Genomic DNA, 126,804 nt, shown 5'->3' with positions numbered 1-126,804 from the left:
AGGTCGTCACTCTTATCAATACTGTCAGAGGCTAGGAATACTGCAGTAAGTAACTCACCTCCTGCCTCCCCAAAGCCTGTTCACCATCTACAAGGTACAAGTCAGGAGTGTGCTGGAATATTCCCCACTTGCCTGGATGGGTGCAGTTCCAACAAGAAGTTTGACTCTATCCAGGACAGAGCAGACCACTTGGTTGGCAACATACCCACAAACATCCACTCCCTCCACCACTAACGCTCAGTAGCAGCAGTGTGCACTATCTCCAAGAGGCACTGCAGAAATTCACCAAAGCTCCTCAGACAGCACCTTCCAAACCCACAACCACTTCCATTTGGAAGGACAAGGGCAGCAGATACACAGCAACACCACCACCAGCAGCTTCCCCTCCAAGCCACTCCCCATCCTGACTTGGAAATATATCACTCTTCCTTCACTGTCGCTGGGCCAAAATCCTCCCTAAGGCCATTGTGGGGCAACCCACAGCGAGTTGTCGACAGCAGTTCGAGAAGGCAGCTCCCCACTGGTTTCTCAGCCTCCGCTGCCCAGATCCGACGAATGAAAAAAAAAACAGTCTCAAAATGTAGTGGGCCCCAGCATTTCAATCAGAGGGCAAACACAAGAGATGCAAAAACTGGAAGTGTTAGAGAAACTCAGTAAGTCTGGCAGCATCTGTGCAGAGAGAAATCAGAGTTAATGTTTTGTAACCAAAGACCTTCATTCAGGACTGGGATTTGAAGAATTCCAGAGAATAGGCTTTGCATTTAGAACATTAACTCTGTCTCTCTCTCTGCCTTTCTCCAACATTGCTATTTTTATTTCTGGTTTCTCGCATCTGCAGTATTTTGGTTTTACTGTAAGAGGCAGCTTGGAGCAGTGATGCCCATGAACCTAGGAGGTAAAATTTGCAAAATAGTTACCTCTTTGCGGTGGCAGAGAGCACTGAATTGGTCAATTGCAGAGCAGGACCTTACTGCAGAGATCCTGGAGATGCACCAAAGCAGTGGACCTGACCTGAAGGAAGATGACTTGAGTTAGGGAAATAAACTCTTCCAGGACGTAGTGAGATGCTGGAGACGTCACAGTTGATAAAGTGTGGTGCTGGAGAAAGCGCAGCAAATCTGGCAGCATCCAGGAGCAAGAGAGTCAATGTTTCAGGCATAACGCTCAGTCGGAGGGTTGGATCTGGGATGGGGTTGGGGGTTGGGAGATTTGGAAACTGGTGAGTTCAATGTTGATGTCGTGTGGTTGTAGGCTCCCGATGTGGAAGATGGGGTGTTCCTTCGCCAGTTTACAGGTGGCCTTGTGTAGGCGGTGGAGGTGGCCCAGAATGGACATGTCACCGAGGGAATGGGAGAGGGAGTTGTGACGGATAGCCACAGGAAGGTGGGGTCATTTGGTGTGTACGGACCAGGGATGTTCTCTAAACCATTCTGTGAGTTCACGTTCTGTCTCTCTGATGTAGAGGAGACCACATTGAGAGTAGCAGATGCAGTAAATGTAGTTCGGTTGTTTACTCGCAACTTTACTTTCCTTCCGCCTCGGCAGTTCACAGATCAATGACAAGTTATAGCCTTGACGTATGTTTCTAGTTTTGAGTTTCTAGTTAAATATAATTGATTCTTATCAACCACAAGCCTTTATGTGAGGGTTGTCATCACGTACACTTTGATTCCAGTCCCAGAACTATGTTTATATTTCTTAACTGGTCCAAGTTCCTGATGTCTTTTTCCGCCCCCATGGATTATAACTAACACTATTGTAATACTGAGAACATTGCAAGGAAAACCTGATCTGTCACATTGCAAGCAGCCTCAGAATGACACGTAACCTGACATATTTATTCTATTGTGATAGGGATAAAATGAAACCACAAAACATTGCCAAGCATTGCACAGCACACTAACCTAGATGTTAAAATTACACGTTCATCCTGGTTTTCTCTCAAGATGAGTGGTTATGATTTGGAAAGCACTGCTTATTGTGTTGGTGAACATGATTCAGCAATAGGGCTTTCTCGATTGGTTGATTAAAGAGGTAAAGTTGCAATAATACTGTTCACACGCTAGAGGGAATCAGCACTGGTGATAGTCTAACCTGAGGACCACCATGCCTCAGGTGAGGTTGAAAAGAACAGCCTTTCAGGGTAACCTCAGTCTGATGCAGGAACTGAACCCATGCTGTCGGCATCATAGAGATGTACAGCATGAAAACAGACACTTCGGTCCAACTCGTCCATGCCAACCAGATATCCTAACCTAATCGAGTCCCATTTGCCAACACATGGCTCATATCCCTCTATATCCTTCCATTCATATACCCATACTGATGCCTTTTAAATACTGTAATTGTACCAGCCTCCACCACATCCTCTGCAGCTCATTCCATACACGCACCACCCTCTGCGAGAAAAAGTTGCCCCTTCGGTCTTTTATATCTTTCCCCTCTCACCCTAAACCTCTGCCCTCCAGTTCTGGACTCACCCACCCCAGGGAAAAAAACCTTGTGTATTTGTCCTATCCATGCCCCTCATGATTTTAGAAACCTCTGTAAGGTCATGTTACATTTTAGACCAGTCATCTAGCCGACTGAGTTAACAGACTCCCTAATTGGTTGGTTATTTTAATGAGAAAAAATACAAAACAAGAGCTGGAGAGTGGGACTAATTGCACTGTCCTTTCAAATAGCCAGGGCAGACTCAATGGGCCAAATAGCCTCATTCCATGTTGAGGTGCAGTTCACCAGGTGTCAGAAACTTTCCCATTGTTCAGCTATGTGGTTATTTATCCTGGTCAAAACTGGGAAGTGAATGTCCACGGGCTATTTAACTGCGGGTATTGTGTGGGGTCACTGCAACCAAAGGTGAACTTTATGCTATTCAACGTACACAATCACATATATTTCTAACGTGGTTTCCAGTTTTATCACAATTTTGTGGGGCCTTGGTAAGACCTCTTCTGAAGTATGGTCACAAACCTTGATCTCTTTAGAGGGAATGCAACAAAAGTTTGTTAAACTAATTTCTGGATGAGAAGGCTTTCTTATGAGGAAGATTGAATGGACTAGGCAAGTTTTTCCATAAAATTTAGAAGAATGAGAGGAGATCTCATTGAAACATAGAATTCATAGGTTAGGAGCTGAGAGGTTGTGTATCCGGACTGTGGCGACTAGAGCCAGGGGTCATACTCTTAGAATGAGGGGTCAGCCATTTAGGACTGAGATGAGGAGAAATTTCTTCAGTCGAAAGTTGTGACTGTTTGGAATTCTCTACATCTCTGTCTTCATCACTTTTGAGACAGAAAATTGGTAGAACATTTGAATTAAGGGATGAGGGAGGAAAGTGGAAGAAAATTAATTTGAGGTGGACAATCAACCATAACCAGGAGAAAGAAAGGACTGCAGATGCTGGAGATCAGAGTCGAGAGTGTGGTGCTGGAAAAGCACAGCAGGTCAGGCAGCATCCGAGGAGCAGGAGAATCAACGTTTCAGGCATAAGCCTTTCATCAAGAATGTCCCTTGGCCTACTACATGTATTGCTCATTGAAAGCTTCATATAACATTGAACAAGTAAAGATATACTCAGTGAGGGTGGAAAGACAAAATAGCAAATGATATGCAAAAAAAATGAAGAAGAGGAAAGAGGGGCTGATGAAGGGCTTATAGCCGAAACAGCGACAGTCCTGCTCCTCGGATGCTGCCTGACCTGTTGTGCTTTTCCAGCACCATCCTTTTCGACAATCAACATGACCTTATTGAACAGCTAAGTAGGGTCAAAGGGTCAAATGTCTCAGAGGCAAACCCTCAAGGGAGGAGATGTCTGACGAACTCATGCAGGTTTTTGTCAGAAGACAGTTTGGGTGTTGTTTATTGAAGCTCAAAGTGAGAATCTAGCCCAGCCGACTTGCAGCACCATCTGCTTTGAACCTGCAACTACTTGGTTTCAAAGCCCTTCCTCCTCTTTTCAGCATCTTCATTTTTTTTGCATATTATTTTATTCTTCGTCTTTCCAGCCTTACTGAGTATATCTTTACTTGTCTGAATCTTTCAATAAACAATATGCGCAGCAGGGCTCGGGACATGCAAGTCTGAAAACACAGCCAATCCAGTCTGAACTCAAAAACAGCCTGCACAGTACTTGGATGGAAGACCATCTGGGAATAGTGTGGGCAGTAGGTCATAAGTTCTTGTGGCACAGTGGTAGTGTCCATGCCTCTGGGCTGAAAAGTCCAGGTTCAGACCTCACTAGGCTATGATAGCTATGCAGGAGGGTCATGTGCAAATTCCTTATGTACAAATTGATTTTAAAGTTAAACAAGCAGTACTCTTGACAGTGAAGGTACATATCTTATTTTAATCAGTTCACTTTGCTGCCTTTACAGAGCAGACTCTTTTATCAAAGTCACACTTCAACAGTTTGCAGCTTGTTCAACATCACCCCTGCCCCACTTCCTGAAAGCATTTAACGTGTTGTGACTCTGCTGTTTTCTCTGAGTATGTCAGGTTTCCAGCATTTGAAAACATGGCCTGCAACCCATTCTAAAAGATGAAAGACTTAACAATCCAGGTTTGTTCAATATATCATTTCAGTTGCATGACACTGTAATCTTTTGCTATAAATTCTGTGTCTTATGATCCTGCTCCACAGCCACCTGATGAAGGAGCAGCGCTCCGAAAGCTAGTGCTTCCAACTGAACCTATTGGACTATAACCTGGTGTTGTGTGATTTTTAACTTTGCCCACCCCAGTCCAACACCGGCATCTCCACATCATAGCTACGAGGTCATTCAACTCATTGTGTCTGTGCTGGCTGCGAAACAGCTGGCTGCCTAATCCCACTTCCCAGCTCATGGTCTGTAATGCTACAGAGTCTGCCATTTCAAGGGCATACACAAGTAGTTTTTTTTAATGCAATCATGGTTTCTGCCCCAAGCACCCTTTGTACAAGTGGGTTCCAGAGGCTCGTCACCTCAGGATCACATTTCTCTTCAAGTCCCCTCTGTTGCTCGGTTATTGGCAAATTGCTTCCTCCTATCCAATCTCATTTCGAAATGTTGAACACCTCAATTAAACCTCTGCATAAACTCCTCTGTTCCAAGGAGTACAATTGCAATATTTTCTTGCAGCTAAAATTCTCAAATACCAGCCTCGTAAATCTCCTTCCTACCTTCTCCAGCCTGAAAACAACTTTCTTATAAACTCCAACTGCAGCACAGAAATATGCTCCTATCTTCGTCGTTTGCTATTTACTAAATCGCTTCCCAAGGGTTAACTTGCTCAGGAGCCTTGCTTCATCTGTGGGTGACGAGTTCCCTCACTCTGTGCCTCCCACTGAGCAAATGATCAACAGCATAAACTCAACAGGTGAGCATTCCAATCTTTATTTGCTTATCTGCTATCACAGCAGTAGTGTTTCTACCTCCGACCCAGGTTCCAGTCCCACCTGCTCCAGAGGTGCATATCAACATCTCTGAAGGGGTTAATTAGAAGATCTCTGTGTGCCTACCATCAAATTGAAGAACATGGTCTATGAATGTCAGTGTCAGTGTGGTGCTGGGTATATGCATAAAACACCCACAGACTGGTGGATCCTAACGAACAGTGTAATCAATCCAGATTGTGCTAAGAATTACACTAGTAGCCAACTTAAGATTATCATTTGAGCTCACACTTATGCACGCAAGGAAACTGCACTTATTCATATATAGCATCCTGCCTTTGCAAACAGGAAGAACATGTTCATACATTGTATCTGTTGCAACGAAGTAAAAACTTGGAGAGACAGTCATTCCTTGACATACCCCCGCAAAGAATGTCTTGTTCAATCAGGGTTGACTTAGCTGGTTAGAATTTAAACAAATTTCTGGCAGCTAACCGATCCGTGGTGAAACCTCTACAAATCAGGGCCAATTTGCCTATTAGTCAGCACCCTCATCTCATGTGGTATAAGTTGTTGCTCCTCGTGAGATTTGGAATTCTTGTGATTCTACCCTTATCAATGCGAGGTGGAAAGTTTTGATAGAAGTGTCTCTTACCAGCAAATAGCTGTTGGCTTAATAGAATCAGATCTGAATTTACCACTTTTGGTTCATATGTGATACCACAAGTTCCCCAACAACCTGTGTCACAATGAAGGCAAAACTTTCATTAACCCACATCCTGAAAGGTGTTTTCATCAAACGGAAGTGAAGCAGAAGGAAGAAGTTGGACTGAGCTCCTGTTCTATTTAGATTAGATTCTCTACAGTGTGGAAACAGGCCCTTCGGCCCAACCAGTCCACACTGACTCTCCGAAGACTAACCCACCCAGACCCATTTCCCTCTGACTAATGCACCTAACACTGTGGGCAATTTACCTGACCTGCACATCTTTGGACTGTGGGAGGAAACTGGAGTACACGCAGGAAACCCATGCAGGCACGGGGAGAATGTGCAAACTCCACACAGACAGTCGCCTGAGGTTGGAATCAAACCTGTGACCCTGGTACTGTGAGTCACCATGCCACCCCTGATGTGTGACCACCTATCTGGAATTTCCATCATTTTCTGTGAATTCGGTCAGAGAGAAAAATCTTCATCAAAAATCAACAAATTTACACTCCTTAACAAGTACTGGGTAAACAAGTTCTCTGAGATTGAAGGATCTAAAGGTCACTTTGTTCTTCATCACAAAGATGACAAAACCCATTTTGTACAACATGAAACTGTGCCCCTTCTCTTGCTAACTTCTGTACACAGCTTTGTTTTATATTTTACCATCAGGCTAGAAATCAAGTGAATCCAGTCAAAATATGTTCCAGCAACAAACCGCGAGATTTTACTCTTTAGTAAAGGACTAAATGAGGAGAGAGAAAGGTGAATAGAAATTAATGATAGGTTGAAAGAATTGTGCACAACACTGAAGACTCCGATATATAAAATTCCTTTGTCACAGATGTTAAAGCCTTGCACATATTTCAGAAGTACACAGACTTAGCTCGGAGCAAATATAACATACAGGATCTGTTGGCAGCTCGGAAGGCAAATGCAATGTTAGCAGTCATTTCAAGAGGACTAGAGTACAGGAGCAGAGATATGTTGCTGAGGCTGTATAAGGCTCTGGTGAGACCACATTTGGAACTTTGTGCACAGTTTGTGGCCTGGGTCTGAGGAAGGATGTGCTTGGAGGAGCTGCAGTGCAGGCTATAGAATCCCTGCAGTGTGGAAGCAAGCCATTTGGCCCATTGAGCCCTTTGAACAGCATCCAAACTAGACCCACACCCCTACCCTATCTTTGTAATCCTACACGTCCAATGGCTAATCCCTCTGACTTGCGCATCCCTGGACACTATGGGCAATTTAGCATGGCCAATCCATTAATATGCGCATCATTGGACTATGCGAGGAAACCACAGCACCCGAAAGAAACCCGCTCAGACACAGGGAGAATGTGCAAACTCCATGCAGACAGTCACCCAAGGATAGAATTGAACCCAGGACCCTGACACTGTGAGGCAATAGTGCTAACCATTGAACTACTGTACTGCCTGTGGTAATCATGGCCGCAACCGTGATCCTGGGAATGAAGGGCTTGATATGTGAGGAGTGGTTGAGGACTCTGGGTCTGTACACATTGAAGTGTAGAAAAATGAGGGGGGAATCTCATTGAAAATTATGAATACTGAGAGCCCTGGATAGACTGGACATGGAGAAAATGTTTCCACCAATAGGAGAGACCAGGACCCAAAGGCACAGCCTCAGAAAGAAGGGACAACCTTTTAGAACTGAGATGAAGAGCAATTTCTTCAGAGGGTGGTTAAACTGTGGAACACATTACTGCAGAAGGCTGTGGAGGCCACATCATTGATTGCATTGAAGACAAAGATAGATTAGTCAAGGGATCAAGGGTTATGGCATTGAGAAGCATATCAGCCATGATCAAATGGCAGAACAGGCTCAAAGGGCCAAATGGTCTCATTCTGCTTCTATATCTTATGGTCCAATGGCATAATTCAGTACAAAACAATAAGAGACCAAGATCAGAAAAACATTTGTATGTCTATTGGTTTCCATTCCTTTCTAGGAAAACTATTCACCACAGGAAATTATGTTAAAATAAAAATTTGATGAGTGTAATTCCAAGAATTAATTTGCAGTTCCAAGTGAAATAAATAACTGAGTGGGAAATAAGGAGTAAATTCCCTGAATTCTTATTTACTGTGTGTTCAGAAATCCTAACAGAATCATGGAGTCATAGAGATATACAGCACAGAAACAGACTCTTGGGTCCAACTCATCCACACTGACCAGATATCCTAAATTAATCTAGTCCCCTTTGCCAGCATTTGGCCCATAACCCACTAAACCCTCCTATTCATATCCCCATCCAGATACCTTTTAAATGCTGTAATTGTGCCAACCTCCACCACTTCTTCTGGCAGTTCATTCCATACACGCACTAGCCTCTGCATGAAAATGTGACACCTCAGATCCCTTTTAAATCTTTTCCCTCCCACCCTAAACCTATGCCCTCTAGTTTTGGATTCCACTACCTTGTGGAAAATACATGGGCTATTTATCCTATCCATGCCCCTCATGATTTTATAAAATTCTATAAGGTCACCCTTCAGCCTCTGATGCTCCAGGGAAAACAGCCCCAGCCTATTCAGCCTCTCCCTATGCTCAAACCCTCTAACCCTAGCAACTTCCTTGTAAATCTTTTCTGAATCCTTTCAAGCTTCACAGCATCCTTCCTATAGGCGGGAGACTATAATTGAACGCAGAATTCCAAAAGTGGTCTAACCAATGTCCTGTACAGTTACAATATGACCTCCCAACTCCTATACTCAATGCACTGGCCAATAAAGGCAAGCATACCAAATGCTTTCTTCGCTATCCTGCCTACTTATAATTCTACTTTCAAGGAAATATGAACCTACACTCCAAGGTCTCTTCGTTCAGCAACACTCCCCAGGACCTTATCATTAAGTATATAAGTCCTGCCCTGATTTGCCTTTCCAAAATGCAGCACCTCACATCTATTTAAATTAAACTTTACCTGCCACTCATTGGCCCATTGGCCCATCCAATCAAGGTCCCATTGTACTATGAGGTAACCTCCATAGAGTCATAGAGATGTACAGCATGAAAACAGACCCTTCAGTCTAACCTGTCCGTGCTGACCAGATATCCCAACCCAATCTAGTCCCACCTGCCAGCGCCCGGCCCATATCCCTCCAAACCCTTCCTATTCATATACCCATCTAAATGTCTCTTAAATGTTGCAATTGTACCAGCCCCCACCACTTCCTCTGGCAGCTCATTCCATACACGTACCACCCTCTGCATGAAAAACTTACCCCTTAGTTCTCTTTTATATCTTCCCAGCAATGTCCTGTACAGCTGCAACATGACCTCCCGACTCCTGTACTCAATATTCTGACCAGTAAAGGAAAGCATACCAAATGCCTTCTTCACTTTCCTATCTACCTGCTTATCCACTTTCAAGGAACTATGAATTTGCACACTAAGGTCTCTTTGTTCAGCAACACTCCCTCGGATCTTGCCATTAAGTGTATAAGTCCTGCTAAGATTTGCTTTCCCAAAATGCAGCACCTCGCATTTATCTGAATTAAACTCCATCTACCACTTCTCAGTCCATTGGCCCATCTGGCCAAGATCCTGTTGTAATCTGAGGTAACCCTCTTCGCTGTCCACTACACTTCCAATTTTGGTGTCATCTGCAAACTTACTAACCATACCTCCATGTTCACATCCAAATCATTTATATAAATGACAAAAAGCAGTGGACACAGCACCAATCCTTGTGGCACACCACTGGTCACAGACCTCCAGTCTGAAAAGCAACCCTCCACCACCACCCTCTGTCTTCTACCTTTGAGCCAGATTGATTTAATTTTCATCTGAAAAGATAACCTGTGCTCCCCACCCCACCTTTCCAAATCTGTTCTGCATCAGACTTCTTTCAACTTTAGCTCTGTTGGCTGGATGGCAGGTTTGTGATATGTAGTGTTGCCAACAATGTGGGTTCAATTCCTGCACTGCCTGAAGTTACCAGGATGATTCTGCCTTCTCAACCTCTCCCCTCACCTGAAACTTAGATTAAACCATCATCAATTGTCTCTCTGTAATGGATGAGCAGTCCTACAGTGACTTTACCTCTACATTGTTTCAGACAAGATCTACCACTACATTTTGTAGGGAAAGAAAATTGTTTTATTTCACCACGTTTTGGGAAAGATAAGCCTCTGAAGTAAGCTGTGATGTTGTTGTGACCTCAGTAGTCATGTGTTCGTGTATTAATAAGAAGTTGGACCTTGTACAGCTTGGAGCACATACCATCATGTACAGCGTATTCACAGATACTGTATCACCGTAACCTCAAAGTTACACCTTAGCTTATTGAAGACTTGATGAATCTACATTTATAACAATTTCCATCAGTGTGGTAAAACTTAGGGATGGCTCTCGCCTATCTTTTACCTTGTTGAAGTTTTACATTTGAACAGGACCAGTACATTTCAGGATTATAGGAGTGATCATTTATTACGTCACTTTTTCAGATTAGTTAACGCCATAGGGTCTAGCAGGTGTTGGATTAATTTCTTGGCTCATGCTGATTTACCTGGTCTCTGTGTGAACAAGGTTGCATTGTCTTCAGCAACAGTTTGGTCAAAAAGAGGAATTTTAAGGAGTGCCTGGGAAAAGGGAAGAGAGGCAGGGAGGGATTTCCAGAGGTTGGAGCCTAGGCAACTGAAAACATGGCCACCAACTCAGGGGAGTTACTGTCAGGGATGGCCACGAGGACAGAATTAGAGGAACTCAGAGTTTGGGGCTGGAAGAGATGACAGAGAAAGAGAAGAGGTGAGTCTTATTGAGAAACTTTAAAACAAGGATAATCTATTCAAAATCAAAACATTACTTGAATGGGAGCCAATGCAGATCCGTGAGTTCCAGTTTTAAAACTGAAGCATCTCCTTCCATCGTTCCCTTGGTTTAAAGCAGTATCCTTTCCCCAATTTGTCCACAATCCAAAATAAAAAGATGTGCTCAGCACTTTGTGCTCTAATGTCAGCAGTAGCCGTTTGGATGAGGTAATGAAATGACCATTAAATTGCACTGGACATTAACTAGCATGACAGGAAGCTAAAGCCTTGACAGTGGAGATTTAAAGAAACATAAACGCATCCTTTGTTGAAAAAAAAACTAGCATAATCAAACCCAAATAAAAATATTTGAATCTTTACAAATCTTTCAGCACAGATTGACCGCAAGGGATAGGTTATTGCAAAGTAGTCAACCACTGTTTGGTCTTCAAGTTTTACAATGGCCTTGAACTGGCTACACTTGTTTAAAATAATTAAGACCAAATCAGTAAGGTAAAATAAGGTCATTTTACCCAACTCTCTCCGAGACAATCAGGTCATATGAGAACATAAAACATGGGAACAGGAGTAGACCCTGAACCATTGAGCTTGCTCTGACATTCATTATAATCAAGGCTCAGCTTTTGCTTCCATCCCACTTTCCCATTAGCCCCCCAGTTCCCATGGTTCCCTGAGCCCAAACGTCTGTCAATCTTAGTCTTAAATATATTCAGAAGTCACACAGCACCAGGTTATGGTCGAACAAGTTCACTTGAAGTCATAAGCTTTCAGAGTACTGTTCCTTCGTCAGGTGAAAGCTTGTGATTTCAAATAAACCTGTTGGATTGCACCTGTTGTGACTTCTGATTTTGTCGACTCCAGTCCAATGCCAGCACATCTACATCATTAAATACATTCAGTGATGGAGCATCCTCTCTGGCATTGCAAATTCCAAACATTCACAAGTCAAATTGTGTTGCCAAATTCAAAATGAACTCCATCTCCAAGTTCATCGACAACACCATCACAGTAAAACGGATATCTACGAATGAAAAGTCAAAATACAGAAGGGAGATAGAGAGCTTGGTGACATGGTGCAATGAATCTGCCTCTCTCTCAAGGTCAGTAAAACTTGTCAGTTGGCTTCAGAAAGAAAGGAGAACACGCCCCGTCTACATCAACAGAGCTGAGGTTGAGAGGGTGGACAGCGTCAAGTTCCTTGTAGTGATGATATCCAACAATCTGTCCTGGACTTCCCATGTGGCTGCGACAGTCAAGAAGGCACAACTACACCTCTTCTTCCTCAGACAGCTCAGGAAATTTGGCTTGTCCATGAGGACCTTCACTAACCTCTACAGATGCACCATTGAAAGCATACTGTCTGGGTGCATAATGGCCTGGCATGGCAACTGAGCTGTCCAAGACCAGAAGAAACTACAGAAGGTTATGTGCACAGCTCAGACCATCACGGGCGCCAACCTCCCATCCATGGACTCCATTTACATGGCTCACTGCCACAGAAAGGCTGCCAACATCATCAAAGCTCCATCACACCCAGTAATGCTCTCCTACAACCTCTTCCTTCAGGCAGAAGATACCAAAGTCTGAATACATGCCTCAGCAGGTTCAAGAACAGCTTCTTCCCGGCTGTTATTAGACTGATTAATGGACTCTATGCCCTAATATGCAATGTAACCTGTATTCCTCTGTCTAAGTCTTTTTGTCGTATCATCCTTGCTTACTATGATCTGCCTGTACTGCTCATAAACAAAGCTTTTCACTGTACTTCGGTACATGTGATAATAAATCAATCAATCAATCAGTTTTCAGTGAAGAAAGTTCTCAGTGTTTGGGTCATAAGAAATCAGCTCTTTATACTAAGGCCTTTAGCTTGTATAACTGGTCTGCCTAATTTGTTTTCATTCCACTATTTTATTCAATATTCTTTTCAAAAATGTACTTTATTCATCAAGTTTATGGAAGTATACAATTTTTAACAGTTCAACTTCTGCATTGCAGATGAGTTTGATTTTTTTTTCAGTACAGAATATAGTGTCTCAATTATGGGGTATACTTACAAACTATACTTCACATCAAACATTCTCTGGAGCACAGAGTGTGAGTGGTACTGGTTTCCAACCCTCTAATGAAGTATATATTATGCACTTAGGCTGTGACCTCTTCCCATTGAGTCTTGGCTCCCCCAATCATAGATGTCTCTCTCAGCATGTAATCTTGTGAAATGTGCCAGTCCTTAAGAGTTTATTTGTACTGGAACACTGACGAGTTTCAGGCTGAGCAATGAATGTCTTTCACCAAGTTGTTGGTTGTCAGCAGAAACTGGTGTTTGTCTCATTATGCATCTTTGATAACAGTCGCTGGGCTGTTCAACTTAAACTTTGGAGCTTATTAAAATGCTACACACATTAAACATTCTGTGTATATGATTTACTTCTAATGTGGGTTGTAGATAATTCATCATCTGAACTATGAAATGAGTGCTCAATCTTGAACCCAAGTCACTCAGTTAACTCTTCATATTGAGAACTCAGAGAAGCTGTTAGTAGTACTATTTCATAATATTATTAGCAATATAACTAGGGTACATTCAATATTAATACGAGGAACATCTGATTCTGCCAGTGAAGAATCATCCATTTTAATTTAATTTTATGTCCCGTCCAAACTGAAGTGATATTTTTTCATTGGTTCATAAGGCTGTTGATGTCTTCAAGATATGGAGATGCTGGTGTTGGACTGGGGTGGATGAAGGGCTTTTGCCCGAAACGTCGATTTTGCTGCTCCTTGGATGCTGCCTGAACTGCTGTGCTCTTCCAGCACCACTAATCCAGGATCTTGTTTCCAGCATCTGCAGTCATTGTTTTTACCAAGTGAAAAATCACACAACACCAGGTTCTAGTCCAACAGGTTTAATCGGAAGCACTAGCTTTCAGAGCGCTGCTCCTTCATCAGGCAGTTGTCGCCAGCTGATGAAGGAGCAGTGCTCCGAAAGCCAATGTCTTCAAGGGTTCTTTGGCTGAGATTATGCATCACATATTTACTGCCTGAACCCAACTAGACAGGAAAATCAAAGAAGTTTGGATGCTGAACTTACTAAGTCTCTCATTAATTTTAAATTCATGTTTAGTTCCCTCATTATTTGACCTATTTTGAGCCACAATGCATTATGTGAGTTACACCTGAGCAGGGCAGACATTGGACAATGGTAACCAAAGGTGAGGAACCTGGGTTGAGGATGAGCAAAGCTTTCGGTATCACACTCAGTTTAAGGGAGATGGCGAGAATGCGATACTGAGATTGCATGATCAGCCATGATCAAATTGAATGATGGTGCAGGATCAAAGGGCTGAATGGCCTACACCTGCACTGATTTTCTATATTTCGACAGGGTGAGTGCCGTATCCACGGAGTCAGTTTCTGCGGTTTCAGTTACCCTTGGTTTACCGCAGCCCAAACATATTACAGGGAACGTTCCAGAACCAGGGACCAGGAGGCTGCTGGGAAGGTAAACTTCCCATTTAAATGAATGGTTCACTCCCATCCACGGTTTCAGGCATCCGTGGTAGGTCCTGAAATGTTTCACACGCAGGTACATGGGGGCCTATATATACATACTTTTATTTTTTTTACTGCTTTGCATATTCTGCTACATCCATCAGCACATTGTTCCTGGTTTTTTGATCTCTTGCCTCCCTTTATATTTCTATTGCCTTGGCCAATGTTTGTACTTTAATCAACACCAGAGAGAACATATGTTTTCACTGCTATTTGAGTCATTGCGTAGTGAGCCATTAGCTGTTCACGTTTCCCTACTATAAACTTTAATCCTGATCCATGTGCTTTTTGATGTCCTGGGGTCAAAACATTGTGTATTTCTCTGTGACAGAGAAACTGCAGTCATGGCTGTAAATACAATCTTTTTTATTTCTTATTTGTTCTTGGGATTTGGGTATATTGGCATTGATTGCCTGTCCCTAATTGCGCATTGCTGTGGGTCTGGAGTGACATGCTGGCCAGACTAGGTTCAGTTTTCCTCCCCAGAAGGCCGTTAGTGAACCAGATGTGTTTGGATGACAATAAATTTCTGTTGCATTGTCGTATTTCCAGATTTATGTTGAATTCAAATTGCACCATCTTTCATGATAGGATTCAAACCAGTGTTCCAGGATCATGAATCATAGAGTCATACAGCGTGGAAACAGACCCTTTAGTCTAACCTGCCCACACCGACCACGTTCCCAAACTAAACTAGTCCCACCTGCATGCATTTGGCCCATATTCTTCCAAACCTTTACTATTCATGAACTTCTCAAAATGTCTTTTAAACATTGTAAATGTACCTGCATCTACCACTTTCTATGGTAGTTCATTCCACACATAAATCGCTCTCTATGTACAACAGTTGCCTCTCATGCCCTTTTTAAATCTTTCTCTTCTTACTTTAAAAATCTGCCCCATGGTTTTGAACTCCTCACCCTAGGGAAAAGAACCCTTGTCATTCTCCTTGTCTATACTCCTTGTGATTTTATAAACTTCAATAAGGCCACTTCTCCTACACTCCAGTGAAAAGGTCCCAGCCCTTCCAGTCTGTTTTTATATCTCAAGCCCTTCATTACCAGAAACATCATGGCCAATCTTTTCTGAACCCTCTCCAGTTTAGTTATATACTTACTATAACAGGGTGACTAAACTGCACAAAGTCTTCCAGAAGATGCTCCACCAACATCCTGTGCAACCTCTACATGACTTCCCAAATCCTGTACTCAAAGGTCTGAGCAACGAAGGCAAGTGTGCTAAACATCTTAACCACCCAGTCTACCTGTGTCAAAAATTTCAAAGAATCATGTACCTGAACCCATAGGTCTCTCTGCACAACGCAACCCAGGGCCCTACCATTAATTGTACAAATCCTGCCCTGATTTGCCTTTCCAAAATGCATTACTTTACATTTATCTGAACTAAGCTCCACCTGCCACTCCTCAGCCCATTGACTCAATTGATCACAATCTTTTTGCAACATTACCTGGGTCGCTACATTAGAAGTCCAATGCCAGTACCATGAAACCATTGCCTCCCCTTATGCATATGGGAGGCAAATGAGTGAATCTATCTCAGAATGGATTAAGCCCCTCCCTATACAATATTCATTACCCACAACTATTTCTTCAACCTGCTCAATTAACTTCTTTTCAGTGGTTTAATTTCTTATGTTATTTGGTATACCCAGAGTTCCACAGTTCAGTTTATGTCTGTATTGCAGCTGAAAATGTGTTGCTGGAAAAGCGCAGCAGGTCAGGCAGCATCCAAGGAGCAGGAGAATCGACGTTCCAGGCAATTTGTTATAAAATTTTGTGCAGTTCTAATGCACAAAAGGGCATGTGGGGTATGTGTGTGCATGTATCAGAGGCAGTCCCTTCATCAGAACTCAGCCACTTCCGACTCTGTAACTGGATGAAGTCCTCAACACTCACCCAGCTTCCTCCTATGTGAATTTACATACCTGCTTATGCACAAACTTCTTCCTGGTAGATTCATGGCCCAAACAAAAAAAAAGAGGAGGAAGAGCATCTATTTGCTATCATCCTCTTTTCATGCAAAACAAAAAGCTGTCTTTTCAGATGAAACAGAAGAAATGGTTTTACCTTCCTGGTGCTGAAAGTGTTGCAGTACAGTTGAGCGGGCTGCTCTAAGGTGCACTGGTAATGACACAGACACAGACACAGACCAGGCACTGGTGTCAACTGCATCACCAATTGGTTAGACTTGTCCTGATACCAGAGACAAATATGCAAGGGAGTGGCAAAGACCAGGTACAGTCCATTTCCCATGTAATCAACTCACTTGCAGATATTTCAAATGCACTAAATACATATTTTTTAAATTCCGTGGTGATTTTTGGCAGGTTGGTGTTTTGATTTGAAATTGTTTGCATGTAGGTACCACATCTGTACCCACTAATTACTCACAAAGACAAAATGCCTTGATACTGTCTTTGAATGACTAAGATTTAAAGTAAAACACAGCTGAGAAAACATTTCAGTAAACTAGGTAATTTTGAGACCAAAGAACAGCAGAGGGAATTACGTATGAGAAGCTGCAGTGAAAATGAGAAACTATGGTTGATAGGGTGGAACTGTCTGTCAGCAACTTGGACATGCAACCTTCACACAAATTTATTAGAAGCATCTGATCTGAGTGCACACATTCTTACTTTCCATGCAATTTGCATTGCTTAGTTAGAATTAGTGGGAGTGTTATTTTATGTTCATTCATGGGATAAAGGCATCTCTGGCTAGGCCAGCATTTATTGCCTATCCCTAATTGCCCAGAGGGCAGTTAAGAATCAGCCATGTTGCTGTGGGTCTGGAGTCACATGTAGGCCAGACCCAGGTAATTTCAGCAGTCTCCTTCCCTCAAGGACATTCGTGAAACAGATGGGTTTTTTCTGACAATTGACTATGGTTTCTTGGTTATCAAACACTCAATTACACATTTTCATTGAATTCCAATTCCATTGTTTGCCATGGCTGGGTTCGAACCTGGGTCCTCAGAGCATTATCTGGGTCTCTGGATTAACAGTCCAGCAATAATACCATGAAACCATTATTTTCCCATTGTCGAACATTATTATCCAAATAACAACACTCAACCATCAAATTCATCAAAATTATCACATTTAACGAAGAGGTGATGGCCGATTGATATTATCTGGTAGACTATTAATCCAGAGACCCTAGTAGTGTTTTGGAGTTCAGGGTTCAAATCCTTCCATGGCAAAAAATGGAATTTGAATTCAATAAATAATTGAATCAAATGATAATCGTGAAATCACGATGGATTGTCTGGGAAAACCCATCTGATTCACTAATGCCCTTGAAGGAAGGAAACTGCGATCCTCACCTGGCCTACATCTGACTCTAGACCCCTCAGCAAAGTGGCTTGCACTTAACTGCCCTCTCAGCAATTAGGGGTGGGTAATAAATGCTGGCCTGGCCAGTGACACCATTATCATGTGAATGAATTTTTAGGAAGTAAATAATAATATCCTTGAGGGAAGGAAACTGCCATCCTTACCTGGTCTGGCCTATATGTGACTCCAGACCCACAGCAATGTGGTTGACTCTTAACTGCCCTCTGGGCAATAAATGCTGGCAGAGCCAGTGACACCCTCATCCTGTGAATGAATAATAAAAAAAAAGTCCTCTGAATCCTCATGACATCAATCCAGGGTGTCCTCACTTAAAAGCTGTGATTTTCAGGAATACATCACTGACTGATGCTGGTAGGATTTGGAGAAATGACTTGTTGGACTTTTGGTAAGACATTAACTGATGCTTGGTTTCCCACAAGGTATCGATGTTAAAGCCAGAGCTTGGACAATTCTTGCCCAGATAAACCGGGGTAAAAATTGAAATACTATACCATACTTGTGCAGCACTCTTAGCTGAAATATCTTGCAAAACAAAGCACTGAATGCAGAAGTACTGAATAAATTCAAATTAGACCTCTCTCCCTCTCCAGACACCGCCAGACCTGCTGAGTTCCTGCTTTTATTTCAGATTTCCAGCATCCATATCTTATTACAGCCTCTATATAGCTTGAACCCAACCTTTTCATCTCTCATTTCCTGGAAATAAATCCCACATTTTTTTTTTAAATGATTGGATGAAATGCATATCAATCTCACAGGCCTTGATGTTCCTTGATTGAATCATTTGAAATACTTTAAGTGCTTTAGTGCCTCAATTTTGGCTTGGGTGCTGGGGGGAACAGACTTTGCTATTACACCATCATCTTACTGAATTTTGAGGGTCTTTTGCAGGCATTACAAGTGGCAAGCAACAGCAAGATCCTGGTGGAGTTAATAGAGCGAAGGATCGGGCTCCCCAACAGACTTTAAAAACTGTCCAAGAACTGCCAAAGACTTCTCTTTTGCTTTTCCTGGTACGCTTCCTTGTAATAGTTAATGGCAATTAATCCTTCTGTCCATTCTAGCATAGCATTCTCTGTTCAGATCATTCTACGGGAGGATTTCCAAATCTGAAAATTGGGAAACTCTTGCCAGTTGTCTGTTTTTCAAAACTCAAGTAAACTGTATCCCAAAACGATGATTTCTGAGCTGTCTCAGGTCCTCACTGCCAATTCCTCTCCATGAGATGCAAGTATTCCATCATGTCAGCCTCATCCACTTTATTGGAGCTCACCAAGGTTAGCACTTCATGCTGAATCTTTAGGGACAAAGTCTTGAGATTCTCTTGGCCTCTGGCACATTCAGGTCACAATCTCTATCTCCCATCATTTAGGTACTTCAACATAACTTCCTACTGTGAATCAGCCACAATATAAATGCCTTGGGGATATTGTGAACATGCCAAATTTCATTGGTTGACTTTATGCTTGCATATTGAGTTCAAGAATCTGCAGTGCAGGCTTGTCATCTCAGTTAGTCAATGTTGCTAATAATCCTCTACAGAAGCCTACTCCTACCCTCATTTCCTCTTGCTACCCTCTCCCACTGGATTCTTCTAATCTTCATGCCTACGTCAAACACTCTACTTCGATTATTTCATGTGTCAGAGAATTCCTCATTCTCACCAATATCAGTGTGAAGAAATTCCTACCATATGTTGTGTTAATAAGAGGTTCTTAAATTTAAATAGCACTGTATAATTTAAAAGCTTTGAAGAGAGAAAGTGGGATTGAGCTTTTTACAAAGCTCATTTCAGTTTTATCCTGTCTGTTTAATAATTCATGCTATACTCCTTTTGCTTCTGGTGAGTTGTGCCTAGTCAGTTTTATTATAGGATATACTGAAGAACTTACCATAGAAAGTTATCCTGGACTGATAGTTAACTCTGTTCCCCTCTCTCTCTCTCTCACTGCTGTCTGCAGCACTTCCTGCTTTTATTTCAGATTTCCAACATCCAAATAATTTTGGATTTACATCATATTATAGCTTGTGTAGCCTGAAACTTTCCTTTTCACTATTTTTACTTCCTGGAAATAAACTCAATATGCTTTTCATTCAGCCAGGAAGAAAGCAATACCAACCTCAGGCCTAGACATTCCAGGTAGTTATTGGAACAGTGGGGACTGGAGCTACACATTAGAACACAATCTCAGACAAGTGGCTCTGTAGAGATTCCTTGCGACTGGAATCCTCTGAGAAAGTGCTTTATAATTGGAAAATCAGGAGGGTTCCAACTCACCGATGCTTAACAGTTACTAAGAAAGATTGGAGGATTAAAAATCTATTGTAATTCCTCGATAATGATTAAACTGAACTGTTGACTTGCCAGCAATCTATCCAGCTACATCTCGACCCATCACACCACCACACTCTTCCCCAGTATTCAGAAGTGCCCCCACCTCTCCACATCCTAACCAAGCTCATCCCACTTCATCACATTAACCCTGCTGGATGCATCATTCTACCAGACTGACATGACCACACCAGAATCGACAGGCCTAACTGACCTAACCCTGCCCCCACCACTATACTCAGTAACATCTCCCAAGCTATCTTCACAGCACTCCTGCACTTACCTGGCGCCCTGCACCTTCCCTTCACCCAAATGGCAACTTAATTCCTACGTATGTACTAACCGTCCTGCCACCTTCAGTAATCTAACACCTACCTTTCCTCTATCACTGTCAAAGTGGCTTTGGAACAAGTAATTCCTGAAATATGGCATCAGGTGCCATTTAAAAAAATAACATTGCAGCCTACAACTCGACTCCTGGACTGAGTAGACTTCACCCCTCCACCCCACCCCCCCCCCCTTCCAGTTTTCGCCAACAGATGCATCTGGGACAGGCCAGACTCAGAAAAATCACTGACAGCCAAGCGGATAACTCAGACGGTTGCAGTCAGTCAAACCTAATCAAAGGTAATCAGAAATTCTGAAGAGAATATCCTTTACTGTCACGTGTACTCCAGTATACAAGCACAGTGGAAAGTTTTTTATAATGGCTGCCTCTAATGGCACCATCTTAGGTACAAACGAGGGATAAAACAATAATAGCATTAGTGTCTAAAAAAGAAGTTAGAAGATAGTTATAACATAGCTAAAAGTGACATTACATTCCAGTAAAGAATTTCACATCGATATGACAATGCAGAGCTCAACGATCATGTGCTCTGACCATCCAGGCAGGGTCCCAGTCTAACAACACTCCACCTTTGCTCCAAGCTTCCAGTCTGCTCCACCAGACACTCAGCTGCACCAAGTTGGGTAATTCCAGGGCGTGCTATTCCTCTCGTGCTGCTCCAAGACTGCTAAAATGAGAGAGAACAAAAGTACAGGCAGAGCAGACAAGTTCCAGATGGAGTGCCCTACTATGCTGCCATCTTGCCAGAATTCTGGGATGTTACATAAGTATCCTCCTAATCTTCACCATGTATGTTAGTTTAACACCAGTCTACCTTTGGACCAAACTGCTCACAACATCGGTACGTTTGTAAGCCAATTTGGAAAATTAAAACTACATGCTATAACTCAATATATTACAATTTTACAGCAAAAAACCATTCACACTGGCCAATCTGCTGGCTCACGGCAGATGGTGTTTAGAAATACAGACATGAATTCGACCTGAAAATGACGCAAACGATGCCACTTGTGCAATCTGTACCAAATCAATCAGGCCTACTCCTGATGCAAATCTGATCGTTTCAATAATTTTAAATGTCAAGGAAGGTACACTATGCTCGCCGTAATCTTAGGTACCAACTGATCACTTAAGTGGTGCCTTTCGGATGCTCATTAGAATTTCTGATACATTAAAGCAACTTTCTGGGTACACAGAGATGTCATGCAATTTCTCCCCTCACTGGGACAGTGAGCAAGGCATCATTTCCAAAGTCCACAATCCATCACACCACGAGCTTTCAAATCACCATTAACTTTCAGAAACCGCTTCATTCAAGATATGGTTCATACAACTTCTTACCATACTCCACAGGAAAGTGAATTTAAGAACATGGTTATGCGAGCATAAAGTCAGCTCAAGATGATCCAAACCTGAAACTGCTTTCAAATTGTTCCATTTTAGTTTGTACAGAATGTAAAATATTTTAGAAGTAAACTTTATGCGCATGCGGCAGAATTTAATATTCAGTGTGGAGCGTGTTTGTATTTTTAATGTAAAAATTGTAAATAGCATCCCATTTAAATGAGAGAAAGTCAAACATCTCAAACCTGCCACTTACTAATAAATCCCCATTTTGGATCCTTGCTTTCCTTTTTTCGGCCACTTTCCTATAAAGATGTTTTCTTAACCATTAGCCATTTATTAACAAAAAACTGATCCCTTAAGTTATTTTCATTGTGACCAATTTAATCTATTTACAATGCGCTCTCCACCTGAGACTGTTACATAACTGCTGTCAATTCCAATTAAGCAGAAGCAAGAAGTGACTTCTCAAGATATTTGTCAAGCATGTTATTTCAAATTGAAATTTAAAAATTGTAAGTCCCACAGACGCTAGCCTGGAATTCCTTCACTAAAAATCTCCATCAAAAAAGATCCACCGTAAATCTCTTAAACCTGTCTATTATCTCCTTACGAGTGTTATATCTTGATTCTGTTAAGTCCAAGGGATGTTGTTTTTCTGTGTTAAACATACTATATAAATGCAAATTATTTTCTCAAAATTGAAGGCAACAGAATCATGCTTTCACTTGGACAGGCTCTCCATCTCATAAAATGATACAAATAAGATGGATTGGACTGAATCGGATCATGTTAACAAAATGGATAGCTTGTAAAGTTCTTTTTTGAAAAGCATATCTTCTGGAGCTAGATGTTTTATGAGCACAATCTAACTACAGATCTCAAGACATAAACAAATTAAGTGAAAAACTGAAGGAAAAGTGTGATTTGGACCCAGTCTTTTATCTTGCGCATTCAAATATTCTACTCATTTGAAGAATGTGCAAATTTCTAAGAAAGAAATGCAGTTGATGCAAAAATAATTATTTTCTGGTCAAGATTGAATTTGAGATCGAGCCATTAATCTGAAGTAAACATGTAACAGCAAGATAAAGGGAGACTTAGATTGCTCATGGTAAGAGAACAGTGATAACATAACTGGACAGCATTGCCACATGGAAGGGACTTCATGAAAGGAAGAACCAAACCAAAAATGAACCCTCCATGATTCTGGATATTATAACGTTACAAAGCACAAACCAACATGGCCTGAACTGATCAGCTTTTATTCACAAATTTTTCCTTTTACAATTTTTAAAATTAAAATTTCAAGTGGGATACCAAAACGGTTAGTGGGCAAACAAACAAACGAGGAGTTTTGATGAAAAGTGATTAGGTGGAAACAATAACTCTGTTGCTCCTTCCACAAATGCAGCCATATTTTAGCATTTTCCATCATTGGAGAGAACTGGAAGTGATTGCATGACAATCCAAGAAGAATCAAAGCTCGTTTCACACTGAATTATCTACATTGACCTCCGTGCATCCAGAACCAATATTCACTCAGATATGGATAGTTAGCATTTTGTGAAATGGAATGATTTCATCTGTACAACTGTTGCCCCAACATCAACCAGTACCTCTTCAGGAAAAAGGTGAAGACTAGCAAACTTTTAAACTCCATCTGTGCATTAGTACCTCATTTTTGAAGCTAGGAGCTTGAAATTTAAAGCATTTAATTGTTATGCAACCTTAATACTTGTACATAAAAGCCAAAATTCAATAAATACTTCAAATTATGATGCAATCTAATTATACATTATATGGAATCTATCAATTTTGAAAATAGAAAACACATACTTTGTTATTTCCAAACACTTTTAATGATTATCTTTGATGACTAAAGATAGACAAATTGTTCACAGTACAAAAAGGTTACAAAACGTTAAATTACAGGGCTTAAAAATTAAAGGTTTTCAAAAGGATAGAAGGCCATTATCAACCTCTTTTATACTGTACATTTACATCAAATTGATTTAGAATCAGGAAGCAGTGAAGCCCTGCTACATAGATCATCAGGGATAAAACTAAAAAATAATAATAGCGACTACAACACTTACAAGTCAGTAGAACAGACAGGGGGAGAAAAAAAATATTTCTGTCACTAAACTGCAAACACTACTCCTAAGAGAAGAACATTGTCTGGAGTAAACATTGCTATAGTTGTTTGCGTTTGTCATTTCCTATTATATTTCTGAAATATTTTCAGATGGCCTTATCGCTGCTCCATCTTAACCTTTGGTGGCTTGAGGAAACTCCTCTGTTTCTTCTCTTTCTTGCCTTTTTTATTGGCTTGGAAGTTTCTCCAGCTATCGACACGACCATCCCGACTTTCCTGTGGTAACCATTAAGGCCAGTAGTTAATACTTAAAACATAAAATGTGCACCAGTTATTAAAAATGTTATTTTCTATTACATTAGTAAATGAACCCTCTCAAGTGTATTAAAATTGGTTGCCCATGCAGAATTGAAGCTGTTACAATTCAAAATTGCCATATTGATAATTGGCGAGGGACAAAAATGACAGACCTAAAGACTGGGATATGGTGGTGCAGGGTCATGAGTGGTGAGCATTCCTGGATTGCATGAAGGAGAGATTACTGCAGGAGTATGTGTCAGAACCAAGACAGCATGTTGTTGAAGCCTACCCTCTGTAGTTGAGATGATGCAGTAAATCTGGACATTGTATACAATCACTGCAATACATGGCATTGGGAGTACTTAGCAAGGGCAAAATTCAACCAATGTTTTACTGAGATAGAATCAAGACTACTGCTCACACTGATCTTTAGTAACTTACTGGCCTTAATATTAATTTGCTGCAAATACAGTGACAGGTTGTGAAGGGACAAAAAAGGTGTGGAATGAAACCAAACCTGTAATTTTTACAGCAATGAATATCCAGCATTAAAGTGTCTGAGGGGGGAAGAAACCACAAGTGTTCACCACCCCCCCCCCCCATGCTAATTGCAGGCCTCCCACCAATCGGGTACTGTCCATTTGTTATGGACTAGGCCAGACCCCTCAACACATTTTTACGCAGGTAGCCCAGACTGCTACTTTGCTATTTGTTTTAGCTAGGTGTATAGTGGACATTCCGAGTAAATTAGCTGGTTCAACTGCAGACTTTTAAACAAACCAAATTTATTTACAAAATTACAGAATGAAACACAAAGAACAGACAATATATTACTGGACGACTTATCAAATCCAAACCAGACTCAATGATGCTGTTCTGAAAATACTTGCAAAAGTTCTAATACACATATCCCTTACCACAAACAGTAAAAATGGAACAAACTAGAGCTTACAGGCTTGAAGTTAGAAGGAAAGATAGAGTTTCCAGTTTCCACTGTGATTGACTCAACTAACTCCTGAACTGAATTGAACTGCACAGCTAGACAGCTGGCCATGCCTCCTTGACAATACCAGTTTTTTTCAAAAGACGTTTCAAACTTTTGGCCTGAAGCACTCTGTTAGGTAAACAACTAGGTCCCAAGGAACCATTCAAACTTCAGACATGATGAAGCCTAGCCAATTATCCCCTCCCTGGGGAAGAAAACACCTCAAGGGCAAAAGCTGTCGATTCTCCTGCTCCTTGGATGCTGCCTGACCTGCTGTGATTTTCCAGCACCACACTCTCTACTCTGATCTCCAGTCCTCACTTTCTACTTCAAGGGCACAGTAACCTTGTAAAAGGCCAGCATTGTGACACATTGCTGCAAACCCCTGCTGAAGGTATTTTCTTTCAACCACTGAACAGACCATGCAGTTGGCCAGCTGCTAGGCTAAAAACAGGATGCCAGGACAGTAATGAGGTTTTGCCATTAGGTTCAGCAGGAGCTTGCTGGGTTCATCTGCTGATTTCAGCCCCTCACCCCTTCTCCCTGGAAATTTTGTTGCTCATCAGCTCTAAAGCTGGGAAAAATGGCAGAAATCTGATCACAGTGAGAGCTGAAGCCTTCAATCCATTATACCATCACAATCCTCATATCTTAAAGGCAGCTATTTACCAGAATATGCTGTGCAGGACTGTATTGAAGCAAAGTAGAAACACAAATCAAATGTTGTCAACAAGGCAATTTATTGCATTGAGAACAATTGCTGTAGAAAAACAATTCACTAAATCAACATAATTCTTGTAAAAGACCCAAAATCATTGCTTCAAACTGTTCTAGTGCACTGTGCCAAACTAATAATCCAAGGTACAAAGTCACAAACAATACTCCATCTGGAGATGTAACTCAAGTTCACAATGACAATTCAGATTAATCATGCTTGGATGTTTTTCACATTGCAAATAAAATCAAAAATGTCAAAAAACAATGTCTACAGAATTTCTGTAATTAATTAGATAAAAATTCTGTGTGGAGTCAAAGGAGGAGATATTCAAGGGGTGGAAACAAAGTAATGATTAAATTTCTAAAGGAGTTAGTTTTAAGGAGGGGTTGAAAAGCAGAACAATTTAGGGAGGTAATTTCAGATTGTACACTGACTGACACCACAGCTGCCCATGTCAGTCTGTGCGATTACAGTTAACCAAGATTCCACAGCAAGCAGAACAAAAAATTATTGAAGGCAGGGATCACTGGACTGCAGAATGATACTAAACTAGGAAGAAGTGAGGCCTTGAACAGATTGAAACACAAGATTTAGAATTTTAAACTTGGGCCATTGAGCAAGTGTGATCCATTCGTTAATGTGGTATCACAACTAGGAAATCTAATAATAAAATGCATTTGGAATGTGATCACAACTTTCCGTTCATTTTCCACTGCTAGAAAAGTTATTTGAAGTAATTAAGACATATCAATGAAAGGGCGTTCATTCTGAAATGAACAAGTACTAGTGAGTTTAGTTTTGTTTACAATCGATGAGATCAGTATAGCAATCTCAAGACGATAAACGTATTTGAATAGCAATTCTGGCAGAAAAGCACTGTTTACAGGAGGTTGCAAGGTGCTGTTGACAGGAATATTTGAAGTTCCACATCTAACGGGCACCATAAGTTGAGGAGAGGCAGTGGCCCAGTGACATTAATGCTAGACTATAAATTCAGAGACCCAGATGATGTCCTGGAGACCTGGGCTCTAACCCCACCATAGCAGATGGCGAAATATGAATTCGATAAAAATATGGAATTAAGAGTCTAATGTTGATCCATTATTGATTGCTCACTAATATCCTTTAGGGAAAGAAATTGTCATCTTTACCCAGTCTGACCTACATGTGAATCCAGATCCATTGGTGATGTGGTGTACCCCTACGTCCTCTGAGCAATTAGGGATGGGCAATAAAAGATAGTCCAGCCAGTGACACACCCATCCCGTGAAAGAATAATTTAACAAGTTGCTACCTGATTTTCATATAGACAGACAATGCAGTTAGCTTAATCCTACTACAACATCCAGTCACTTAATAGTTACGTCACATTAAGGAAAACACATGGAAATATGGCACATAGATGCGAAGTGTATAATCTATAGTTTTTTTTTAATAAGAATCCAGAGTTCTTATAATATCAGCCATTAAATTACAATTTAAAGCAGATTTTTTTTATCACTGTTTCAAGATGGATTATCAAATTGACTATTATGCATCACTCACTGCACATCTTGATGTCAAGGTAGTTATTAAAATAAATGAGCTTTTCAGAAGGAAACCATTTTCAGTAGGACTGCAGAACCATAACCACCGCTCATTGCTACACAAGCCATTCAAAACATGACAAGAATTAGAAATTGGTAAGTTAGAATTTCACAAACCTCAAAGTTTTTCTGCCATTCTTTGTCACGTTTTGCTTTCTCTTCCTGCTCAATTTCCTCTTCTCTTTGTCGTTTCCTGGATTTAGAACAATGGACAGCATGAGAGGATGTGCTCATCGATGAGCATTCAGCTGCTGAGATCTCTCTTTAATGTGTTATTTAATTGCCAGGATAGTGGGTATTTATAATGCCCAGCAAAACAAGGGGCGTTAAAGCTAGCATAGCCTGTTTCACAGTAACATCTTCCTATGATGGTTCCTTGCTTTTTTGCCTAGATCTAAAGAGCTGGGAGACCCATAAAATCTATTTATTTTTACTGTATCATTACTAACTGTTGGTAAACAATAATGGGTGACTACAGGGCTGGACTTGGTAATGATCTAGCCCCAAACTCCAATTCTCAAACCATCAACACAGTGGAAAATATGCATAGAAGCGTACCCAAAGGTTCAGACACAGTACTGGGAGTGAGCCAGAACCCATGTAATCTCAGCTCAGTGTGAATGTGAGACGGGGGGGGAAAGAGAAGAGAGAAGGGAGGAGGAGAACTGGTAGAGGGTTGGAGGAATAAAAAGCTATAAACCAGTAATTGGAAAGGCTTCTCTTCCAACCCAGAGAAAACAAGAGTCACCAAGACGGAAAATTTGATTTAATTTTTGTACTAAATACATCTGAATTGAGAAACATTTAGAACAATAAAGTGGGAATTAAGTATCTGCCTCTATAAAGCACTTAATTTAGTAAAACATTCCAAGGCACTCCACAGAATGGTTAACAAAAAAAAAGGTGGGTTATGTGGAATATTTGGACAGATGGCTGAAAACCTGATCAAAGTCTTTCAGAACAGTCTTGCCTTTTAAAAAAAATGAGGAAATTGCTGAGCTTTGGGGCCCAAGCGACTGAGGTTCTAGTCAACATTCGAGTGATGAAAATTGGGATGACTAGGTCAGTCGAATGAGAAAATCAGGGTATCTCGGAAGGTTCTAGTGAGGTCAGCAATTAAAGCGTGAGAGAACGAGGAAGTGAGAGTCCGCGGTGGGGTGGGGGGGGTTTAAGGTCACAAAGGGATTTGAAACAAGGATCTTTTTAGTTGGATAATCATATTGTTAGAGCATGTCCCAATACAAAACAGCAAATACGGCAGTGTTGACTTGAAAGGATTTAGCACAAAGTTTTTAAATACCGGATAATTTAAATTAAACTCCTTAGAGTAAATAGTAGGCATATATTGCACAGCTTTGTCTTCTCATCCAAAATCAACAGTTTTGTAATGATCAACACTTTATAAATGGCCATTTTAAAGTGTGGGGGCTGGAAACAAACAAAATGTTCAGCAGAATAGGTTTTAAGATGATTACATACCTTTCATGCATATCCTTGGCTTCACGCTCCTTCCTTTTAATTTCTAATTCAGCAAACAGCTTCATAGTTTGTTTGTGCACCGACTGCTTAAACTGGCAAAGTTGAAAATAAAACAACTCTGACACAACTCAGGACACAATGGATAATTGCTCAATCAACACATTTACGATAACGCAAATAGCAAGACCTTGTAACTGGCTTGAATCCCATGGCTGAGAATTTCATTCAGTTACAGAGCCGATGTGCAGAAAAGAAAATCAGAAATACTTTATTTCTTGCAAAGATGTATCAAAATACTGCACATTATAATTTTAGTATCTGAAGATGAAAAGCTCTGACAGCCCCAAGGATTTTTTTACACAATATCAGGGAAATCTTTGAAAGTAACCAGGAAAAGATCCACAGGGATATCAGAATTCTACTGCCCATTATGCAACTTCTGCTTCCATTCACCTGATTTTTATTATTTCTCCTGTAGAACATCAAGAACTAATAGTTCCAATTGCACTATCTTTCTGAAGTTAGGAGTTGCCTTGCAGAGTAGTATTTGCAATGTTTATGCACCAAGATTTATGAATCATTGTTTCTGATATTGTTATTTTTTTCTCCTTTCATGTGAATCAAGTTTGATGTAATGCTTCCAACTAATAGCAACACATATCTAAATATAGTTTATCAAACAGACAGGCTGTGTGTTATTCCAGTGCAGCCTAAAAAAATGTGAAACCACCCAGTTTATGGGTAAAAGTTGCACATGGTTTATGAGCCACTATCCCCGAAGTATAGCTTTTTATCCTAAATTAAAATTAGCAGGAGCCTGGTCTAACTTCCCATTAGCTGAAATGGCATGAGTGTATAGCATTGAGTGGGAATAATTTAGTCTATATGAATATTAATTTCTAATATAAATAATCAGGATACAAAGACTTCACTTGAAATTTGAATTTACTAAATGTGTTGGGATACTTTTCCCAAAACTGGAGACCTCTATCTCCTCAAAAAACATATCACCACAGTCCAGAGGAACACTGATAAAAAAAACTGATGTTTTTTGTTAACACCACAGTCTTAATTGTCTTAATTTTTAAGTATCTAAAATTATTGAGCTATGACAAACTACACAAATAAAATATGAAATAGCAGCATAGAAAGCAGAATTCTCAGGACATGGTATTTCTTATGCATTTATGGATACATCATGGTTTGTACATTCCAATATGGAAACTTCCATTTTAGAGATGTGCAGGACATAGGCACCAATAGGTAAACACAATGCACGCTGGATTTCTTACATAACCTTTACTTAATTGATAGAGGCCACCACATCCAATGCATAAAAATAAATTCCTCCCGATCACTGCACTGCTAACAAGGGTCAGTTTTATCCTTTGAAACAAACATTCATTTTCATAACTTGGTGGGGATTGTTTACTGAAACACATCCTGAATGAAGGAACAGCAAGAAGCAGATATGTACAGATACAGTAGATATACAGGCAACTTGCAGTGTACAAAGTTCAAGATATAACTGATGAAAACTCATCATGAACAGCAACATTGATATTTCAACAAAATTAAAGTTTTGGGATAGATAGGCAAGTCAGAGCTCCTTTCATAATGATTCGGATTTGAAAATCCCTCATAGCTAAACTTAAATGCACTCAACTCTCACTTCTCCAAATAAAACATGTGGCAGCCCATCACTACAGGATAAATTATTTATCTTGTAAAATTACTCATATTTACGAGCTGTAAAATTACATTAAGGCCTGCAAGATCGGCTAAACTTTAGAAAAATGTATCCTTTGGGTTTATTTCAAGATAAATTGCAAGAATTAAAGGACACAGACACTGGCAAAACATCTATGGCATTCTGCTGCAATCATTCACACAAATGATTCTAATCTCGTGCACTCATCTTTTATAAACAATGAATGCTGTTCAGACATTTCCTCGTAATTCCATGTCTGGTTGGTTCAGTGCAGCGAGAATTTTTAAATTGAAAAGTTGCTTGGTTAGGAACCACAGCCGGTACTGGATTTATGGGTGTTTCTCAAAGTCTAGTTCAGTCATGCTTGCAATGACAGATGAGAGAAAAGTACTTTTAGGAATAAAAGGGGAACAAGAAGGGTGGTAATGATAGACCAGGGAACTACGGACCAGTAAGTCTAACGTCAGTGGTCGATAAACTATTGGAGAAAATAGTGAAGGAGAAATTTAGAGAGACAAGGCTTGGTCAGGGATAGTCAGCATGGCTTTATTGGAAGGAGGTCATAGGGTCAAAGAGTCAGAGATGCACAGCACAGAAACAGACCCTTCGGTCCAACTCGTCGTGCCGACCAGATATCCAAACACAATCTTGTCCCACCTGCCAGCACCCGGCCCATATCCCTCCAAACCCTTCCTATTCATACACCCATCCAGATTCCTTTTAAATGTTGCTATTGTACTAGCCTCCACCACTTCCTCTGGCAGCTCATTCCATACACATACCACCCTCTGTGTGAAAGAGTTGCCCCTTAGGTCTCTCTTATATCTTTCCCCTCTCACTCTAAACATATGCCTTCTAGTTCTGGACTCCCCCACCCCAGAGAAAAAATCTTGTCTGTTTATCCATGCGCCTCATTATTTTATAAACTTCTAAGGTCACCCCTTAGCCTCCGACGGTCCAGGGAAAACAGCCCCAACTTATTCAATCTCTCCCTACAACTCAAATCCTCCAAATCTGGCAACGTCCTTGTAAATCTTTTCTGAACTCTTTCAAGTTTCACAACATCCTTCTGACAGGAAGGAGACCAGAACTGCATGCAATATTCCAAAAGTGGCCAAACCAGTCTGGTAGACATTTGAGAGGAGGTGGCCAAGTGTTTGAATGAGGGTAGGGCAATTGATGTAGTTTTTTCCTATTGATTTCAGCAAGGTCCCACATGGTAACCTGATAAAGAAGGTAAAATCTCATAGGACCCAGGGTAACGTGGCATGATGGATCCAAAATTGGCTGAGTGGTAGGGGACAGAGGGTGATGATAGAAGTTTGTTTGTGCTACTGGAGCCCAATGTGCAGTGGCATACCAGAGGGGTCAATGCTGGGTCCCTTATTGTTTGTGATATGAATAAATGACTTCGACGAGAATGTGGGTGAGATGGCAACTACGTTTGTGATGTCACAAAGGTTGGCGGTGTGGTTGAACAGAAAACAGCTGTTCCCTTTAGTTGAAAGGTCAATAGCATAATTTTAAAGTCAAAGGCAGAAGGTTTAGAGGGGATTTCAGGAAAAACATTTCGCCCAGAAATTGGTGGGGATTGGAATGCATTGCCTAGGAGAGTAGTTGAGGCAGGGAAGTACTTGTATGAGCAGCTGAAGTGTCATAACATTCAAGATTATGGGCCTGGAACAGGAAAGTGAGACTAGTGTAGGCCATGATATATATTTTGGGAGTACAGATGTGATGGGTCAAAGTATTGTATGATTCTATGATACCACTTTATAACGTTTCTCTCTACTTAGAGCTCTTTTCCAAAATCCTAAAGTGAAGGTTTCCTACTGCTTGAAAAAGCAGTAATATAATGGACTACCACCAAATAATCCATGTCTTTATTTGGAGTAGCACTAAAACAGTGTGGGGTTTATGTTGGACCTTATATCAGTGAGTCAGAGTCAGACAGCAGCTACAATGCTACAGTCTAATTTCTGATGAAAATGTTGGGGAAAATAAATCAATTGTCTGCTCTTGAGCATTTTCATAAGGCTTTAAAGTAAGTCGTATTTATCACAGGTACGATATGTTCCACGATTGAACATAAACAATTGCTTTCCTCCCCCAGTTTTAAAAAAGTAATTGAGAGAGAAGAAAAAGTGCTCAAGAAATTGAGGAAGATATAAGCAGCAGATGATATGCAAGTTAATAGAAAAGCAACAATATCAAAACTTGGAACCTGTTCACTTGAACAAGCTCTAACAACACAGAAATACTTTACAATCAGCTAGAGATTTAAGATACTGCCTTTATGATTGGCTAATAAATTTCACAGTTATCAGAGAATAATAAACTAACTGCTATTCAGTTTCATATTTTGATACCTATGATAACAGTTTGTACAATAAACTGCATTCAACACTACAGCTGGGCTGTTGAGGAGAATGCTTCCTGAAGAAAGATTAATGGGAAGTTAACGGCTATTTTCTGCACTACCCAGCTCTTGGTTTACAGAAATCACAGAAGTTTGTACCTCCTACTTCCCCTATAAACTTTGTTGAAAAACAGGGAACAAAAAAAAGCTAAAAAGGCAAAACAAAAAACACCTTAGAAACATTATTCCTGCTCCCTCATGCATCCATTATTGTTCACATACAGTACACTCCTCAGTAACACTGAGGTTAACTGCATCAGAATAAAACACACGCTTGTCAAAAAGCTCATGATCTCAAGTTATTTCATGATATTTTAGCTGAGACTTAATTGTTTGATCCAAGCCCCAGAGAGAAGTTGACCAGCTTTACACATTCCTCTTATTAAGTGCCAAGTGTTTGAATGCTATTATTATTAATTTCTACCAGGCTTGTTGAGAAGACGACAATATAAGATAAACAAAGGGTGAAATCGGATGGACAGTGAGAGCCTTTTTTCTAGGATGGCGATGACTAGCACCAGGGGGCATAGCTTCAAATTGAAGGGTCATAGATAATAGGACAGATGTCAGAGGTAGTTTCTTTATTCAGAGTAGTAGGGGTGTGGAACGCACTGTCTACAACAGTTGCAGACTCGCCACTCTACGGGCATTTAAATGGTTACTGGATGGGCATATGATGAGAATGGAATAGTGCAGGTTAGATGGGCTTCAGGGTCTGTACTGCGCTTATAATGTTCTATGATAAAATTGAAAACCCAGATAAGAAATTAATAGTAAAGCAAGAAAAAAATGAATTCAGCTTTCAAACTGTTGAGTGGTTGGCATCTTAGGATTTCTAAAGCTTACCATTCCATCCATAGGCATGATCTTGAGTACACTAAAATCAGCAAGAAACTGGTCATAGGACAGAAAATGTTACTATTAATTTGGTAGAAATATAGGTGTGTTGTTTCTTAAATGGTGAGAATAATGACTAATGGGCCTAGGTAATCTTGTTCATAAGTAAGAAAGCTAGTATGCAGGTGCAACAAGTGATTCAGAAGGCAAGTGAATTTTTAGCCTTAGCACAGGAGGACGGAGTATAAGAGAAATTAATATTTTACTTATGCAGAACGCAAGTGAGGCTATACCTAAAGTATAGCACATTATTTCCTTTATCAAAACAAAGGATATCCTTACCAAATAAAGTGTGCATTAGATTCGTCAGACTAATTCCTGAAATTGTTATACTGTCCTATAATGAGAAACTGAGAAATCTTGGCTTGCATTCATTGGAATTTCGATGATTGAGAGTTAACCTCAAAGAAATTTATAACATTTTTAAAGGGAGCACAGAGTAGATGCAGAAAGGACGTATCCCCTGACTGCGGAGTCTAGAACCAAAAAAGACTTCAGAATAAAAGGCAAATCACTTCGGATAGAGGTGAGGGGGCATCTTCACTCAGAGAATAGTGAATCTTCAGAAATCTCTGCTTCAGGTTTCAGAAGCATTGAATATGAAAATCAAGAAACAGAAATGAGCCTGTGTAAAATAAGAGCTGAAGTAAAACACTTTCCTTTATTATGATTCACATGATGGGAAGTAATTGAAGGTTTTACTGGGAAAACTCGACCGTTGAGTTCAAGATAGAAATTTATAGCTTTCTGATTACTCATGTCACAAGGTAGCACAGGAATATGGCGAAGGTAGATGCTCAGTTATTATCCAAATAGCAGAGCAGGTTCAAGGTGCTGAACGGCATATTCCTGCGCCTATATTGCTTACAGGGAAAAATTACTAATGCTAAAGATTTGACTTCGACAGAAAAATTACTCACAAACAATAAAAATCAGGAACGTACAAGGAGTGTGCAAATCACACTTCCTAAGAGTCATAGTTAAAATATATTCTCATACCTCATCGTCATCGCCAGTAGAGATATAAATACATGTCACAAAGTGAAAACGGGTCATTTGGCCCAAATAGATTGTATTAGTGTTTACCCACCTTGCAAACTAATAGTTCCTCTAGCCACGACCATAATATAATGTTGAACTTTGTCTGAGATGGAAATTGTCACTCATCAAGTGAAATTCTACAGTCACACAACTTTGTGTAAATTTCAAATCTATACTTTTTACAATTTGTAGCTGACTCAATATTCTAGATACGAAATCAAAAATTGTTAAATCTCAGCAGGTCTGGCACCATGTGTGGAGAGAAATCAAAGTTAACGCTTTGGTCCAGTGACCCTTCTTCAGACCTGCTAAGCTTTCCTAACAGGTTCTGGTGCCATTTCTGATTTCCAGCATCCATAGTTATTTAAAAACCAAAAAGAACTGCGGACTCAGTAAATCTGAAACAAAAAAAAAAGACATTGCTAGAAAAGCTCAGCAGATCTGGAAGCATCTGTGGAGAGAAATCAAAGTTAATGCAACAGGTTGAATTCTGAGGAAAGGTCTCTCGAGCTGAAACGTTAACTCTGATTTCTCTCCACAGATTCCATCCCCAGTTTTCTTTTTGTTCTGGTCACTCATCTACAGGGAGCAATCTGCTTCAACTTATCCTTTGGTAATTTCAAATACTAATATCTGTATCATCAATTACTGCATAATCTATATTATTTTGATGAAAGGAAAAGTTGGATCAGCCAAGTACTTCCAAATCTATATTTTCTCAGATGAATATGTACTGTACCTTACCAAAAGCTGCAATTACGTCCCATCATGTGAATCCTAACACTTTTATTTCAACTCTTATTTTACTCATTCTAGTCACAGCCTCATTAACTGAGATGTACTGCCTTCTTGCATATACCAGAACTCTCTTTAAAGTACCCTTAAAAAATTTCAATACACTAAGAAAACTTATTGCTATTTCTTATGCCGTTCATATGATATTCATCAACACATGGGCATGCCTTCTTGATAGTGCAAAAAGTTGTACTGTACCAAAATGTAATATGACAGCTAAGTTGGCAGGCAGTAGGCTAATGCAGTAGAGGGAGACCCAAGGTTCTTCAGACAATGGGTTCCCAATCTGACTGGGAAGGTTTAAAGTGTCTACTGTTGACTCTAACCTGCTCTAGTGCATCCTCAAATGGCTGCTTAAGGCATAACAAGTTGAAATTCAGCAGCCAGCCATTTATTGCCTTTGTGTACAAAGATTTGCTTTTCGTACTTCAGAAAGTCATCCTTTATGTAACTTTAAATAAACTTGCCTGAAACTATTGCTTGTTAATAATGTTTACACTTATTTATAAAGATGGAAAAAACTTTTCAAAATGTTACCTTGGCATCTCACTTTAGAGATTTGGCTAAATCACAAACTTTCCTGATGGAGTTATTTTATATCTAACATATTGAAGTCCTGAAATTCATTTCAGAAAAAAATTCTAAATCAAACTATTTCAGTAAAAATACATACTTGGTCTTCTCACAAATGGGAATACAAAAACAACTGCAGACAGAAATTTGGGCTACCATTTAACTGTCTGCCTCAATGATAAATTGTTAGAAATAAATGCTTGCTACAGTGTGCTGCTCACTTTGGCTGGCGCTCAAGAAGCCCATTACAGAGCAACTATCGCAATATGAGCTGCCAAGGTGCTCAATCTTTTTTAGTGCCTAATCCTATTCCTTAAACTCTACCAACATGTGAAGTATTCTCCCCTGTTGAAATGCAAAGCACGCACTCCATAAGGTTCATCTCTAGAATCATCAGCGCTATAACTTAGATCTCTTACGATTTCAGGGTCATCCTCTTCCAAAATAGGTGACTTTCCTTCCTTTTTCAATGCCTTTCTTTTTTCTTTCATCTAAAATAGGAGAAAAAAATTAAGAGTCATTAAAGAATCAAAATCCTTTAGAATACAATACAAATGACCCATTTGTGAATTATATATTATACATTTCCCCAGGAGTTAAATACATTGCACCACTTGATACAATATAATCAGAACCAATCCACTTCAATACCTTGTCTGTAGTGAGTTTTTAGAATTGGACCAACAGTTACCAATTTATCAGTGACTTCACCAGAATAAGTAGGAGAAAGGCAAATAAAAAGGCATTCCGGATAAATTTTATCAATTGCTATCCAAAGATATTTATTGGAAAGTGCTACACATAGTCAATGACCTATACAATACTCACCATGACAGAATATGGGTGATATGTAAAGATAAACAATTTGACCACCACTAAATCGATTAAGTAGGTATTTAGGCAGGAAGGCCACATAATTACTATATTAGTTTTGGCTATTAAAGATACTAGTTAAAGAAACTGATGACACAAGCAGTCCAGGTTTGTGCACTTTAACACTGCAAAATATGCCACAAGATTTCACAAAACACAGAGGGCTGAGAAAAACAATGGATATCACAGGAGACCTGAAATATATTTTGTTGAAGCTTTTCATCTTCATGTCAACAGGACATTTTTCATGAATGCCATTTGAGGGAAAGCCAACATGTATACTGTCTGAGAAGAGGTATCAACTGGTTGATAAGTGGATTCTGGTCAGTAGAGGTGTTGCCACGGAAAATGTACCAATTAATGATGTTTGACAGTTAACTGGCTGCCTTTGTTTAAATTTTAAATGAGGCAGTTTATCGGATTTCTCAGGGCAATGCCTTGACCAATGAACCAGTAAGCGGCTGTCACCTATTTTGTGTTGAAATCAGCAATACATGTACGCGTTCTGTCTACAAAGACCATGCTTTTCCTGTGTATTGGCATATCTGGCTTCCAGTACACACGAGGGTTTCACACTGACAACCTAACAGAATCCAAAATCTGTTGTCATTATAATTCTCCACATTCTCAGGATTATCCAGCAAATGGTGCTCCAATTCTAGGTTCGCCATGTGATACATTTGCACATAATGAAAGCAACATAAATTATTACATAGGGCCATTTTACAAAAAGGCATGCTGAGTGTGCTTATTTCAACTTGAAATAGATGACAGCCACTAACTGGCTCCCTTCTCGGGGCAGTATCTTGACCAGAGTTTATCTGCCTGGTTTAAAATTTAAACAGTTGGGGGGTTTACTATCCAACCATTAACTGGTGCATTCTTCATAGCAATGCCTCCACCAGAGTGCACTTTTCAGCCAACACTCTTTTCTCATACAGCAATAATGTTGGTTGTCCCCTCAAATTGAGAGTTCCCCAGACGAGTGCGCAACAAAAAGGCTTCAACAAAATGAGGGGCTTTTTTCAGCAATATGAAGGATATCAGAAAAGCACAAGAAAAAACTGACTGAATATTAGCTTAGAAATGCTGATTTTAAAGTTTTTTAAAGATAGGTAAACTGGTACATGGCAAAGGGAGTTCAGAAAGAATTAAAAGTGATAGAAGCTGGGCCAGAACGGTGGCTCAGTCATTAGCACTGCTGCCTCACAGCACCAGGGACCTGGGTTCGATTCCAGCCTTGGGTGACTGTCTGTGAGAGTGTGCACATTCTCCTCATGTCTGCGTGGGTTTCCTCTGGGTGCTCCGGTTTCCTCCCACAGTCCAAAGATGTGGTCAGGTGAATTGGCCATGCTAAATTGCCCATAATATTAGGTGCATTAGTCAGGGGTAAGTCAGGGGTAAATACAGGGTTGGGGAATAAGTCTGGGTGGGTTACTCTTCGGAGGGTCAGTGTGGACTTGTTGGGCCGAAGGCCCTGTTTCCATACTGTAGGGAATCTAACCTAATCTAATCTGCAATGGCTGAAATAGCAGCAGTGGTGGGAATGAACAAACAGTAATGAACAAACATAAAATGAACAAACAATAGATCAGATAGAAGAGTTCAGGGTGTGGTTTGGGAGGAGGAAGTTGTAACGCCCAAATACGTTGCAAGGACAAGAAATCTGGACTCACCACATTGATGGCGAGAAGAAACCAACTTATGTCAGCAAAGACAACAGTAAGAGGTGAATTGGAAGCAGTATCTGAGTTTTGGTGTTTGAAGTATTAAAAATGGCCACCTAATCAAAGAACCAGATGATTACTACCTACCCAATTTTCAGAAAACAATAAAATAAGCAGAAGAGGAAAGTTACAGAACATATGCAGAAATATTAACCTTCATTTTATACTCACAATCACAGAATCCAGAAGAGAATTATCTTCATCCAGGGTATGGTAACTTAACAAGCATAGTAAATTATAAAGTACACAAATGTGCAATATAGCGACAGAAAAGCTGAATAGGTGGATGGACAAATCATATTGTAAGAACATGTCCAACTAGGAACACAAAGTACTGGAAGTAAGTGAAAAAATATATAAATTGTTGATATTTTGAGGGGGAGATAATGCGTGTGCTTATATTTGCATGTGTTTTTATTTCATTGATTGTGATACCAGATTGTATGGTAACTGGTGTCCACTGGTTTCTGCAGCAGGGATCAACATCTACAAGGGATGAGGTGAAAAAGAGGAGGAAATATTGTAATTCTGCTTGGAGCCTAATGCAAAAATTATACATAAGGGAAAGCTCTGTGGGCATATTTCGACAGGACTAAATTCATAAATAGTTAATAGTAACTACACTTGATGCTGCCTGTATGTCAGGTTGAAAGGGAACTTGCTGGTTCTTGGACCACCAAACAGAAGGCAACAGGCTCCAGGATCTATCAAGATTTGACATTTACATGCGCCAAAAATGAGAGAGATGAATATCAGTTCCCAGCTGGGATGCTAAATGGGCATCTCCAACTCGGCAATTAAAAATATAATCTAACATCCTGTTCTACATCTTTGAACAGATTTACCACAGAGTAGTGTCAACAACAGAGTAAAAGACTCCTCATTGCTCTAGGTGGTAATAAGGTTATGCAAGAAAACAGATAAAAAAGGATTGTCTGCTGAAAGTAAAGGAAAATTCCACAGGTCAACCAACTGCACTCAACCTCCAATTTTGATAACCAATTTTTAACAAATGTCTGTGAACTGAAGTTAAGAGAAAAAATGGCTTGGTTCAAGGTCAACAATTTAAAGCCACAAAATAGTCCTTGGATATTTCTGACAGCACCAAGAAAAGCAATGTAACTGAAGGACCACCAGATAATGTTACCAGTTTGATTTTGTATAACCAAGTTTTATAGATGATACAACAGAGCTACCTAGGGGTAGTGCAGAGAATTGCTGACTGTTAAAAGAGAAATGAACACAAGTCCTCATCACAAATACACAACGATTTTTCTCTTCTTTATCTCATTTTTTGTTGGTGCCAGCCCCTGCTCCAAATGATTCGGTGGGCACCAGTTAGTTTACATTAATAAAATGGTCATCTTCTCTAGGATCTGGACCTAGGTACTGGCAGGTCATTTGATCATGAAGACCATCATACCTACCCCTGACTCACTCATCTTCTGATGGTTGTGTTTTTACAGATCTAAAACAGACAAGGCTTTTCCCTTCCTGAAGCAATAATCTCCTCCTTTTGCATTTGTTGTTTCTATCTCATGAATAAGAATTGCAGCTTTCAAAATGGGCCAAGACTCAAAGTCTAATTAAATAGACAGGACCATAATAAATACATTTTTGAAATAAAAATTGAGTCACAGCATCTTTTATGTTATGTTCACTATTATAGTCAATGTTTAGGAGATCAAAGAGTGTAAGATCATAAATCTGAAGTTCCTTTCTTAAAAATTGGTATAAGTTACATTTATAGTAATTTTTCAGATTTATACTGTACTCTTAATACTAAATTAATGTATCATAGCTAATATTGGACAGCATATTAAACCCACTCATCCCTAATTTCCATCTAATTATTTTATTCAATTTACATTAATTTCAATTGAAACTTGAGCAAATAGTTTTAGAAAAATTGCTTGATCCTAACTGTTGGATAATTTGAATCTTTCTTCAAGCAAAATATGACTTTAAATTAACAGTTGCACATTTTAAATGGACACTCTGGATGCTAACACTGGCATTTTACTTCAACCAGTTACGTATTGACCTAGAAACTAAAGATCAGGAAACAGTAGATAATGTTGCACAGCATATAGAAAAAACAAAATATTTATCCATCTTTTAAAATTAACTCTATTCTACAACGTTTAACAAAGCAGCACCCCGTCATTCTGAACTTACATATGAAGAATTACAAGTAAATGGCCATTAGGAACTCTCCACCTCAATGTCGACACTAAACTTATGGTATGGTGTGAGAAAAAAGCTGCATTTCAGCCTGCACGCATTAACGGGTGTCCCACAGAGTTATATTTCAAAGTACTTCCACCATTACCAATATATGTGACAACTTGCATTTTGTTCAAAGTTTTACTCGAAGGTGTTTTGGAAGGATATATTCTGTAACTACCATTGGGCTTGACTGTCATTTGGATGGAGAATTGATAGATCTGCACATAATGAAAACATAAGACCATAGGTGGCAAGAGCAGAAGGCGGCCACTCAATTAATCAAGTCTGCTCTGCATTTCAGTGAGATCATGGCTGATCTGACAAGAACTAGGAGCAGGAGTAGGCCGTCTAGCCATTCAATAGGATCACGGCTGATCTTTTTGTGGACTCAGCTGCCCTTATCCGTGCTCTCACCGTATCCCTTAATTCTTTTATGTTTAAAAAAAACTCTCTCAACTTTAAAAACATTTACTGAAGTAGCTTCAACTATTTCACTGGGCAGGGAATTCCTTAGATTTACAACCCTCTGGGTGAAGAAGTTCCTTCTCAATTGAGTCCTAAATCTGGTCCCCCTAATTTTGAGGCTATGCCCTCTTGCCAGAGTTTCATCTGCCAGTGGAAACATCCTCTCTACTTTTATCTATTCCCTTCATAATGTTATATGTTTCTATAAGATGCCTCCCCATTCTTATAGATTCCCAGTTTCTCAGTCTCTCCTCATAAGCCAACCCCCTCAACTCTGGAATCAACCTAGTGAACCTCCTCTGCACCCCTTCCAGTACATCCTTTCTCAAGTAAGGAGACCAAAACTATATGCAGTAATCCAGGAGTGGCCTCACCAGCATCCTATACAGCTGCAACATAACCTCCCTGATTTTAAACTCAATCCCTTCAGCAATGAAGGTCAAAATTCCATTTGCCTTCCTAATTACTTGTACCCGCAGACCAACCCTCTGTGATTCATGCACAAAGACACCCAGGTCCCTCTGCACAGCAATATACTGCAACTTTTTATCAGTCAAGTAATAATCATTTTAATGTTACTCCTACCAAAATGGATGAGTTTGCATTTATTAACATTGTTATCCATCTGCCAGACCTTTGCCCACTCAAAGTATCTATGTTCCTCTACAAAGTTTCACAGTCCTCTGCACATTTTGCTCTCCCACTCATCTTAGTGTCATCTGTAAACTCTGACATACTACGCATGGTCCCCAACGTCAAATCATCTATATAAATTGTGAATAATTGCAGTACATGGTAAAAGATTTGTTAAGCATGATCTGCCCTTCATGAACCTATGCTGCATCTGCCCAAAAGGACAATTTCTACCACGATGCCCTGCTATTTCTTCCTTGATAATAGACTCAAGCATCTTCCCCACTACAGAGGTTAAGCTAACTGGTCTATAATCCCCCACCACTTCTCTACGTCCTTTTTTAAACAGTGGCATCACAATTCCTGTTTTCCAATCTGCTGGGACTGCCCCAGAGTCCAGCGAAGTTTGGAAAATTACCACCAGTACACTTGCTAATTCTCCAGCCATCTCTTTTGGTACCCTGGGACACATTCCATCAGAGGCAGGAGACTTGTCAAGTCTTAGCGCCATTAGCTTGCCCAACACTACCTCTTCTATGATAATGATTGTTTCCAGATCCTCACCTACCTTCATCTCTTTACTGGCATCTTATTAGTGTCCTCCACTGTGAACACTGATACAAACTGCATGCCATTTCCTCATATTCCATGACTAAGTGACTCTTCTCATCCTCTAAATGACCAATGTTTACTTAGCCACTCTTTTTCGTTGTATATATTTATAGAAACTTTTGATGTCTTTATATTCTGAGCTAGGTTTTTTCTCATGTTCTATCTTACTTTCCTTTATAGCTCTTTTTGTGGCTTTCTGCTGACCATTAAAGTTGTCCCAATCTTCAAGTTCCCTGCTGTTCTCAGCCACTTTGTACGCCTTCTTTTTCAATTTGTTAGCCTCCTTTATTTCCTTAGACACCCTTGGCAGTTTACCCCTTTTCTTACAGTCCTTCCTTTTCACTGGGATATACTTTTGCTGAGCACTTTGAAAGATTGCTTTGAAAGTCCTACACTGCTCGCCAACTGTCCCACCATAAAATCTTTGTTTCCAGTCTACTTTAGCCAAGTCCTCCCTCATTCTATTGTAATTTCCCTGGTTTAAGCACAGGACCCTGGTATTGGATTTTATCTTCACGCTCTCCCCAAAGATAATCACCGAAACTCCACTTTCCTGCTTTAACACTTGATTCTCTTACTGTTTGAAAGTCTATCCTCTGAGGAGAATTTTCTCCTCATTTTGTTTTCAATGTGGATCCCCCTTATTCTAAGATTATGTCCTCTTACACTCTCGTACAAGGGGAAGCAAACTTTCTACCTCTACATTGTCAAATCCCCCTGGAATTATGTATGTTTCAATAAGGTCAACTCACATGCTTCTACATTCCAATGAGTACAGGCCGAATCTACTCAACCTCCAAGCCAGGAGGGAGTGAGGACTGCAGATGCTGGAGATCAGAGCTGAAAAAGCGCAGCAGGTAAGGCAGCATCCAAGGAGCAGGAGAATCGACATTTCGGGCAAAGAAGCAGCGCTTATGCCCGAAACGTTGATTCTCCTGCTCCTTGGATGCTGCCTGACCTGCTGCACTTTTCCAGCTCAAGGAATCCCTACTGTGCAGAAAGAAGCCATTTGGCCCATCGACTCTGCACTGAGCATCACATCCAGGCACAGCCTCAGCCCCCCGCCCCCTACCCTATCCCTATAACTCATTAATCCACCTAACCTGCACATCATTGGACTGATGGAGGAAACCAGAGCATCCAGCAGAAACCCACACAAACACAGGGAGAATGTGCAAACCCTACAGAGACACAGCCTCCCAAGCCTGGAATCTAACCCTGGTGCTTAGAGGGAGCAATGCTAACCACTGAGCCACCATGGCATCTCAAATTAGAGGATTTAGATTACTTACAGTGTGGAAACAGGCCCTTCAACCCAACAAGTCCACACCGACCCGCCGAAGCGCAACCCACCCAGACCCATTCCCCTACATTTACCCCTTCACCTAACACTATGGGCAATTTAGCATGGTCAATTCACCTAACCTGCACATTTTTAGACTGTGGGAGGAAACCGGAGCACCCGGAGGAAACCCACGCAGACATGGGGAGAATGTGCAAACTCCACACAGACAGTCGCCTGAGGCGGGGAATTGAACCCAGGTCTTTGGTGCTGTGAGGCAGCAGTGCTAACCACTGTGCCACCGTGCCGCCCACAATTTGGATAATATTAGGTTCTACAACAATAAGAGGCTGAAGCTCTTTGTGCCATCCATAAATGAGAACATTTAAATTTTACATGATTTAGGACATGCTGAATGTGTTATTTAAAATTGAGGTGGCACATAGGTTTATACTTACTTACAAAAGAACACGCGAAGCTTTAAATTCATTAACAATTAACAAAATAGGTTTCATTGATACATAGTCTGTAAGGCTTTTAAAAACTGATTGAAAACATAATTCATTGTAGATATTTGCTCATATCAACAAAACATTACAATTTACCTAAAAACAGGAAGGAAAGGCACACACAAATCCAATTTTTCTATGCTTAGACATAGTTATAGGCATAGGAATTTCAAAGTATTGTCAGCAGAGAAGGACACCAACTGAGAAATGTTCAGGATCAAGCCCAAATGATTAAGATAATTGCTCACATTGTGTTCTATCGTTTCTTTAGCGGCTTGTATCACATCGATAGCACGTTTTTTCTGTTCTGGCTCCAATAACATCTTGTAAGCTTTGTCAACAGCTATTGAGAAGCAATAAGAGTTAGAATTTAATCGCACTTATTACAAAGATATCACTTCCTAAGTCAAAGGTACATTCCCACCCCCACAGAGAACATCAACGTGTTCTGGATTAGTGGTGCTAGAAGAGCACAGCAGTACTGCACCTCGGATGCTGCCTGAACTGCTGTGCTCTTCCAGCACCACGAATCCAGAATCTGGTTTCCAGCATCTCTGTCATTGTTTTTACCTAACATCAATGTGTTACCCAGCCACATAGTCAAGGTGGTTCCAGATTGAAAACAATATGCATCAAAGCATTGGTTGGGATGCTTTGACACTGCACTTTCTCTGTCTCCAGATGTGTTCAGATGATGAGTAGCCATTGCTCATTTAGAAACCAAAACAACCCACTCACCCATAGTTACTTTTATTTATCAACTCAACTTACTTAACAGCAAACACCAAGTTAGGGGCATATGGAAAAATACACGAGTGACGAAATATAGCAAGTATAGCAAGGAGAGATGAGTGGAGGCAGTTTTTATTAATTCATTCAGCAGATGAGAGCATCGCTGGTTGGCCAGAACTTATTGCCCATCCCGAATTGCCCTTGAGGTGGTGGTGAGCTGCCTTTTTGAATCGCTGCAGTCCACCTGCTGTGGGTAGGGAATTCCAGGATTTTGACCCAGCAACAGCGAAGGAAGGGAATTATATTTCCAAGTCAGGATGGCGAGTGGCTTGGAAGGAGCCTTGCATGTGGTGGTATTTCCATGTATCGTCTGCCTTTGTCCTTCCAGATAGAAGTGGTCGTGGGTTTGGAAGGGGCTGTCTGAAGAACTCTGGTGAATTTCTGCAGTGAGCTTGTGGATAGCACACACTGCTACTACTGAGCATTGGTGGGGGAAGAAAGTGGATCCTTGTGGATGTGGTACCGAACAAACAGGTGGCTTTGTCCTGGATGGTTTTAAGCTTCTTGAGTGATGTTGGAGCTGTACCATTACGTAAATGGTGAGTATTCCACCACACTCCTGACTTGTGCCTTGTAGATGATGGACAGGACCTGTCGAGTCAGGTGGTGAGTTACTCACTACAGTATTCCAAGCATCTGATGTGCTCTTGTTAATGATTCTGGTTTAGTCTCTGGACAATGGTAATCCCATAGATATGGATAACGAGGGACTCAGTGATGATAACAACACTGAATGCCAAGGGTCAGTGGTTAGATTGTTTCTTATTGGTGATGGTCATTGCCTGGCACTTGTGTGGCACAGGCGTAACTTACCACTTGCCAGCCCAAGCCTGGATACAGCCCAGATCTTGCTGCATTTGAACCTGGACTGCTTCAATATCTGAGGAATCACAAAAGGTGTTCAACATTGTGCAATCGTTGGCGAACATCTCTACTTCTGACCTTATGATAAATGGGCAGTCATTGATGAAGCAGTTGAAGATGGGCTTTAAACACTATCCTGAAGAATTCCTGCAGAGATGTCCTGGAGCTGAGATGACTAATCTGCAACAACCACCACATCTTCCTTTGTGCCAGGTATGATTCCAACCAGCACACAGTTTGGCCCTGATACCCACTGATTCCAGTTTCTTGAGGGCTCGTTGATACCATACTTGGTCGAACATATCCTTGATGACAGGGGCTGTCACTCTGGTCTCACCTCTGGAATTTAAGTCTTTTGTCCACATTTGAAGCAAGGCTGCAATGAGGTCAGGAGCTAAGTGGCCCTGGAGGATCCAAAATTGGAGTCACTGAGCAGATTATTGCTGAGCAGGCACTGCTTGATAGGACTGTTTATGACACTTTTCATGCAGTCAGTGTGATGGGTTGAAGTGTCTACTTTAATGCAAGCAGTATCAGGAATAACGGTGACAAACTGACAGCAAGGGATCAGTACGTGGAATAATGATGTTGTGGCCATTACGGAGACTTGACGATATCACAGGGGCAGGAATGGTTGTTGAATGTTCCAGGATTTAGATGTTCCAAAAGGAATGGGCAGGAAGGAAAGGTTACAGAGGTGGAGGAATAGCATTGTTAATCAGGGATAGTATCAGAGCTGCAGAAAGGGAGATCATAGAGCAGGGTTTGTCTGCAGAGTCATTATGGGTAGAAGCCAGAAACACAGAAGGAGCAGTTACTTTATTGGGAGTTTTCTACAGGGCCCCCTCCCCCCCCCAATAGCAACAGAGACACAGAGGAGCAGATTGGGAGGCAGATTTTGGAAAGGTGCAGAACTAATAGGATTGTTCTCAAGGACGACTTTAACTTCCCTAATATCGAGTGGAACTAACTTAGTTCAAATAGTTTGGATAGAGCAGTTTTTGTCAGGTGTCTCCATGAAGGTCCCCGAACGCCAAATGTAGATAGGCCAACGAGACATGAGGCCATATTGGATTTGGTGCTTGGCAATGAACCATGCCACGTGCCAGATTTCTAGGTGGGAGAGCATTTCCGTGACAGTGATCACAACTCCCTGACCTTTACTATGCTCATGGAAAGGGATAGAAGCAGATGCTATGGGAAACTATTTAATTGGGGAAGGGGGAATTACAATGCTATTAGGCAGGAACAGAGGTGCCTAAATTGGGAACAGATGTTCTCCAGGAAATGCACGACAGCAATGTGGAGGTTGTTTAAGAAGCACTTGCTGATGGCACTGGGACAGGTTTGTCCCACTGAGGCAAGGAAGCGATGGTAAGTTGAAAGAACCTTGGGTGACAAGGGATGTGGAACACCTAGTCAAGAGGAAGGAAGCTTACTTAAGGTTGAGGAGGCAAGGATGAGGTAGGGCTTTACAGGGTTAAAGGTAGCCAGGAAGGAACTGACATGGACTTAGGAGAGCTAGAACGGGGCAAACCTTTAGCGGGTAGAATTAAGGAAAACCCTAAGGTGTTCTACACTTATATGAGGAACAAGATGATGGCCAGAGTAAGAGGAGGCCCAATCATGGATAGTGGAGGGAACTTGCGTCTGGAGTTGGAGGAAGTAGGGGAGGTCCTTTGCTTCAGTATCCATGACTGAGAGGGACCTTGATGTTTGAGGACAGCATGAACCAGATGATATGCTAGAACAGGTTGACGTGAGGAAGTAGGATGTGCTTAAAATTTTGAAAAACATGACGACAAATAGAGGATACCCTGGCACAGATGGGATATATCATAGAACATTACAGTACAGGCCCTTCGGCCCTTGATGTTGCGCCGACCTGTCAAACCAATCTGAAGCCCATCTAACCTACACTATTCCATGTACGTCCATATACTTGTCCAATGACGACTTAAATGTACTTAAAAGTTGGCGAATCTACTACCATTTCAGGCAAAGCATTCCATACCCTTGCTACTCTGAGTAAAGAAACTACCTCTGATATCTGTCCTATATCTATTAAAGCTATGCACTATCGTGCTTGCCGTCACCATACTTAGAAAAAGGCTCTCCCTGTCCACCCTATCTAACCCTGATTATCTTATATGTCTCTATTAAGTCACCTCTCAACCTTCTCTCTCTAACGAAAACAGCCTCAAGTCCCTCAGCCTTTCCTCGTAAGACCTTCCCTCCATACCAGGCAACATCCTAGTAAATCTCCTCTGCACCCATTCCAAAGCTTCCACATCCTTCTTCTAACACAGTGACCAGAAGTGTACACAATACTCCATGCGCGGTCACACCAGAGTTTTGTACAGCTGTAGCATAACCTCGTAGTTCTGGAACTCTATCCCTCTATTAATAAAAGCGAAAACACTGTATGCCTTCTTAACAACCCTGTCAACCTGGGTGGCAACTTTCAAGGATCTGTATACCTGGACACTGAGATCTCTCTGCTCATCTACACTACCAAGAATCTTACCATTAGCCCAGTACTTTGCATTCCGGTTACTCCGACCAAAGTGAATCACCTCACACTTGTCCACATTAAACTCCATTTGCCACCTCTCAGTCCAGCTCTGCAGCTTATCTATGTCTCTCTGTAACCTACAATATCCTTCATCACTATCCACAACTCCAGCGACCTTAAGTGCTGTCTGCAAATTTGCTAACCCACCCTTCTACGCCCTCATCCAGGTCATTTATAAAGATGACTAACAGCAGTGGACCCAACACCGATCCTTGCTGTACACCACTGGTAATTGGGCTCTAGGATGAACTTTTCCCATCAACCACCACCCTCTGTCTTCTTTCAGCAAGCCAAATACTGATCCAAATTGCTATATCTCCCACAATCCCATTCCTCCACATTTTGTACAATAGCCTACTATGGGGAACCTTATCGAACGCCTTGCTGAAATCCATATACACCACATCAACTGGTTTACTTTCATCTACCTGTTTGGTCACCTTGTCAAAGAACTCAATAAGGTTTGCGAGGCACGACCTACCCTTCACAAAACCGTGCTGACTATCCCTAATCAAATTATTCTTTTCTAGATAATTATAAATCCTCTCTTATAACCTTTTCCAACACTTCACCGACAACTGAAGTAGGTTACTACAGGAAGCAAAGGAAGAGATTGCTGTGCCTTTGGCGATGATCTTTGCATCTTCACTGTCCACTGAAATAGTACCAGATGATTGGAGGGTGGGAAATGTTATCCCCTTGTTCAAGAAAGAGAATAGGGATAATCCTGGGAATTACAAACCAGTCAGTCAGTCTTGCGTTAGTGTTGGGCAAAGTATAGGAGAGGATTCTGAGAGACAGGATTTATGGTACTTGGAAAACCATAGTTTGATTAGAGATAGTCAGTATGGCTTTGAGAGGGGCAGGTCCTGTCTCACAAACCTCACTGAATTCTTTGAGGATGTGAAAAAACAGTGATGAAAGTACAATTGTGGATGTGGTGTACATGGATTTCAGCAAGGCATTTGATAAGGAGGCGTGGGATACAGGGAAATCTGGCTGTCTAGATAGAGAATTGACTGGCCCATAGAAGACAAAGGGTGGAGGTAGATGGAAAGTATTCAGCCTGGAGCTTGGTGACCAGAAGTGTTCTGCAGGGATCAGTTCTGGGACCTCTCCTCTTTGTGATTTTTATACATGACTTGGATGAGAAATGGAAGGGTGGGTTAGTTTGCCAATGACACAAAGGTTGGTGGAGTTGTGGATAGTGTGGAGGACTGTTGTAGGTTGCAACAGGACATTGACAGGATGCAGAACTGGACTGACAAGTGACAGATGGAGTTCAGCGTGGAAAAGTGAGAAGTCATTCACTTTGGAAGGTCAAATTTGAATGCAGAATACAGGGTTAAAGGCAGGATTCGTAGCACTATGGAGAAACAGAGATCTTAGGGTTCATGCCCATCGATCCCTCAAAGTTGCCACCCAAGTTGATAGGGATCTTAAGGCGGCATATGGCATGCTGGCTTTCATGAGCAGGGGATCAAGTTTAAGAGCTGCGAGGTTACGCTGCAGCTCTATACAGCCCTGGTTAGACAATACTTGGAATATTGTTCAGTTCTGGTCACCTCATTATATGAAAGAGGTGGCAGCTTTAGAGAGGGTGCATTGGAGTGTTACAAGGATGCTGCCTGAACTGGAGGGCATGTTTTATGAAGAAAGGTTGAGGGAGCTAGGGCTTTTCTTATTGGAGCGAAGAAGGATGAAAGGTGACCTGATAGAGGTGTACAAGATATTGAGAGGCATAGAAAGAGTGGATCGCCAGAGACTTATTCCCAAAGCAGAAATAGCTATCATAAGGAGTCATAATTTTAAGGTAATGGGAGAAAGGTTTAAGGGAGATGTCAGAGATAGATACTCTACAGAGTGGTGGGTGCATGGAATGCACTGCTGGCAGTGGCAGGAGAGTCAGATACATTACAAACATTTAAGCCACTCTTGGATAGGCACATGGAAGACAGTACAATGAAGGGTATATAGGTTAGCCTGATCTTAGACTAGGATAAAAGGCCAGTACATCAAGGGCCAAAGGGCATGCACTGTGCTGTACTGTTCTATGTTCATCATCAATGATTAGAAGTAGACTGATGGGACAGTAATTGGTTGGATTTCTCCTGCTTCTTACATATAGGGCATACCTAGGCAATTTTCCCACATTGACATCTAACTGTCAGGTGACACCTCACTTTTCGGTATGCCTGGTGCTGCTCCTTTCACACCCTCCTGCAAAATCCATTGAACCAGGCCGATGCCCTGGCTTCATGGTAATGGTTGAATGGGGGAAATATGCCAGGCCATGAGGTTGCAGATTGTCCTGTAGGAGGATGCAATGGATGATCCACTCAGCACTTCTGTCTGAAGATTGCTGCAAATGCTTCGGCTTTGTCTTTTGCTTTGTGTTGAGCTCTTCAATGATTGAGGATAGGGATATTTGTGGAGCCTCCTCCTCCAGTGAGTTGGTTAATGGTCGACCTCCAGTCACGACTGGATGTGGCAGATCTGCAGAACTTAAATCTGATCCATTGATTCTGGGATCACTTTGACCAGTGGTTTTCCTCAAGGATTGGTGCTGCGTCCACTGTGTTTTGTCATTAACGATTTGCATGAGAACAGAGGCAGCGTGGGTAGGAGGTTTGTGGACAGTGAAGGTTATCTAAGATTAGACAGGATGTTGGTGAGCTGTGCCAATGGGCTGAGGATTGGCATATGGAGTTTAATTCAGATAAATGTGATTTGGCATGGCAAATCACGGCAAAACTTGTACAGTCAATGGTAGGCCCCTAAGGAGTGTTGTTGAACAGAAACCTAAGGGCTCAGGTACACAGTTCCTCCAAAGTGGCATCACAGGTTGACATGGTGAAGAAGGCGATTAGCATGTTTGCCAGCGTTGGACAGAGCATTGAGTCTAGGAGCAATAGTGATGGTGGCATCGGAAACATTGTTTGTAAGGGTTGATTATATCAGGCTGTTGCTTCAGTAGTCCAGTGAAACAACGCTCCCAATTTTCATACTGGCATCCCCCACTTCTTGATGAAGGGCTCATGCCCGAAACATAGATTCGTCTGCTCCTCGGAAGCTGCCTGACTGGCTGTGCTCTTCCAACACCACACTCTTGACTCTGATCTCCAGTCTTCAGTTTCCCCCAAAATGTCAGCAAAAAGGACTTTGCAGGGTCACAGGGCTGTTTCTGTCACTGTCTTTTCCAGTGCTTAGATCGATACCAAGAGGGTCTATCTAGTTTCATTTCTTTGAGACTTCGTACAAACCATAGATACAACTGAGTGGCTGGCCAGGCCATTTCAGAGGGCAATTTGAGAGTGCTGTGGATCTGGAGTCAGATGGCAGCCAAACCAGGTGAGGATGGCAGATTTCTCTCCCTGAAGGACAATTGACAATGGTTTCACAGTCATTAGTAGATTCTTGATTCCAGATTTTGTTTTGAATTTAAATTCCACCATATGTTGAAGTGGCATTTGAACCCGGGTCCCAGAAAATTAGCTAGGTTTCTGAATTAATAGTCTAGTGATAATACCACCAGACCATCACCTCCTCTGACATGTCAAGTACATGCATCAGTTAACACCAGTTGTGCTGAATTTCTTGTTATCTGTGTACTTCCATATAAGTGGCGCCTTCATTGATTAAGTCAACACAGAAGCTTAATTTCTTATTTTTCTCTTTCTTGCTGAGTTTTCACTTTTCCCTATTTCTCCTTTGTTGAATGCATTGACGCCTTGCTAAGTTACAGGTCATTAAAAGATGGGCATTCTACAAATGGTCATTATTTATTAATCAACGTTCATAATATCGCAGACTATTGGAAATGGCAGAGGATTGCATTCAAGTTAAATTGCTGGCTCAACATGACATCCACATGTGAATACTTGCAGGAAGAGTTACTAAACAGCCTGACCCATGGACACTAAGCATGCAATCCTTCACTGAGTTCAACCAAATAAATGCTGTCAGTAAATTAATTTTAAGGTATAATGAATACCACCAGTCCACTCATTTTAATCATGAACTTGTCAGCTAAACTTTAGTTTTCTAAACATAAAATGTTAATGAATCTTTATAACGTACCATTGCAGTCAGTTTTATTTCTTCCATGATTCCATTGACTTACCTTCAAAAGCCTTTTGTGCTCTATCAGGATCATCTTGATTTTTGTCTGGATGGACCAAGATTGACAGCTAGAATTATGAAGAAAATTATTTATGAAACATGCACATTTCAAGATAAGCGGACTCTATAGGACTTATTAGTGAGGTAACTTGCAAAGACACAGAATACACATTTTAATGTGTGAAAGACAACAATCTTGACAAATTATATTCTTAATTTTTACTTTCCCTTTCTATTTTTCACCCTGCCTTCATTAAAGTCTTCAAATCTTCCAATTTTTAATTTACTCTACATTCAGTGTTTCAAATGTAAAATATTAACAATTTTCTTGATCCTTTTCCTTCAATATTGATGGAACCAAAAGTAACAAAAACTACTTAATGTAACTATTGATTTAAGACTAAAATGAAGCCTTAACTAGCAGCTTAGGCTAAAATGAAAATTTGTATCGAACTCATTACATTGTAGACCTTGTGTTGACACAGCATTAAGTATTGCTCTTAAATACAAACCCATAACAAGGAACAAATAGTGACACTATGTCAATGATTAATCTCACTCCTGATCCCAGTAACTCAGTCAGCAATAAACAGCCTGCCATAGTGCTGAGTTACACACACCAGGAGGTTCCAAATCTGAAGTGTGAATTGTTCCAAATTAGCTATTTGGAGGTGGAAAGAGAGCACGGCACTACAATAGGCCTCCAGTGTGCTCAGATTAGGATTGCTTTAAAAAACATTCAGACAAGAGATCTTGCTCCTGATTTATATCCAGTGACCACTGCCTGAAAGTACATACGTGTGGACGCTGGGTGAGGGTAGCCTGACGATACTCACTGTCTGGGCTCACAGCTGAAGAATGGCCACTTGGGCGAGGTACCGAAGGGCTGCTTGCACCCAGAGAACTATACCCCAACGTGAGTCAGCACCTTGAGGAGGGGAGAGAATTTGGAAAAAAAGTGTCGATTTTCACAGGCTAGTAAAGGATATGCTATGTTTAGTGCATGATTTGGCCCCAGTGAATTAAAATAAGAAACATTGGCAAATTTCTTTAACATGATTAAATTACTTTTAATTCAACAAATTGGAGAAAAATTCAAAACAGTTTTTAAAAAACGACAATTACCTTTAGTGTCAATTCCTGTTAAGTGAATAACTTGCTTGCATACACAAAAATTCCCGAGTGCAGTGAATTGTTGGAGAGGATTATCTGTCATACATTTCCTCCTGAAGGTGTTGACTCATGCTGGTGACTAGTTCCACAGGCATTGGTAGTATCTCACCAATAGCTGACCTTCACTTGAAGGATTCAATGTCATCAAGCTGTCCCATTGGGGGGAGGGGGAGGGGGGGGGTCATCACGGTCAAGCCTAGTGCTGATCTCACCCAATGTCCCCACAAATGCACTTTCTAGACAGGACTGTTAAAACTTCAACCACTGCCCAGGCTGAGATTAGAACCTGAATCTTTCTGGTTCAAAAGGATCAGTTGCATTTTGTCTTTTCCAAATGGGCCACCAGGCAGAGGGAGTAAGAGTCGGAAGAAGCAGAGAAACATTTTATTATAATTTCTATTAACTTTTTTCACTTTGAATAGTAAATAGTTGAAGCGACAGACATCATGCAGCATCTTATTACTAATGATAACTGCATAAGGTGGGCTCTAACCAAAGAAAAGTATATATAATTAGGGAAGAAAACTTATTCACTTAACAAGAATTTTCAACCAAAATAACATACAATCAATAAAATGTATTTGATGTATGTATGAAATTGCATTGGCATTTTCAATTTTTATTCACTCAAAGACCTCAACTGTACCCAAGGTCTTTGCTACCTTAGCTTGTAGAATGGTAAACTGAGATGTGTCTACCTGTCTGAACCGCTTTTTCAGCTCTTCATCTGTTGCTTCAGGATCAATCTGTAACACCTGTGTAATAAAGCATACAGCAACAACTACTATAACAGATTAAGCTTTTAATTTTTTTGTAGGCCACATTAACAAATTAAAACAGAGCAAGTTAACTAAATGGGAGGGTAGTTATTGTAGTATGATTTAAAAGTTACAATTTGCAAAGACTTGACATGAATGTTAGTATGCAACTTACAAAGTGGATTCTAATGAATGAAATGAACAAAGCTATTGAATGCGAAAATAATGGCAATCAGTAGCTTATTTCTATCCTTATCCAAAAACACAAATCGTGGTGAGATACCAATAGGGTGCAATTTTCAGCAAACAACCAAATCGGCATAAATATTGACGAATATCAAGTATGACTTGCATCCAGCACAAATTAATTTCCCACAATCTGTTGTTAAAAAAATACAAACTGCAAGTCAGCCCTACCTGTAAGCTGGAAGTTACAGGACTAAATTAATTAGCAATGAGTTTGGTCCAATTGCATCCATGACTCTCCCGATTGTTTTTCATAAGGATTGGTTTAAGTAATGACATTATAGGCATGTTTTCAAAAGAATCCATAAATATTTAAAAGATAACTAATTCTGAAGTGACCAGTGCACATAATGAGTTGAAAAATGTGGTGCTGGAAAACACAGCAGGCCAGGCAGCATCCGAGAAGCAGGAGAATCGACGTTTCGGGCATAAGCCCTTCTTCAGGACTTATCTTCAGGCCACCTTCAAAGTGAGCCAGCTCAGCGTTTGGCTGACTAAGGAGAGAAATAAAAGTATTTGAGCACCAAGACCTCTGACTCAATATTAAGGTTATGCTTTACCATACAGATGCGATTCTGCACTCGGAAACACTTTGGAGACTGGAATTGTTGAGCAGGCAACTAAAAAGGGCCCACTGGAAAAGTACCACTAGCGGTTCTTCACGAGAACACCAAAATCCAAAGCCATGAAAGGCAAACCCAAAACTGCCATGCCTATATTCCTGAAGAAGGGCTTATGCCTGAAACATCGACTCTCCAGCTGCCTGGCCTGCTGTGTTTTTCCAGCACATTTTTCAACTCTGGTCTCCAGCATCTGCAGTCCTCACTTTCTCCTACTGCACATAATGAAACCAGTTTACTCATTTTCCATCATTTAAAATCAAGTTACTTGCAAGTGTTGGACAAGACAATCAATTAAAAATGCGATGAATTTTGCAATAACTTCATTTTTGGTTGCAGGACCATGTTAGCATTCTTAATTATATCCAAGGATTTGCTTTTAAACATAATGGGGAAAAAATAAAGAGTTAAATCCTAAACTTCTGCCTAATTGTACTGGTTCATGGAAGACTCATGTTTGTGACATGCAAATTAGTTTTTGGAGCAAAACCAGAATGAAAACTTTGGCAAACTGCTACAATTTTGAACAAGAGTGTGCCTAGCTTGTGTACTGAGCCCAAAGCCAAAACTACCACTTCATACAAACAATATCAACAATATAGGACCATCATCGTAACAAAATTCCCCAAAACATTTCACACCTAGTCAATCATGCACATTAAGTTGATGTTGAACATAGAAGACATGATAAAAAGTTTGTTTAAACACCTGTAGATGAATGAGAAGCAGGAGTACACCATTTGGCCCCTCGAACCTTCCCTGACATTTAGTAAGATCATGGCTGCTCCAGATTCCTGCCAAACGCTAACGAGAGCTCACCAAGAATCTGTCCACCCTGCGACGAGAATATTCAAAAACTCTGCTCCTAACGAGACAGTAGGAGCAACGTGCCAAAGACATTCAACACAGAAAAACATGCACCATCTGTTTTAAAAATGTATGATCCCTTGTTTTTAAAACAATGATCCCTAGTTTTAGATTCTCCTAAAGACAGAAACATCCTCTCTACATCTATCCTGATGTTGCTTCACAGAATATCTTAACAGCGGAGAGAGAAGTGAAGAGGTCAAAAGCTATAGATAGGGAGGGGAAAGGCCAATGAAGAATTTCAACAAAAAATACACCTTTTAAATCTGAAGCATTACCAGACCGGAACATACAATAAGTCAGCCAGAACTAGGGTGATTGAAGAGTGGAATTTGGCACAAGTCTGAATATAGGTAAAGACTGAGTTTTCCAGCACATCCTAAAGGGTCGGAGATGAAACAGCCAGCTAAGAAAATATTGGAATGGCCAAATCTGGACGTGATCTCAGCAAGAATGAGGTTTCAGCAGTATATGAGCTGAAACCTGGATGGAGACATTGATGAAACTATGCCATCTTCAAGTGAGCCAGCTCAACTTTTGGCTGACTAAGGAGAGAAATACAAGTATTTGAGCACCAGGACCTCTGACTCAATATTAAGGTTATGCTTTACCATACAGAAGCGATTCTGCAATGAAACACTTGAGATTGGAATTGTTGAGCAGGCAACTGAAAGGGCCCACTGGAAAAGTACCACCAGCGGTTCTTCACTAGAACACCAAAATCCAAAGCCATGAAAGGCAAACCCAAAGCTGCCATGCCTATATCCCCAACACCGAGATGCTCATGATATGTTGTTCATCATGTCTGCTGCCAGAATCTTGAAGCAACTGCTCTACATAGAACCTGGGCATGCCAAACGTCACTGCTGATTCATTAAAGTCTCCAACTTGTGACACATCCACATGAAGAAAGTCCATTCAGGGAGGCACCAAACAAACAGAGACTTTATCAGGAAAGTACACAGTAGTAGAAGAACAGTTGGAGAAAGCATACAAACCCCCAAAAGCCTCATACAACTGATCATCCAAGCACCACCCACCCCTACATGCGAGAGTTTGCAGATCATGCAGACTTAATTACCTCAGAACAAGAGTGACAGCATGTCAAGACATTCATGATCTCAAGGACTCTCAAAGGCAAAGAATGAGCAATAATGGAAATGAAAATAAGTAGCTTTAGCAATTGAAATAAATAGATTTGGAAGTTAGGGGCAAACTCTGGTTTAGCCTGGGAAAGAGGTCAGAAAGGGGGTTGGATTGTGTGGCCAATAAAGATAATTTCTGGCAGTATCAAAGACAATGGCTTGGACAGGTTTTGTTCTTAGCCAGTACTGAATGTTGGACTGGTACTGTGTAAAGGTGGAGGAAGGTGGGCAAGAGAGGTGGTGGTGGGGAAATAAAGCTGGTTGTTGATCGGGATATCTGTGGAACCAGACAATATTTTAAAATGATGTGGCCAAAGGAAATTTGTAGATGAAAAATATTAAGCAACCAAAATTTCAAGATTAATGGGATCACGGAGAGCAGCCTTCGCAGATTACATGGGGTACAACTGGAGAGATAAGAATTTAATCAGATAATGGCAACTCCACTCAGCTGGATAACAGAAGAGATATAAGAGGAGAATTGCACTTATTGACAAACAAAGGCAAAAGATATAGCAGTTAAAAAAGGACAAGAAAGGGTGGTCAATGACATAGGATGTCACCAGTCCAAATTGGAAATTGTCCAATTTGTCACCAGTCCATAAGTTGGAAACAGACTTACTTCGAATGGATTTAGATTGATGTAGGTGGATCCAGGTCTTGTCAGTCTTTCAATTTGCTGTTTTGGGGTCAGAACAGAGTCCCTTTTTTCAATCTGTTTCACCTGCAAGAATGTGAAAATTACAGTTACAAAACATGATTTTTAAATTATAAACATTTATGGGCACAGTATAAAACAAACTGACGATTTTGGAAAGCAAATGCAATCATTGTATCTTAAATGTGTAGAGTTGCCTACCCAATCATAGGGCTATTTTCTCATGGGGATTTAAGCTGAGAGTCACCATGTCTCGTGCGAGGCGGGAGGTTGAGAAGGGGAGCCCTTCGTGGCAAATCGCATCTGATGCAGGAATTGAACCCACACTGTTGGCATCACCCTGTATCACAACCAGCTGTCCAGTCAACAGAGCTAACCGACCCCCAATAAATATTTATATAAATGCAATGGATTGCTGTTAGACTCTTTAACATAGCAAAGCATCCTAAGGCATTTTGCAGAATATTCACCACACAAAATGTGACACCAAACCACAGAAGTAGACATTAGGATGGGTGACCAAAAGCCAGGTCCTGAGAATCGATTTTAAGCAGGATCTTAGTAAGCCAAGAGCCTTGGCAGCTCAAAGCATTTTCCTCAATGTAGAGTGATGAAAATTGGGGTGCACAAAAGGCCAAAATTAAAATAATGTAGATATCTCAGAGGCTTGTAAAACTAAAGATTAGAGCCAGAGGGATACTGTAAAACTAGACATATTTGAATACAAGGTCAAGAATTTTAAATTTGAGGCATTCCTTAACTGGAAGCTAATGTAGGTGAGCAGGTACAGAAGTGATGGCTGAATGGTTTTTGATTATAAGTTTGATAGGCAGAATTTCAGATCATCTTAAACATAGAGCATATAACATAAGTAGGCAGCCAAAAGGGGCATTGATAGTCAAGATGAGAGGCAACTAAGATATTTGTATAAACAGATACAATGATAGGAACATAATCAAGTTGCAATTCTACAATGCTATGCAGCAAGATATTGCAGCCACTGTAAAAGGAAAACAAAAACTTTAAGGGAAAGCAAGGAGGGGAAAAAAAGGCTCTTTGTACATGGAAATTAAAACGAACTTATGGCGCAGTGGTCATGTCCTTACCCCTGGACCAGGATGACTGAATTCAAGTCCCATCTGCTCCAGAGGTGTATAATAACATCTCCAAACAGGTTAATTAGAAAAATAGATTAAAATCAGGGGTATTGATATCTAACAAGAAATTCCCAAATTTATTTTGGACAATAATTTTTTTTTTAAAATTTGCTTAAATTGGACAGAAGCATATGCCTGACTTTTTCACACGTTAAAAAAAAGCAGGTTGAGATAAAATACACACTATTTAGGATATAAGCTTGTATGGTTTAAGCTGTGTGAGCCATGCATACCTAAGTGCACCTAATCTGAACCCATTCATTAGTTGAAAAGAAAACGAGAGGAGTATGATTTATATATTTTCAAGCTACTTCAAGTCCTGTTCTAATTAATCAATGCTATATAGTGCAATGAAGATCAATGCAGGGGCAAGGTGTGAATGAGAAACTTACAGTTCCGCATGCACAGTAAATGGGAACATGGCTGCGGGCCTCAAATGGTCCGACACCCAGATTACTGCCTCCATCATAATTCAGGCCAATGTCCTGCAGGACACATGCGGAGCACAGTTTTAAGGGACAGATTGAGTAGGGTGCATGTTGAGCTTCCTTTGTTAGGAAACGAGAAGGAAAAGATTCACAAAGCAAAGCCAAGAAAAATGTGTCTTCTGTATTTCTGTAGTAGGCCACATTTCGAGCATTGTTTGCCGTTTTCATCAGCACACGAAAGACGGGGTGCAGAAGAGATTTAACAGAATGTTGTCTGGATTTGAGTGGATTAGCTGTAAGCTAAGTAGGGCAAACTTCAACTGTTTTCGCGAAAGCGTCAGAAGCTGCAGGGCAACCTGATTGTAGTGTATAAAATTATAACAGACATGGATACTCAAAACTCTTATTCCCAGGGTGGAATGTCAAATACTAGGGTTCATAGGTTTAAGCTGAGAGATGAAAAGGCTTAAAACTAACGTGAGGGATAACTTTTTCACGCAGAGGGTGGTGCGTGCATGGGATAAGCTGCTTGGGGAAATGGTGGAGGTGAGTACAATTACAGCATTTAAAAGGCATCAGGATGGGTACATGAATAGGAAGAGGTTAGCAGGATATGGTCCAAATGCTGGCAAATGGGACTCGGTCAGAGTGGGATATCTCTGGTCGGCTCAGACAAGTTGGACCATAGGGTGTGTTTCCATGTTGTAACTCCATGACTCAGAGTAGCTGAAGACAAAACAAGCTGAAAGTTAAGGCTGAGAAAACAGTTCTGACAAAGAACTGTATAATAGTAGAGCAGTTCTCATGATCTGTCGTAAAATGCAGTTCAAATGTGTTTCGCTTTGTTTACCTTTTATTACCATTAAACCTATAAATCACTATTTGTATAAAATCAAAGCCACCACAGCATGCAATTAATACTGTGCATATAATACAGGATAAGCCCATACTAACAAATAAAGACCTACTTAAACTATACAAAGCAAAACAAAAACAAACTGGCTTTTAGAAGCTATTTTCCCATATATCCTCATTTTAATTCACCATTTTTTAACGGGTCAATCTTAGAAGATCCATTGTGGCCTCTGCCAGCTGTCTTCAACATTACAGATACCAAGCTTCAGCCAATTCAATTCACTCCACATGCCATCAAGAAGTAGTCAGAGGTGCGTATCAGTGCAAAGGCTAGGGATCCTGACAACATTCTGGTAATAGTATTGAAGACTTGCACTCCATAACTTGCCACTCCCCAAGACAAGCTGCTCCAGTATAGTTACAACACTGACATTTACCCAATGCTGAAAATAGCTTGCAAATATCCTGTACACAAAAAGCAGGAGAAATCCAATCTGACCAATTTCCACCCCATCAGCCTACTCTCAATTACCAGTAAAGTGATGGAAAGTGTCACCAACATTGCTATCAAGCTGCTCCTGCTCAGCAAAAACCTGATCAGTGACATCTAGTTTGGGTTCCATCAGGGTTAGTCAGCTCCTGACCTCATTACAGTCTTGGTTCAAACATGGACAAATGGTTGAACTCCAGAGGTGAGGTGAGTGTTGACAGGCCTTAATATCAAGGTGACAGTTGGCCAAAAGTGTCATCAAGGAGTCCTAACAAAACTGGAATCAAGGAGCAAACTCTCCACAGATTGCAATCATACTTAGCAAGTAGAAAGATGGTGTGGTTGTTGGAGGTTAGTCAGCCAGCTCCAGGACATTATGTAGTGTCCTAGGCTCATCTTCATTAATGACCTTCTCTCCATAAAGTCAGAAGTGGGGATGATTATCAAATATAATATTCAGCATCATTCAGATACTGAAGCAGTCCATGTTCAAATGCAACAAGATCTGGACAATATCCAGGCTTGGACTGACAAGTGGCAAGACAGACTCGTGGTACATAAATGCCAGGCAATACCCATCATTAAGAGACAATCTAACCACGGCCCCTTGATTTTCAAACATGTTATCATCACTGAACACAGACCAATACGGCATGAGTCAGGAATGCATTTGGAATAGTCCCTATTTGTCTGGATGAGAGCAGATCCAACAATAGTCAAGAAACTGGAGACCATCCAGAAAACACAACCATATGATTAGCATCACATCCACAAACATCTACTACCTTCACCACTGATGCTCAGTAGCAGCAGTCTGGACTACACCCACGATGCATTTTAGGAACTCACCAACCAATCCTTCAACAATATCTTCCAAACCCACAACTGCTTCCATTTAGAAGGATAAAGACACCAGATACCTGGGAATATCACCACCTGCAAATTCTCCTCCAAGCCACTCACCATCCTGACTTGGAAAAATATTGCCATTCTTGTTGCTGGGTCAAAACCCTGGAATTCCCTCCCTAAAGGTATTGTAAGTCAAGCCACAGCACGTGGACTACAGAGATTCAAGAAAGCAGTTCACCACCTTCTCAAGGGCAACTAGGGACCATCAATAAATGTTGGAATGGGCAAAGACTGGCCTTGCTAGTAAACCTCAGTTAATGAACAAATAAATATATCACAGTATATTCATTCCCATTATCCTAACCCGGCTTCTCCAGCAACACACTCACTTAGCAGCCTTCTTTCCAAATCCATCTCTTCCTTCCACTCACTAATCCCCTCCCTCCTTCATCCAAATTTCTCAGTCTTGCCCAGACTCAGTTTCTCATCACTGCTACCAACGAATGGCTGCAGATCTTTCTCAGCTGGCATCACTGGGATCCTTGCTGCCAGGGAAAAGTGATTGGAGCTCTGATCCTGACAGCTTGGGGGTTGAGGGAATGCTGCCTCTTGCACTACCAGGCGGTTGAGGGGGTAGCCTTCAGTGGAGCTCATGCCGACAGCTGCAGCCAAGAATAAGTAGCTGAGACCACAGTCACCCAGAACCTCCCGCAGCTGCCAGCCAGGGGATGGAACCTGAAGCCACGTGAGGCTGCAACTGACTGTGGGCCAAGTAAACCATCTGCATCAATGTCCCTAAATCCCATGTTCGAAATGCAACCAGGAAGACAGTCCAGCTGAGAAAAGCATTCTGCACACTGAACAAGGAGGCTACTGATATTGGCGGACTGGCAATAACCGGCAATGGATTAAAGAAAGAGGGGCTAAGTGATAGCTTCCCCAGGCAGGCGGAAGTCTTGAAAAAAATTTTAAAGGGGCAAAATTCTGACAGCCAAAGTTGGAAAGCTGCCAAACTGAAATTTTGCATTTCTGCATCAGATTTTCATTCCTTGTTAGATATGGAGCAAGGACAGCCATCACTGGGCACCAAGTTACCTATTGACTAAACAGCATTATACGACATTTGCGGAAAGAAATAAAATCGGTAATACATAGGTTAGGATATGGAAGGACCATCTAAAAACCTCAACTCTGGTGGGTCAACTCAAACAAAACTCCTGAAATATTAGAATAACTAGTTTTATGCCACAAGTACCAAAAACCTGGTATCATGCATACATATCAGATTCCAATAGTGAACAACTGCAGACAGCCTGTCAAAATCTAAATTTGAGTCAATAAATAATGTACTTCTAAACACTGAAAAGATACACCATCGCTGACACTTGCCAAGTTTCTCAAGCATTCCATCAAAGTACTATTTATGACCAACCAACATTCCCACAGACAGTAAACATCTTGATGATCAAAAACAGAGTAGTACAATTCTGCCATAAATTAGGAGATTGCAAACTGTCTCACATTCACATCATACCCATCAGTATGAGAAGGGTTACAAATGTCAAAAGGTAAAAATCAACAATGCTCTTTACAACATTTCTTTTGTGAAATCCAATGAAATCCCTCTTTAAAAATTCCCAATTAACTGACTCCAATCTTTTCTATAAATCCGACAAATTACTGTATATCGCACTCACCACACCCCAATTGACTAAAGATTTAATTCTTCAACAGACTGATGTGAACTTACAATGAATCAATAAGTCCCATGTAGGTGCCAATCAGGACACAAGATCTGATCCATTTTACAGGTGAGCAAATGAAAGGGTCTTTTAAATGACAACTGTCCTGACATTTGAAGAACAGGAGCACACTGAACCATTAACTGACAACCAGCTCTGCACCCAATAATCTACAAACTTCACAAGATTTTAATGCAACAACTTGATTGCTAGAGTGTGGACAACGCAACAGCTCAGTGTCAAAGTTCCAGGTACGCTGATAGTGTCCACTAGGGTATAAGGAAGTAGGCTTCACTGCTGGTGTCATTTCTCCTTTTGAACATTAAACTTAGGTTCCATCTGTCTTTTCAGTGTATTGAGATCAAGGTGGGCTTGGTTGAATAATGTACTGCACTTCCAAAGAGGAACAGAGAGTTTTGACAATGTCCAGGACACATCTACTCAACATTCAGCACTAAGAATAAGGTAATTACTAATTTTTCTGATTTAGTCTGCAAACTGGTGGCTGCATTTGCCTCCACTACAATGACAGCAATTCAGAACAAACTACTGAAGTCTTAAGGGCATGCTAAGAATATAATAAAATGCTATGGAAAGACAGGTTTTCATTATTGTAGGTGGGAGCTGCAGAATCTTTAACGTAGGTAGGTCAGCCACTGCAATCCTCATTAACTCTGCTGCTTGGAGAAACATTGGCCTACTGGAAATGCCACCAGACTGTGATGTTCTTCATGCTCATGGGTTCAAATCGCACCATAGCAGATGGAGAAGTTTGGATTCAGTTAAAAATCTGGAATATGCATAATGGCAATCATATAACTACTCTTGATCATTGTAAAAGTCACGTGGAAATCTGTTGTCCTTATCCAATCTGGCATATATGACCTTAAATTCCTCAATGTGGTTGACTTTCAATTGCCCTTGAGCAAGCCATTCAGGTCAATAAATGCTGGTTTAACCAGTAATACCTGCACCCTTTGAAAATATATAAAATCCTTCCTGCTGAAATAAGAACTACAATTTAAAAGAAAACTGCTTCTAAGTGCTTATTTGCAACATTCCCATTTTTATCCCAGATATGCAGATTCTGCAGTATCTTGCATATGCCATTTACAAGACCATCAACAGCTTTCAGAAGACTTTGGAAATGTCAGCTGGTTACATATCAGTGTGCTGTGCTTTCATTTTTAAAGCACAAAAAAAATACCATTCCAGGATTTAAATATGTAATTCAACAACAGTACAGGAAGGCAACATTGTCAAACACTGCTTTCAAACTTACGCATTGAGCCCATTTGCATTTAGGTCACTTTTTTTCAATCACCAGACATCTCAAAGCAGCACAGTGGCTAGCACTGCGGCCTCACAGCATCAGGGACCTGGGTTCAATTCTTGCCTTGGGTGCACGCTCCCCCTGTGTCTGCGTGGGTTTCCTCCCACAATCCAAAGGTGTGCAGGTCAGGTGAATTGGCCATGCTAAATTGCCCATAGTGTTAGGTGCATCATTAAATGCAAGGTAGGGAGATGGGTCTGGGTGGGTTAATCTTCAAAGGGTCGGCGTAGAACTTGTTGGGCCGAAGGGCCTGTTTCCATACTGTAGAGAATCTAATCTCAAGGTATTCCACAGTTAACTATCCACCTTTGAAGATTGCTATACTCAAAAGAAGCAGGACAGACAAAACTATCTTTCAACAAGTTCCCACGTTGTTTCACTCTAACAATGTCTGCAGAATAAACATGACTTGGAGACACCGGTATTGGGCTGCAGTGTACAGTTTTAAAAAATCACACAACACCAGGTTATAGACCAACAAATTCTCCACAATCACCTGATGAAGCAGCGCTCCAAAAGCTAGTGCTTCCAAATAAACCTGTTGGACTATAACCTGGTGTTGAGATTTTTAACTTTGGAGGATAAACAATAGCCAAAACAATGATTACAACTCCACTTCTTATCTTTAAAACACAGTTTGTATAGCCCTAATCTAGGATATTTTGCTTGTGCAGTCATAGAATCATAGTACAGAGGGGGCCTTGGGCCCACCAAGTTTGCACCAATAAAAAATACCAATCTCTGAACTATAATTCTGTGTCCTTTGAACCTGTTCCAGTAGCTAGCTGAAGGAACAGTGCTCCAAAAGCTTGTGCTTCCAAGTAAACCTGTTGGACTATAACCTGGTGTTGTGATTTTTAACTTTGTCCACCCCAATCCAACACCAGCATTGCCACATCATAGCAGAGAGTGGGGGGACACAGAGGGAGGAATAAGGAGATTTGTTTTCCCCTTCAGCCATTAGTCACAGCTGTGGGACAGCATAGTGATTCACTGGTTAGTAATGCTGCCCCACGGCACCAGGGACCCGGGTTCAATTCCCACCGCAGGTGACTATGTGGAGGTTGCACATTCTCCTTGTGTCTACGTGGGTTTCCTCCATGTGTTCCCACAAAGTTACGGGGAGGAGAGAAAGAGGTGGGTCTGGGTGAGATGTTCGGAGGGTCAGTGTGGGCTTCATGGGCCAAATGGCCTATGATTTTACTTAGCCCAATGACTTCTGTCCCCACATCCTCCACCCACTAACTCTTCCCCAGCCTCTCCCTCCCCCTCTGCCCCACCTCTCCCCGTGCCCGTCCCCTCCTCCCCCTCTCTCCTCCTTCCCGTTCCCGCTCACCCCCTCTTTCCCTCTCCCCCCACCCTTCTCTCTTCCCCCTCCTCCTCCCCCTCTCCCTCTCCCCCACCCGTCCCTCCCTCCCTCTCTTCCCCCCACCTCCCTGCCCCCCCTTCCTCTCTGCCCCCTCCCCTCCCTCTCTCACTGCCCTCTCCTGCCCCCCCCTCCCTCCCCACCCCCTCTCTCTGCCCCTCTCCTCCCCCCTCCCTCTCTGCCCCTCCCCTCCCCCATTCCCCGGCCACTCCCCCTCCCCCCTCTGCTCTTCCCACCCCTCCCCACAATCTCTGCCCCGCCCCTCTCTCTGCCCCCCCTCCCCCTGCCCTCTCCCTGCCCCTCCCCCCCCGCTCGCTCCCCACCCCCCCACGCCCTCTCCCCACCCCCCCCTCTCTGCCCTCTCCCCACCCCCTTCTGCCCTCTCCCTCCCGCTTCCCCCCCGCCCTCTCCCTCCCGCTTCCCCCCCCGCCCTCTCCCTCCCGCTACCCCCTCTCTGCCCTCTCCCCCCCTCACCCCTCCCACACCACTCTCCCCTCCCCTCACCGCCCTGTTGCCCTCTCTCACCCCTCTCCCCCAGCCCTCGCCCTCTCCACCCTCCACCACCCTCTCCCCCCTCCCTCTCCCTCACCCCTTACCCTCTCTCCTCACCCTCTCCCTCTCTCCCTCCCTCTCATACCCACCCCTCCCTCCCCCGTCTCTCCCTCCCTCACCCTTCTCGCCCTCCCTCCCCCTCCCTCGTCTCTCCCTCCCCACCCCTCTCTCCCTCCCTCCTCACCACTCTCTCCCTCCCTCACCCCTCCTCACCGCTCCCTCCCTCTCTCTCCCTCCCTCACCCCTCCCTCCCTCACCCCTCCCCACCCCTCCCTCCCCCCTCTCTCCCTCCCTCTCTCACCCCTCTCTCCCTCCCTCACCCACCCCCCTTACCCTTCTCTCCCTCTCTCCCTCACCCTTCTCTCCCGTGCTCTCTCACCCCCTCACCCTCCCTCTCTCACCACCTCTCTCCCTCCCTCACCCCTCTCTCCCTCCCCTCTCACCCCCCTCACCCCTCTCTCCCTCCCTCTCTGACCCCCTCTCCCTCCTCCTTCTCTCACCCTCACCCCTCTCTCCTCCCTCTCTCACCCCCGCCACCCTCTCTCCTCTCTCACCTCCCTCACCCCGCTCTCCCTCCCCCTCTCACCCCTCTCTCTCCCTCCCCTCTCACCCCTTCACCCCTCTTCTCCTCCCCTCTCACCCCTTCACCCCTCTCTCTCCCTCTCACCCCCCTCACCCCTCTCCCCTCCCCCTCACCCCCTCACCCCCTCCCCCCTCACCCCTCTCCCCTCCCCCTCCCTCCCCCCCCCTCACCCCTCTCTCCCTCCCCCTCTCTCCCTCACCTCACCTCACCCCCTCAGACCCTCTCCTCCCCTCTCTCCCCCCTCACCCCTCTCTCCCCTCCCCCTCTCACCCCCTCACCCCTCTCTCCCTCCCTCTCTCTCACCCCCTCCCTCTCTCCCTCCTCTCTCACCCCCCTCCCCCCTCTCTTCACCCCCTCCTCCCCTCCCTCCTCCCTCCTTCACCCCCCCTCCTCCCCTCCTTCACCCCCCTCCTCCCTCCTTCACCCCCCCCCTCCCTCCTTTACCCCCCCTCCTCCTCCTTCACCCCCCTCCTCCCTCCTTCACCCCCCTCCTCCTCCCCTCCTCCTCCCTCCTCCCCTCCTCCCTCCCTCCTTCACCCCCCTCCTCCCTCCCTCCCTCCTTCACCCCCCTCCTCCTCCTCCCTCCTTCACCCCCCCTCCTCCCTCCCTCCCTCCTTCACCCCCCCCCTCCCTCCTCACTCCCCCCTCCCTCCCTCCCTCCTCTTCACCCCCCCTCCTCCTCCCTCCCTCCTTCACCCCCCCTCCTCCCTCCCTCCCTCCTTCACCCCCCTCCTCCCTCCCTCCCTCCTTCACCCCCCCTCCTCCCTCCCTCCCTCCTTCACCCCCCCTCCTCCCTCCCTCCCATCCTTCCACCCCCCCTCCTCCCTCCCTCCCTCCTTCACCCCCCCTCCTCCCTCCCTCCCTCCTTCACACCCCCCTCCGCCCTCCCTCCCTCCTTCACCCCCCCCTCCCTCCTTCACCCCCACTCCTCCCTCCCTCCCTCCCCTCCTCCCTCCCTCCCCCCTCCTCCCCCTCTCACTCACTCCCTCCTCCCCCTCTCACTCACCCCTCTCTCCCCCTCTCACTCACCTCTCTCCCCCTCTCACTCACCTCTCTCCCCCTCTCACTCACCTCTCTCCCTCTCACTCACCTCTCTCCCCCTCTCACTCACCTCTCTCCCCCTCTCACTCACCTCTCTCCCCCTCTCACTCACCTCTCTCCCCCTCTCACTCACCTCTCTCCCCCTCTCACTCACCTCTCTCCCCCTCTCACTCACCTCTCTCCCCTCTCACTCACCTCTCTCCCCCTCTGTCACCCTCTCACTCACCCCCTCTCCCTCCCCCTCTCCCACCCCCCTCTCACCCCCTCTCCCTCCTCTCTCACCCCCCTCTCCCTCCCTCTCTCACCCCCCTCTCCCTCCCTCTCTCACCCCCCTCTCCCTCCCTCTCTCACCCCCCTCTCCTCCCTCTCTCACCCCCCTCTCCCTCCCTCTCTCACCCCCCTCTCCCTCCCTCTCTCACCCCCCTCTCCCTCCCTCTCTCACCCCCCTCTCTCACCCCCCTCTCCCTCCCTCTCCTCCCCCTCCCTCTCTCACCCCCTCTCCCTCCCTCTCTCACCCCCCTCTCCCTCCCTCTCTCTCCCTCACCCCCACCCTCTCTCACCCCTCCCTCCCTCCCTCACCCCCCCTCCTCCCTCCCTCCCTCTCTCACCCCCCTCTCCCTCCCTCCCTCTCTCACCCCCCTCTCCCTCCCTCTCTCTCTCACCCCCCTCTCCCTCCCTCTCGCACCCCCCTCTCCCTCCCTCCTCTCTCTCCCCCCTCTCTCACCCCACTCCCCCTCCCTCACCCCCCTCACCCCTTTCTCCACCCGCCCTCTCTCACCCGCCCTCTCTCACCCGCCCTCACCCCTCTCTCCCTCCCCCTCTCACCCCTCTCTCCCTCCCTCTCTGACCCCCTCTCCCTCCATCCTTCTCTCACCCCCCTCACCCCTCTCTCCCTCCCTCTCTCACCCCCCGCACCCCTCTCTCCCCCCGCACCCCTCTCCCTCCCTCACCCCGCTCTCCCTCCCCCTCTCACCCTCCTCACCCCGCTCTCCTCCCCCTCTCACCCCCCTCACCCCTCTCTCCCTCCCCCTCTCACCCCCTCACCCCTCTCTCCCTCCCTCTCTCAACCCCCTCACCCCTCTCTCCCTCCCTCTCTCACCCCTCTCCCCCTCCCCCTCCCTCCCTCTCTCACCCCTCTCTCTCCTCCCCCTCACCCTCCCCCTCCTCCCTCTCACCCCCCTCACCCCTCTCTCCCTCCCTCTCTCACCCCCCTCACCCCTCTCTCCCTCCCTCACCCCTCTCTCCCTCCCTCTCTCACCCCCCTCACCCCTCTCCCTCCCTCTCTCACCCCCCCTCACCCCCCCTCCCTCCTTCACCACCCCCCTCCTCCCTCCCTCCCCCCTTCACCCCCCTCCTCCCTCCCTCCCTCCTTCACCCCCCTCCTCCCTCCCTCCCTCCTTCACCCCCCCTCCTCCCTCCCTCTCTCACCCCTCTCTCCCCCCTCCCCCTCCGTCTTCACCCCCCCTCCTCCCTCCCTCCCTCTCCCCCCCCCCCTCCCTCTCCCTCCCCCCCCCTCCCTCTCCCTCCCCCCCCTCCTCCCTCCCTCCCTCTCCCTCCCCCCCCTCCTCCCTCCCTCCCTCTCCCCCCCCCTCCCTCTCCCTCCCCCCCTCCTCCCTCCCTCCCTCTCCCTCCCCCCCCTCCTCCCTCCCTCCCTCTCCCCCCCCCCTCCCTCTCCCTCCCCCCCCCCTCCCTCTCCCTCCCCCCCCTCCCTCTCCCTCCCCCCCCTCCCTCTCCCTCCCCCCCCTCCTCCCTCCCTCCCTCTCCCTCCCCCCCTCCTCCCTCCTCCCTCTCCCCCCCTCCCCTCCCTCCCCCCCCTCCTCCCTCCCTCCCTCTCCCTCCCCCCCCTCCTCCCTCCCTCCCTCTCCCCCCCCCCTCCCTCTCCCTCCCCCCTCACCCCCCCTCCTCCCTCCCTCCCTCTCCCCCCCCCCTCCCTCTCCCTCCCCCCTCCTCCCTCCCTCCCTCTCCCTCTCCCTCCCCCCCTCCTCCCTCCCTCCCTCTCCTCTCCCTCCCCCCCCTCCTCCCTCCCTCCCTCTCCCCCCCCTCCCTCTCCCTCCCCCCTCACCCCCCTCCTCCCTCCCTCCCTCTCCCCCCCCCTCCCTCTCCCTCCCCCCCCTCCTCCCTCCCTCCCTCTCCCTCTCCCTCCCCCCCCTCCCTCTCCCTCCTCCTCCCTCCCTCCCTCTCCCTCTCCCTCCCCCCCCTCCCTCTCCCTCCCCCCCCTCCTCCCTCCCTCCCTCTCCCTCCCCCCCTCCTCCCTCTCTCACCCCCCTCACCCCTCTCTCCTCCCTCTCTCAACCCCCTCACCCCTCTCTCCCTCCCTCTCTCACCCCTCTCCCCCCTCCCCCTCCCTCCCTCTCTCACCCCTCTCTCCCCTCCCCCTCACCCTCCCCCTCCCTCCCTCTCACCCCCCTCACCCCTCTCTCCCTTCCTCTCTCACCCCCCTCACCCCTCTCTCCCTCCTCTCTCACCCCCCTCACCCCTCTCTCCCTCCCTCTCTCACCCCCCTCACCCCTCTCTCCCTCCCTCTCTCACCCCCCTCACCCCTCTCCCTCCCTCTCTCACCCCCCCTCACCCCCCCTCCCTCCTTCACCACCCCCCCTCCTCCCTCCCTCCCCCCTTCACCCCCCTCCTCCCTCCCTCCCTCCTTCACCCCCCCTCCTCCCTCCCTCCCTCCTTCACCCCCCCTCCTCCCTCCCTCCCTCCTTCACCCCCCCTCCTCCCTCCCTCCCTCCTTCACCCCCCCTCCTCCCTCCCTCTCTCACCCCCCCTCCTCCCTCCCTCTCTCACCCCTCTCTCCCCCCTCTCCTCGTCCTCACCCCCCTCCTCCCTCCCTCCCTCTCCCCCCCCCTCCGTCCTCACCCCCCCTCCTCCCTCCCTCCCTCTCCCCCCCCCCTCCCTCACCCTCCCCCCTCCCTCTCCCTCCCCCCCCTCCCTCTCCCTCCCCCCCCTCCTCCCTCCCTCCCTCTCCCTCCCCCCCCTCCTCCCTCCCTCCCTCTCCCCCCCCCCCTCCCTCTCCCTCCCCCCTCACCCCCCTCCTCCCTCCCTCCCTCTCCCTCACCCCCCCTCCTCCCCCCCTCCCTCTCCCTCCCCCCCCTCCCTCTCCCTCCCCCCCTCCTCCCTCCCTCCCTCTCCCTCTCCCTCCCCCCCCTCCCCCCCCCTCCTCCCTCCCTCCCCCTCCCCCCCCTCCCCCCCCTCCTCCCTCCCTCCCTCTCCCTCCCCCCCCTCCTCCCTCCCTCTCCCCCCCTCCCTCTCCCTCCCCCCCCTCCTCCCTCCCTCTCCCCCCCCCCCCCTCCCTCTCCTCCTCCCCCCCCTCCTCCCTCCCTCCCTCTCCCCCCCCTCCCCCCCCTCACCCCCCTCCCTCCCCCCCCCCTCACCCCTCACCCCCCTCCCTCCCCCCCTCTCCCTCCCCCCTCCCTCCCCCCCTCTCCCTCCCCCTCCCCTCCCCCCTCCCTCCCCCCCTCTCCTCCCCCTCCCCCCCCCCCTCCCTCAGGACTATCTCTAGGCCTCAGGCTGCAGCCGCGCTTTCCTGAAGAGAGAGTGAAGTCTCTGGGCGCTGTTTTGGGGGAATGGTTTCAGTTCCGGTCCCTCCTTTTCCACCTTTCCGGCCCGTCCAGCCGCCTTTACCTCGGTCAGAAAGAGTTTGAAAGCCTCCTCTCCGCCGGTATCTCCCGCGGGGGCCAGGCTGCCGGAGGCCGCTCCGCTCTGAGTCGCCATTTTGCCGCCGGCCGCCGGCCGCCTCCCGGTGAACCACGTGACCCGCGGCCCCGCCCTCCAGGTGGCGCTGCTGAGCGCTGGTCCCCGCGGGATGATTGACAGGTGCCCAGCCTGGGACTGCACTGACAGAGGATAGAGGCAGCAGCAGCAGCAGCAACCTGTCTGCCTACCTGCCTGGTCTGGGCTGGGATGGGCAAAACAGGGCTCCTGTTAGTCCAGTCTATGAATAAAGGCAGCAGCAACCCTTTTCCCTGCTCTGAACTCCTGCTAGTCCAGGCTGTGAAGAGAGGCAGCAGGAGCACTCTGTCTGTCTCTGGACTGGACTGGACTGGGCAGAGCTCCTGCTAGGTAAAAACAATGACTGCAGATGCTGAAAACCAGATTCTGGATTAGTGGTGCTGGAAGAGCACAGCAGTTCAGGCAGCATCCAACGAGCAGCGAAATCGACGTTTCGGGCAAAAGCCCTTCAAGCTCCTGCTAGTCCGGACCATGAATAAGTGCAGCAGTGGTGTGGGATGTAGGTAAAGCAGTGTTACTTTTGCAATCATAATTACTTATGCAAGGTAAATGAACTCACACCAGTGTATAATTGTTTTAACCAAGAGCTGAGTCAACAAGAATGAAAACTATGTGAAGGAAATATATAATTGTTGTTGTATTAGCTAAAACGTGCATACAAGACCGAAATGTGCCTGCAAACAATGGTACAGACAAATAGATAAGGTTCTGTGAGGGAAGGGGGTGGAGGTTAAGCTAGATATGCTTGTACAGACAGTTATCATAAGTATTTGTTTCCCGCTTCTGCAAAAACAAAAACAAACCACATTTAAGAGGTCATAAGGCTCAGTGTGGATGAAGAATGGGAGGAAATGTTACAAGCAAGGGAAACAGATGGTAGTGAAGGAGAATATACCTAACGATGGGCCACAGCAGGATGTGGTGAAATGGCCTAGTAAAATTTGTACTTTGTTATGCACAAGGCCGGATAAGGCAAGAGATAAACAATAGTAATGGGCACCAGGTTTGGAGTAGTGGGAGAAGGGAAAGAGAAGAGAATCCTATATAAGATATGTACTTGCTAAACGCTGCGTGTCTAGTTTAGGCACCACGCTTGCAAGTGTATAATAAACAATACTGTTGCTACAGATCTTGTCTTGGACTGAAATTATTGAAGTGAGTGAGCTTCGTTTCTCACAGTGGTCTCTCTGCTCTGCTCTGAACTGCTATGAGTCCAGGCTGTGAATAAAGGCAGCGGCAGCCTGTCTGTCTGCCTGATCTGAGCTACTATCCATCCAGGCAGTGGATGAAGCTACAACAACTTGGTCTTAACTCCCAGGCAGAAGTGGGTACCGCAGATGCTGGAGATTAGAGTCAAGATTAGAGTAGTGCTGGAAAAGCACAGCAGGTCAGGCAGCATCTGAGGACCAGGAAAATCAACATTTCAGGCAAAGGCCCTCCATCAGGAATCTTTCCTGATGGTCTTAGCGCCTCTCTACCAGCTACCTGATAAAGGAGCAGCTCTCTGAAAGCTTGTACTTCCAAATAAACCTGTTGGACTATAAACTGGTGTTGTGATTTTTAACTTTGTCCACGTCAGTCCAACAGTGGCACTGACTGACTGAACAGGTGAGCCCAAGCCAAAGTGCTGTACCATAGGTGGGAAATCCTCGACACGTCTGCCATTCTGAATGACCATTTCTGTAGTACTGTTTTTTCCAACAGCTGTAGCATTGAGATTTGGAACAAGAGGATCAGCTGGAGACATAGAAGCGCATATGTGAAGTTGAGGACAACTTGCAGAGCTGAAGAATGTGTTGCTGGAAAAGTGCAGCAGGTCAAGCAGCATCCAAGGAGCAGGAGAATCGATGCATAAGCCCTTCTTCAGGAATGAGGAGGGTGTGCCAAGCAGGCTAAGGTAGAAGGTAGGGAGGAGGGACTTGGGGAGGGGCATTGGGAATGCGATAGGTGGAAGGAGGTTAAGGTGAGAGTGATAGGCTGGAGAGGGGGTAGGGATGGAGAGGTCGGGAAGAAGATTGCAGGTCAAGAAGGCGGTGCTGAGTCCGAGGGTTGGGACTGAGATAAGGTGGGGGGTGGTTGGAAAGTGAGGAAGCTGGAGAAATCTGCATTCATCCCTTGTGGTTGGAGGGTTCCTAGGTGGAAGATGAGGCGCTCTTCCTCCAGGCGTCGTGTTGCCATGGTCTGGCGATGGAGGAGGCCAAGGACCTGCATGTCCTTGGCGGAGTGGGAGGGGGAGTTAAAGTGTTTGGACACGGGGCGGTTGGATTGGTTGGTGCGGGTGTCCCAGAGGTGTTCTCTGAAATGTTCCACAGGTAGACGGCCTGTCTCCCCAATGTAGAGGAGGCCACATTGGGTGCAGCGGATGCAGTAACTGATGTGTGTGGAGGCTGCCCCACCGAACTCATCTCTGCATACCTCGACACAGTCCTGTCCCCCTTAGTCCAAGAACTCCCCACCTACGTTCGGGACACCACCCATGCCCTCCACCTCCTCCATGATTTTCGCTTCCCTGGTCCCCAACGCCTTATCTTCACCATGGACATCCAGTCCCTGTACACCTCCATCCCCCATCATGAAGGACTCAAAGTCCTCCGCTTCTTCCTTTCCCGCCGTACCAACCAGTACCCTTCCACTGACACCCTCCTTCGACTGACTGAACTGGTCCTCACCCTGAACAACTTCTCTTTCCAATTCTCCCACTTCCACCAAACCAAAGGAGTAGTCATGGGCACCCACATGGGCCCCAGCTATGTCTGCCTCTTCGTTGGATATGTGGAACAGTCCATCTTCCGCAGCTACACTGGCCCCACCCCCCACCTTTTCATCCGCTGCATCGATGACTGTATCGGCACTGCCTCGTGCTCCCACGAGGAGGTTGAACAGTTCATCCACTTTACTAACACCTTCCACCCCAACCTCAGATTCACCTGGACCGTCTCAGACTCCTCCCTCCCCTTCCTAGACCTCTCCATTTCTACCTTGGGCGACGACTCAACATGGACATTTACTATAAACCAACCGACTCCCACAGCTACCTAGATTACACCTCCTCCCACCCTGCCCCCTGTAAAAACGCCATCCCATATTCCCAATTCCTTCACCTCCGCCGCATCTACTCCCAGGAGGACCAATTCCAATACCGAACAACCCAGATGGCCTCCTTCTTCAAAGACCGTAATTTTCCCTCAGATGTGGTTGATGATGCTCTCTACCGCATCTCCTCCACTTCCCGCTCCTCTGCCCTTGAACCCCGGCCCTCCATTCGCCACCAGGTCAGAACCGCACTGATCCTCACCTACCACCCCACCAACCTCCAGATACATGGTATCATCCTTCGTCATTTCCGCCAGCTCCAAACAGACCTCACCACAAGGATATATTTCCCTCCCCTCCCCTATCAGCGTTCTGGAAAGACCACTCCCTCCCCGACTCCCTCGTCAGGTCCACACCCCCCACCAACCCAACCTCCACTCCGGGCACCTTCCCCTGCAACTGCAAGAAATGCAAAACTTGCGCCTACACCTCCCCCCTCACTTCCCTCCAAGGCCCCAAGAGATCCTTCCATATCCGTCACAAATTCACCTGCACCTCCACACACATCAGTTACTGCATCCGCTGCACCCGATGTGGTCTCCTCTACATTGGGGAGACAGGCTGCCTACTTGCGGAACGTTTCAGGGAACACCTCTGGGACACCCGCACCAACCAACCCAACCGCCCCGTGGCTGAACACTTTAACTCCCCCCTCCCACTCTGCCAAGGACATGCAGGTCCTTGGCCTCCTCCATCACCAGACCATAGCAACACGACACCTGGAGGAAGAGCGCCTCATCTTCCACCTAGGAACCCTCCCACCACAAGGGATGATTGCAACTTTCTCCAGCTTCCTCATTTCCCCTCCCCCCACCTTATCTCAGTCCCAACCCTCAGACTTAGAACCACCTTCTTGACCTGCAATCTTCTTCCTGACCTCTCCGCCCCCACCCCATTTCCGGCCTATCACCCTCACCTTCACCTCCTTCCACCTATCGCATTCCCAACGCTCCTCCCCCAAGTCCCTCCTCCCTACCTTTTATCTTAGCCTGCTTGGCACACCCTCCTCATTCCTGAAGAAGGGCTTATGCGTCGATTCTCCTGCTCCTTGGATATTGCCTGACCTGCTGCGCTTTTCCAGCAACACATTTTTCAGCTCTAATCTCCAGCATCTGCAGTCCTCACTTTCTCCTAGACAACTTGCAGAGCTTGGTTTCTGATGTGGTCACCCTGCAGACAAAGGAGCTGCAGGCAGATTAAAGGAGCCGCTCCCTCACCACCAGACGCCTGGAGGAAGAACGCCTCATCTTCCGCCTCGGAACACTTCAACCCCAGTGCATCAATGTGGACTTCAACAGTTTCCTCATTTCCCCTTCCCTCACCTCACCCTAGTTCTAAACTTCCAACTCAGTAACTGTCCCCATGACTTGACCGGACTTGTCCTACCTGCCTATCTCCTTTTCCACCTATCCACTCCACCCTCTCCTCCTTGACCTATCACCTTCATCCCCTCCCCCACTCACCCATTATACTCTATGCTACTTTCTCCCCACCCCCACCCTCCTCTAGCTTATCTCTCCACGCTTCAGGCTCACTGCCTTTATTCCTGATGAAGGGCTTTTGCCCGAAACATCGATTTCAAAGCTACTTGGATGCTGCCTGAACTGCTGTGCTCTTCCAGCACCACTAATCCAGAATCTGGTTTCCAGCATCTGCAGTCATTGTTTTTACCGAGATTAAAGGAGCTAGGCAGGCAGACAGAAAAGTCAAAGAGGGCATCCCCGCATTTCTGTGTTGGAAAACAATGACAGTGAAAGTTCCACTGGTGAAAGCGACAAGGGAAAGTGTCATGGCACTGTGAGTGTTTCAGCTGCACAGCACAGAACAGCAAACGTCCAAGCAAGTAGGAGTATGGTGAGGTTACAGACAGATGTTTCTGCAGACACAGATGTGACTCCAGTGTGTGGCTTCCCTAGGGCCAGGGTCAGAAATGTCACTGTGAGGCTGCAAGGCATCTTACAGGGGGAGGGTAAGAAGTCAGAGGTCGTGGTACAAGTTGGTACGAATTATATGGATGGGATGAGATCTTGCATCAAGATTTCGCAGACCTAGGCAGTGGATTAAAAGGCAGTACCCTCTCCTCCTTGACCTATCACCTTCATCTCCTCCCCCACTCACCCATTGTACTCTATGCTACTCTCTCCCCACCCCCACCCTCCTCTAGCTTATCTCTCCACGCTTCAGGCTCACTGCCTTTATTCCTGATGAAGGGCTTTTGCCCGAAACGTCGATTTCGCTGCTCGTTGGATGCTGCCTGAACTGCTGTGCTCTTCCAGCACCACTAATCCAGTATTTGGTTTTCAGCATCTGCAGTCATTGTTTTTACCTTGTTAAGAAGGTAATCAGGATACTTGTTTTAATCAGTCATGGCATAGATTATAACAGCAGGAGGGTATGTTGGAGTTGTACAATGTTTGGTTAGGCCACAGCTGAAGTACGGTTAGATTAGATTTCCGACAGTGTGGAAACAACAAGTCCACACTGACCCTCCGAAGAGTAAAACACCCAGACTCATCTCCCTACATTTACCGCTGACTAATGCGCCTAACACTAAGGGCAATTTAGCATAGCCAATTCATCTGGCCTGCACATCTTTTAGAATGTGGGAGGAAATCGGAGCACCCGGAGGAAACCCATGCAGACGCAGGGAGAACGTACAAACTCCACACATACCGTCGCCCGAGGCCAGAATGGAACCCTGACATTGTAAGGCAGCAGTGCTAACCACTGAGCCACCGTGCCGCCCTATAGTTCTGGTTGCCACATTATAAGAAGGATGTGATTGGACTGGCAGAGGTACAAGTTTATCCTGGGGATGGATGACATGGATAGGAAGTAGTGTTCCCCTTAGTTGAAAAGTTAATAACAAAGGGCATTATTTAAGGAAAGAGCTAGGAGGCTTCGAGGGGATTTGAGGAAAAATGTTTTTACCCAAAGTGATGGGAGTCTGGAAATGCACATCCTGGGAGGATAGTAGAGGCATCCTTTAAAACATGTATGGATGATCACTTGAAATGTCATATCAATCAAGGCTATTGTCCAAGTGCTGGAAAGGGGGATTAATGGACATATGTCTGTGTAGACTTAATAGGCTGAAGATCCTCATCTCTGCTTTGTCACTCTGTAAGCCCAGACCACACTTCTCCCCTTATCCACTGCCAGGACTGAGAGGAACCCTAGCTAGACTGCAGCTGGTGGTGAAACCTATATCCACTGCCACTTTGCAACACAGTTTATCAGTGCAAACTAAATTAAAACATACCATGTGAAACCTGAGCCTCTCAAATGTCTTGCCACTGCCACTCCATTCCCAGGCAACCACCCCAGTCTCCTGCACGGGTGGGAAGTGGTTTTCAAATCTCACTTTGTTGAGGATGACTTACAAACATTGTCAATTCACCTAGACACAATACCAGAAAATATTGATCTATGACAGATTGCAGCAAAGAAACAATCGTGCATTGGGCAGCATGGAATGACATGGATAACAGAATTCGAGATGTTGCTGGTAACTCATAGTTCCCAGCAACCCGTAGCAAATTCTTAGTATCACGCTGGATTCCTGGGATCCTTTCTTAAATTCCTCTATAGAAAGCTGCATTCTCCAGTTTCCAAAAATCCCTGATCGTGGAAAGGAAATGCTGCGAATCAATGAGTTCCTGAAACTGGATCAATCCCAGAGACAATCCAAAGAATCTCATCCATAACTCCAGGCCCAGTGGAATTTAAGACGCTGTGACCTTGTCTTAAGATAAATTGTTTACAGTCTTTCACATTGTGAGAACACATGGGAAGTGAAAATATCCAAAAAGTCAGATATAATTGAGATGGAAGTTATTTTCCTTGTGTCTTAAAAAGGCTGATTCTCTGGGGGACTTAGGATTCCAAGACTGCTGGTCACTCCAGCCCATAACTCATTAAACTGGCCATTTTTCCATATATGTCTTGACAGTGACTGTTACTTAACTACAGCACATACGAGACCAACCCATTCTCTTCAGCAATTAAGATCCAGAATGTTGGGGAGCCTCCCTATCAATGGAAAATATTTTCACAAAAACAAATTTGATGAAAAATCATTGCCTGGAAACGGTAAACTAGTTTCCCCTCCACTCGCCCATGGGTATGTCTATAATAAGGCCTGAGACAAGGAGTACAAATGGTCCATTCATAGGGATCCAGGAGTGTAGAGGGCCAACGGTGCTTGGCTTAGCGGTAAGACCACTTAGCTGGAATATGGTGTGGCCTCTGTGCTTGGGTCAGTGTGGGGTCACTGAGCTCGGGTCAGTGTGGGGTCACTGAGCTCGGGTCAGTGTGGGGGTCACTGAGCTCAGGTCAGTGTGGGGTCACTGAGCTCGGGTCAGTGTGGGAGTCACTGAGCTCAGGTCAGTGTCGGGGTGTTGAGCTCGGGTCAATGTGGGGTCACTGAGCTCGGGTCAGTGTGGGGGTGTTAAGCTCGGGTCAGTGTGAGGGCACTGAGCTCGGGTCAGTGTGGGGTCACTGAGCTCGGGTCAGTGTGGGGTCACTGAGCTCGGGTCAGTGTGGGGGTGTTAAGCTCGGGTCAGTATGGGGTCACTGAGCTCGAATCAGTGTGAGGGTCACTGAGCTCGGGTCAGTGTGGGGGGTTACTGAGCTCGGGTCAGTGTGGGGGTCACTGACCTCGGGTCATTGATGGGGTGTTGAACTCAGGTCAGTGTGGGGGTGTTGACTTCGGGTCAGTGTGGGCGTCACTGAGCTTGGGTCAGTGTGGGATGACTGAGCTCGGGTCAGCATGGGGTCACTGAGGCCGGATCAGTTTGAGGGTCACTGAGCTCAGGTCAGTGTGGGGTCACTGAGCTCGAGTCAGTGTGGGGTCATTAAGCTCGGGTCAGTGTGGGGTCACTGAGCTTGGGTCAGTGTGAGGTCATTGAGCTCGGGTCAGTGTGGGGGTCACTGAGCTTGGGTCAGTGTGGGGGTCACTGCGCTCAGGTCAGTGTGGGGTCACTGAGCTCAGGTCAGTGTGAGGGTGTTGAGCTCAGGTCAGTGTGGGGGTGTTGAGCTCGGGTCTGTGTGGGGGTGTTGAGCTCAGGTCAGTGTGGGGGTGTTGAGCTCGGGTCAGTGTGGGGGTGTTGAGCTCGGGTCAGTGTGGGGGTGTTGAGCTCGAGTCAGTGTGGGGGTGTTGAGCTCGGGTCAGTGTGGGGGTGTTGAGCTCGGGTCTGTGTGGGGGTGTTGAGCTCGGGTCAGTGTGGGGGTGTTGAGCTCGGGTCTGTGTGGGGGTGTTGAGCTCAGGTCAGTGTGGGGGTGTTGAGCTCGGGTCAGTTTGGGGGTGTTGAGCTCGGGTCAGTGTGGGGGTGTTGAGCTTGGGTCAGTGTGGGGGTGTTGAGCTTTGGTCTGTGTGGGAGTCTGAGGGAGAGTCTCATTTCAGTGATTGGGGCTCCAGGCTGGGAGCAACCATAGTGCCCATGTCTTTCCTCCCTACCTCTGGTCTCGAGTTGTTATAGTTTTCTACAGATGAAATAATGAAACTTTTTTTTGACACAATTTAAAAATTGATATTAAAATGCTGGCTATAATGTATTATTGTCTATTGCCCACTGTCCTTGTCCATAACAAGGGGTTGGTGATAGCCTCATGGTATTATCAGTGCACTGTTAATCCAGAGACCCTGGGAATGTGCTGGAGACCTGGCTTTGAATCCCACTACAGTAGACAATAGGATTTGAAATCATTAAGAAAAAAATCTGGATGCCAATTGTTGATTGTCAGGAAAAACTCATCTGGCTCATTACTGCCATCCTTACCTGGCCTTCCTGAAGAAGGGTTATACCCAAAGGGTCAAAATCTCCATCTCCAGATGCTGCCTGGCTTGCCATGTTCTTCCGGCCTCCTGCCTGTCTATCCTTACTTGGTCTGGCCTCCATGTGAATCCAGACCAACAATAAGGCAATTAAGGATAGGCAATAAACGCAGCGATGACCTCATCCTGTAAGCTTGGTGACTTATGTATTCTCTTTAAACCTCTCTGGCTCATGTTGTGATGGCAATCACACAATAATGTCAGATAGGGAATGCTTGGTATATTCATTCCTGATGAAGGGCTTTTGCCCGAAATGTCGATTTTGCTGCTCCTCGGATGCTGCCTGAACTGTTGTGCTCTTCCAGCACCACTAATCCAGAATGCTTGATTATTGACGCAACCACACCAAAGCAAAGGCGATACACATCAACCTGAGGATCATCTCTGACTTGGAGATGATGGTGCTTCCAAACTTAAGCCGAACTGAAGAGTGCTTTTAATGCCTAATAGTTAAGATGTTAAATTGTAAGACTCTGTCTCTGTCAAGTTGAATGCAGAAAAAAATTATCCAAAAAAAAAGCAGAGCGTTTTCTCAGGGACCTAATCAGCATTCCTCTTTCAACCAATACCCAAAACAAGCTTGACTTAGCTATTTTTTTAACTGTTGTGAAACATTGTGTATACATATTTACTGCAGTGTGACCACAATATAATTATGTAGATTCCCATAAGGAATGAACATTGCAACAGTCTAAAGGTTAACAGTTATTACTACATCCAAACTACACTTGAGACCTGAGACTAACTACACAGGGCCATTAAGAAGATCCTTCAGGAACACAAATAAATCCATTACATGAAAGCTGGTACTGTAATGTCACCCTGAACTCCAATTCCAAACCACATGTGATGTTCAGTCATTTCCTACCTGACCACTAGATGGTGCTTCGTACAGTTGAGGGAAAAGAATAAATCAGTATCTTTGCAAACACTTTCCTCTCAAACTGATCAACAGCAATATTAGATGAATTCACTTTAGATAATAATACTGGTTTCAAATTTGGTCAAGACACACACTTCAGTGTTCGGTGTAGCCTGCATGGTTTGTAGTTTGCTAAGTTGTACAATGCATTTTCAATTATTAATTTTTGATTCAATTAGAAAAACAATGCTCTAAATGCATGCAAACTGCAATAAAGCAATTTAATTATAATTACATGCACTTTACAATTATTTACCTAAGATACTAAGGTATTAGTTTTGCTAGAAACTGAATTGCAAACTTTGTAATTTTGGGATGAGGGTGGAATACAATTTCATTTCTCATTTACTGATGCTAAAACATTTCCAGTTTTAGTTCAAACTGGGAATGAAGACACTGATTAATTACTGGTCATCAAATAATCAAGACCCTGAGGTCCATAATTATCATTAACTGGAAATCTAGGGGAAGAAATCTAGGGGCACGGTGGCACAGTGGCACAGTGGTTAGCACTGTTGCCTCACAGGGCCAGAGGCCCGGGTTCAATTCCCGCCTCAAGCGACTGACTGCGTGGAGTTTGCACGTTCTCCCCGTGTCTGCGTGGGTTTCCTCCGGGTGCTCTGGTTTCCTCCCACAGTCCAAAAATGTGCAGGTTAGGTGAATTGGCCACGCTAAATTGCCCTTAGTGTTAGGTGTAGGGGAATGGGTCTGGGTGGGTTGCACTTCGGCGGGTCGGTGTGGACTTGTTGGGCCAAAGGGCCTGTTTCCACACTGTAAGTGATCTAATCTAATCAAGATGTAGTAAGTACACAGTGCCTCAGTCAATATCCAGGAACCAAAACATGATTCATACTTATATAATCATAGAATGTTACAGTACAGAAGATTGCTATTCAGCCCAAAGTGTCTGTAATGGCTCCCAAAAGAGCTCCCCAGCTAGCTCCATTCTCCAGCCCCATTTTCATAGCACTGTACATTAATCACTATCTAACTCTTTATTGAAACTTCCAATTGAATTCATCTGCACCACTCTCCCAGGAAGTATATTCCAAATCCTAACAACTCTCTCAGTAAAGACATTTCTCTTCATCTCACTCTAGCTCTCTTGCTGACAGTCTTGAAATTGTTATTCCTAGTTACTGACATACCAACTAGCGTAAGCAGAATATACTTCTTTACCCTGTCAAAATTCGACTGTCTGTGTGGAGGTTGCACATTCTCCCCGTGTCTGTGTAGGTTTCCTCTGGCTGCCTCCCACAATCCAAAGATGTGTAGGTCAGATGAGTTGGCCATGCATTAGTCAGGGGCAAATATAGGGTCAGGGAATGGATCTGGGTAGGTTACTCATTGTAGGGTCAGTGTGGTCTTGTTGGGCTGAAGGGCCTGTTTCCATACTGTAGGAAAATGTAATCTCATCTAAAAAAGCATACAGCATGCTTTCCTTCATCAGACAGGTTATTGAGTATAAGAATTGGCAGGTCATGTTACAGATGTATAAGATTTTGGTTTGGTCACATTTAGAATACTGTGTACAGTTCTGGTAACCACCTTACCAAAAGGATGTGGATGCTTTGGAGAGGGTGCATAGGAGTTTCACAAAGATGTTGCCTTTTAGAGAGTGCTAGCTATGAAATGAGTTTGAGTATGTTAGAATTGTTTTTATTAGAAAGATGGAGATTGAGTGGGGAACTGATTGGGTTGACAAAATCACGAGAGGTATAGACAGTGTCGAAAGCAAAAAGCATTTTCCCCGAGTGTGGGACTCAAGGGATAGGATGTACATGGCTTTGTGCGTGGGAAATCATGTCTCACAAACTTGATTGAGTTTTTTTGAAGAAGTAACAAAGAGGATTGATGAGGGCAGAGCGGTAGACGTGATCTATATGGACTTCAGTAAGGCGTCAACAAGGTTCTCCATGGGAAACTCATTAGCAAGGTTAGATCTTACGGAATACAGGGAGAACTAGCCATTTGGATACAAAACTGACTCAAAGATAGAAGACAGAGGGTGGTCATAGAGAGTTGTTTTTCAGACTGGAGGCCTGTGACCAGTGGAGTGCCACAAGGATCGGTGCTGGGTCCTCTACATTTTGTCATTTATATAAATGATTTGGATGAGAGCATAAAAGGTACAGTTAGTAAGTTTGCAGATGACACCAAAATTGGAGGTGTAGTGGACAGCGAAGAGGGTTACCTCAGGATCTTGATCAGATGGGCCAATGGGCTGGGAAGTGGCAGATGATCTGATAATTCAGATAAATGTGAGGTGCTGCTTGGAAAAACAAATCTTAACAGGACTTATACACTTAATGGTAAAGTCCTAGGGAGTGTTGTTGAACAAAGAGATCTTGGAGTGCAGGTTCATAGTTCCTTGAAAGTGGAGTCGCAGGTAGATAGGATAGTGAAGAAGGCATTTGGTATGCTTTCCTTTATAGGTCAGAGTATGGAGTACAGGAATTGGGAGGTCATGTTGTGGCTGTACAGGACATTGGTTAGGTAAAAACAAGGACTGCAGATGCTGGAAAGCAGAGTCTAGATTAGCGTGGTGCTGGAAAAACACAGCAGGTCAGGCAGCATCCGAGGAGCAGGAAAATCGATGTTTCGGGCAAAAGCCCTTCATCAGGAATAGATATTGGTTAGGCCACTATTGGAATATTTGCATGCAATCCTGGTCTCTTTCCTATCGGAAAGATGTTGTGAAACTTGAAAGGGTTCAGAAAAGACTTACAAGGATGTTGCTAGGGTTGGAGGATTTGAGCTATAGGGAGAGGCTGAACAGGCTGAGTCTGTTTTCCCTGGAGCGTCGGAGGCTGAGGGGTGACCTTACAGAGCTTTACAAAATTATGAGGGGCATGGATAGGATAAACAGACAAAGTCTTTTCCCTGGGGTCGGGGAGCGCAGAAATAGAGGGCATAGGTTTAGGATAAGAGGGAAACAATATAAAAGATACCTAAGAGGCAACCTTTTCACACAGAGGGTGGTGTGTGTATGGAATGAGCTGCCAGAGGAAGTGGTGGATGCTGGTACAATTGCAACATTTAAAAGACATTTGGATGGGTATATGAATAGGAAGGTTTGGAGGGATATGGGCTGGGTGCTGGTAGGTGGGAGTAGATTGGGTTGGGATATCTGGCCGGCATTGACATGTTGGACCGAAGGATCTGTTTCCATGTTGTATATCTGTATGACTCTATAACTCTATAATTACTAGAGGTCACAAGTTGAAGGTGAGAGTGGAAAAGATTAGGGGAGATATGCATGGAAAGTTTTTTACGCAAAGTGTGGTATGTGCCTGGAATGCAATGGAGGTGGTAGGGATGGGCACAATGATGTCATTTAAGATGTATCTGGACAGATTAATGAAAGGGCAAGGAGCACAGGGATACAGATCCTTATAAAATAGGCAACAGGTTTAGACAGATGATCTGGATCAGCGTTGGCTTGGAGGGCTAAAGAACCTGTTCTTCTGCTGTAATTTTATTTGTTCTTTGACTCTATTGCGCCATTGCGTGGGCCCAGGGACAAGCACCAACTCCCTGATTGACAGGTCCAGAGTCACATGGTTCCAGGGGCGGAGCCATCCCTGTGGGGGCCGGGATCACGTGGTTCTTGGGTCCGCGGGTCACGTGTTGTGGGCGTCTCCATCGGCCGCCATTCGGTCACTGCAAGGACGGGGACGATGGCGCGTCTGCTGGTGCTCAGGAGTCAGTTTGTTGTCGCTCGGCAGCTGCGGGCTTACAGCGACAGTAGCCAGGTACCCCACCGGGGTCAGGGGGTGGTCTGGGCCTGAGGCCCCCCCCGGGAAGGGCTGGGGCTGGGGCTGGGGCTGGGGCTGGGGCTGGGGCTGGGGCTGGGGCTGGGGCTGGGGCTGAGGCTGAGGCTGAGGCTGAGGCTGAGGCTGAGGCTGAGGCTGGGGCTGGGGCTGGGGCTGAGCGGAGAAAGTCCCCAGTCACTGAAGGCAGCGCGTGATGTCGGGCCCGGTCAGTGAGTGAGTGAGTGACAGGGCAGCTCGGGCAGATTTCAACCCCCCCCCGCCTTAACCCCTCACCCCCCCCACTTAACCCCACACCTCACCCTTAACCCACACCACACCCCACACCCCTTACCCCACACCCCACCCCACCCCCCCTTACCCCTCTCCCCCCTTACCCCACCCCACCCCCCCTTACCCCTCTCCCCCCTTACCCCACACCCCTACCCCTCCCCCCCCTTACCCCACACCCCTACCCCTTTCTCTCCCCCCCCCCCCCTGCCTTAACCCCTCACCCCCCCCCCACTTAACCCCACACCTCACCCTTAACCCACACCACACCCCACACCCCTTACCCCCCCCCCCCCCCCACTGGGGAATGGCAGATGGAGTTTAGATAATTGTGAGGTGCTGCATTTTGCAAAAGCAAATCAGAGCAGGACCACTTAATGGTAAGGTCCTGGGGAGTGTTGCTGAACAGAGACACTTTGGAGTGCAGGTTCATAGTCCCTTGAAAGTGGAATTGCAGGTTGGTAGGATAGTGAAGAAAGCATTTGGTATGCATTTCTTTCTTGGTCAGACAATTGAGTAAAGGTGTTGGGAGGTTATGTTGCGCTGTACAGGACATTGGCTAAGCCACTTTTGGAACATTGTGTGCAATTCTGGACTCTTTCATATTGGAAGGATATTGTGAAACTTGAAAGGGTTCAGTAAAGATTTACAAGGATGTTGCCAGGGTTGGAGGATTTGACATATGGGGAGGGGCTGAATAGGCGGGGGCTGTTTTCCCTGGAATGTCAGAGGCTGAGGGGTGACTTTTAAAAGGTTTATAAAATCATGAGGCACATTGATAGGATAAATAGACAAAGTCTTTTTCCTGGGTGGGGGAGTCCAGAGCTAGAGAGAATTGGATGTAGGTTTGATTGCTGAACTGAAAGGTTCATTTACAGATGTTTTGTTATACTACTTGGTACTATCTTCAGTGGGTCTCAGGCGAAGCAATGCTGAAAATTCCTGCTTTCTATATATATGTTTGGGATTCTTTGGGTTGGTGATGTCATTTTCTGTGGTGATTTTTTTTCCCCCTGTGGTGAAGTCACTTCCGGTTCCTTTTCTCAGGGGGTGGTAGATGGGGTCTAACTCAACATCTTTGTTGATAGAGTTCCATTTGAAATGCCATGCTTCTAGGAATTCTCATGTGTCTTTTGTTTGGCTTTATTTCAATGAACATTATTTCAACAAGCCAACACAGGTACAGTACAGCACAGAGGAACTATGCAGAGCAGAGGAAAATCACCTATACAGTTTATCCAAAAAGAATGGGTACCCAATGAACACCGTCCACCGATCTCTCAGCAACAAGCAGAAAAAGCACGTCCAGAAATCCTAGCCACACTCCCCTACATCAAAGACATCGCGGAAATGACTGCCAGACTACTCGGACCCCTTGGTATCATGGTAGCCTACAAACCCACTAAAACAGCAGCTAATGAACTTGCAAGGCCCTATTACAGACAACGAGCAAAACTAATGTCATTTGCAAAAGACTGTAACGAACAGGCAGAAAACTAGCCACCAGGATACATGAAGATCAACTAACCACAAAAAGACATGATCCTGTCTCACTAGTATCCTTACACACAGATGAGCAAAGACACCACTTCGACTGGGACAACACGTCCATCCTAGGACAAGCCAAACAAAGATACGCACGAGAATTCCTAGAAGCATAGTATGCCAACTGGAACTCTATCAACAAACATGTCGAGTTAGACCCCATCTACCACCCCCTGAGAAAAGGAACCGGAAGTGACTTCACAGGAAATAACATCAACCCACACATATAAATAGAAAGGGGCTTTCAGCATGAGGCCCACTGAAGATGTTACCTAATAGGGCAATGAAATGTCTGGAAATGAACGTTCCAGTTCAGTGAGCAAACCTACATTCAAAACCTCAACCTGAGCTACAAATCTCAAAACTCGCTAGAGAGAATAGGTTTAGAGTAGGAGGGGAAAGATACCTAAGGGGCAACTTTTACTCAGGGTGGTATGTGTATGGAATGAGCTGTCAGAGGATGTGGTGGAGGCTGGTACAATTGCAACATTTAAGAGGCACTTGGATGGGTATATGAATAGGAAGGGTTTGGAGGGATATGGGACAAGTGCTGGCAAATGAGACTAGATTAGGTTAGGATATCTGGTTAGCATAGAAAAATTGGACTGCAGAGTCTGTTTCTGTGCTGTACATCTCTCTGATTGTATTTGCAGTGGAAAGTCAAATTGTAACTGCAGTTTCAAATTTGTCTTGTCACTGTATGGGCAATTGTGCAGGCCGCAACTGATTTATTTAGCAACAAAAACAGAAATTGTTGGAAAAGCTCAGCAGGTCAGACAGCATTTGTGGAGAGAAATCAGAGTTAATGTCTTAGGTTGAGTTCTGAGGAAGGGTCACTTGATCCAAAATGTTAACACTAATATCTCCAAAGATGTTGCCAGACCTGAGCTTTTTCCAGCAATATCCTTTTTCTTATTTACAGCATCCACAGTTATTTCAGTTTTGACTTTAGATCCTGGAGTAACATGTTGTCTTAATGCCATTCATGTTGCTGGATAGTTTGGAGATGAAGGATGTTGTCTGTTGTGGACTGGTGTAAAGTCCTTCTAAAGGCATGTTGTATTTCTTAATGTATTCGTGTTGAATTCTACAGGGGAGGCTAGGTTCTTAAATTCACTGAAAGCTGCATTAGATTATTCACATATAAGGAAATTGAGCTTTATCTGGGGCTGACCATAATGTTGCGGCCTCAGGCCTACAAGACCAGCCATGATCTTTTTGAGTGGTGGAGAAGCTCAAAGGACCAATGTGCTTTGAGAAGATTTGTCACTCAGGTTGAGGTTCAGGTTGTAAGTTTCCTTGTTGTGCTGGGAGGTTTGTTCTTGGGCATTTTGTTCCCATGGTAAGTAACATCATTGAGCTTCTGTTGAAGCCTCCATGTGAGCTTCAATGGAGGCTCACTGATGTTACCGAGCATGGTAACAAAACATCTGAGAACAAATCTACCAACTTAGCAAGCAAACCTAAACCTCAAAGGACCAATGTTCCTAATACTGCTGAGATGTTAGGCTGCTTCAAATTGCATATAAAGCTGTATAATTTCCTTCCAAGGGGTAGAAGACCTTTTCCAAGGGAACATGGCCAATGCTCTGTGTGTATTTGCTAACCTAAAGATTGATGTTTGTGTTTCAGATGGGAGAGTTGGGCAAAGGTGCTGGCAAAGGTGGTGGTGGAGGAGGGACCATAAGAGAAGCTGGAGGTGCGTTTGGCAAAAGGGAGGCAGCAATAGAGGAGAAATACTTCAGGTAACAATTTCTACCATCTGTCGGTTTCTCAGTTGTGACCTGTTTATTCCCCTTCCTGCCCTGACTGATTGGGGTTACTATATAATTTAATGTTTCTAAAGTCTTGATTTGAGGATCTGTTGAATTCAGAGGATGAGGTTCTCTGAAATTGACAACTCTCTGCAACTGTCTCTAAACTGTTTAGAAGAATCAAACGTTTGCTGTCAAGAGTAATTTACTGTTCGAATTTGTGTAAAATTTCAATTTGATAGCCTGAAGTGAATGTTTACAATGTATTCAACTCAGTCCACTGCTTTTGTCATGATTGCAACCAGTTGATGCAAGTTGTTACATTTTAACATGTAATTTGAAATGATATTTTGAAAATTCTTACCCACAGTCCCTGCTTATTTTATCTACCTTGCTAGTCTAAAATGTGACCTCCCTTTTACAGTTTGTCTGAGGGATGTTTAAATAAGTGGCAAGTTATTACAGACTCAGGTCGAGCCTAAATATTGAATAGCTGAGTCTTATCAGTCACTAACACCATAGGTTCTACATTTAATGTAGGTATCTGGAAAGCAGAGTTAATTCACTCATTCTTGATAGTAAGACTTCTGACAACTAGTTCTAACCATTGAAACCATATTATAAATTATCAAAAACAAGCTTAGCACACCAATTCTGGTAAAGACTTTATTAAGAGTCTTGATTGGCCTGGTATCTTTTAGAACTGACTTTTGTAGAAATGTATTGTTTTCTGTGATTATAGAAACTGCTTTTGTCTTTTATTTGTTGATGTGATATGGGTATCATGAGCTTGGCCAGCATGATTTCCTTAGTGTTAATTGCCCTGGAGAGGGAGCTGCCTTAAACCACTGCAGTCCTTGGAGTATAGGGATATCCACAGTGCTGTTGGAAAGGAAATTTCAGGATTTTCTCCCAGGAACAGTGAAGGAATTCCCATTAGTTTGGGTCAGGTGAGTGGCTTGGAGAGGAACATGCAGTTAATAAGTGTGCCCATGAATCCACTGCCTTTTGTCCTTCTAGGTGGTAGAGTTTGTGTTTGAAAGAGGCTGGGAAAATCCTGGTGAATTACTGCAGTGTATCTAGTAGGTGGTCCTGGCTGCTAGTGTGCCTGACTGCGAATCTTGAAAGTGGTGCAGGGGTGCCAGTGAAGAGGGTTGTTTTATCCTGCATGGTGTCAAATCTCTTGAATGTTGTTGGAGCTGGACTCATCCCAGGCAAATGGAAGCTATTCCATCACACTCCTGACTTGGCTTGTAGGTCGTATTATTAATGATTCAGGGAGACCGGAAGTGAGCTCGTGCCCCATTTCCCAGCCTCTGACCTACTCAAGTGGCCATGGTATTTATTTGGTCCACTCCAATTTCTGGTGATGGAGGATTCAGCATTGGTAATACTACTGGATAACATGAGATATGGTTGGAATCTGTTATTGGATATAGTCATTGCAAATGATATGTGAACCTGTCCAGAAAGAAGCTGCTTTCTTTGTCTGAAGAAGCACAGCAAATGAAAGCGTGCACATCAATTACTTCCATCTAATGTATCCTAAAGCAAGATTGCCAGTACATTGCCAAACTAAAGGTGGAAAGTTTGAGTTTGTGTTGATCTAGCAGTTGGATTGCTCAGACTCTTCATGTCAAGAGTCTTGAAATCAGCATTGAGACCAAATCCCAGAGTTCCATACTGTATGTTGGATAAATACTTGATGTTTAAAGCTGGAACATGTCTGAATCACTCATTGGCACAATATTGATCCTGTGCACCAAGGTAGTAGTCAATCTTCACTCCTGTCTAAATTTTGTATGTGTGGGTTTAAGAGAAGTTTCTCTAGGTTTGTTCACACCACTGGGTCTCCTAAGGTAGAGAGGTTCTTTGTAACACTTCCTTTTATGATCACTTAGCTCAATATCACACCGTTGCAGTTTATGACTGCTCAGTTGTTCTCATGTATTGCTGAAAAGATGAGGCCCTTTTGCCTTTTCAAATGTATAGCTACTTGGCTATGGCTTCAGAAAGGAATCTCTGATTTATCTTTAACATATTGAAAAAGGAAGCATTATCTACCAGGCCATTTAAAGTGGTTCTGTTTTGCAGGGAAAAAGAAATGGAACAGATTGAAAATCTGAGGAAACATCATCAAGAGGAGATTAACCATCACGAGCAGGAAATACAGCGTTTACAGAGTGAGATTAAACGCCACAAGAGTCAGATCAAGAAGCTGAAGCACGATGGCTATGAGAGTGACTAGATTTCTAATGTTTCTATGTTGCTAGAGTATTTCAATCATGGCATTAATTAATGATCTCTTAATTGTGCTTGAATGTAAATTGTTAAATAAAAAAATCACTGTTCACTATCTCAAACTTTGTATACAGCTTATGCCAAGTGCTGAGGCTGTGTGCATGTTTTTTGTGATTTGTGTAATTGAGTCTGTCCCCAGGATATGGGAGTCCAAAATTAGAGGGTACAGAGATCCTGTGAAAGAGGAAAGATTTAAAGGGATCTGAGGGGCAGCTTTTTTTCTCACGGTGCAGTATATATGGAATGAAGTGGTAGAGGTGGGTACAATTATTGTATTTTAAAAGATATTTGGACACGTTTGTGGAATAGCCAAGGTTTAGAGGGATAGGGGTCAAATGCAGGCAAGTGGGACTAGTTCTGTTTGGGCAAACCTGGTTGGCATGGATGAGTTAAGCCAAGGAGTCTGTTTCTATGCTCTATAACTGTAAGCTATCTGTTGTTTATGGGGGTTATGTATACCTGCATTTCCAATTTTGGGCCACTGAAATTCTAGAATTTTTGTGACCTATTATCTGACCTGATAGTTACAATAATTCTAAATGAAATTACTCTTAAATAATTTTAGGTTTGGGAGCAAATGTCACATCAGTCAGGCTTGCTTTAAAAGTGACTATTTTCTTAGTGATGCTGAAGAAGTTTGACAACTGGACAATTTTCATTTAGCAGTGGTGTAGTGATATTGTAAAAAGGCAGAACATCATCTGGGTTAACTTTAATGGGGGATAGATGGTGAATTAATGGTAATATTACTGGTCTAGCCGTGTAGGGAACTAAGCTAATGTTCTGGTTCATCAACTCTCATCATAATTGGTCCAATTAAATTCAATGAATAAATTAGGAATATAAAGCTAGTTAATTTAATACATCAATGTCCATTGAAGGAAAATTTACTATCCTATTCCAGACTGGGCTGCATTTCAGACACTCAACAATGTGGTTGACTCTAACAGTCCTCTGAAAACCTGGCAGGCCATTTAATTCAATAATTAACACTAGCAGCAAAAGTTCTGATTTTACCAGTAATACCCATGACCTGTGAAAGGGTAACCTTCCAACCCTTATGCAAGCTGAAGGAGATTTCATCATAATATTGTGCATTGAATAAGGTACAATAAATTCTTAACAAATTTGCATCCAGCCTGATATTTTGGTTTCAAGAGGTATTTTAGTAGAATATGCTATCTAATTGGTTTTCTAGAGGAATTAAACGATATAGCAGAGCTTCCCATGGGGCATACTGGTTAAATAGGCACCTTGGCAATACACTATTATATGAACATAATTTCATTTTCCTGATCTTGCTGGCATTTGGGAGTGGCTGTCTCGTGTGAAGTTGGTTGGCTCTGAATTTAGAGCTTTCAGATAAATGGCATGCAATCTTATATTGGTATTTAAAGCCAAGTTGACTATGCTGCTCATATGCTTGTCTTTTAGCTTTTAAAAAAAAACTGAGCTTTTGATAATTTCTGCAATGATTGTTCAGAGGCCAGAAATGTGCTTCTCTTGCCCAGAATTTGTGCTTCTCACTTTTGGGCTGTAGGGTGGCAAGCAACTTTGAATTGCTACATCTAATTTACCAAATGGTAGTTTGATGTATGCTGTATTTTCTGCAGTGGTGAGGTAGGTGTACCATTGAGCTGAGTTTTTTAAATATGTTCTAACTGATCGAATCAAAAAGTGGAGGGGAGGGTATAGCCTCTATGCTCTTTAATAAATTGATGCTTGAGTCTGCGGTGCTTAAGTGACTATAAGTGGAGGTTACAACAGATTCTCTTGGTTTCAGACTGTCAGGTTTAGTACGAAAAACAAGTCAGCCATGTTTCTTCCATCCAAAATAAATAAAAAGTTTGCTACCATAAAGTTACATCAAAGATTATTGACAAGCAATTTTGATTTAGCAAACATATTTTTCCTATAAAATTGTAGATCCAACAGAAGGCTGGAGACAGGCAATAAAAATGAAAAAGAAACTGCAGTAAGTTCTGATGAAGAGTTATCTCGACTCAAAATGTTAGCTTGCCCTGTTTCCATGGATGCGGTCTGACCTGCTGTGATATCCAGCATTTGACAATTTCAGTGCAATTTCCAACATCTGTAGTAATTTGCTCCTGCAGTGTATTTAAGGTAGTTTGGCCATGTGATAATGAAAGAAAGAAGAAAAGTATGTGTTGTAGATTATCTGTCTCAAATAGTTTTTTGACTCCAAAGGGATTCTGCAAGTAAGCTGTTGATACTGGAGTTTCTATGTGGACCAGTTGTACCTGGATGAGTTTCCTGTTCTTCAAACAAATCCTCTAGGAATCCTCTATGACTAGTAAAAATGACTTGTGGGTTTTCGGCTCATGCACTGCTGGAAATAGCTGCAAGGAAAGTGAAGGAGACCAGTGCTCTGTTGCTCTTTTTAAAAGATCAAATTTGTTCTGAGTTCAAAGATACAATAGTCATCCTGCTGCAAGCTGGGGTATGTGGAAGTGATTTAGACAACTTCCAACCTTTCTAGAACTAACTTAGTTCAGACTTTTTTTTAGGATAACTTCTCTCGAGTTCAAACTAGTTAATTTTGCAGATGCTTAATGTTTTTGGTTTGTGAGATTAAAATACTAATCCCATGAGAAGAAACTGTCTGAGAATGTTACCATACTACAAATAACCTGCTTAAGTTTAATTTGTTATAAACATCCCAGATGTTTTAAGGATCTGGGCCATTTGTTTCAGAAAATATTCTTTGCTACCCCCCTCCACCATTAAAGTAAATGCATGAGAGATTAGGGTTTGTTTCAGTAATAATAGAATAAAAAGCTGAAATGAGACAATTTACTGAATCTAATATTAAAAGTACTGACTAATGCACTAAGAACATCTTGGAATATCTGAATAAAATATCTAACAGTATGTAAGAATAGATTATGCAATAATATTTAGATAATATTTAGAGCAGTTTGACTTTAAAACCCTGAGCTTTAAGTTATTTAGTTCACATGGGAGAAAATACCATTGAGAAATGTGAGGGTCTGTAATTTGAAATTTGAGTTTGTTTGTTTCAGTTTGCTTCCTCCTGCTTTGCGAATGCGGGTGCTCACCTCCTTTCATGTGAAAAATCATACAACACCAGGTTATCGTCCAACAGATTTAATTGGAAGCACTAGCTTTCGGAGCATTGCTCCTTCATCAGGTGGTCAGCGTTCCAAAAGCTAGAGTGCTTCCAATTAAACCTGCTGGACTATAACCAGGTGTTGTGTGATTTTTAACTTTCTACACCCCAGTCCAACACCGGCATCTCCAAATCTTTCATGTGATGCTGTTATTCCTTATTTATTTGGTGAAGGTGCCTTCTGAAGTTTTGAGCTTTTAGCTAGTGATTTTTAACATTCCTTTCATCTCTACCTTATTTTTTCAATCATGTAAGAATCACGTGTTAAATGTTTATTGGTACAAAGATTTCACTTCTTTGCCTTTGAGTGCGGTCTTATCCTTGTTTTGAATAGTAAGCATGCAGAATAACCTTTTTCATTCTTATCAGTTGGATGGATCCTGGATTTCTTCTGAAGTTAACATTTTACTTTCACGTCCAATTATGTTATGTCCTACCTGACCTTCCTTTAGTCATTGAGCTATTTATATATTTTTCATTGTGCATAATAATTATAACTAATAGTGTATATATATGCTGTCTTCATGCTAGTTGGAATGTTTTTAACATCTGTATTCTACCTAACTTATATTTCTAATGAGATATAGTATTGTTACAATGTGACCTCTCTCTGAAAATCAGAGAGACTGAATGATTTCATTTGAGCTCTCTCCTCCATCTGGGTACAGCATTGTTGCTGTTGTTCCCAGTGCCCTTTCCTGAGCAAATTGTCCTTTTGTTTAAAAGTTCAAAATATATTTGTATGGGCCTACAACAACATTTACAAAATAATATTTGGATCACATCTGTTCATAATATGGCTGGTCAACTGTCTACTGCATTTTTTATTCAGTCATTGGTTATGATGTGATTGACTGGGCCAGTGTTTATTGCTCATCCCTAGTTATTATTAAGAAGGTGATGTTAACCCACCTTACTGATTCACTGTGGTCCAGAGGTACAGGGAGGCTTGCACCTCCAGGATTTTGATCCAGGGACAGTGATACAGTTCAGTCAGGATAATTTATGGCTCAGAGGGGAGCTTTCAACTCTACCGCAGAACTGAAATTCGTCCAACGCTGGAATGTTGGTGAAATGGTTTATACTGCCTATGAATAGAATAGGTTCAGGTCCGTCAACTAAATTGACTTGCTGAGTTGATGCTCAAAGATGTTCTCAAAGTACTGAGATGATCAAGCTTGTCCATCTACTGTTCATTCTGTGGTGCATCCTCCATCTATTGAAGATGCTGAACTTTCAGCCAAACACAACAATATAAACATAATTTTTAAAATGCCTTCATCTTATTCATTATTGTAGATTTTTAAAAAAATAAGGTTTAGTTGTTGGGCATATGCTTTTAATACTCATTCACACAGTGTATGCATGTGTATGTTAACTAATTTGTTCGGAAAATGTGTAACAGCTGGAGGGCTGCATTGCCACTTCAGATCCAATACTCCATGGATCACAACCTATAATATAAATCTAATTTCCTGTTACTAAGAAGACCAATAAAATGCTGTATTGTGATTATACTAAGGCTTTAAGAGGTGTCCATTTACCTTTTCTTATGAAGCAAGGTTGAGGGAGACAGGTGAAAAGAAGTCTGCACAAAGCTAATAAAGTAAACAATTGTGAGGCCTTGGAGTTTAAACAATAGAAGCAGCCTGAATGGGTGGGGTCAAGCTCCCACTGAACCAGAATTTTCAGTTTTAGTTTTCTGCAGTTGTTAGAATCTTGAAACTGGGAAGCTTTTATTCCTCTCTCTGTTATGACTAAAAGCTGGGGTTCTCTTCCTGCTGCTATAATTGCATGTGAGACAATCTATTTTACTGAATTTGCCTTTTCCAAGGGTGTGTTTATATAATGTAACTATATTGGAACAGGTAATTAGTAGTAGTTGGTATATCTTTTATTTTGTTAAGCATCTTGATCGTTACAGTTAAGCCAATTCTCTTATTTTCATTTTGTCTGTATTTTAACTGTTGTATAAAAGGAAAGTGGGTTTTGCTTAATGTTGAGTAGTTTTGACCAACTGAAGTACACCTGGAACATTTACAATGCCTTCCACTTACCTTTAAACTAAGAAAAAGTTAGGCTATTTTCTTAGAATATTTTGAGGAGGTTTGGTCTGGTCCATTATATATCAGTGTTTAAACACCAAGATCTATCAAGCAGATACTTAAAGAAACATAATTACCAGCTTATCAAAACAAAAATTATTCATTAAAGATGCAATAATTTATTAACATACGCAGTCAGTGACACAGAGATACAAATGCTTCTCCCTCTAAATACCACCAAAGCATACACAGTCTTCAGCAAAAGAGGAAAAGAAAAGAGATTTTTCTGCAGACTGGTTATCTGAAAAATGGAAAAGCTTTGGCCATTGGATTATTTTTGAAGGCAAAAGGATACATGTTAAATGTTATGGAGTTAGTTGTTCTGAGGTTCTGATACATATGGCCAAGTCCCTAATCCTGCATGGTTGTCTCTTAAGCCTTGCAGAGAGAGCTTGCTCGGAAAATTCCATATTGAAAATGTTTTCCCCAGAAATACCAATAGGTTTTACCTTGAGCTCAAAAATATGGCTTTCTTTTTGCAAGTGAGAGAGATTTGCTGGGCAGCTTATTCTAAGCAAGCTCTTCTCCAGCTGAATCACAAGAAGCAAGGACATCTTGATTCCAGATTCTGTTCAAGACAGCCTCATCAGGGTATCCAGCAAAGTAAGCAGTTAATAGTTATGTGATTTATAGGAAGCATTCATTTAAAAAAAAAGTAATCTACCATGTCCACTGTGAACTTTCAATAATCTCTTAAAGATACCACTCAGCTATTTACACAAAACATTGAAATGAATTCATTTTTTTGCCATCCTTCAAAACTTAAGTCTTCTAAGCAATATTAAATACAAAGCATCTTTGTAATAAATGGCAACAGAATGTATTTGATTGTTTTAAATTGTTGCAAACTTTGTACTGAACGACAGTAAATGTTAAATAAAAATACTTCACATTTGCACATTTATAACTAAACCTGTACCAGATGGGAGGACACGGGCAGCCGATACATGGAGCGTGACCACCAGCACGTTCCTCTCCAAACCACAGACACACTACATTGTTGACCTTTTACTGTCAGTGGCTCAAAATCCTGGAGCTCCCTTGCTGCTGGCAGTGTAGATGTACCTACACCTAAGGAATGCCATGTTCTAGAAAGGTAGCTGACCTCCACCTTCTGACGAGGAATTAGGTGTTGCAATAACTACTGGTTGAGCTGGTGATTTCCACACCCTCTGAATTCATAAAATAAAAGGCTTTTATAGAGCACTTCTAATATACGTAGGTGTATTAGCAAATATTAAAGGAAGAGACACATTGAGGTTTATGGCCTTTCGGTTTAGAATTAGAATTTTGGTTTAGAATAGCCTAGGAAATTGGAAGCATCAAATGGTGGACTCATTGAAACTAAAAAGCTAGAATTAGAAGAGAACAGAGGTATCAAAGGATTGTCGGTCTGGAAGAGTAATTGGGAGGAAGGGTGCCACAGAGAGATTTGAAAACTGAGAATTTTAATATTGAAGTGTGATTTAGCATAGAACCAAATTATGTCAGTGACCACTGAGATGATGGTTGACACGACAAGGTGTGAGCTGGGATGGTGGGATGCCAACCAGATGGATATGGCAAGTTTTTCCTATGCAGTATGTGTATATGGCTGGTGTTTTCTACTGCTGGTGCATTAAGTTAATATGAGGCATATCACTGGGTACTCAGCAACTAGGGTTTTCAGTACTTTTTAATAGGTATATCGCAAGTTAATAAATGCACATTTCTGAACTCTAAAGAAATGATTAGGGATAGTCAACACGGTTTTGTGAAGGGTAGGTCATGCCTCACAAACCTTAGTGAGTTATTTGAGAAGGTGACCAAACAGGTGGATGAGGGTAAAGCAGTTGTTGTGGTGTATGTAGATTTCAGTAAAACTTTTAATAAGGTTCCTCACGGTAGGCTATTGCACAAAATACGGAGGCATGGGATTGAGGGTGATTTAGCGGTTTGGATCAGAAATTAGCTAGCTGAAAGAAGATAGAGGGTGATGGTTGATGGGAAATGTTCATCCTGGAGTTCAGTTACTATTGGGGTACTACAAGGATCTGTTTTGGGTCCACTGCTATTTGTAATATATATAAATGACCTGGATGAAGGCATAGAAAGATGAGTTAGTAAATTTGCAGATGATACTAGGGTTGGTTGAGTTGTGGATAAAGAATGTTGTAGGTTACGGAGGGACATAGATAAGTTGCAGAGTTGGGCTGAGAGGTGGCAAATGGAGTTTAGTCCAGAAAAGTGTGAGGTGATTCACTTTGAAAGGAGTAACAGGAATGAGATTCTTGTTAGTGTAGATGAGCAAAGAGATCTTAGTGTCCAGGTACTTAGATCCTTGAAATTTGCCACCCAGGTTGATAAGGTTGTTAAGAAGGCATACAGTGTGTCAGCTTTTACTGGTAGAGGGATTGAGTTTTGGAACCATGAAATCATGTTGCAGCTGTACAAAACTCTGGTGAGGCCACATTTGGAGTATTGCATACAGTTCTGGTTACCGCATTATAGGAAGGATGTGGAAAGGTTCAGAGGAAATTTACTCTGATGTTGTCTGGTATGGAGGGAATTGCAAAACCTGCGCCCACACCTCCTCCCTCACCTCCATCCAAGGCCCCAAAGAAGCCTTCCACATCCATCAAAGTTTTGCCTGCACATCCACCAATATTATTTATTGTATCCGTTGCTCCCGATGCAGTCTCCTCTACATTGGGGAGACTGGACGTCTCCAAGCAGAGCGCTTTAGGGAACATCTCTGGGAGACCCGCAATAATCAACCACACTGCCCTGTGGCCCAACATTTCAACTTCCCCTCCCACTCAGCCGAGGACATGGAGGTCCTGGGCCTCCTTCACCGCCACTCCCTCACCACCCGATGTCTGGAGGAAGAACGCCTCATCTCCTGCCTCAGAACACTTCAACTTCAGGGCATCAATATGGACTTCATCAGTTTTCTCATTTCCCCATACCCCACCTCACCCCAGCTCCAAACGTTCAGCTCAGCACTGTCCCCATGACTTGTCCTACCTGCCTATCTTCCTTTCCACCTATCCACTCCACCCTCCTCTCTGACCTATCACCTTCATCCCCACCCCCATCCACCCATTGTACTCTTTGCTACCTTCCCTGACCCTCCTCCCCGACCTATCACCTTCATCCCCACCTGCATTCACCTATTGTACTCTATGCTACTTTCTCCCCACCCCCACCCTCTTCTCATTTATCTCTCCACCCTTCAGGCACTCTGCCCATTTTCCTGATGAAGGGTTTTTGCCCGAAATGTCGATTTTCCTGCTCCTTGGATGCTGTCTGAACTGCTGTGCTTTTCCAGCGCCGCTCTAATCCAGACTCTGGTTTCCAGCATCTGCAGTCATTGTTTTTACGTGGTATGGAGGGAAGGTTTTACAAGGAAAAGCTGAGGGACTTGAGGCTGTTTTCATTAGAGAGAAGAAGGTTGAGAGGTGACTTAATTGAGACATATAAGATAATCAGAGGGTTAGATAGGTTGGACAGTGAGAGCCTTTTTCCTCGGATGGTGATGGCTAGCGTGAGGGGACATAGTTTTTCGTTGAGACGTCATAGATATTGGACAGATGTCAGAAATAGTTTCTTTACTCAGTAGTAGGGCCATGGAACGCACTGCCTACAACAGTAGTAGATTCGCCAACTTTAAGTGCATTTAAATGGTCATTGGATAGGCACATGGAGAGAATGGAATAGTGCAGATTAGATTGGCTTCTGATTGGTTCCACAGGTCGGCGCAACATCGAGGTCCGAACGGCCTGTACTGTACTGTAATGTTCTATGTTCGATATTCAATTGTTAACAGTTGACCAAAGTACAAATTGAATGTTCACATGCCATAAGCCAGAAATAAAATTGAAACATTTTTGAAAGAAGTTCAGGGAACAATTGTCTAATTGCCCGTAACATTGTGCATGTTCTGTTTCAGATTTCATCAATAGCAAGTGGAAGATTTTTTTCTTAAAATAAGTTTAAAAAATTTAAAATTCTTCCATTTGATGTTTATGTCACAGCCAAGGTTAGCACATATTGCCCTAATTGTACAGAAAAAAAAATGTTTGGGTGACTGATGTGGAGTAAAACTGCGAGAGACTGCTGGTAACTTATTTATGAAGTGGCCTGTTGGAGCAGGATACTATATACTTTTCCACAGGGAACGACTGAGATAAGCAGCATAGCATCATAAATGGTGTTGAGGATGAATATTCAAAGGCTCTTACAAGAGACAAGCAACTATGTAGTCGTAGAGTCATAGAGATGTACAGCATGGAAACAGACCCTTCAGGGTAAAAACAATGACTGCAGATGCTGGAAACCAGATTCTGGATTAGTGGTGCTGGAAGAACACAGCAGTTCAGGCAGCATCCAAGTAGCTTCAAAATCGACGTTTCGGGCAAAAGCAGGGCTACAAAAGTAGTGTCGATTTCGAAGCTACTTGGATGCTGCCTGAACTGCTGTGCTCTTCCAGCACCACTAATCCAGAAGCAGACCCTTCAGTCCAACTCGTCCATGCCGACCAGATATCCCAATCCAATCTAGTCCCACCTGCCAGCACCTGGCCCATATCCCTCCAAAACCTTCCTATTCATATACCCAACCAGATGCCTTTTAAATGTTGCAATTGTACCAGCCTCCACCACTTCCTTGGGCAGCTCATTCCATACACGTACCACCATCTGAGTGAAAAAGTTGCCTCTTATGTCTCTTTTATATCTTTCCCCCTCACCCTAAACCTATGCCCAATTGTGATTATTCTGTGATTTTGTAAAACATACAAAATATGTTTTATTGATAACATTTGTAATTGCAGTTTCCAAACATTTCATATTGGAAATTATACAGAATGAAGTTAAACTCTTCTCCATAAATTATGTTGTAATCTGAGCTACATCAAAATATGTTATGATGTTTATAATAGACATACCAGGTCAGGCATAGAGAAGGAACCTATACAATTACCAGTCCTTCGTTGTACTATGGCAAACTGACCTAAGGCTCTGATCTTTTCCCACTCAATCTTTTTCCTCCTGTCGCAAGTTTTAGTGAATCCCTCAGTACATTGTCCTAGACTTAGAATGTCCCAGTCTCCTTCAGTTGGTCACTTGTAAATCTTTGCACCGCAAGATCAATGAGATTATGGGCACACCAAAGAATGTTATTTACCGAGGTGGTGATCTTCCAACAAGCAGCTAATGTTTGTCTTTGTGTGCATGTGCAGAAACCAATCATGAGTGCACAGTCCTCTCCAGCAAAGAGCTAGTACAGGAGCTGTGGGCTGAAAGATCTGTTTCTGCACTGTACCATGGTCCACATTAAGATCCTTCTTACAGGATGAAGCTTTAGTATTAACTTGGTGAAACCTCTTTGGTCTGCCCGACGTTTTGTGGTCTTCCACTGAGAAGAGTTGATTTTGATTGAATGTTGCAGACTTGCATATTAGAAGGTCCAGGACTCTGTTGAGGGATGCGCTTAAACCTGGGTCAGCAGCCATCAAGGCGCAGTGGGGAAAGACCACAGTCTCACATCTTTCTGCCAAAGTATAATGAGGGTCTGTTCAGTTATCAGTCCTTGCCTCAATATATGTAAACGTTGATTCCAAACATGTCATATTGGATACTATAGAGAATGAAGTTAAACTCTTTCCCATAAATTATGTTATAATCTGACCAGTCTCAATACAGTCCTAATATATTATGGTGCTTATAATACACAAACCAGGTCAGGCAAAGAGAAGGAACCGGTCCTACATGAGTAAGAAATACTTTTGGTTTTTGCAACTGCGGGGAAACTCAGTTTGCAATGTTTGTTTCTTGATGGACAAAGGCACGACAGCGCTGCTTTCGGAACTGTGAGTGGAGTCAAAGCTTCTTTTATGCAAATAAAAAAGACGCCAGTGTTGTAGAATAGGTCAACAAGTTTTTAACTTGAAGACAGGAGTAAGGCAATGTGAGCCGCTGGAAATTGGTTCCGCCTTCGACAGCAAAATGCATCCAAATACAAAGTACAGGAGCAAACCGCATTGTTCCTGCAACTCATCTCCTGAAAGGCAAGAATTAAAAAAAAATTATGACCCCGACGTGATTTGAACACGCAGCCTTCTGATCTGGAGTCAGACGCGCTACCGTTGCGCCACGAGGTCCCCATAGCGAACATGGAAATCTTTACCACTAATCAGGCGTTACAGTGTGTCCCTCAGCCCATTCTGACTGTCTGGGGGAGCTGTCAATCATGGCGTGGTGACGTTCAACGTAGCGGAACCAACCAACCTACACGTCGAGTGAGGGGCGGAGTTGGACCACGTGGACGTCACCGGGGGCTTCGCGGAGCTGCCGATCCCTGTTCTTTAGGCTGGGAAGCCCCGCGCCTTCTTCCTTTTCGGCGCCATGGCGGACGGCTTTAACAAGGTGCTGTCACCCCCGCTCGCCATTCACCCGAGGCAGCCCCTCTCACACTGTCCCCCCTCGAGCCCGTTCCCCCCCCCAGGGAGCGGGGGGGGGGGGGGGGGGGGGTTAGGAGAGGCCGCTGCCTGATGTTGAGCGAGGGTGGTGTTTTTGATCAAGTTTTCCGAGCCCTGGGCCGGATGCGGCGTGAGTGAGGCCTGAGTGCGGGGCCTTGGTGAGAGGCTGCTGGTGGGAGAGAGATGGATGGGTTCACCCCCCCCGGGGTCTCTTCACCCGGTGACCGGGATTAGGCCGGGCTTCAGGCTGGCGCCGAGGGGAGATGGAAGGATTTTCTGTTTCTGTTTTTTGCAAGTTGCCTGAGGCCCGCGTCAATGGAGCCCCGAGCTCGGAGCATGTGGTGGCTGCAGCCCACCCGCCCTGGGCTGCGGTAACCGGCTGGTGCCATCCCCCATGGCGTTTGATTTCCTCCCGCTGTGGAGGCGGTTTGTATCGCGCTTAAGCTAAAGGCAGTGGGGCAGGCGAAGCTGGGAGGTTTTGCTGAAACTGTACCAGGCCAGAGCTGGAATACTCGGAGCGGTTTTGGCGCACCTTACCTAAAGGAAGGTGTGTACTGGCCTTGGAGATAGTCCAGGGCAGGCTCACGAGGCACTACCGAGTTAGGAGGGATTGTCTGAGGAGAGGTAGAGTATTTTGGGACTGTGCTAATTGGGGTTTAGAGGGATCACAGTTGAAGCCCACAAGATTCTTGAAGGGTCGCTGCAGATTTTGCAACAGTTTGATTCCCCTTGTGGGAGAGTCTAGGACCAAAGGGGCATGGTTCCAGAATAAGAGGTTGCACCTTTTAAATAGTTGAGGAGGAATTTCTTTTGAGTGGAGTGCATGTGCAGAATTCTTTACTATGGAGGTCTCTTAGGGCTGAGTCATTAACTATGTTCAAGCTGAGATAAATTTTAAATCGGCAAGGAAGTCAGGGTTATGGGCAAAACAGATTAACAGATCATCAACAATCTCCTTAAATGGTCAAGCACATGCGATAGGCTAATGTCTTTGGTCTACACTAACCCATTTGGCTTGTACTCTTTACAGGTCCTGCTTATTGATGGCAGAGGCCATCTCCTTGGCCGTCTGGCTGCCATTGTGGCCAAACAGACCTTACTAGGTACTGTCCATTTATTCTGAAAATTGCATGACATTTAATTTAGGATGTTGATGAATAATTGCCTCTTTGAACATTTGTGATGCAGTTTGCTTGTTTAATCATGTAACATAGTTACTGGGTTTTCTTTAAACAAAGGTCATAAAGTGGTGGTGGTGAGGTGTGAGGGCATAAACATCTCTGGCAACTTTTACAGGAACAAACGTAAGTGTCTGTCTTGTCTTGTCCCATTCCCTAAAAATACAGTTGGCTTTACATGTAAGGCCTAGTCACACTGCAACTGATCTTGTGTAATGAGCATTCATTTACTGTTGTATTAATTTAAGTTCATTGAAGTGGCACCTGAAGTGTTTGTGATGAATTGATGTGATTGAGTTTCTCAACAATGAGAATACCTCACATGCACTACCATCTGAGACACATCAGCAAAAGTTTGTTTCAGTACAATTTTAGTGCTCATCTTGTTGATTTTCAACCCCATATTAGGGTTCAGAAGTCTGTGGGAGTTCAGTCCATAAGTAATATTTAAAGTAGAGATTGATAGATTTGTGTTTACCAATGATGTGAAGGGTTATGGAGATAGTGTCAGTAAAAGGTATAAGTGTTTATTCAGCCATGGTCATATTAAATGGTGAAACTGGCTTGACCGACTGACTAAATAACCTATTCATATGATATCACAACATACGTTGTACATTTTATAAGTAATGTTTCATGAATATTGCATGGACAACATTGAACATTAGACTTGACTCCAGCATGTAGTCAAATGGTGTTGACTTTATTCTGCACAGATATTCAGTTACCTCTCTCTCTATGTAGTCAAGTATCTTGCTTTTTTGCGCAAGAGGATGAATACTAACCCATCTCGGGGCCCATATCACTTCAGAGCACCAAGCCGAATCTTCTGGAGGACTGTAAGAGGTAATATTTTACCTTATATGTTTAGCATAAATTGGTTTCAGTCGCTGTACAAACTTGGCTGCTTCGTCATGTTCTTATTTGAAACAGTAATTGCATTTTTGAGAACACTGAATAACGGGCACATTGATGAACAGCTTGCATATTTAATTGTGCCCAAATCTGCCATGGTGATATTATCTGAATGCTTTTAGTACACAGCTTTCTAAGGAGCTATTTTGACAGGTGACCCAGTGAATAAATTAGGTCTGTATTATAGTGTGTTTAAGATGATGATCTTAAGGTGATCTCATCAATGCATGTAAAATTCTGAAAGGGCATTTTATCATAGATATTCAAATTGTTTATGCCATTTGGGGAGTCAAAAAAACAGCTTTGAGGATAAAGCTTCACCTTTACAAGTGAGAAGAGAAATTATGAATGCTGCATTGTTGAATACATTTATTTTTATGTTTGGGATAATGTGTCATCTCTTGGGGGTACAAAATATGGATAGTGAGTAAGAAAGTGGAGTTGGAGTTTATGGTAGTACTAATGGGTGAGGCAGCGTTGGCAAACCATTAGGTTTATTCGTGCTACTTGTGTTCTCTATGACCAAGTTTTGCTTGGAGCTAAGTATTAAGGATATTCACTTAAAGAGCATCAACTGAACAGGTTAGTGAGTAAATTCTAGACCTTGGATCCTGAGTGCATGGCTTCAGTTCGTGGAGTGACTAAATCAGGGATGAGAGAAAGGCATTACAAACATGATTAGGGTTGTCAGACTGGAGAATGTTGCAGAGATAATGAGGGGTGAGGGCGACCGGAAGTAACTTGAAAATGAAAACTTTGAAATCTATTTTGCTGGTCAGGCAATACAATGCAGGTCTGAAAGCACTCGGGTGATGGGTGCATTGCCTATAGGGAAGAACGTTTTGGATGAACTTTTACGTGTGGTTGATTTGAAGTGGATGGGTGGGTTCTAGACTGGAGAGCATCCCATAATTGAGTTTAAAGGCAACATAGGCATAGATGAGCATTTCAGCAGCAGGGTTCAGTTAGTGTTATATCCCACAAATTCCAGCTGGTTATCTTTTTGTAGGCCCTTTTCAGCATGACTTTAACCTGAAGCACATGACTTACTTTCATGCAATATGATGTAATTAACATCTGATAGGCTGGAATAGCCTGGTTTACAGAAGATGATGCTATTTGCAGTTTTAATTCTTGCTTTCATTCTTTAAGAAGCTCTTCAAAACCTAACTCTTTGACCAATTTTTTGGTCACCGTCATCAAAAGTTATTTTAAGCCAAGTTTGTTTCTAAATGTAATTCTGATTTTTGGGATATCTAATATTCGAGTGTAAATGAAGCACTGAATCAATTGTGCAACAATATTTTCCCAATCTGTGTACACTTAACTACTGTTCATATCAGATGGTGATCCTACTGGAACAATTGACTATTGTTTTTCATGAAACGTTGAATACAGAAACATTTTAATTGTGTTGTGATTGCTTCAGGTATGTTGCCGCACAAGACAAAACGAGGTCAAGCTGCCTTGGACAGACTGAAGGTCTTCGATGGGATCCCTCCTCCATATGACAAGGTGCACAACCTTCCAATTTTTGATTAATTCATGTTCCTCTTCTGTCACTGATGAGTTGTCTTTACCTACATTGTTTGATTTTTAATGAGAACAAACTTGATACTGAGATAGAATAAGTTCACTTTTTTTAAGATCACTTCTTGTTCCTTTGGATTGTTCTTAATCTGAAATTTCCATTTGCAGAGGAAACGCATGGTTGTACCAGCAGCCTTGAAGATCGTACGTTTGAAACCAACACGCAAGGTAATTCATTTGCACCTGGTGTGACAAACAAGTTTTGAGCCCAATAAGTCCAGGATGGTTCTCTGCAAAAGTAATTTAGATGATCCCACTTGCCTGTCAAGTCACTTCCCAACATGGTCTTTAAAAACAATCCCAGCCCTTCTATCCACATAACTAATACCTCTGCCCTTAGTGCCATGCTGATAAAACTTGTCAGGATCCTCTTTGATCCTTACTCAACTGTACAGATTGGGACATAGACTCTTGATGTTTTTGCTAGATTTTTAAGTTTTGTTTTGCTTTAGTACCCTATCTCAATCTGTAAAGATCAGGGTTATAAATGCCTGTTTGCCACTTCATAAACCTGTCTCGATAGAGTTAATTCAAAGCTGGTTTGATACTAACCAATGACTCTCACCACGAGAAAGAAGGGTGGCTGACATTGTCTTGGTGGAATGAGGTGTTTCAGGTTTCTCCAGAAAAGTGTTCAAAAGCCTATTTAAGCATCTAGTCATTAAGGGAAATTAGGACAGATAACTAAAGGCCTGCTTGAAGAAGGGAACTTTGAGGACTGTCTTAGAGGTGGAGAGCATAAAGTGGAAAGTGGAGTTGCAGGGGCTTGGTAGCTCATCTTTCCTCCTTTGGTGGAGCGATCAAGGACAGGAATATTGAAAGCCAGAATTAGACGGTGAAAGTAAGCCCATCTTCCTAGCTGCTAATGCAGTATAGCTCCTGCATGAAAAAGTGTATTTGCAGAAATTGTCTATCAGCTTCTATCACCTGAAGCTGGGCACATGGAACATTTGGGAGATTTGAACAAATTACATAAAGCTTGGCTTACATTGTAATAAGTTACACCACTGACACCTGTATTATGTAAGAAAGACCTGCTGAACGGGGAACTGGGTCTCCAACAAGAGAGCACAAGGGTGGACCCATCTTTCATTCAAAGATGTCTGCAAGAGAGACATGAAGTCACTGAACATGAACATCGAGAGGTGGGAGGACACTGCAAGTGATCACTCTCGCTGGAGGCTGGAATTATGCAGAGGTCTGAAAAGAGAAGAGGAGCTGAGGCTTGCTGCTGAAGAAAAGCACACCAGCTGAAAGAAACAGCACTCAGATAACAGTGGAGGACAGCGCCTATCACTGTAACTGAAACTACCACTCCCGGGTGGTCCTCTACAGCCATAACAGACGCTGCTCTACCAAAAGAGACTGAAGCAAGATCTCCCAGGCTCCGATCCATGCTCTCACAGGACTAATGGATGTCACCACCGTGTAACCAATTTTTTTGAGGCCTGCTGGTTCTTCTAAGGAATTAAACTGGCAATTGTTTTTGAGAACAATTTTTAATTGGTGTTAATTGTAAAATTGTCCTTTTGAATGTCACCAGTCCCTCTATTTCTTTGTTGCTATGAGTTTGCTTGTAATTATTTTACTGATTGGAATTAAATACTCTGAAAGATTGAAGGATAATTTGGTGTTTAAGGGTTTGTATCTATGTATGTAGATCTGCAAATACTGTATGGTCCCTGACTCTTGTTCTGTCAATTTTGAGTCGTTGCAGTCAAGCCATATCCTAGCATTACAAAATGTGATGACTTCTTCCATCCTGTAACCAAAAATGCTGGACCAGCACGGAGGATGCTGATGATAAAACCAGGGCTTTCCAGGCCAAAGGGCAGCCTGGTTTGTTAAGTAATAGAGATTGTTGAAGTCGTAGCAGACCAGAGATGGGGCATAAAAAAGCACTGGCTGGTGAATTATGAAAACTATTAGGGTGAAGATGATAACCAGCAGCAGAGGTAGGACCTGTCAGTGACCAGGCTGAGTGTGAGGCCATAGGACTAAGGATTAATTTTAAATGAGTTCTTTGTGTCTGCATTCACGATAGAGGGTGATGTAAATATATAAATCAGGAACTGGGTCAGATATCCTTCAATAAATTAACATTGAGAGAAGGTTTTAGAAGATATAAAAAGGGACAACTGCCCAGCACCATGTGGAATGTATCCTGCTCTGGGAGCAAAGCGAGAAATTTGCATGGACTCAAATACGATGGTACTGTTGGCCAGTGAGTCTAACATCAGTGATATTGGAAAAATGTAAGGAACAGAATTTGTTTTCATTCAATTCATCTTGAGTTAGATAAAATGTCACAACTGGAGCACTGTGCTAATCAACACGCTACAGGAAGGATGTGATTGTGTTAGAGAGTGTAAAGGAGATTGGGCGGGTCTGGGTATTTTAGCAATGAAGAGATACTAATTAGGTCATCTTGCTTTCCTTAGAGTAAAGAAGGTTAATGGAAACCTTGACTTGAAACACAGTAAGTAAGCATAAACCTTTCTCCTTTGAGATAAGGAACCAGGAGGCTTGATTTTTAAGGTAAGGAATAGGAGGTTTAGGTGGGACTTGAAGCCCTTGTGGGAGGAGGTTTTCACTCAGTCTGGTGTTTTTGGAACACTCTGTCTGAAACAATGGTCAAAGTGTGAGCCCTCAATTTTAAGTATTTAGGTGAAACCTTGAAATGTCATAGCATACAAGGCCATGGGCCAAATGCTGGAAAATGGAGTTTGAGCAGACAAGATGCTAGATGTTGTCTATGGGCCTTTTTCAGTGTTGTTAAATTCGGACTGTGTTATGCCCTCCAAATGTTCAATGTTCTTGACTCTGGAAAAATTGGTTTTGTGCAGTTTGCTGTCCTTGGTCGCCTTGCTCATGAAGTTGGCTGGAAGTACCAAGCAGTAACAGCCACCCTTGAAGAGAAGCGTAAAGAAAAAGCCAAGCTTCACTATGAGAAAAAGAAGAAAATGTTGGTAAGGCCTGTGTTTGTTACAATATCTTCAACTTGCTGCAATTTTAAAAGGATAATGACACCAAGCTCTTGCTTTCTTGCAAGAGTGATCCTACCATCTTCGGCTGCCTTCCCATGAAACATAACTGCTCATTTCCACAATTTTTCTTCCACCCAACCAGCTGACTGTGATCTTCATTGCTGTTTTCAGCTGAAATTAGAAGTATTTGCTAGCTTTTGGATTATGAACTGGTATCCAATAATTGCTCGCCTGTACTTGGATTAAAGGAATTGTTAAAATTATTATCTGGAAGAACAAAATTCCATTTTATTCATGTCTTATGCATTCTGTTCACAGAAACTGAAGAAAATAGCTGAGAAGAATGTTGAAAGCAAAATAGCCAAGTACACTGCAGTACTGAAGCAGTATGGTGTCCTTGTTTAATATATTCACTCAGGCATTGACAATAAAAGTTGTATAAAATAAAACTTGTTTATTGTGCCTTTATTTTCAGAATGTTCTTGGTTTGTTTTACTGCATGTATTTCTTCGGATGGAAAAACCCTTTCTCTGAGCTAACAGTACTTTTTGATCTTGAGTTGTTGCTAGAATGCTTAAAGATTGGATCAGGTGCTGGCAGGTGGGACTAGATTGGGTTGGGATGTCTGGTCAGCATGGACCGGTTGGACCGAAAGGTCTGTTTCCATGCTGTACATCTCTATGACTCTATGGACCTATTTTCATATTGAAGTTAATGTGCTTTATTTAGCATTTTTATGTGGACTGAGAAGCTGTGTTTGAGCTCAAGATAAAATTAGTTCAATGTCTTTCTTCTCCCTCCTGCTGCATGTTTGGATGTTTGTAAACTTTGCGTGAATCTGATTGGAAGGGTTTTGTTGCAATACTGCACTCAGTTCTGGTCCAAAGGTGCAGAAAAGATTTACAAGGATGTTGGTGTGATTGGAGGGTTTGCGCTGTGGGGAGAGGCTGAATAGGCTCTGGCTCTTTTCCAGGAGTGTTGGAAGCTGAGGGGTGATCTTATGGAGGTTTATAAAATCATGAGGGCATGGATAAAGTGAATAACTAAGGTCTTATTCCCAGGTTAGAGGAGTCTAACTGGAGGGCATGAATTTAGGTGAGAGCGGAAAGATTTATCTGGTCGGAGTGGCAATTTTTCACATAGAGGCTAGTATGTATGGAATGAGGAAGTGGAGGAAGTTGGTACAATTGTAACATTCAAATGGTATCTGGATGGGTAAATGAATAGAAAGGGTTTATAGAGATAAGTGCAAGTGAATGGGATGAAATTAATTTAGGATATCTGGTTGGCATGGACGAATTGGACTGAAAGGTCTGTTTCTATGCTGTATGACTGTTTATGGATAGGATTCCTGAGGACACAACAAAGCATTTTTCTTTCCTAACGAGAGTGGAACAGTTTCTAATATTTTGCTCTATTGGCAGAATATTGTTGGTACCTGCATCCTTTTAACACCTTTCTAGTCAAAGCTTTGGTGCTATTGCTTTAAGCTATAGACACTTGCCTCTTATTTCCTCCACCCGGTATTCTATAGTATGTGACAAATGGAAGAAGTTTCTCGGCTGATTTATGAAGTTCTACCCTTCACACAAGATGTGGAATGTGTATTTGAAATTACCATGCCCAATGATGACTTGAAAATAGCAATGTTTAGAAATCACTTGGTGACAGCGTATTACTGATCATTACAAATTGTTAGGAGAGAATGCTACTGGTTAACGTCGAGAAATTGATGCTTTGCATCACCTGCCTGAATGGGAACTTCTGTTCTTACTGCCTGCCATTGGTGTGTTTTGGAAGGATTTACAGTTTGCTAAGCCTGTTTGACTGTGTTATGAGCAAAGCTTCCTTGGCCATCAAGTGCTGGAATGAGATTCCGATCAAAAGCAGGAATACTACATTGTCACAAAACTTTATGGATACTGTGTCTCGTAACTCCACTGGATGATCAATGCAGTTCAGTCACCCCTGTCTGGGGGGGTGGCGGAGTTGTCAGCCCAGGGCTTGTTTTTTCCAGTGCTCCTTAACCACAGGTCCTTTATTACTTTTTATGAACAATACAAGTAGTTATATGAACCTAGGTATGTTTATTGAAATTAACTGTCTTATGAACCTTTTTTAAAACATTTGCACAGAGTCGTGAAACTCAACTTACAAACAGTATGAACAACCCTCTCTTACCATAATAGAAACAATGTGACATTTTGCAATCACTAAATCTGGATCTGAATGTATTGTGTTACATGCAACAAAGCAGATGCTGCTGTTGTCTGTGTGAGCTCATTGTCTACACCTTACTGAATGGGTTGGAAATTGATCCCTAGGGAATTCCTTAACTTGAGCTCAGCTGCTTTTGTCTCTTGCTTGAAAAGATATAATCAGTAGAAAATTTAATCTAATTTTTAAAATCAGATGTCATTGTTTTAAAACCACAGAAATGACAGGCCATACAGATGGTGTGCTTATTGACAAAACATGAAGCATGTTTTGTATTTGTATTTGCTGCCTCAGAGGTGGACGCATCATATTGAAGACGGCAATTTTGTTTTTACATTTGAAGGGCTTAATGCAGGGAGTTAATGCTAATTTTCATTATTAGGAGTTGGCTGAAATCCTGTCTCAAAGATGTGATTGCATCTGTTAAACAGCTGGAAAGTTGCTTCTGTGATGAATTTGCCAGTCTCTTATTGATTGCTGTTGTGCACAACTCTAGATATGAATTGTCAATTGGAAAGGTCAGAGGTATACTGTTTATAGGAAACATTGTCACATTGGTGCAGTGAGCAGCATGGGAGAGCTGATTACCCTTGATTTAAAAATGTCTGATCTGGGAATGTTTGTAATTTTTTTAACGTAATTGCTATTTCTCATTTGATGAGGATAACGTCTTTCAACACTTGTGGGTGTCCCATCTGAAAGAGTTCACGTTTTTTGCTTTTAACTCTAGCAAAGAATTTTGTAACTCCAGGTTGGAAAATTGAGGATCACTCTGTTTTGCAAATTTTTATTTCAATTACTACGTCCACACATCTGTTGAAACCCCTATTTAAAAGCATTCTATATTTTCAGCAGCTTTCCCTACTTTCCACATCGATTTGACCAATGTCAGATATTCAACTATGGAGGGTATATTCTGAGCTATTTCAAAAGCCATTGCAATTGGAGATGCTTTTGGGTAAATTAAGATCATAGGAGAATTGCTTGCAGTAAAAAACACTTGTGACCAACTGCATTAATCTGTATTAACCATATTCTGTTTCATTTGTGTTTTTTAATCATTTTGTCCTGTCTATTTTCATAAAATGTGAACATCAGAATTAACAAATGCATTTCCCTGAAGTATGATCACTACTTGGTGATTTTTTTTTCACGCAGTCCTCAGAAATTTGGATCCACTGTATGACGAGGACTTAGCACATTTTGGTTGTCAATTGCATAGCAACACACTTCAAGAGTATGTATGCAGAGATTTCTCCCTGCACAGTTCACATTTTCTACTCAACCTGTTCAATTTTAATTCCCAACCTCTGAGTTTGGAGGACTTGAGCGCAGGTTTCAGAAGTAGGGACATCACCACTCTGCCACAGGGAATCCTATCCCAACTGAATTTTTTTTTCTTAATATCTCCTGGGTTTAGGGAAATAAGGCTAAGCATTCTCTGCAGTAGGAGAAAGTGAGGAGTGTATATGCTGGAGATTAGAGTTGAGTGTGTGGTGTTGGAAAAGCACAGCAGGTCAGGCAGCATCCGATGAGCAGGGGAATCAACGTTTCGGACATAAGCCTAATGAAGGTGCTTTACCAGCACCACACTTGTTCTCAATAGTACCCAATTTTTTTCTTCCACATGACCTCTGAAAGGATTGTAGATGTCTCACTAAACGGCAAACTCAGCGGGAGATCGAAGGTTGGTCATTAATTTTACGTTTACATGAAAACGTAATGATGTGGGCAAGTGAAAATGCTGTTCATTGTTTTAATATTATACAAACTGAATTGAGTCCATCCATAACTGAAGTAAACCAGTTTAACAATCATTATTGCTTCTCATTTCTCCAGCCTGGTCTGCCTTATTTATAATGAAGGGTTTTTGCCCGAAACGTCGATTTTGCTGTTCCTCTGATACTGCCTGACCTGCTGTGCTTTTCCAGCACTACTCTAATCTAGACCCTGGTCTGCCTTATGGTACATAATGGGGAAAGAATGTTACTGCATTTTTGGATTATGTTCTTCTTGGAGAATTGGGAAGTATGAGCAAACTGAGCATTGCCCAATCACCGCCATCTGGTATTTGAGATCTCCATTAACTTCACTGATACTTTCTCTTGAAAATAAAACAGGTATTACTTCTGATTCAATTTGACTTTTTTAATACTTCTCTCTCAAATGATGAATTATCAGTTTTATTTCTATTAAAAGATGTATTAAACAGGGGTTTGCCTAATTTTCTATGCATTTATTTTACTTATGTTTTCAAAAATTGTCAAAACTGAATTTCCATATTACTTCTATTTCATTGCCCTTTTTCTTGTCCAATTCTATGAGCCTGAAATCTAATCACAGCACCGCTTGAAAACAATCGAAGATGTCACTCCTGTAACATCTGTTTCTTTTACTTTAGCTGGCTATACCAACATCGCTGGTGAGGCCAATATTTTTAAACTATACAAGTCATTCCCTCAGAAAAAATAAATGACTTCACTCGTCCAACTACAACTTCTCTCTTTATTAAGTCACTCTTTAATTCAACTCCAAACAATGGATATGTTTTGCAATCTCCTTGCGTGCTTCCAATAAATATGATTTGGAGGGCCCGGTGTTGGACTGGAGTGGACAAAGTTAAAAATCACAACATCAAGTTAAAATCCAATAGGTTTATTTGGAAGCTGGTGCTATGTCCAATAAATATATATTTCTGATCTTTAACCCCTCTGGAAGACAGGTGTCTTCAGCCAGCATCAGTGACTGATTTGCGCATGTTTCTCAATATCTTTCTTGAATTGTCTCCTTGATTAGAAGAATAAGGAACTACTGCTTTTGAAATAAAATATTCGTAACCACCTTTCTTCATTGTCCTGAGCCATCTCTCCCTGACTTGTAGGTCCTGAGAGAATGTACTCCAGTACCACTGCTACTGTTTTAATTCCAAAATCCTTTCCTGCTGCATCCCTTTTCTAAGGATACTTTTGGTGATACGACTACTACAATAGGTCTATCAGTTAAGTTCCAACAATTTAGCTTTGGTATGTCCAGTTACAACGATGAATGGATATTATTTTCTTTATATCAATTTTTAAGTTCCGGCCTTTCTTAAAGCTTTTTTGTGTTCGATCCCAAAAATTAGTACCTTTTCCATTCCCTGTTTTCTTTATTCCTCCAATTACCTTGTTACAACCACTTCTTCACACAACTGAGAGATATGTGTATCTGACAGAACTGCTGTGTCTTAGTTTTTTGATACTTGACATTCATCTAAATAATTCTTAATGGTTATCAGAATTCTATTTCAGAATCCTTCCCGTATCATCATTTTCTCATGTTTTAACTTGTTTCTCTGAAAATTCAGTGATCAAAACAACAGATGGCTTAATTATTTTTCCCATGCAAATTCTACAAATGTCTAATTAGGTTTCCTCCTTATGGTACTGCATTTTAATTGATACACTTCAGGGTCAAATTTGTAAGAAGTGATAATTTCTTTTTTAACATTGATAGTCCGCAGATTGATTGTTTCTCTGAAAAACTGGCCATTCATTGGTGTACCCATCAAATTATATTCAAATTATATTTTGGTGAATTCAGCTTCACAGATATCTTTACAAAGCTCTCTGAAGAAGAATTATATTGGACTTGATACTTTAACTTTTGTTTTCTCCACAGATGCTGCCACACATGCTGTTTCTCCAGCACTTTGTATTTTTGTTTCGGATTTTCAGCTTCCCCAGTGTTTTTGCTTTTACTTTTATTTTCCAACTCTATCCTCTGTAAATTCAGACATGAAACGCAGATCTCCAGTTAAATTCCTCAGTGGAATTAGAATCATTACCTTAACTCTTTTTTTGTTTCAGCATATTCTAAGATTTCCTTTAGCTAAGACATGCTATATGGCTTTCCCATTTAGAGTATAGCATTTTTCATTCAATTTCCCTTCCATTGGTCTTCATTTTATTCTTTGTATTCCTCTTTTTTTTTAAACATTTCCCCTCTTTTCACTTCAAGATTTATTTTCTTTTCTTCATTCTCTTTACATTGTAAATGAGTCGAGTAAGCTATTTGCTTTTTTGTCTGCTGCAACATTATGATCATGGCTGATAAGGACTCTTCTTTCTTTGCCCTTATTTTCTCTCTCACTTCCAATGCAAGTCTTTTCATTTCTTTCTCTGTTCTTCCTCTAATTCAAGTCAGAGTCATAGAGATGTACAGCATGGAAACAGACCCTTCAGTCCAACCTGTCCAGGACGAGCAGATATCTCAACCCAATCTAATCCCACCTGCCAGCGCCCGGCCCATATCCCTCCAAACCCTTCCTATTCATATACCCATCCAAATGCTTCTTAAATGTTGCAATTGTACCAGCCTCCACCACTTCCTCTGGCAGCTCATTCCATACACATACCACCCTCTGCGTGAAAAAGTTGCCCCATAGGTCTCTTTTATATCTTTTCCCCCCTCACCCTAAACCTATGCCCTCTAGTTCTGGACTCCCTGACCCCAGGGAAAAGACTTTGCCTATTTACCCTATCAATGCCCCTCATACTCTTTAAGTTTTTTTTCAATTTTAATTAAATCTTAGCTACTTACTGCAATTTTAGGTTTTCCTCCTTTTAATTGTAAATGTCAGGTAATCAGTTTAAGCATTTTAACCTTCTGAGCTCCTGCTTTTATTTCTACCTTGAACGTTAATGCTGACTCTGTGTACAGCCTTTTGTTTTAAATGATCCAGTTACAGTTTCTTACGTTAGAAAAAGTTTAGCAAAAAGCAAAGCCATGTCAAAATTCTAATGTGTAATATACTTTACAAGCTCTTCCATTTTATGTCCTGCAACTCCATGTGCTCATTTTAAAAAAGAAGATTCACAAACCCCTCTTAAATATAATAGATTTGAATTCCACTAAAAGCATCCACTTTGTAAAGATCCCAAATGAAACCTGAAACACACACTTTTGTTAGTTTTTATTTTTGGGGGGGTGGGGGGTAAGTTATTGAACACATTCATAAGAGGCTATCACTGTTCTTTATGTAATAAAGTTTTTTTAACTAATAAAGAATAGCAAATATACACTCAAACGGAAGGATCTTATAAACAGCAAAAATGAAGATTCAACCCTTTTTCCTATCAATATCCTATACAGACACTCAAATGAAGTGAAGTATCTCCTATCGGCTCTAAGGTTTCTTACTTAACTAGTGAGGTCAGAAATATTTCCTTTTTGGTGACTTTCTACACAGTCACCAGACCTGATTCTCCTTTACTATCTGTCCTCAAGACACAACTAGACAAATGCACTGATTTATTTTTTTTCTTACTTTGAGGTTAATTAATTAAACGTTGAATTGAAAGCTAGCATCATTAATAGTGCCTTGAAACTATCATCAATTACTGTATATCCCTTTTGGCTTACTACGGTCCATGAAAAAAATGAATCTGTCTTGGCTTACTTGTGACTCCAGACCACAATAACATGTTTGATTTAGTTCAAGTGCAATTAGGAGTCACCAAAAATGTTAATTTTGCCTGTAATGCCTACCTCCCAATTTAAAAATTTCATTTAGTTCTTGGTGGTTTCCAACTAATTAGCTTCTCAAAATTAACATTGTCAAACCCTCTCAAGAACTTTATATATATTTATCTGAGATCTCTATTTCAGAGGTTAAAGGCCATTCAGTTTGATTCTTAAGATAGTTCTGTCATTCCAGGATCTAGTGAACGTAAGTATTTTCCAGGAGACGGACACACTTCTCTGTCATCAAGAGAAAGAGTCCAGAAGGTTGTTTTACCTGCCCATTGTCAGGGTTTGGGACATTTGTGCAGGACTGCAGAGGAACGTGCAGTGGGAGTGAGAGGATTCAGTTTAGTATAGTTAGGTACCTAAAACATAAGTTGGAATGGGAAAGAAGTTCTGCTTTGGGCATATGAGCAGTTGGGGGCTAAATTAAAAAAGCAGGAAGTCTGATTACTTGAGCCACAAGCAAATTGTCGAGGAAGATAAGATTACAAGACGAATGCATGACTCAAAGACTTGTGTGGGAGAAGTGGTTTTCAACTCGAGGGGCTCTGGCACCAGTAAAACAGAAAATCAAATCAGAACCATGCTAGGAGTGGTGTTCTGGGGAGTTGTATAATTTGGGCAACAGAGAGGGCTTTTGACTAAAATAGTGGGGGAAGGCGTCACATGAGAGAAGCTGTGAAAAGCAGGGTCTTATTGACTAACATGAAATAGAAAGGAAATGGGTCATTTTGATTTGGCAAACTGTAACTAGTGGAGTGCCACATGAATCATGGAGTGGCCTTGACTATTTCCAATCCATATCAATGACTTGGATGAATAGACTGAATGTATGGTAGCTAAGTTTGCTGATCACATAAAAATACATAAAAATGTCAATTGTCAAGTGGACGTAGAGTCCACAAAGGGATGTAGTTTTTAAAATTCTTTCATAGGATGTGGGTATCACTAACAAGATCGGCACTTGCTGTCCTTGCAAGGGCAGTTAAAAGTCAACCATGTTTGTATGGACCTAAAGTCACATATATTCCAGACCAGGTGAGGATGGCAGATTGCCTTCCCTTTCGGGCATTGATGGACTGGATGAGTTTGTGACAATAATCAATGATAATTTTGTGATCATACCATGAAGATTGACTTTTGTCCCAGATCTAACTAATTGCATTTATATCCTACCAGCAGCTAAGGTAGGATTACCACGATGGCAACATCTCCCTCATGTGAGAAAATGTGAACTTGTCACTTTGGCAAAGAAAAACAGTAGACTATTTAAATAGTGAGAGCAGAATTTTGTAGTTTAGAGGGATCTGAGTATCCTGGCATATGAATCCTAATGTTAGTACGCAGGTACAGCAAGTTATTAGGAAAGAGAATGGAATGTTATTTGTTGTAAGGGGAATGGAATGTAAAAGTAGGGACGTTTTACTGCAGCTGTGCAGGGCTGGATTAGACCATATCTGGAGTGTTTTGTGTTTAGTTTTGATCTGCTTATTTTAAAAAATTACAATTGCATTTGAAATGTTATTTAGAAATTTAGAAGAATGAGTCGTGATCTTAATGGAACATATAGGATTTTGAGGGAAATTGATAGGGCCAATATTGACAAGATTTTTTGTGGGGGAAAGTACATCAAGGGAACATTGTCTCAAAAGGGGGACCTCTTATTTTTAAACAGAGGTGAAGAGAATTCTTTCCTCTCAGATGGCCACTGGTCAATGGAACACTCTTGAAGAAATCAATACAGGCTTGATCATTGAACATAAACTGGTTGCTGGATTAGTTGGCAGTTAGGTCTAATTGGGAGAAAATAACTTAATTGCATTGTGCTTGGTCAAGCCTCAGCCAATTGGAGCTGACTTGCCAACCAATCAGCATCCTTTTCTCATGAAGTATAAATTATTATTTGCTTTGAAATTTGACACGTTTGACCGTATCCTGAAGGTGCAAGATGAGAAGCTATGACATGTTTTTTTTCTCAGCAATACTCAAGAATACTAATTAGTGTGAAGGAGATGGAAGAGAAAATGTGAGCAGATTTAAATTATAACAACAATGGAAGGGCCTTCATTAACCAGATACAGGCAGAAGGAGTTAATAAGTTGGGTGAAGGGAATGGATTTTTCTTAACGTGCTTAAAAATACTTTCTTAATCAGTATGTTGAGCTCAACATGGACAAAACTAGTTCCACAATTGAAATGTGGCAGCTGAAATAAGTTAAAAGTAAGAGCACCTAATGAACAATAACAGCTTGAGAGTAGCACCATTAGATTGACAGTAAACATGGAAAGGGACAAAAGAGGTGAAGGCACTCAGTTGGAACAAAGCTAATTTACATGTTTTAAAGGAGTCCAACCCAGATGTTTTGGAAACAAATATTGGCAGGTTATATAATTAATGAGCAATGGGAGGCCGTCAGGAAGGAGTTATTCAGGTATAGATTAAACACGTTTCCATCAGAGGCAAAGGCAGGGTATCCAAAACGAGATGGAGCTCCCTTGCTGACTAAGGCAATTGAGATTAATATGAAGCAAAGGAAGGAGGCCTGATTATGCATTAATAAATCAGAGAGAATCCAAGAAAGAAAAAGATACATTTTTAGGTTGTAAACACAAGGTGTCAGAGAGAAAGTGGGAATATGGCATTGGGTTAGATGTTTAGTCATGATGGTGGAGCAGGCTCAAACGGCTGCTCCTAGTTTTTATGGTTAATAAATGTGAAGGAGGAGTGAGGCAGGAAAAATAGTGCAAATTTACCCATCCATCCAAATGATGGATGGGTAAATTGATAAAATTAAAAGATATTTCTGGCAAGTTAAATCCTCTTCTTGGATCAGAGTATGCTTAAAAGAGAGTTAAGAGACTTTCAAAATGATAAGGCATTTCAACAAAACTCTTTTCACTGGCATGGCATTGGTAACTAGGGGACAAGGATTTGAGATACCTGACAAATGATTCAGAGTGGGAATGAGGAGAAATGCAGGATGTATGTAAGGTTCAAAAGTAAATTGCCCGTAGTGTCGGGTGAAGGGGTAAATGTGGGGGAGTGGGTCTGGGTGGGTTGCGCTTCGGCGGGTCGGTGTGGACTTGTTGGGCCGAAGGGCCTGTTTCCACACTCTAATCTAATCTAATCTAATCTAAACTAAAAAGTGACAGGGAATGGGTGCCTGACAATCCTGGTCTCCCTCCTGTAGGAAGGATGTTGTGAAACTTGAAAGAGTTCAGAAAACATTTACAAGAATGTTGCCAGAGTTGGAAGGTTTGAGATCTACAGAGAGGCTGAATAGGCTGGGGCTGTTTTCCCTGGAGCATCAGAGGTTGAGGGGTGACCTTAGAAGTGTATAAACTCATGAGGGACTTGGGTAGGGTAAATTTATTTAGGTATTTTCCCTGGGGTGGGGCAAGTCCAGAACTAGAGGGCATAGGTTTAGGGTGAGAGGGGAAAGATTTAAAAGGGACATAAGGGGCAACCTTTTTATGCAGAGAAAGGTGTGTGTGTGGAATGAGCTGCCAGAGGAAGTGGTGGATGTTGGTACAATTATACCATTGAAAAGGCATCTGGATGGGTACATGAATAGGAAATGTTTAGAGGGATATGGACCAAGTGCTGGCAAATGGGACTAGATTAGGTTAGGAAATCTGGTCAGCATGGACGAGTTGGACCGATGGGTCCATTTTCGAGCTGTACATCTCTGACTCTATACTGTGGGGAAAGAGAGGAGAAATGGAGTCAGATGGCAATGTCATGAAAGGTTCATTATTAGACGATGTGTTAAATAGCCGACTTCTCCACATTATGTTTCAATTTATGAAGGTGGCTATTCTCAGTCTGATTAGAATGCTTTTTAGGTTGCCGAAGATATTAGGAGTTCAGAAGAACGAGGAAGGATCTGATTGAAGTATATAATATGCTAAAGGGGATTGATAACCTGGACTTTGAACAGATGTTCCCCCTTGTGGGCCAGTCTTGAACAAAAGGGCATAGATATGGAGTGAGATGAGGAGAAGGAAATAGCATTTTTCATTACTTAACCCATGTTATTTTGAACATTAATTTGGGATTCTACGTTTTCCACCAATGAGGAGAAGTTAACTAACTTTCTCCTTTAGGATTGAAGAGTGTTCAAAACAAAGCATTGGAATGAAGATTGGGGTAGGCAATTCAGCCCTTCGAGCCCACTCTGCCATTTTGGCTCCAACCAAAATCTTTCAATTCTCTTTGTCAATTGTATTGATGTTTTTGACAAGGTGCCTCATGAATAGATCATGGGGGTTCAGGGTAGAGTATTGGTTTGGGGATAGGACTGACTGACTGACTGATAGAGAACAGATGATTGGGATAAATGGTGAACTGTAACTAGTGTGATGCCACAGAATTCAATTCTCGGACTGCAACGATTCACAATCTATGTAAATGATATGCAAGCAGGGACAGAATGTAACATAGCAAAATTTGTGGGTGATACTAAAATAGGTGGGAAAACAGGCAGTGATGAAGAGATAAAGAGTTTACAGATGGATATTGACAGGAAAATGGGTCAGAATCTGGCAGATGGAGTTTAATGTGGATAATGCAAGATTGTGCATTTTGGCAAGCAAAATAAAAGGCAACATATTTAAATGGGAAGCAGATTCAAAGTGCGTCAGTGCAGAGGAATCTGGAATGTTTGTGCATGAATTGCTGAAAGTGGGTATGCGGGTGCAGCATATAATCAGAAAGGCAAAGGGAATACTGGCATTTATTGTAGGAATGTTAAAATTATACAAGATGTTAGTGAGACCACATCTGGAATAGTGTACCTAGTTCTGGTCTCCTTAATTGAGTAAGGTGGTTGTAGCACTGGAATCAGTTCAGAGGAGGTTCACAGGTTGATTTCTGGAATGGTTGAATAGCTTGGGCTGTACTTGCTGGAGTTCAGAAGAACAAGGAGGGATCTGATTGAAGTATATAATATGCTAAAGGGGATTGATAACCTGGACTTTGAACAGATGTTCCCCCTTGTGGGCCAGTCTTGAACAAAAGGGCATAGATATATAGTGAGATGAGGAGAAACTACTTTTCTCAGAAGATTGTGAGTCGGTGGAAGTCACTGCCGCTGAATACAGTGGAGGCAGAATCAATCAACAGATTCAAGAAAGAAATAGATACATTGGTAATAAAAACTGGGGTAAAGAGCTTTGGGGAGCAGACAGGAGAGTGGAGTTGAGACGAGGATAAGTTAAATGGCGGAGTGGGCTCAAATGGCTGACTTGCCTACCCACTCTTCATTCCGATGCTTTAGGATTAGAGAGTGTTCAAAACAAAGGAGAAGGTTAGTTAACTCCTCCTCATTGGTGGAAAACTTAGAATCCCAAATTAATGTTCAAAATAACATGGGTTAAGTAATGAAAATCAATGTGGGTTTATTAAAGGCAAATAGCGCCTGACAAATATGATTTGAGTCCATAAACTAATTTCAATGGAGGCAGTTGAAGTTGGTGCAACTGAGTTTGTGTGTCCAGAGTTTCAGAGGGTGTTTGCACAAGTAATATAAAAGATTTGTTCACATAATGGATGAATGGGGCAGTGGATATATGGATACAAAATTGACTAAAATTAACATAATTAGCAATGAAGAGTCTTTATTTTAAACTGGAGGGAAGTGGTCTCTGACATCCCTCAAGTCAGTATTAAAACTTTGGTTTATTGGATTCATATGATCCAGATTTGAGTTTTTAAGAGAGACATTTTCATGGGATGTGGGCATCATTGTTGTTTTTTGCCCATCCCAAATTGCAAATCCGAAATCCCAACTGAGTGGCATGCTAGACCGTTTCAAAGGGCAGTTAAAAGTTACTACATTTCTGTGGACTGTAATCATATACAAAAGTTAAAAATCTCACAACAACAGGTTATAGTCCAACAGGTTTATTTGGAAGCAGTAGCTTTCGAAGTTCCAAAATAAACCTGTTGGACTATAAACTGGTGTTGTGTGATTTTTAACTTCGTCCACCCCAGTCCAACACCGGCTCCAACACATCATATAAAAGTCAGACCAAGTCAGGATGGAAAATTATGTTGTCTGGAAGGACACTAGTAAACCAGATTGATGGTGACCATGATTGTGAAGAAAACCCAGTGAGAACCAGTTTTATATTCCAGATTTTGAGTGAATTTACATTCCACGTATGGACGGTGGGATTTGTATCTGAGAGCATTAGTCTGGGTCTCTATCAAATTTCTTAACTGGTAATGTTCCTGTTCCCATTGGGGTGTGGGTGCAGTTCCAAAATTCGCAGGGAGGGTAGTTGCATCCCTCAGGAGTATAACAACAGACTGCTGAAATCAGAAGACACAACACAGGGAAGATTTATGATATCACTTGATTGGAGGCAATTCAGGGAATGTTCAATAGGATAATCCCTAAAATGAAGGAATTGTCTTATGAGCAAAGGCCAAACAGTTTGATAAAATGAAAGCTGATCTTAGAGAAACATGTAGGTTTGTTTGGGGGCTGTATGTGATAAATGCTGAGATGATGTTTTCCCTCTTAGGAGAGTCTAGGACCAGAGGACATAGTCTCAAAAATAAAGGGGCAGCAATCTGAGGTTGAAAGAGGAGGGATTTATGCTCTCAGAAGATTGAGAATCTTTAGAATTTCTTTCTGTAGAGATCTTTTGGGGCTGAATGCTTGTGTATATTTAAGACTGAGACAGGTAGATTCTTGGTTCATTGGGGAAATCAAGGGTTATGGGGAAAGGGCAGAAAAGTGGACTCGTAGAATGTTGGATTAGCTCTGATCCTATTCAATGGTGGACCAGGCTTGAGGGGCCAAACAGCCTACTCTTGTTCCTATTTCTTACGGTCTTATGGAACATTGAAAGAAGCAAAGCAGACTGACCATCATTTTCCAATTCCCTATGGCTACAGGCATGGCAAGAGGACTGGAGGAGCTACTGCTAACTTTGGTAAGAAGGAAGGGATATATTAAGCAATTACAAACCAGTCAGGCTAACCTATTACTGGAAAGAGTTAATATGATTGAGTCAAATCACCATTTAGAAAAGGGTAGATTAATCAAGGACAATCGACATGGTTTTGCTAAGGAATGGTCACGTCTGATTAAATAGACTGATTTTTTAAGTTAGTACAGAAGAGTCGGATTGGAATAATGCATTTGATGTAGTATATATGGATTTTATATGAAAAGTAAAATGCAGTGGAATCAATGATAAACAAGCCATTTCAAAATTGACAGCTAACAAAGAGTCATGCTCAATAAGTGTTTTTTTTGCTGGAAAGATGTTTCCAGTCATATTATGGGGCTCAACACAAGGTTTCTTTGCTCTTCATAGTGAATGTTCTTCATGAGTACCAAAGCAGCAGCAGTGGACTGTAGGAACCTATAAATCGACTATCTTGATAAGACAACAAAGTGACTAATGATATTCAATCCCGAGAAATGTATTATGGAGAAATATGTTTTGGAGAGCTAACGAGACAAGTAAATACAATGTATGATAAATAATGGGATACCAAGACATTTAGAGAGACAGCCTACTAGGTATGCATATCTACAGATGTCTGAAGGTGGTTATGAAACCATATGTGATACTTCTGTTTATTAGATGAGGCACATTTTATGAAATTAGGACAGTCTGCATAAAACAATTGTTAAACCATAACGACAGTATCACTCCATTAAAAGGAGAATGAAGTTACACAGGAGAGAACAGGTGTTTGTGAGAATGTTGCCAGGATTGGGATGTTTTAGCAGGAAGATTTATAAACTGGGACTGCTTTAACTGGAATGGAGGGGCTGCAGATAGATTTGAGGTGTAGCAAATTATGAAGGAGCTGGATAAATAAGATTTTTGAACAGTAAAAGAATTAAGGGTTATGGTAAGCGGGCAGGTAAGTGGAGCTGAATCCATGAAAAGATCAGCCAAGATATTGTTATATATGGCAAAGCAGGCTCAACAGGCCAGATAGGTATTCCTGCGCCTACTTATGTTCTTACTTGGTATGGCCTAGATGTGATTCCAGACCCACAGCAATGTCTCTTAACTGTCCTCTGGACAATTAGGGAAGGGCAATAAATGCTGACCGAGGTCAGTAACATCTATATTTTCTAAACAAAAAATGTTAAAACAAAAAGAATCCTCTCTATTCCTTCCTCTGCACCCCTGCCCCCCCCCCCTAACCACTCTCTCCATCTTTAACCCATCTCCACACTTTCTCAACCACCCTCCTATCCACTACTCTGCAGACACTTCAGAGGATAGCACTCATTCAGCTCAAACAGATGGACTTCATCTCCCCCAGCTAGGATACCGACCCTGAATCTTCCCCCAGTCGGAGTACCCTCCCTCACTCTCCATCTCCCCCAGTTTGGATGAACTGTCAGGACACCCTCTCCTCCTTCTCCAACTGTCAGGATACCCTCTCCTTATTCCTCCCCTGTAAGGATACCCTCTCCATCAGTCTCCTCCACTCCATCTCTCCCAGAC

General features: G+C 42.9%; 3 protein-coding genes and 3 non-coding genes across 6 annotated transcripts; 4 read left to right on the top strand and 2 right to left on the bottom strand.

The window, feature by feature from the left end:
• Positions 1 to 23,674: 23,674 nt before the first annotated feature.
• On the bottom strand, positions 23,675 to 72,737 carry dnajc8 (DnaJ (Hsp40) homolog, subfamily C, member 8). The gene is made up of 9 exons (XM_072548123.1): positions 72,605 to 72,737; positions 58,552 to 58,653; positions 54,992 to 55,048; positions 53,122 to 53,188; positions 45,016 to 45,110; positions 36,857 to 36,928; positions 29,002 to 29,093; positions 27,640 to 27,715; positions 23,675 to 24,209 (listed from the first exon to the last, which is right to left on the bottom strand). Exons 1-9 carry the CDS (start codon positions 72,692 to 72,694, stop codon positions 24,090 to 24,092), a joined length of 771 nt encoding a protein of 256 aa, XP_072404224.1. The 5' UTR covers positions 72,695 to 72,737; the 3' UTR covers positions 23,675 to 24,089.
• Positions 72,738 to 86,146: 13,409 nt separating this feature from the next.
• atp5if1b (ATP synthase inhibitory factor subunit 1b) lies at positions 86,147 to 92,268 on the top strand. The gene is made up of 3 exons (XM_072548117.1): positions 86,147 to 86,318; positions 89,784 to 89,896; positions 92,000 to 92,268. The coding sequence occupies exons 1-3, from the start codon at positions 86,244 to 86,246 to the stop codon at positions 92,151 to 92,153; spliced, it is 342 nt and encodes a 113-aa protein (XP_072404218.1). The 5' UTR covers positions 86,147 to 86,243; the 3' UTR covers positions 92,154 to 92,268.
• Positions 92,269 to 103,532: 11,264 nt separating this feature from the next.
• trnaw-cca (transfer RNA tryptophan (anticodon CCA)) lies at positions 103,533 to 103,604 on the bottom strand. Its single transcript has one exon. It is a non-coding gene; the product is annotated as a tRNA-Trp (tRNA).
• Positions 103,605 to 103,757: 153 nt separating this feature from the next.
• rpl13a (ribosomal protein L13a) lies at positions 103,758 to 111,041 on the top strand. Its single transcript, XM_072548116.1, has 8 exons — positions 103,758 to 103,869; positions 104,953 to 105,025; positions 105,161 to 105,226; positions 105,845 to 105,946; positions 107,445 to 107,530; positions 107,714 to 107,773; positions 110,452 to 110,574; positions 110,911 to 111,041. Exons 1-8 carry the CDS (start codon positions 103,849 to 103,851, stop codon positions 110,995 to 110,997), a joined length of 618 nt encoding a protein of 205 aa, XP_072404217.1. The 5' UTR covers positions 103,758 to 103,848; the 3' UTR covers positions 110,998 to 111,041.
• LOC140453749 (small nucleolar RNA Z195/SNORD33/SNORD32 family) lies at positions 105,369 to 105,444 on the top strand. The gene has a single exon (XR_011952484.1). It is a non-coding gene; the product is annotated as a small nucleolar RNA Z195/SNORD33/SNORD32 family (small nucleolar RNA).
• On the top strand, positions 107,570 to 107,643 carry LOC140453750 (small nucleolar RNA SNORD34). Its single transcript, XR_011952485.1, has one exon. It is a non-coding gene; the product is annotated as a small nucleolar RNA SNORD34 (small nucleolar RNA).
• Positions 111,042 to 126,804: the final 15,763 nt, after the last annotated feature.

The sequence above is a fragment of the Chiloscyllium punctatum genome, chromosome 27 (genome assembly GCF_047496795.1).
Source record: "Chiloscyllium punctatum isolate Juve2018m chromosome 27, sChiPun1.3, whole genome shotgun sequence".
Classification (NCBI taxonomy): domain Eukaryota; kingdom Metazoa; phylum Chordata; class Chondrichthyes; order Orectolobiformes; family Hemiscylliidae; genus Chiloscyllium; species Chiloscyllium punctatum.
Note: the sequence above shows the minus strand (reverse complement) of the source record. Positions and strands in the feature narration are given on the sequence as shown.

Coding starts and splice junctions, on each gene's coding strand:
- dnajc8 (XM_072548123.1), bottom strand. CDS start 72,694: ATGGCGACTCAGAGCGGAGCGGCCTCCGGCAGCCTGGCCCCCGCGGGA. Junction 55,049..58,551: donor TCAATCTAAATCCATTCGAA/GTAAGTCTGTTT, acceptor TTTATTACACAG/GTGTTACAGATTGATCCTGA. Junction 24,210..27,639: donor AATGGCAGAAAAACTTTGAG/GTTTGTGAAATT, acceptor TGGTTACCACAG/GAAAGTCGGGATGGTCGTGT.
- atp5if1b (XM_072548117.1), top strand. CDS start 86,244: ATGGCGCGTCTGCTGGTGCTCAGGAGTCAGTTTGTTGTCGCTCGGCAG. Junction 86,319..89,783: donor CTTACAGCGACAGTAGCCAG/GTACCCCACCGG, acceptor TTTGTGTTTCAG/ATGGGAGAGTTGGGCAAAGG. Junction 89,897..91,999: donor ATAGAGGAGAAATACTTCAG/GTAACAATTTCT, acceptor TCTGTTTTGCAG/GGAAAAAGAAATGGAACAGA.
- rpl13a (XM_072548116.1), top strand. CDS start 103,849: ATGGCGGACGGCTTTAACAAG. Junction 107,531..107,713: donor TCCCTCCTCCATATGACAAG/GTGCACAACCTT, acceptor TTCCATTTGCAG/AGGAAACGCATGGTTGTACC. Junction 110,575..110,910: donor AGAAAAAGAAGAAAATGTTG/GTAAGGCCTGTG, acceptor TTCTGTTCACAG/AAACTGAAGAAAATAGCTGA.